Genomic DNA, 144,179 nt, shown 5'->3' with positions numbered 1-144,179 from the left:
AATGGCAACAGTAAGTTCGCAAATACTTTTATGTTCACAATAATCAGAAGAAAACGTACAACGATTAATAATACTATATTAAATATAGTTTTTTAGGATTTATGTACTTAATAAACTACCCTTAATCTACTGATTTATTACATACGTTTCAAGATATAATTTATCACAGTTATTCTTTTTCACACTTTTAGTTGCCTTAAAATATGATTGTGTTCAAACATAGCTAACTAAAGTAGTAAATTACAAAGTATTTTTTGGAGAAAGCATTCTATATAAATATAAATTTTGGTTATGGAAGTGAATTTAGAAGAAAATAAATTCATTCTGCTTAACAAAACCTAACCAAATTTCACTTAACCAGTCAAATCTGGTAATTTTCTAAAACTTATGAAACAAATTTGCTTTGTCCAATCTGAGAGATAAAGTTCAATTTGGTACAATTTAACCATTTGCCATTAGTTCTTCCATTATTCCCGTAACAAATTCTAACCATTATTCTCATTTGGGGACTAGGAATGTACACACATTTAACGCCAGAGATTTAACTGCTGCAGAGTAAACGGAACATCGTAAAAGACTGGACCGGCAAAGAATTGTGTATGGTTGAGTTCCTTCACGGTAATGAACGACTATAAACTTGAAAACTTGATGACTGCCGCAGAAAAATCACTACATGGTTTACATGACATTATCTACAGATATAGTTAAATTATAGGTAATTATGTACGTGTGTGTACAAGGTCAACGTTTTTGTAATTTCTAATTTGTCACTACTTAACACAAACACCATATGTCAAACGAAATTTGAAACAAAGAGTTTCCATCATCAATCAACGTGAGGGTTCGCCATAATTTGGCCCCCTCTAATACAAGAGTGCAGCGGCGCAAAAATCCAGTCCCACGAGTGGAGGCCTGGATCAAAACTAATCCTTAAATTTAATAAGACCCTTAACAAGTTTCGGCAATAATTTCCTGTGCTCGAGGTGTACACTGACTGGTTCCTTTATTTCTGGCTACTACAGCAAATCCCCATACTATTATTGACAAACAAAATGCATTCGGCGAATATAATTGGATTTGCCGAATTCATATCGGGGACCGGGCCTGACACGCAGCTTTCATGTAATTAAACAAGATTTTGATGGGGGATGTTAAGTGAAATTGATCTGGCAATTTTTCTTCTGTGTAGTTGATTCATATGTGTTCAGGTGTTTCGAAATTATTATGGATTTGTCATGAGAGATTATTGGTACATTGTGTTGTAGTAAGTTGCTACAGTTATGTTACATACAAAGCAGTTCAACGAAAAAGTATAAAGTAACCTATTTCCTTATGTAGAAGACTACTAGATCTTCTAGAACGGTGGAGTAAGAAATGGTAATTTTAGTTGTACTTTTAAATAAGAATTAAATTATCTTTTTAGATTATTTATGAAGATTATAAAGAAACTGACGAGATTGATAAACAAATTTTGCTACAAATTCAAAGAAATCAATAATTTTCTGACTGAAGAAATAAATTAGCAGAATCAAAATGTTATTTTCAACTTAATATATTAGTTTCTTGGTTTAGGAGTTAAATTGAAAATATTATACAATCCTATTTTTTAGTCCATTCTAAAAAATAAAATTAGGATAACAGGTAATAAAAAAATTGGGTGCTTTTAAGTCCACCTAAAAATTTTAACATCTCTCACATAATATATTGTAGATCAAAGTGGATAAAATATAGAATTATATTTTCCCAACATAGATTGGTGGTGGACTTAAAAGAATCCTATTTTATTTTGCTGGTTAGCCTGAAGTTCGTTTTGAAGGTGTAAGCTTACGTAGTAAAAACTATAATGCTTGAATAAGTGCTAAAATCTCAATTAAACCTTAAGTTCAATAATGATTAAGTTGGAATCAGATGATATTTGTAATTTTGTTTAAGTTAAGTTTGTGTAACAAATTTAACCCGAAATGTATCTACCTGAATGTTTTAGATAGAAAATAAAGCAAAACTAAATTAATTGCCAAACTGTCTATAAATTTCACAATTTAATTTTCTCCATAATCCCACTAAATTCATAAACAACCGAAATACAAATAATATATTCCATGAATTTAACTTTAGAAATTAATTACTGTACCGTTTTTAATTAAACAAAATTGGGTTACCTTTCATTTATCGAAGAACGTAAAAAATTACTATCAGTTTATTAATTTATTTATTGTTGCCGTAAATAGATTCAGTAATGGTAAGTACTTTAGTGGTAATACCGTACTCTCATATAGACTAATTTTGATGTAACAGATACAATTGTTGTGTACATATCTTCAATCAATGGTTAATTTTCCTTTTCCACAATGAATCAAACCGACGCTCGCAAACAAATAGAAAACATTTGGTATTGGTTAACAACTGTTATCCTTGTAAACTACCTGGCGCAAAATTAAACCAGATGTTTGAATATATCGTCCGGATAGGTAAACAGAAGCATTTTGGAGACTAGTGCCCGTTTATATATTTAGGATTTAAATGAAATCGGAGGATATAATGAACACACAAGTGCCTGTGTAACAAACGGCGGGGCTTTTGAAGTGCACCATATGCACTAGGACCCAATATAAATTCGGCAAATCCAATTATTTTCGCCGATTGCTCCCTGTTTTTCGAGGGCGGAGGGGATTGCGATGCAGCCACCAGAAATAAAAGGAACCACCTCAAGTACAGGAAATTACCGCCGAACTCGTTTAGGGGTACGTAATTTAAGTACGGGTTTATGCTTCAGGGGAACTGATTCGGTTTTACGATGAAATGCATTTATGATTTTACTATGAGTCATTCGGCATCTGACATTTAATTTTAGGTAGGCAACTCGATTATTATTAAGTGGGTTTTATAAATTGTCTTCTTGTTGACGTGACTTAATTTTCTAATTTAGTTTTTTATTTTATCAACATAAATAATCAAATAATAAACACATGAACCAATCAACAAGATTCAATTTTCATCTTGGAATAAATGATTAGATTAGAATCATCACAGAGAAAATATAAACAATTGCAGCAGAATAAATCCCACATGTTAAAAAATTTAACTATTTTAAATGACCATTTAATACACAAGAATGTCCAAATTAATAAATAATCTGATTTCGATAGGTGAGAAACGAGTTAATCTGTTTTTCCGTGACAAGTTTTTGTTGTGGGACCCCGGAGATATTTTGTGTGATGGTGCCAGTGCATAAAGGCCCAAGAACCAGAATATCAACCTACCTGAAGTCTGTTCGGTTTATCTTGTCAAAAGTTTAGTATAATTGGAAGGTGTGGTTCCGAGAAACGACTGTGCATTCTAATGAACGTCGAAAAAGGTATTAGATAAATTGATGGGGTGATCAGACTTAACTGAAGATAAAATTAATACCGGTGAATAACTTATCGAATCTACCTTTACCCATATCCTGCTTGATTAATTATTAATTAATGGGTCCTTAACCGCAAGGCAAGCAAGCAGTTGGAAAGAAGGATTGCATTTAAATATGTTATGTGCGCAGTTACGTGTTACGATACAATAACTGGATCGTTTATATAATTTATTACTATCAGCACTTTATTCGCATGCATTACTATATCAAGAATAGTTCGGTTATTATGTAGTCCTTAAATCTTTTGTATTCACGCACGCAGATTGTCGTACTCATTACTTATTCTTAGTTTTTATTTAATAAACCATTTACTTTGCTGGCACAAATTTAAACATATTTAATATTCCATTCATTAATATAACATAAAAATATTTTGTAATTGAGTCATAAATTATTTATTTTTATTTAATAAATATCGTGCAAATAAAACCTGAAATAATTAAACATTCATTCAACATTTTTCGAACAGTCACAAATTTCATTTAAAACCATATTTCACATTAACAGCCCAACATTTTTATTTTAACATACACTCATACCACTTACACACTTTGATGTTGCGAAATGCGATTACTAACCGACATTAAATAAATTAAAATCGTAATTAATCCAACGAGTGTTGCAAAAAAGTGCTAGGCAATAATTTGCGCATTTTTATAATGTAATTTGTAGATGCCCACAGTAATTGACGTAAAAACTGGTGATATGTATATTTGGGGTCCGTAATATTTTTGTAATATTGCATTCATTAATGCAGTTGTTATGTACGAGCGTGTGTTCTCTCTGACAGTAATATGTATCTATATTATTAAATTTTAATATAAAAATGCACGTTTCATGTCCACATTAAAATTAGCACAGCTTAAAATTATACTTTTGTGTGTGAGCCTTTTTAATTAATATGTGTCCCTTTTGAGTTGTATAAAATGTATCAAAACATATTGCAACACAAAGGATCTTTAATTAATGCTTCGTTGGGTCTCATCAAAACTGATGATTTATACTCGGCTTTTCCGGCGAGATAAATATTACATACGGCCGAAAATTCATTGTGCACACGTTCATGAATGAATGCATAAGACCGAAAAACCAGATACCATCAATAATGACTTAGTGTTCGTATATTTTAACAACAGCAAGCGATATTTTCATCGGAATCGAAGGTCGGGTTGATATTTTTATTAAAATGAAAAAAGTGTTTATATCCACTGACAGAGTGAAGGCACGCCGGATGTTGACTCGACCGACAAGATTCAATAAAGACGGTTCAACAGGACCGGATCGAATCGGAGATTCGGGACGTTACGCTCAACTTCACCTTTCTTTCTGGGCAGAAATTAATTTTTTGTCATCGGCAAAATCTATACTGTAAAACATTTGTCGACTTACTCAATGGCACTCCTTAAATTTTTATTAAACACGAATACTACTGTTAAATAATATTATACAAACTGTAGTTTTATAAAGTAATGAACGAGAAAACTGGCAGAGTAGTTGCAGCATTCGAGGCGCAGACAATTAAAAAAAGGACATTAACGCCATCCGTTTTATAACCGGATTTCAAGATTAAGCCGAGAATAAAAATTCAATGGGCGGAAATTGTTTATTTACATTTTAAGGTGAAGCTGAACGCATGGGTAAGGCATAGCAATGAGATAATCTGACTCATGAAAGGTATACATGCATATCCGCTCGAGGTATGCCGTAAAAATATTAAATGAAATTGTTTTACATAAAAGGTGATTAACCGGCCTGAACTCTACACGATAGAATGAAGCAGCCACGCCAAATTGAAACTTTAAAGCCTATAAAATGTTAATGTACAATTTATAACAACGTCTACCTCTGTTTGTTGCTACAATTTGGCAAATTTTAATGTTTGAACCTAAATTTTAAGCTTTCAGTTCCTTTGAAAAATGTAATAAGTTGTGTGACAGGCAGGGACAACTTGGAAAAATTACCTGAAAAATAATATTTACTTCCTGCCACGTTATTGAAAAAGGTAGTGTTTATTCAACTGCACAACTACATTTGGTGGCACACCAATAATCGATTCACATTTGTGCAAATATAATTTGTTTATGTTTAACAATACTCATTGAATTTTATACATGTGAATCGTTACTTTGCGTGCCAGAGTTTTAATGAAGTTTTGAGTTTTAAATTTAACTTTCATTGACATGAATACACAATATTCATATTATTGTTTGTCTATTCTATTTAATTTATTTTATTGAGGTTCCGAACAATTTCATTTCTAAAACAACTACACTTTTAAAAATATATATTTGTGAAAATGTTAATATTTATTAGTTTATTTAATGAATGAGTAAATTAATTCAAAATATCATTGACGCAACTTTCGAATTCAATTCCAACGGCTTCAATCGAAATATCAAGATTGCCCAACTTGACTCCAATGCATGCGATCGAATCCTTCTGCGCCTGCTCCAATTTGCCATCCAAATTATTCTGTAACTCGTTGACTTTATTTTCGGTATTTTTCAGCTCTTGGTCGAGACAAGCTCTTAAATTTGAAGCAATCCAGGGATTTTTAATTGCGCACAGCTTGGTGTTGACAGACAGAGCAGATTTTTCTTTGGACAAATCTTTGACAACGTTTGTTATCAACAAGGCAGCTTGCAAGTCTAATCTGCATTTGTCTATACCTCTTGTATCCACTTTGTGAATCGCAATAGTTTCTTTAGTTAAACACTTAGATATATTCTTTTTTTGTTTTAAGGCTTTTTTAATCGATTCTTGTACCGTCTTCTTCAAGTTCTTCAGTTGGGTATTGACTGATACTTGCGCTTCATCGGCGATTGAGCCAACTAAATACTTCGCATCATTGATCTGTTTTACTTCATTAATGGATGTTTGGGTTATGTTCTTTTCAAGTTTTAAGATTTTGGGCCCGTATTCTAGCATAACTTTAGCGCAGCTAGGTGAAAGTGGCTGTACCTACACAAAAAGAAATTGGAAACTACTTGATATATAATTCTAAAACTCACCTCAGCCAAGCTGGCTATCAACACAAACAACACTACCAACTTAATCATTTTGGATTAATAAAGATGTGATTTTGATTTGATTTCGGAGAAGGTTATATAAATATGGATTTTTAATAGATTGCGGCAGATAAAAATGCAGATAATTATGAGTGGGCATTTCCAAACAATAGACCTGGGACATATCAAAAGAGTCGGAGATTAGATGTATCTGTCATTCAAGTGTTTGCGCTTTTTTAATTAAGTGAACATAATTAAAATTGGTCTTAAGTAGTCCTCTATTTATTATGGTTTAGTAGATAGTGTGTCACTTCCAAACAGATCCAAGGACATAACATATTGAATATGGGAGTGTGGTGAAATTTTTCATTTATAATCCGCTTATTGATTCATACAGACAGACTAATGGCAGCTGAAGAGGAAATTTTTCTGCGTATGACAGCCCTTCAAAATATTACAAAAGGAAAAGACAAGCGTACTGCTTATTTAGGGGAGACATTCATTATATATAAGCGTCGATATTTTTCGGGAGAATGGATCGCTGATACCTCCATAGAATTGTTGGCTTACTGACTCCCTGCTTAGTGTCAATTCAAGTTGACTTATTGGGGTAAAAGGTATCAGATCTTATTGTACGAAACTAATGAAATAAAAGTAAGAGAATATATATTGTGTTTTCCGGCTGATATAAATCAATGCAATTAAAACTACTTAGAGTGAGTATAAAGAACATTATTTATGATAATTTATTTTCGATTAACAGGATGTAAACCGCCAGCGATATTTCTCTTTTGGAACTTAAATATATATAACTCGCCAAATATGGGAAAATATGTTTCCTGTCGTGCATATTAGTTGCAGCCGTTCGTGCAAACTTAGAAAAAATTCGCGTCCACATCCGTCGCAATTTACGGTCGCCAGGATTAATGTTTTTGACTTTTTAAGAACAATGACTCACAATAAGTGGGCAACATTGTTTGACGCAAACACTTACATCCAGCGCGAGGGTCGGTCGCCCTCAAAAAAAAACGCAGAGGGTCACGGAAAAGTAAAGTTTGCAGTTTTCTTGTGTTATCTCCAAGGGTAGATGGAAAGGAATTAAAAATGGAGTCGTGTGAGTATGTCATTTATATTCACCGAGGGATATAAAAGTCAAGATATACATTAGGTAACATTCTAATTTAAATTTTAAATGTTAATTAAAAACAACCATTTATTTATATATTTTTTTATTTAGTTTGTCGAACAAAAATGGAGGGAACGATTGTGCACAATCTATAAATCAATAATAATACACAAATTACATACTTAAAGCAAGATTAAGATCTCCGAACAAAAGCATGTGTCACTGCGGAGGTTTTTATGTACAAACTTTTGTGTATATTTTTTGTGTATTGAATGGGAGTATATGGATGTTATGGGTTGTTCCCATTTGGGTCAGGTAACAACCCAATATGACAATTCTTGAAACATTTGTCGCCACTTTAACAAAAAGGAGAAATCATGGTAACCAAAGCGGAAAATGATCCGAACAATTCAATTCTGTGCATTGTGTATAATCCTATAATGACCTATTTGGTTTTCAAAAGAAAAATACCTACCTACAAGTAATTGAGTAAATAATATCAGAGGGATACAAATTAAAAAACTTTATTGCTTCTGTAATTTTCATTCATTATTATCGTTTACAGAAACAAGTAGACGTGGAAAGTAGTTTTTAATAATTGAACGTAACAGAACGATTATGGACAATCAAAAGTTTTGGCTGTTGTCCCGTTTGTACGTGCCGATTTAATCTCCCCTCGTGTCATGTCCGCCGAATTGGTTTCGATATCCAGCGAAACATTTCATTTTGATGAAAGTGTGACGCACATTGGACCTCCGCATGAATAAATTCATGCTACATTAAATATGTCGCTTTTTTCAATGATCTTTACACTCGAACGGCCGATCGAACGGAATCACTGCCTAATCCCATTTTCTTGTATTGTCAAGTTCACTTCGCTTTGTTCATTAATCTTTCGTGTTTCTGAAAGAATAAATCTTTTGTTGTTGCCTTTGTCTCCGAATTGATGAGGTATTGCAGCAGTTAAGCGGCACCGGGCTCGTGTTACACATTTTTCACGATATTGTGCAGGAAGGTGTCAATGCAAAATCACTCAATTTATCATTTTTTGAACGTTTTTAATATTTATCTTGACTATTTCTTGGGCAAATATTTACGTAATTCATGCGAGCAGTTCGTTGGTCTTTTAAAAGTGACCATAACACACAAACCGCAATTGTATTATTAGAATGCGTATGAATAAACGAAACTACAGGTTAAACTTCGGCATAACTGAGATAAATGACCGAATGGCGTGCCACAAATTCATTATGGTAATTTTAAGATAATAAATTATTATCGATATTTAAACTTTATTAGGTGTAGTGTAATTGATCCACCAGTTCGTAAAAAAGAAAATAAATATGAATAAATAAAAACAATTGCACATAGGGGATTCGTTATGATTTTCATGATGTAAAAACGAATTTGGTAACGCTAATAACGATAAAAAGTTGAGTTGCTTCCTTTTGCAGTCTTGGTTATGCTCTGAAACTCGTCAAAATTGGAGAAACTACTGCAATCGTGCAATTTGATGCGCATTCATATATTTATAAGCGAATTATACCGTTGCGTCACAGCTCGGCAAACTGTTTCTATGCCTTGGTAAATATGCAATTGTGATGTGACATGTTGATATTATCGTTCAATTTTTACAAAGACGTATTTGTTCGACACTGTGACATGAAAAATATGTTTTATCTCTAATTGTCTTAAAGTAACTGTCAAGAAGAGTTCATTATAACAGTACTTACATTTTTTGCATAAACATTGTAGTAAATAATGGTCGCGTCTTAATTAATCTGAAATCAGTGATTCTCACACTAATTTTATTTTCTCCCTTGGTAAATGTTTTAATTATCGTCTAATCTGTACTAATATTAATTTAGCTGACATTAGTCAGTTATTAATGGCCGTATTGATCCTGTTAGGATCCGTACCGCAATTACTCCTAGTAATATTCGGATAAATATTTATTTAAAACACTCAGAGTGGGACCACCTGTAATTAATTGAATGGATCATTAATCATGGAACGGAGAGACCATGAACTTTGTCAAGAAATTGAGGGAAGAATAAAAAATGCATAAAATAAGTGTGTGGTAGGGTGCAATTAAAATTGACAGTTTGTTTGATTAATAAGGTCACAGGGACAAATTAATGAGATTTCCTTTATGGGAAATCGCTTCTCTGTACTACTAATTACTTCGGTTGTATCTTACGAAATCAAATTATTCATCAAAGTTCCTCTAGAGGATCTTCATTAGCTACATTAAACTCTGTCACCAATATATTACATTATGTAAGCATATTTTAGCTGAAATGCTTCTGGTCAATAACAGTACTGATGTAATTATACTCCCTAATTTTACGATATCGATCCTATTTGAAGGTTGTAGGTAATTTTCGAGGATAAATTGCTAATGAAATATGAAGGAGCTTAATTATATTACAAATAAAACTGATTTTTTTTCACCTGCCCACAAACTAAATAAAAATCGAATACGCAACGGAGTCCGATGAAACACAGTGGAAACTGGTGCTTAATTGATATCGTTTCCATTCACAATATTAAACCGGAATATTGATGCCAACTACGGAACACACAGCAATTCTGGTTGTGACAATCGCAGCAGTTTAACACTATTAATTCAAAGGACGCATGTGTTCTTACTCTCATAATTTCTGCCGGAGGGAATTGAATTATATATCGGGCAAATTTACTTCTATTTATTGGTTTAATTGGGGTGTAAATCAGTGCGGTGCGGCTGGCCAGATGGATTATGCAAATTAACTTTCCTATTGATTGGACAAATGTTTATGAAGTTCATTGTTTAGTTTAAGACTATCTAATTTAAATAAGAGTTAAATCTCTCACTGACGTACGGATTAACAAATTATTTATGCGTACAATTTATTTAAAATAGTGTCAAAAACATTTATTACATTAAATCTGTTTATTTGTTTACAATTAATGAAATAATTTATTAAAAAAATAATCAAATAAAATATGTATATTTTTACATTTAATAAAATTATATTGATTTTACATAAATGTATAGGTCATTAAATTATTAATGACATAGAAAATTTTAATATATTAGTTATTGAAAATTATAATATTATATTATAAACAAAAACGTATTTCAAATAAATCAGTTTCTAAATTATATTTAATGTAAATACATAACGATACATACGATTTTATTAATTTTAATACAGTAATTTTTATTAGTCAATAATTTAGGTCATTTATCATGCTTATTAATAAAATGTGTATAAAAGAGAACGTGAAAAATTTAATTATCTGAATTAATTCATCCTGAATGTTATTAGAAAATGAAAAGAATATTTTAGAGCGGCTAGACCAATAATTCAAAAATTGTAAAAAAAGGTAAAATCTATTGGATCCGTTTGCAATTGATTATCCATAAGGGCAATTGTAAAAAGAAATATATTAGGCGGGCATCTAGTCCAGGGTTCGATAAATCAGCGTTGGATAAAAATGATCACCCACTCGAAAATAAATTGGAATCCTGGAGGCCATTGATTATGCTCTTCATTGACATGCTAATGGCACTCACGGTTCGATGGATCACACATCGCCGCGAACCCTTCCAGACACGAATCGCGGGGGCATTTTTAATGAAACTGGATAGCGTCAGGAATCGCCCAGGAAAAAACCCATTATTTCGGCTTGTTACGATAATTTAATATCTTGCCGGTGTATAAATAATACACGATGAAAAATCACTATGGCACGATCCTATTTTTGGTGCTTGGACTTCAGCTAATAGATTTGCGTGTTGTTTTATTGACTGATAATTTCTCTGTTATCAGTCGGCTAATAAAACACAAATTAGTTAATTATATTTTTTATTGCACGATTATTAAACAGTATAATATAAAGGGCGATTCTGGTTTATGGATAAGCTGGCAAGAGTAACAATTTACAACTAAGGTTAATACAATAACTCGTACTACAACATTAAATGGTAAAAATAATCAAATTGGCGATGCCCTTTTTATGTTAGTATAAGCTAGTCATTTGATCAGTTTTATGTGCCTGTATATCAAGAAGTTTTTGGCTTTGTCTTCCAAATTTACAATGAAAACTAGGTATTTTTTATTGATTATGTATTGTATTATAGAAAGTTATGGACAAGAGAAATAAAAAAAAAATTCAGAGCTATCAATCATGGATGTAAAAAATGTTTTAATCGAAAATTCTGAATCTTCAATAAAAATAGAGGTCCCATTTAAGATTTTAAAGTTACCTCCTACCTTATCTAAGTAAAATGATGAGGTAGACTAACCTTAACACTAGTGGATTTAATAGTAATATGAAAATTTTTTCATTCAGTGCTTATTACTGTAGAAAGTTTCAGATTAAATGGATCACCCTGAATAATATAAATTTGTATATGTACATTTAAAACTGCCAGTTTTGCTGTAAAATAGAAAATCAAATCCTAGTAATTAAAACAGAACGGTGGCCCATTCAGAAAGAGGGAAAACCGGGGTAGGGTCATTGAATTAGTGTATTACAGGGGTTGATGTGAGTGTAGTTTTGGTTTTGACAAGCCGATATTCGGCACAAATAATTATATTTGAGAGTCGACGAACAATAACACCTCATTTAGTCCCTGTTTAATTCTGAATATTGTTTAGTATTGTTCGTGTGCTGATCTCTCGATGCACCACAACAAAAGATGTGTCAATACAACGTCAATGTGGGACCCGTGGCGTATGATTGAAACTGATTTTGAATTAAATTTGCATTGAAAACTATAGGCAAATATTTCGACCTGGATTTGATAATTGAAACTAAATAGGATGCGTTGACACTATGTGACATGATAACTTAATGCAACCGACTATAACTGGAAAATAAACCCACTCGAAATCTTGGTAAATTAGTTAAATAAACCAGACAATCAATAAATTTGATTTGGATTAACTTTTTGTTGTATTTGTAATAGAATAAAACCTGTGGAACCGGACGACGTTTAGCATGCAGCCAAGAACAGCAAAGGTATGCCGCCGACGTGGAAATTTTCCAGTCAGCGGTCCGAAAATGCTGCACCGTGTCCAGACATTTCGAATGTCAACTTCCAGACCTTATGCCTCGTTGACCCCAATGTGCATTTTCAGCATCGTGCTTATAAAACGGGGCCGGATTTTATTCTTTCCGTCATTTTTTCGCGGACCGTTTTAGAATCGCGTCGGGATTACGGAACTTACGTGTTAGTTTTGTACAATTAGTTTTTGTTGTTTTATTCTGTTCTTTTTTCTCTCCGCCCGGTTCATGCCAGAAATGGGATTTTATTTAGTTGCACCGCTGAATTCTCAAATAACCACGATATTTAGCCCCCGCTGCATTCCGCGAACACGGACTTTTTCGGCTCAACTTGCGCCTTCTTGTCCGTAAATTATGTTCGGAGTTTGTACTACAACGTAATTGTGGCGTAATTTAAAATAATACCACTATTGTACGCCAGTTTCAGTTTTAAATTCTTTTCGAAATTGTCCCTGTCTCATAATCCTATATTAAAGCTTTAACTCCAAAAATGTCTCAGTTTTGTGTGAACCACATTTTCATCGACACACGATCACGTAATATAATTAAATAAACTCGTTACATAATCATCTCTTTTGAGGCTGTCAGTAGTTAATTTGACGAGTTAAAAAATATTTAATTACTAGTGAAGTCCTTGGTCTTGTGGGTTGATTGTTTACGACCTAAATTAATTAAAGAGGGGTTGAAGCATTTTTTATTAGGTTTTCCATTTAAAAGGACCATTTGTAATGCTGTGAATTGAACAAAAATACGTACAACTCATACAAATATTATATAAATCAGCAATCAACAATAAAGTTATATCCAATTTATAAGTAATAGTGATATATAACGTCACACATATTTCATAGTAGACTATTGAGTAAACAAATTACGTCGTTTAATTAATAGATTGATTTGGCTTCCTCATCCATTCCAACTTCATTGGCAATATAAATGACAGTTTTAATTGCCCATCAATCGAATATCATTCTATTCTTTGTTTTATAAATGACATGTCAAAGTACGAAAATGCGAATTTATTAAAATCAGTAGCAGATGTCCCTCTTCTCTTACCAACAACTGAAACACAAATGGACACTTAACGGTTTGATGTAAACATTGAATGTTAATTGAAGTACACGAGGCACGAGTGATTCAATACTTGGTTTCGGGAGTTCAATTATAAATTTGATTTGTTTAGTGAATCCCAATTTGTAATTGAAAACGCAAATACTCTTGGGATCAGAAAAAAACTGACGATTTTATTATAGGGTGATTGAAATGCTATATAAACTAAAAATTAAGAACAGCAGTTAATAGCCCATCCGCCAAAATTTAGACTTCTCGGCGCATTCACCATTTATTTTACGAAGTTCGCCATATTATTCTTAACAAATTTTTATTATAACCTAGAGAATTTATATGAATAAAATAGAATACGTATTTAAAAGGCATAGCTAGCAATAGGAAACATCAAAGAAATTTATTAGCTTCGTTATTAGATTAGGAACGTTCTTGATGTGAAATACGTTTAAAACTAAACTATTTGAAATTCTTGGAATTCTCCTCCGTACTATAAAATTCATGTTTCTATTATTGCAGTCTTTAGACCTGTGCTAGCAATCCAGTTAAACTCCAAAGGTATTTTATCTGAATGAAAATAATAATATTACGTTTGAAGTATAAACATTTGGAATTCGTACAAAGTAACCGAATTACTGTAAAAAAACTTAAAACCGTGACGTTTTTCCGAGCCGGAGACTTTTCTAATATATTCAAAACATTTTCCGCCTTGCGGAAAATCTGGTTTCCTCTGTGTATGAATCTCAATCTCTTTTATTATGTGTTTCGCTTATTATTGTCTCCCCATCTTCATAAATAAGTGAAACTGCTTGGGGTGAGTAAGCAATTCTACTTACCCCGAGATTTATGGTATTCTAGGAATGCGTGAGATTATTCTCCCTTAACGTAGTTATAGAAAATATTGTTACACAAAGCCAGGCGGTATCATAACCTTTAACGTTATTTCCTGTGTCGGGGTTCAACAGGAAATTGTTGAATTTTGCGCACCGAACTACCAAACCTTTCGACTATAGTCTATTACGAACGTATCTTTGTGTTTATCATTTAATTTAAAGTTAAATTGAAATATTTTATTTTATTTTTTTACCGCAATAAAACGTGGCATCCTTTTTATTAACTTGGGTAGTTTAAAATTTATTTTTCAAAAATATATTTAATAGATGTAAGTTTAGACATAAATTACAGTAATAAAAACATTCATTATCGTTAATCACCGTGTCCGAGTTTTATTTGCCAGTCATTCCTGGGAAGAAAAATAGTTGTTAATGAAGTTTGTTAGAAAGATCACGTAAGCACAAGCAAGTTTACACAAAATATCATATAACAAATAATTCCATTATATCTGAACACGTAAAAACTTTGAAAATAAGTTTCCAAGCGCCGAGATCCGAGCTTCAGGATGGCTAGTATGATTTATAGGAAAACCCTTCTGGAAAGTTTTTATTAAAAAAAGATCTACGTGCATTTTTGAACAATAAACTACAAATACGAAGGTGTTTCGCTAACTTTATACATTATTATCATTAATTTCGTTAAACGTAGTAGAGAAACAAAATACAGAAATGGAATGAAAGCAATCCGGTCAAAACAGTTTGTTTTTGAACTTTTCGTATATTTAATGGATCACATAATGAATAATTCTCATGTAAATCGCATAAAGTTTCGCCTTAATTAGGAATTAGAATGGAATATTTTACTTTCTTTTTTGTACATACACATCGGAATTCTGCGAGGCGTCCCGTCATAAAATTAATTAGGATTGTAAATTATCTTAGATGCCCACGGCAACAACAAAAGCCCTAATAGCCCGCAGGAATTATTCATATTGTTACTGTTTGGTTTCGGAATGCTCCACATTTGAATTTCAAAAACTTTTAAAACCTTTCATCTATAATTGATGTCATAAGTAAGGATGCTTTCAAGCGAAAGTCTCCCCGTCCCACTGGAAATAATGTACGTAAGTAATTCTTACAATTTAAAAAAAAAAGTTTAGCTTTAACTGCAAAAGTTTACATATTTGGATTTTTGGAAATGAGTCATATCTAAATGTGAAATTAAGATCACCACACCAGAACCGCCGCGAATGCCACATCTCGCGTTACGACGCGCATTTAAAATTGTATTTGTTTCGATGGCGGTACATTGTCTTATATATATAAAAAGCTTCCTTATTATCCTGTGTAATGTAGAGAGGCAGTAGGCGAAAGTATTAGCGAGTCGCGCTTTTGCTTCACGCTTCGTAAAGCGGGGACAAAGAGATGAACTCGACATGGTCTAGTCAAAGGACCTCTTCCCCCGTTTCAGCTTTTATTTTACAATTGCGACATTAGGAGTTCGTGTTATGGTTAGGCTGTTTCAATATTTGCGGCCAATATTTATACATGTCTTTGTTCTACGCTGTGAACACTGAACAAATCACTTCATTATTTTGCTAAAGCGAAACTATTTTTATGTCCCATGTAAATATTCATCCTTTGCTCCTTATCTTCACTTACTCGAATTGAAAAACTCATTTGTTATCGAAAGAGAAACGTGCAAAGGCGAGAAACGTTGAACATTGAAGTGAAAAGGTGTTTTCCATATCTGCGGGAACAATGTGAGGAACGAACCCATTTAATATGTGAATGGGAGGGACATTATGCAACAAACACAAGGGCCGTGTATCACTTTTATGTCGGCCACATTGGACTAAAAGTCTCCGGCAAAGCCGCCATGCGTGTAACGTATGTAAATAGGCGTATCTTCACTTTACATCGGTGCGGAATATGAAAAAATGTTCAGCCCTTGACCTATTCAACCACCCAAATCCCCCTTATTACAATTCCGTGTAATCGTTTTTATTGTTTTTTCGTTCCCGACGCGAATCTTTAAAATTGCCGGGCTTTCACCGGGGAAATTGTAATTTTATAGATGCTAACTAGGCCATTACTAGATCACGCAAGCCTTTTCAGGCTTGGAGTGGTTTTATTACTTATTTCAGGTTATTGTTATTCCCTAATAACAACGCAATGGAGATTTCATTTATGATATTTAATTACAGTAATTATCATTTTTATTATAAAATTATTATCTTAAGTATTTCTTAATTTTTTTACATGAAATAAATTAGTAGTGACATTTAACCAAAATAATTTAAATAAGAATTTTTTTCACTATATTCGCTGTATTCTGTTTTATGTCCAATTTTCGGGGTGTTCCTCCAATCAATCAGGAATCACGCAGGAGTATCCTAAGCGTCACAAGTCCTGAAGAAAAACTGTGAATAAAAAGTATTTTCCGAATGTGATAAATTCTACATAAAAAGACTAGATGACTACAACTTCGAATAGAAGAACATAAAAAGTATACATACCAGATTAGGCGATACACAGAAATCTGAAGTCACCAAACATGTTTGGGAAGGAACCATAAAATTAGATGAGATAAAGCGAAGACAGTGAGAAAAGAAGAATATTGATACAAAAGGAAATTTCTTGAAACAGCACCTATAGAGAAAAAACAATTTAAGGAATAATAGAAATGTAGCAACAATATAATCTTAGAAAGACAATGGTTCAAAATAAACGTTATCTCGTATTATATTTGTTGCAATTATTTTTCCTCGAATCCACTATTATTTTTATAAATAAATAAGAAAATAATATTTAACCAGAATTTTATACTAATATTATTTAAAAATATATGAGCGTCTACAATCTAGAATTATTAATACTTTTTGTAGTAGAATTAAAATCTATTATTTAGAGTATCACTTTATGTTGTAGAGTAAGCATATATAATTTTTGCTTAATCCGATAATATTTTACATGTATATAACGAATAAAATTAGCATCATTTAACCAAAACTTCTGTAGTGGCATTAAAATATATTATTTTGAGTACCTCTTTTTATTATAAAATAAGCATATACAAATTTTTCTTTAATCCAATATTATTATAATAAATATTCAAGTAGAGTAAATTATCAGTAGTATTTAACAAAAACTTTTGTAGTGGTATTAATATAAATATATTATTTTAAGTGCCACTTTATTATAATATTATTTTACGTATATTCACAAAAAATAAAATTAATCAGTAACATTTACTTTTGTAGTGGTATTATAACATATTATTTCAAGTGTCTACGTACATTTAATAAATTTAATAAATCAATAGTAATTCTTTAATTTTAGCCAAATAAATATAGCATAATGATAAAAAAGAATTGATGTCTGATGTGAATAAAATTTCACGTGACGCACAAAAGCGTGGAGAATTTCTCAGTGGATTGTGAAAATCGGTAGAATGGCTGACGTGATGCAGAGATTAAGTGAAAACTTCAATATATAGGAAACAGGGACATCAAACTGCGGAACTGATCGTTAGAGCTATAGATTTATGAGCATTGTTATCTGTAGAACAACGCCATTTGATGTGGATGATTGCCATTGTATGGCGGCAATTATTACTGTTAGGTGGAAAAAAACCAAAATGGCATTGATGTATTTAGAATGTTCAATTCCCGACAACAATAAAATTCAACGGATCACATTTCCACAAATAAATTCGAACGATAAAGACACGAAACTGAATAAGTTCGTTGCATTAAATATTATTCTAGTTTTAATGTCTTTAAATGATTATTGACATCTAGGAACAGGACTTGTCTTGAATTAAATTGAAAACGTGAACAAATTTTATTGGTTATCGTTTAGGCAACAGAAAAAACATTTAATGGAACATGTAGCTTGTTATAAATTTAGGTGTTTGAATAAAAGCTTTGAATGTATCCCAGAACTAGCACAACTAAATAACGAATCACATACAACTTGTTTGAAATTGTGACGAACAAATTTTATAATGGTGAGAAACGAGATGCCGTGGCGAGAATATAACAGGCTGTTTGGTATGATGGCATTTATCATATCCGGCACACATCGTCTCAGGAGTAAAAACAAGTATTCATTGTTAAATGTCACTTCTAAATGTTTTGATAACGCGAAACGTAAAAGGTGGGATGGATGCGAATCCCCTATTGTTTTTGCCTTGTTAATGGAACCGTCGTCCTGGAAAATAATCTCGATGTTTTTTGTTTTAATTTAATCTTCACGAACTGATGACTGTTACAATTTGATTAAATCCAATTAGCGTATATGTCAATATACAAAGCGCGGCATTAATATTTTTTCCATTTAATAAACTTATTTAAATTAGTGTCGACAATTGTTTGCGTTAAAAGTAATTCTTTTAAATTTAACCATACAGTTGACATTTTATTAAAAGGAGGTTACTCCACAATTCTGGTAATGGGCACACGTCTAGACGTGCGCACGATAAACTTTTTAATTCAAACTCCACTTACAAAATTAAGTTTTGCGGTTCGCAATGTTTTCGCCGAAACGACACATTTTTTCGTCCCTTTGAAGTTTAGTTTTAAAACAAATTTTTCTTGTTTCTGTCGCTGCAATACTTTGTATATCGCATATCCTAGCATTAAGAATAAAATTATATGAAATAGCTTCATTTCCTATGACGAGAGGAAAGATGAGAAAGATAAAGTATACACCTGACGCCTATTAAAAAGGCCTCCTTTACGAATCTTCCGGTTCCAAGCATCATTTAATTATTTCGAGCTAGTGGATAAGAAATTATTTCATTTAAATGTGATTCTCAAGATTTTCTTTGATCATTCGAGTATTTAAATTATGTATTGTGATCGTTCGTTCGCTGCATCTTGTTAAACTTCAAATGCGGCTTAAACTTTACCGTAAATATTATGTTTACTTAATTGAATTGAAAATGAACCAAACAATGTTTAAACACATCAAGTAATAAATCAAGTGTGTAGGAAACACGTCGATTTCTAAATAAAATCCCAATAAAATTCCTTTTTCAAAATAAAAGTCTGGCATTAGAAAGATAAAACGTGCCTGACGTCTAATAAAAGAGCTCTTCTAGGAATGTTATAGCTTACAAGGTAATTTAATTATAGAAGAACAAATTGTATCATTCATCTATAACTTTCAACAATTTATATCTTCCATCGATTTATTTTGTGCTCAAATACTAATTTTGTATTAAATGCTCTTTAAGACATAAAATATGCATTTAAACATCTAGACGTAAATGAATTTTGGCTTCGAATTTAATAATAAAAAGTTCTGAATCTCGTTTTAATAATACCACTAATAACGACCTCTCTGGTATAATATGACTGGTTGTATTCAACAAGGATTGCCATTTTAATCTTTTGATACTCGAATATCTTCTACTTGCCAACAGTTCGTTGATACAGGCGCACAAAAGGTTAACTTCGGCTTTCAAAGAAGCAGGGAAAAGTCCCCCTGCAAGATTTAATTATTGCTTTTGTAGAATTATCGGCTACACTTTTATATTCTTCTCTAATGCCCTTATTGAATATTCAAAATTAAATTTCGTCATTATCACCCTCGCCTGAAATATAATAATAATTATTATCGAAGTCTTTGTACTGGAAAATGTGATTAATTTCCATAATTAGAACAATAATGTATTGAAATAAAATTATTCTATTATATATGAATAAATAATTCGTAAAAATTGAACGCAATGTGAACAGTGTTTATTTTCACTAATGTCAACATCAATAAACAACAGTGATGTTCCACATAGATTCCGACGTGCTCCACAAATGAAATTTTCAATTTATAACATTGATTATAACCCACGTGTGATACAATCGCTAATACTTCACGAGCCACCATTATTTGAATGTTAATTCAAGACCTGAATATACACAAGAAGTAATTAATGTTATTTTATGTTGCTACCACGTCATAAGCTTTTGGGGCTGAGCTGTTGTAATGACCTATTAGAGAGTGCTATTTAGTATTAGACCGTTTCATTAGTGTGCCTTTAACGCCTCTCATATGTTAGACTTTGGTAGATTTATTTTTTAATAAACTTTAATGAGATTACATTATGTACTATCTGGACTAAAAGGGCTTTAATTATGACTGTTTGATGTCCTGTGCAAAACGTTCTTTTTTTAATAAATTTATTGCCGGCAAATGCATTCATTACAATTTAAACTAGATTAGACACATGGGGTATAAATAGCCACTCGGTGCCAACAATAAAATGTTAAGTAATACAGGACAAAAGATACATTTATTTGGGTACAATATTATAGTCCCAAGGAAGAGGATGTTTTATCCTTTATTACTCCCAATGTGTTGTATTATCACAACTTATTGTGTAATGGGAATGCTTTTCTGTCAAATAATAAATTTAATAAATCATGAAAGTGGAGAAAGTTACAAATATACTATTATTAAATTTTGGTAAGACGATTAATTTTGTACATAGTAAATAGATAACATAACATTTTTTTCAGATTCAGTAAAAACTTGCAAAGCTTTACATGTATAATAAATTCAATAATTGCTTTATGATAATTACATGACATTACATTTCTAGTGTAAACATGAACCACCTGTGATTTATGCGTTGTAAATTGTAACATTCTATAAATAATCAATTAAAACAGTGAACAGTCGGTCAGATTTATGGATATCTCGTTTCGGACACGCCGGAAAATATTACGATCCGCGGAGAGCAATCTAGTCAATTAAAAATTATATGATTGATAACATGTTTTATAAATATGATCGGACGGCATTCAATTTGGATTATATCGGGACGGTGTGCAATTCAATTAGATTATATGACGCACACGAACAAATTTATTCTCGTAGGGGCTTTAACTGTACGGCGCAAAAGGAAACCCCAAAATATTCAGGCTATTAATGAATGGTCACTTTGCATATAAATGAGCGAAAATTGAAAATGTAAAACTAGTTATTTGTGCCGGCGGTAATTAAATTACCAATTTATGCATGTTTCTTACTACGAGCATGCATACGTAATCTGAGTTTTTGCTTACGGTTGCTGGAATTTCGAATGCAAAGTGACGTGCTCAATTAAAAAGGTTTAATCAATGCCACTTTTTCACTCCGTCACATGCTCTCGCTGATTATTTACTGCACATCCATTGCTCAATTTGTGTAATTGGTTGTATCAGCCCGAAAAGCCCCCAAACAATTGTTAATAGGATTGAAATCTGATACGGGGGAGTTCAGATTTCCTCGGGGAAGGATAATATTAAACAGAATAATTGATTATATTTTGTCATCATATTGTGGCTAAACTTTCACTGTTGCATCGTCCAGTAGAAGAAGAGGAAGAGGAGGCGGAGGCGGAGGAGGAGGAGGAGGAGGAAGAGAAGGATCTTGATTATTATGCAGGAAGATAAGAATTTGCCGGTTCGCAGGAGGAGAAGGATGTGGGTCCTGATTTAGAACGTCCCAAAATTAATGTAGAAATAATTTGGGCCATGGGGATAGGACGTGACATGGAATTGGTAATGTAAGTAATAGTACACATCCCGGACGGCTGTTGAGCATCCCCCGTGTATCCGATAAAGACTCATAAATATCGCATTAGTGGTTCACGGTGTTTCAGGGTGGATGTGGCGTATAGCGTGAACATTACTATCTCGTTTGCCGCAGCCTTGTGCCCACAAAAACCAAATGCGGCTGCTGCAAACGGTTATGTTCCTTGCCCTGCCTGTCTGCCTCCGTTGCCGCCACGACGCCGCGCCGTTTCGCCTTGCCCACTTACTTGATTTTGTATCAGATTATACGCCAGGTCCTTAAACATTGAATCTTTATGGCGGGTTCCACCGTCATATTTACGACCGACTGCCGGGGGACCGGAATGTTATAATAATGCAAATTCTTCCAACGATAATAATTGCGATAATCTACAAGAAAATGCAATAAGATCGCGTTCTGGAAGCGTAACAAGCCTTAATTCCTACTTTCCACAACATTCTTACCCGGATCGATACACTTTATTATTTCATGTATATGTCCAGGGATTCATTTGGTCCAGGATAACTAGTTATAGTACCTTCGATTATTTTAATAAAAGCTTACTTTATTGAAAAAACGAAAAATTCATTGAATTTAATTATCATAAAATAATTTAATTAAGTGACAAATGGGAGAAAATTGAAGTAAAGAACTTAATAGTTGAGACACAGGACGTTAAAAGAGCAGATTTTGATTGATCCGTGAGATACAGCGGCGGGCGTAAAATTGATGTATCGCGTTATGATACATTTCCCGTTCGCGTTGACGTACGTTATACATATGGAAAGCATCAGTGTAATCTTATGTGAGTAAGAAGCTGTAAAGGGGCCTGATAAGCAAGCTCAACTAAACATTGAGCTGTTGATGAATGGGGCGCTGGGCAAGGCTTTCAGCCTAAGCCTCGTTCGCACACTTTGTCACCTCCTGCTTTATGTCTTTGATGGATGACTTTGTCGTAGCGAACACAGCTGTTTTCTTCAACACCTCTATTAATGTCATTTCCATCGCTTATTCATCAAATTTGCCTAAAAAATCGGAACAGTTTTATACGCAAATTTGATGGCTACAAGACACTAACATTAATGGTCGGTGTCGTGAATTATCCAAGTAAAAATTTGCACTTAACTCAATTTGCTTTCCTCTCAAAATATTTTAACCACTATCTTCAATCACAACAAACACAATAAACCAACGAAATCCAATCATTTGTCGACACCTAAATGGGACGCCTATTTCTGAATATATAAACGGAAATAATATATTATTGACAATAAATCAATCAAAATATTTAATAAATTCCGGCATGCTCTATCTCCATTACTTGCTCGACGATACAGTGATTAATGTATTATGCCTTATGGGGATATATTGACCGATATCGGAGCGACAAGATTTATGTGCCTAAATGAATGCCTCCTAAAAAATTTATAGTAACAGCCACTGTTTTTCACTTAAATTTATATATTTATTAGGCAACCAATTTTAAAAGTTTTTGTTATGCTTAACCGGTCAAACAAAATAAATATATAAATATTTTATCATATTAGCCATCTATAAACATGTAAGTTAATTAATAGGCCAGCAACTTTTTTTAATAAATAACGTTACTGTTGGAAACTTATTTAAAGCTGGATTAATTGAAAGTCACAATTTTAGATTAATTAACAAGAGTGAGAGTACGCTTTTGAACTAATATCGAAACGATTGTTCCTGATACACCCATTAAGGGTATAACTTTGCAGGATTAACATGCAATTTTGAGGATAGCTTTGGAAAACATAATCAGAACAATGATTAAGCTCCGGTCTTTAATTATAGTATGCGAAAACTAATTTTCATCTCGCGGCGTTCGGAGTGAAATGGTAGACAAGAAATAATATGGAACATATTGGTACGACTGTAATATAAAAACTGTCTGTTATACATATAAGAGTCAGCTGCTGTGACACTTTTATTATAAAATAAAGAATACGTTGCTCAAATGATATTTTAAACGAGATTTGATACATGTACAAGAATACAAACTAACTCAGCATTTTCAAAAAGTTGTTAATAAATTTGTAATTGATATTTTTTATAAATGAGTTGGGCCATTTTGCATATTAGCCTGAAATTGAACGTTTGAACAAAATAAATATACAAAACTAGAACAAAATTACATTATGCATTGTATATACACATATAGGTTCAGACAAATTAGTTGATGCAATCAAAAAGCATTGATTTACAATCAAATATTTCGGAAATGGTAACTCAAACATGTATTGTGTGTACTCTGCTTCGATAATGAGTTCTGTCATCGATTTATGAATAAATTAAATTGCAGTTATTGAACTATAATCTAAAGAACATCACGTAGCAACACACCAGTAAACACGTCCAGTTTAATTCCCGACAGAGAAGAAGGAGGTCCGGGATTTTGATGAATGGATTACATCGCATCGCACATGTGTATTTTTTTGTCGATATCCGCGTATTTGACGAATAGTTTCAATAAGTTTTCGGGAGGTGGCCGAACAAAAACCGATACCATCCTAGAATACATTTCTCTCTTGTCATGTTCCCTGACTTTTCCGTAATTTATTTTCTTACACTTCCGTGTTTTGCCAATACACTTCCACCACTGTCTCTGTGTTTTTTTCTCCTGTTTTTGTTTTTGATCTGATCTTTATCCACATGCAGGAAATATGAGATGTTTATTTTCTCCGTAATAGATGGTAAATCGCTATCGATTTAAATAATATTAACGGTTGATTTAACATACTTTAGATAATAAACTTTAAAACGTAATTTATTCGTTAGTTAATATTCAAAACTCACAATCAATAATCTCAATACTTTTATACTCGGTTATGCATTAACTTTGAGGAAGCCAACTAAATTTCATAAACTGCATAAATTTGATTTGTTAGTCGCAAATTGGAAGAAGTAAGATCTGATGAAAATACGCAAGTGATACAAAATCAAATTGGCGACAAGGTATTGAAAATATTTCTGTTTATACGAACCTGATTTATACAAATAAGATACGTTTTTCCAACTAAAAGAATTCGAGAACTGAACGTTATAAATTCAATTTGGATTTGAGATTTATCCAAAATACAGAGGATCGGAAGCCCCCAACAAGTTTCCTACGTCGAATATAAGACTTAGTGACAGACAAGAGCCGCAGATATTTCCCGACCCTCGAATTATTCGAGGTGACATTTCATTTATAAGCGACTGATTTTCTCGTCACTTCTGAAAGCAGCTGAATACGTTCCGTAGACCCACGCTATATTTCTCAAAGATATGACGTTTTCATACGATTACGGTTCTTCCGACTGCTCCTTTTTTAACTTCCGACTTGTAATGGAAATTATTGTTATGATGGAAAACAACCTTATCAATGTTTTTTTTATTGTATTTTAAAACGAAAAATAAAATAGCAAACACGTCGATAAACAGCGTGTTCTGTAAATGAATTTTACAGTGGTATTAAATGTTGGATTTATTAGTAATCCGAACTTCCTCAGCAAACATTGTTTAAATGTAACTCGATCCTTTAAAGCCCCGGAGAAATATTTCGTTTTAAATCGTTGCTGTTGAGTTAATAATGAAAACAAACTTCCTGGGGAACGTTACGAGGCACTTGTGACTCTTTTGTTATTTTTCCCCGAGTCCCGACAGAAATTTAGCACTCATTACACGTGTACGTACGACTGGGAACCTGAAACACACCAGCGGAAGGCTTCCGAGGATCAACTGGAGGGTGTCAGCGAGAAAAATAGACAATTGGATTTTGCACTATAATTTGAAACAACATAATTCAGTAGTTCCATTCCGATGTTGATTTGCAAACAATATAATTCATAGGAATATCGACTAGATTGCGGACAAGGCAATTCGCCATCTGTTTTCAGCACACAATAATAAACCTTTTAGTTTATTAGCATATTTTAATAAACCTGCAACCGTGATTTTGTGGTCGCACGGGTTTGTGGGTGTGCTGCAGCTAAAATGGCGGATGGTGTGAGGTTCATGGAGCCTGCCCACCGTGAAATTATATTTTGTTACGCCATTTGGGCCCCATCGAGAGGGAGAGAACCTCCACTGACACACTAACTAGGCACCTATCTTCCGACGACGCACTGTCACACTCACACCAAAAATCAATCCTATAATTATTTATAAATTGACAAAACTTACTTGTTTACTCTATGTGTTTAAATACGTGACTTTTGTGACTTGGGAAATGTGGAATATAAAACATAGTAGTGTATCCCGAGTAGATATAACAGAATCTGTTACAGGAAATTTAACGAGGTGCGAAATTAGATACTACATCCTCGTCTACAAAGGGGCATTTGCCTTTATCTCGTAAGTAGACTGACCAGATAGCTTTAAATGGGCCGAAAACAACAGTTCTTTTGTCCCTTCATTCGTACATAACTGGCACAAAAAAATAGATTCCTGTTCTGAGATTTTTTAATGAGGCTCATATTTATAAAGTATTTTTTTCAAGAAATCTGTTGCAGAAATAAAAAAATAAACAAGAGAATTTATTTTCTTTTATTAGTACAAAAATAATTTAATAATATTAAAGTTTTAAAATTAAATGAAATAAATTGTGTAAAGTAGATTAATAAAATTTTTCTTCAAGCTGCAAAAACAAAGGAAGACAATTATGATTATAAAAAAATTAACAAGAGTTAAAAGTAATTTTATCCTTTCATTCGTACTGCCATGAACATTTTTAATGAGACCGCCTTATTGGAACAAAACATTTAAATGTTTTATTTTTTGTTTAAAATTAAATTAAGTAAATTTTGAAATATTGAATTAATAAAATATTCTTTTAACTAGTCTATTACAAAAACAAGAAAAAACAATTAGGATTATTCCTATATAAAAAAATTAACAAGAGTCAAAAGTAATTTTATCCTTTCATTCATTCGTACTGTTATAAGAATTTTTAATGAGACCGTATTATTTGCACAAGAAATTTAAATGTTTTATTTTTGATAATAAAATTATTTTGGAGATATCTTTTAATATTCCTTAACTAACTTCTATCAAAAACTAAAGAAAAATTAATTTTTAGAATTTTCATTCCATTTAGTTGTTTAATCAGAAATTAAAAGAGGATTTTCATTGTTTTCATTAGAGTAATTTAAACAATAATTCCTAAATAAATATTAATCCAAAATAAACGAATTTCAGTCTACATACTTGGGACTAGAAATTTCCTATTACATTAAAATCGACCGCAATTACGTTAACTTTAATCGGGTATTTTCCGCAGTATAATTCAGAATTTTTAAGCCCGAAAACGTATTAGAATCGTTAGCTGTTGAAACGACCTTATGAAGGTAATTATCCTCCATCCACTAAAAATAGCGCACATTTAACTTCCACGTCCGTTTCACTTTTATTAAAATTGAATCGAGACCGCACAATTATTTCGTGGGCTTGGAGAAGTTATCCCCCAATGCGGGGTAGAGACACAAACATACTGTTAGTAGTAATTCTGTTTTGGAATAGTTAATTTGCAATTATCCCTTACGGATAAGATCTAAAGGGTCATTGCAACTGTTGGGGGCGATTAACTTCGTTTAATTAATGTAAAACATCCAACTACCCTACTCAAAAACACATTTTCCAAAGGTGGGGTTCCAAATGACAAACCATGTATAGATTGGCTTTAACATATGTCCTTATGCCGCTCAATTAATGCACGGTTGGGGTGGCAATGGTACATCGATCTGTGTTAATTCAGCTCCAAGTTCGAATTATTAAAAACCCCCATGTTAATTTTCAATTAGTTGAACAAAAACATTATTTTTTGATATACGGTACACAATGCACAGATAAAGTACAGGGCCACGAAGCTGTAAAATTTTTTTAATGTCTCTCCAAGACCTGTTTATCCGTTCTGCATCCGAAATGGAGCTTAAGATATTCTTGAGCGACCGTGAAACAGAAGCCCCTCGAACAGCGAGACACGTCGATTTATGAGAGAATCGTGCAAAGTTATTGCATTTCGGGGGAAAACAGCCCGCCCCGTTGGATTTATGGATATGTCTTCGGGGTCTTATATTTCCATGCAGAATTTCAATAAATCCCGGTAAACATGTGTACACCTTTTACATGTAATGCGGACAAATCGTCGGAGGGCTGCGGCGTGGCGGTGCGTGAGGGGCGGCCTTGCCACCGAGGGCTGTTGCCTGTTAACCGCCGCGGCTTTCAAGAATTTTCTTTCACGTGGCTGCGCACACTTCCACTTGTCTACGAAAAAAGCTCTCATTCACTCCAATTTTTTTTTAATGTTTAAATGTTATTTAAAAAAATTGTTTTAGAAGTAAAATCAATAATACAAATTTGAAGAGGTCGCGACAAAGAAATACAAATCAGGCAACAAAACTGTTTTATCATCGTAACAAGTAAAAGTTTACAATAAATCTCGGGATACTTTTCGCAAGGAATGTTTGTATAAGAGAAAATGTTTAAGGCAACTTTTACAGTTGCCTCGTCCGTGTGTTCCTTATTTTCCGGGACGTAATTTGTTGTACCTATTTACTTTTAGCATTTCCGGTTTTTCTATCAAGCCGAAATGTCAGAATTGCAGCACAGCGCAATTTCTTCTAACCTAACTGCGGTTGTTCAATAATCAACTTGCTGGTTATAAAATACACGCGATCACTGTGATTATAATACTTTGTAAAAGCTAATTTTCCAAATGTGATTTGTGAAATTCGTTCTATTTATTCCAGGGTACAAGTAGATAATTTCAATTTAATTTTCTGATAGCTAATTAGGTTTAAAGCTCCATCAACAGTTAAAAACCGCCGCAACCATAAAACCTTTGTCAATTCTCATTTACAGTTTTATCTCGAGATAGTATCCTATACATAGAATACGCGGGAATCAAGATTTGTCGCGATTTGAAATATTCAGTTGTGTGCGAAACGACAGATTTGCATAGAGAATAAAACGCATCGCCGATTTCAATTGTTTTATCTACAACAGCCTCATAAATCATATGTGTTATGGATTGCAGTAAAGTCGTGTGTCAAAAATAACAAATAAATGTCGCAATACACAAAATCCAATTTAATAGTGTAACTAGGTGTAAAATTAAATCTGAAATTAATAATTTCAGCATAATTCTGTTCCCGACTCGACAGTATTTAATGTTCGTTATGGATCGTAATTTAATCAGCATTTTTTAAAAAATAAAGGAGGTTGAAAAGAAGTTTTCACCGCACTAATTAACTGTGGTATTATTTCAATAAGGAAAGTAGACAAAAAGAAAAATCTGACGAGGCTTAAAAATCTGTCTATAATAGGTATTGTTATCAACAGAAAATATTAACCAGAATTGATATAGTATTCATGGTTTCAATAAAGGTACCTAATAACAGAAATTTAGTTGAGTTTTTCATGCAAAACACATAAATGAACCTGAGTGTCTATGAAAAATTATTTTTATCTACTTGTCTATCTATTTGCTATAGATAGATATATTAAAATAAAAACTGGATATTTGTCAAATCAGGATTACCCCTGAGACGTCTCGACAATAAAGCACCTCCATAAGTATTATTAGCCGACATATCGTTAAGTCCTCTGGATCTCTTTCAATTAAAAACGATTTTCGTTAGAGAACAATGCCCGATCCAAGGGGGAAGTACAGGCTGTTAGTGTTGAGAAAAGAGGGTGGAAAATACAGGGCGATTAAGAATAAGAGCGGGAAAGATAGGGACATGACTGGTGTTTGGCCATTTTGTTAAGTGAATCACCCCACAGGGGTTATCAGAGATGTGCTCACTTTGGATGCTGTATGTCGTTTCCAATAACAGTACAAAAGTTTTATCTTGTACAGTTCCGAACGACGGATGTTCTTTGTACTATTATATACGATAGTTTAAATTGAGTTTTACTGACATGAAAAATATATAGTTACAATGTTAGGCTCATGTCAAGTGGAATTATCCGATTTGGACTTTTGACGGTTACATTATGCCAGAAGTGATTTATCAGTCAGTAGAATATGCAACTAATTGACTAGGACAAGAGCCTGGAAGCACTTTGAATACATTGCTAAATTAAATACATTACACTTGAACATGACCAAATACATAATGCAAAACAAGAACATCTTCAACTAAGTATCGAGCTTTGTTATAATTATGTTTTACATCCCTTACTTCAATAACAAATTGCATGTCAATTTATGATATTCCAGCAAAACAAACTCATTATTAAATTGTCAATATTAGCTATTGGCAATCATGAAACAATCATATTACATTTCACTGCCATACCTACCACAAAGAACTATGGATTGTTAGGGACACATCATTAAAGTTTCAAACATCTTGCAAAATTCTTTTGTTAGTAATTATGACAAAAGCACATAGATTGGAACGTGAACTTATCAGCAACGTATCTGCATACATCAATTAGAATGGTTGCAGGAACAAAGCGAAAGCTCGCAATTACTAGTTGCGATATATCTGTCTAAATGGGAACAATACAAATAAACTGAACCACTTTATCCACGTCGGTCAGTTTTAGAACAGTTACATTATCAGCAATCTGAGCTTATCACATTCTCTCAAGCTTACTCAGTTAACAAGAGCTTTTTAACAGATTGTTGGGGATTACGTGCGGACTGCCGTATCGATTTTACCACCGGTTTATGACAAATAATTACTGAACTTAACATTAATCGAGATTATATAATAAATAGTGGCATATCAAATGCAATATCTCTATGTGTATGTTACGTGCATTTCGAGTTGCTCTAGGTGTTATCTGGCCACATTTAAATGTCGTAATATTGCTTGAATGGAAGTTCTTGTTGTTATTTCGTTCTAGTCAAGCCAGAAAAAAATCTAGTTCAACACATCATGTTCACTTATGAAATTGATATTCAATTTAGAATCATCAGATGTATGTGAAAGAAATGTACCAATTGTACAACTTGTACATTGATAAATCTAATAAATGGATAAAGAAACAGACAATTAATTAATTAAACATTTTAGGACAAAATAAATTTGAAAAGATCTTTGGTGTAAATTCTGCCACCAAAACGAAACAAGTTGAATTTTTAAATTAAAAACCAGGACCATTTGTTTCGCACTCAACGAAACCGTTGTAATACAGTGAACATGTATGAACCCATTCATATGAATAAAATAATGTTTAAACATGTCAAACAATGTTAAGAACCGGTAAAAAGGTTTGTAATTTCTATTTTTATCATATTACATTTATTTTAATTACAGAAATGTCTCTAAACTGTTATTCTGATCTCCTGTTCATAAGAATATTAATATAACTTGTCAAGAAGTTTCCAAAATTCAACACGTTTGTGTTACTCATTAAACAGATTACAACAACAGTTTTCCAGATGTACTTTAAATGTGACAAGTTTTAAGCAAAGTCAGAAATGTATGTCTTAAGATGATTTGTGGGCCCATTATGTAAAACGGTTAAATAAACTAGAAAAATTTATTGCTAGTCTGGCAACTATTTTTGGTCTGGCCGTAAAAACATCGAAACGAAATAAAACTAGGATCCGAATGGCGGGCAAGATAAACGAATGACCCTTTCCTATTAAACTGTGGATAAAACACGGCGACAAAAAACTTGGCGGGGGATTTTACATAGTAACTGCGTTCTATTTATGAAAAATCCTCGGATGGAGTTGTTTGCAGAACCCAGGCTGAATAACAATCGGTGTATTGACGAGGCGTGCAAACAGGCAAGGCAATAACATTGCTGGTCAACCAAAATGAGCTACTTGCTCGGAATCTTTCTGGTCCGAATAATAACCCGTGTCGTGAAATACCTCAAAAGATATAAAATATGTAGCCCGTCCGGAATACTAATGGCGAACCAGAATGGGATTGCGTAGAGGACGCATTGAAAAAATGTTTACCGAATCTGATTGCTTCCTTATGATTGCTATCGATTTGGAGTCTCTGGGAAATTGTGATATATTCAATTTTATCTCTTGTGCCCTGTGCCGCTTTCCAATTTCGATAATCCATACTAATTATTATTTATTTAACTGGGTTAATCACTAGTTGAGGACTATTTGCATGGAAACCGTTAAGCGCAGAAAAAAGTATCAAAATCAAGTGGTGAATTATGTTCTGGATGAACTGAAACATTCCGATGGTTAATTTCACATGATTGCACAAACACTGCACACACTCGTTTGTGTTCGCACATGATTTAATTAATGCCCACAAATTAGACGGGATAATTAGGGAAAAATTCCGCAAACTAATTTAATTATTGATTTGGAAAATTATTTACACATCAAAACAATAAAGGAAGAACTCCCTTAAATATTTTAAATACTTCTGACTGTATATATTATAATAAAATATTTTCAAAATCTTTAAACATTTTAATATTATTATATTTTAAAACATTTAATTATTTAGTTTATATTTTGTATTTATTAATATTTTATTAAATTAAACTTTTTTATTAATTTCTAATATTTTTTTTTTTCATAATTCTTCATATTTGATATCTTCGAACATTTTCTTAATAATTGGAAAATCTTATTTTTTAAATTTTACGCAATTATATGTGCCTTTGCAAGATTTTTATAATATCCATATTTAGATTCATTACTTCAAGTTTTGGATTTCAGTTGTTCAGAATATTTATGTTTTTCATGAAATAAAATCTGCAACAACCTTTAGAGCATAATAATTAATGTTTTTGTATAAACAAGTCTAAAAATATAAAACTGAAATATTAATTTTCGAGTTGCTGAATCCGACGAAAATAGAATAACATTATTTCTATTGGATATAATGTGTTTCCAGAGTGTTGAGTAGTCGTAGTAAATAATATATCCGAAGAATGTTTAATATTTTGGAATTAATTCAAGATCCACTAAGATTTGGTGTTTTTATTTTCATAATTTAAGAACTTTTATTATTTTTTTACAAAATTATCCATATTTATTTGTTTGTTTCATATTTAATCCCATTCTTCAATTAATTACTATTCATTTAAATTTGATGGTTTTTGGTGTTTTCATTGATCTTTCATGTCATTCCAGAAGTTTTCAATTGGAGATTTAGATCTTACCTTAATGTTGACTAATCAAGAATTATGATTATCTTTTAACCAATTTTGAACAACTTTGGACTTATGCTTCGGATCATTATTATGGATAAAAATACATGAATTGGTAAATTATTGTTGGATAATAGTTCTATTATATCTGATATATATCTTGATATCTCTATACACGCAACGGTCCATGTTATCAATAATTTTTTATAATGGTACTATACAATGCCAAGAAAAGGAGCCCCAAACCGGAAAGTTTCCTCCACCATGTTTCAAAGTTCAACGTATATGCGGGCCAAAACATTTATTTGGAGGACGTTAAATTATTATTAATTATTCCGATCCGATTTTATTCTATTCAACTTCAATTCATCACTCCAAAATACTTTTCCCCAAAATTCTGAAGGTTAATTTAGTCTTGTTCGAATATTCCTTTTTGAAATACATCCTTGTTAGTTTTGTTGATTCAGTAAAAGTCTGATTGTTCTACTAACATAGACAATAATGAATTAAATAATTTTATATTTGTCTAGAAGACAAGAAACGATTTCATTTACTGATTTTCCTAATTTGTCTATCTATAAAGTAGTTTTTCATAAAAATGTTTTCTTATTATCTTCAAATGATTATATTGTTTTATATTTTTGTTAATAACATTGTAAACCACTTTTCGGGATCTTTTCAAGCGTCGTCAGCAATATTTAGATTTTGATTTTTCATGTTAATTATTATTATTGTTTTTTCTGGAGTTCAATATTTGTTTTGGCTACCAAGAAGTTGAATAATTTTTCGAAAAATTCTAGACACACGTCAACGTTTGAATATGTTTAACTATGTCTTCCACGTAAAATTTTGCCCTTCAAGGATGGCGAGAACCTACGGCGTGAGACCTCTCATTAAAAAGGTAACAAAAAGACGAATTCAGCCAATTAATTGCATTTAATATTTTTAAGGAGTTTAAGGGTTGCACAACATAAAAACGTTATTGTAAGGTTTAATTACTAAGTAACAATTCCTCAAAATAAGCACATTACAGTATGTATCTCTCTTATATTGTGTGAAATCTTACTTTTAACTAAAATTGCATTTAGAAGAAAAATTTGGAGGTGGTTTCCGCCCTCCTTGAAGGTTAAAATTTTAACCTACCTAGAGGTATTTAAACGCTGATATGTTTAGTGAATTTTTCAAAAAGTTATTCAGTTCCCTGGTAGCTAATTTATTCCAGTCAAAGTCTCCACCCTGTATATTTGATTGTGTTATTTCCCTGGCCGACCAAATCAGATTAATATATACATAATTTTAAATTTTGTACTATTTTAATAGCTTCAGGAATATTATATTTAAGTTTTTAAAATATTTACCAATATTTGTAGTCCGACTCTAAAAATATAATTCATTTGATGGTTTGTGTGTTTTTGCAAATATGCAATATAAAATATAAAACCAAATATTAATTTTAGAGTTGCCGAATCCGACAAAAACAGGATAATATTATTTCGGTTGGTTATAATGGGTTTCCAGAGCGTTGCCGAGTTGTTGTTTTTTCAAATTTCACTCCTCGTCGTTATTGTTGTTACTTAGTAACTCGTGATTTAATTACATTTACCGCTGAATAATTTGATAACGAGCTTCCAACAGTTGGCTGGTCTGCTGTTTATCTTCACTAACGTCTTAAACAAACTTGCAATTATAACATCTCAGAGTTTCGTAAAACTCCCGAACGCTTTCCGGGCACTCACTTTCCGCCAAGAAAATAAACTAAAAAATGTTCCACGTCAACCGTACACTACGTTATGTTTAACAATTTATCTTAACGTGGCTGTTGTGCCCAAATTAGATTATATTCCAATATCAAACGAGACGCGGAACACAACACCACGCATACAAATTACCCTTTGTTCGAAGACCCGTCGAACTATGAGCATAAACGGTCCACGAATCTCGATCAATTAAAATAAAAGTTTGCAAAAGCCATCGTTACCCGTATTCCAGTATTAGTTTCACGGATATAAAGTCGCGCCGATGAAATTAATTATTAGTTCCAGAACTTTTGTCCCCGCCTCGTGTATACTGTTAATTTATTAAACATAACACTTTGCCGTCGACGCGATAATTTTATGCGGAAAAGGGGAAAATACACAATCTATTTTCGTGCTTGTAAACCTGGAAGGGCGGTTTTTTAATTAATTGCATACCTTACGTAATGTGTTCTGAACAGATCAAGGTTGAAGGTGTATTGTCCCTCGACCCAAAATCAACATGAATGAATTAGAATAGCTTTATATGTAATAATAGAGAAGTTTTCAGTCTATAAATCCGATTATTCAAAAATATTAACGTCGAAAATGTGATGTTGACATTTCCGAATAAAATATTTTATGACTATATCCAAGCGGTTTATCGAACCTTTTATGTCCTTTTCGTTATTCAATTTTATTCAGATATTCTTGGATGTTTGGGTCCGAAAATTGGGACTATTAAGCCAGCTTTAAAGCGTAAACATTTCCATAATACTCAAAGTAACAGATTTTTAGGTGGTAGGAGGAAGAAATGTCTTTTTCATAGATCTGTGATGTACATATTTACGAAATCGATCCGAATATACAAGGTGATTTACATAACTGATTTATTATAATTTAATAGAGACTAAAAAAGACATCAGCCTAAAATTTTGGTTGCTGCTACGTTGTTAACTATTTTTCTAAAATATTTTCGATATGCTGACACTCCTACTTCAATGAAACTCTATCAATATTATTGCTTTTTTGTACTTTATACAAAATTCTTGATAAACTGCGTTTTGAATAGATTTATTATATTATTTTTGAGGCAATTAACTTTGTCATACAATTTTTACACAATAAATACGTCCAGCGTTTTACGTAGTCTTAAAAAATGAAGTAGGATTTAAAAGTTCCGTTTGAATAAGCAAAGTACATTAAAAGTATATAAGAAAAATAGACGTCTTATAGATGAAACCAAAGTTTAAGATCGAATCACTCTGTGTATCGTACTTTACGAATAAATATTTGTATAAATATAAATTTTATATTTATCTTGAAAAAGAATTAATATATTGAAGTTTACTGAAATCTGAAATATTTCAGTTGCATACTCTTGTATAGTGTTTAGTGATCAAAGAATAAATTGAAAAGTAGGATTACCCCAGTAGAGTGCTTTAGCCTCTTAAAGAAAACGTTGAAGTAATAATTTCAGTTGTACGGTTTCAGTTCTACTGAAACTGAATTTCTAAACCATAAACTAAAAGTTCCTTAATTAATATTTCCGAACTAAATCCACGGATATAATTCATAAAGTCCGTTGTTTGCTTATAATTCAGCTAATACGACTGTCTCACAACAAGCCCATAATCTTTAATTTGCAGCATGCAACTCGTAAAAAGGTTGGTTAGTAATGGTACCTAATATGCATTAAGGAATTGAATTTTATTTTCATGTGCAGTTATAAACTGCGATAGTTTTAATCGTATATTTTAAGACTGATATGATCGTAAAGGTACTGTCTTGTAATAAACTATACCCCATCTACAAGTTTATATTTTCCAAGTACTTATTCACAAAACAAAATTACACACACATGTGATTATTTGTTGATTTTATTTCATTACCGGATGCTAGTAGTTTAAAATTGGTGTATTTGTTCGAAAACAGCTGAAATGTCCTGCATATTCAGCTGGGTAAATGGTCATCTGATGTTTCCGTGCATATTTTATTGTTACCCGGTCTTCGCGTTCAATTATTTCACGACCAGTTTGCGGCTTAATGTTTATGATCGTAGGAAATTTCTGACGTAAAACTAGAAACTGCCTACCTTATGTGTCACCATTTATCTCCTGAATAAACCATGGCCACAAGTCATCATGGCCCGAACCTGGAACGAAAACAGTTTTATTAATATATGGAGTTTTTGCGTTCAAAAATATTCCATACTACCGAAGCTAAAACTCCGGAGGACCAACGTAAAATCTATAAATAATTGGCGCCAATCCAACGAGGAAGTTTTTTGCCAGTAAGAAACTGCAGTGAGAAAATTAATTTCTCAATGTTCTTGTAGGAATTTTACTGCATACTTAGGGAAGTGATTAAAGTTTCAGGTCCTAACTACCGACAAGCCTACTTCCCGTAAAAATAACTACTTCAAACTACTCGAGTTTTTATAGGACTGACGCAATGTTATCAGTGTAAACTTTCGGAATATAAACAAACAGTCAATTGTGTTTATTTGCGACACGTATTTCACAATTCAATATTCATACGGAACAAATAATATTTCAACCGCATTTCTATTGCATAAATTAATTTAATTCGGCGAAAATTCCCGCAATAAATTTAAAATACATAAACCCTTGTGTGGTGAAATGTACATTGTAGCAAATTGTTGTGCACACTAAAATAATATTTGATTATGTTATATAGCGGACAATGCTATAAATAACATCATAAGCGTAATTCATACTCCCTGGTTTCCTATTAAATAAATAACATTATGTTTATGTAGCAATAACTGATTACTTTGTCTGCATTATTTACGATAAGTGTTTATATATTTCATTTATTTATTTAATAATTTAAACCATAAAAATTTAATAGTACTTTGACCTTTAAACAAAAGTTGGAAACGAAGTAAAAGGGAAACTCAAAATTGAAATATCCTGGATCGAATTGTCGATGTAAAATATTTACAAAATTGATTAATTAATTATAAAGTAACGATTTTCTGGGAATAATATATAGGCAGTAAAGTTCATCAGAGTGCCGAGTATAAAGTGTCTGTAAACACTTCATTAGAAAAGTACTGCGTGAAGTTCAATTTTAAGGGTCAAGCCAGACTCGCGAGCAACTTAATGGCTTCAAACCGAAAAAGGAAGTTAATCAATAAAACCTTTAGCTTGGCTTCATCCCTCGTTTCCTAATGGATTCCAGGTTCTCCCAGCTTGTCCTTCCCCAACTACACTTAAATGCTATTCTAGCTCATTAACTCTAATAAATATATCCTGGATGAAGTAATTATAATTGTACGCAGTGTCATCAAATCTATATCGATTCTAACCCCATTATTTATAACCGTTGAGTGGCGACTTTATAAATTATGATAGTGCTGGTTCGTTTAATTTGGTCTGTGGTCATTAGTATTATGCTTAATCAATGGAGATTAAAAACAGCTAAGGTATTTGACTAATAACGTTTTTGTTAATTAAATATTATAATATTAAATATGATAAAGAAAACATGGAATACGGAAGGCTTAGTTAAAATTAATTAATTAAACTTTGCCTCTTAGCAATAAATTCAAATATTTCACTAAAATATTACACACTATATTCTTGATTAATTAATTACTATTATAGTTGATTAAATTTATTCAGCTTTGTTATTTTAGGTTGGTACGTCTTTGTCATAGTTAAATATTTAAGCTGCTAGACAAATTTTAGATATAAATCCAATGCTTTATTACAAAAAAAAAATAATCACCATCGTAAAACTAGCTAGCCAACATCTAATTGAGAAAAAACTATGGAACAAGCAATAAAGCAAATTTTGTTACAGATGCATAAATTTAATTCGCCGCTATTTCTAATTATGTCTCGTATACTCGGGTACAATTTTTCCATATCTGACACGAACCTAAGCTAAATCAATGCGGAAGCTGAGTAACACGATTCCTGCTTCAGCAACATTGCAATTTGTAATGTCTAGTTGTAAATTTGAGCTTCTCCAAGATCTTGTATATGCCACGACAAGGGCGTGTTGGTGACACCGTTTGTGCGAATGATGGACGGGCCCCACAATCAAGATCCACCACCACCACCTGAGTGGAGGTTAATTAACAACACCGCCACGAAATCCATATACAGAATCGCGCGATACCATCACGAAATTACTGCGATCTGATAAAAATCGTCGTTTATTATAAAACTCTTTACAATCGGATGTGGGTGCTTCAAACGATTTTTTTTATCGGCATGCTAATGTGTGACCGCAGATAAGGGAAATCGTAATATATTAGTTAACGGGGTTGGAACTTACATGTATAATTATTAATAATATATATTCAAATTGTCCCCGTAACTTTAATATGTATTCGTGTTGTCGAGTTTTTAATTGAGACATATTGCCGTGTTTTAAAATTGTAATTAAATACGATTAAAGATAGAAAATGATATGCTTGATTAAAGATTCAAATAATAAATCTTATAATTACTTGTCGTATACTTACTTTTTTTCAGAAACTTATTTGGGTGATATTAACATAATTAATAATACATAAAGAAAAAGGAGACAGTACCATTTTTTTTATTTCTTTACTTTAAATTTAATATTTATTTAGTACGCCTGCATAGTGGTAAACTTTGAATCGTTTATTCAACTTAAATATTTAAAAAGAACGAATTTCCTCCTGAAATTTTACTTTTACTCTGATTAAGTTATTTACTTTATTGTTAGTTCTGAATTGCTGATTTTACGGCACATAAAAAACGGGGGAGTTAAAATATCGAATTTTTTGTTTATTCTTCATCAAAAATGTGCTGGCTCGACATTTTATACGAATTTGCTTAAGGAAATGAACTTAAGGATTTACATTGAATAAAACACAATTTCGTACAATTAATTAACCTGTTTTATCAGACGAAAACATTAAACAAACTAATGAATAACACTTGACTTATCCGAAGCCCAGACGGTTCTTTTGGCTGGCGGCATCATTTGAATCCACCCCAATCATTTGTGCGAGCTGTTAATGCAGATATATGATGGTTGTAGACTAAAATTGAGGAGGGATTTATCAGTATAATGGTCCTTAACTAATCCAAATTTATTATCTTTAATTGTCCCCCTAAATTACCACCATCTCCTTGCGTTTTATACGGAATCAATTTTGACGAAAGGAGGTTTGCTCGCGTGGATGTTTATGGAAGACCTTGATTTCGTGCAATTTGTTTTATGTTATTACTACTTCCAAAGTTGAAATCAACGTAAAATGTACTACAAAGGCACAAAACAACATTTTACTAACGACAATAAATTGAAACTAGACTTAAATTAAATTGAAATGTAAAATAATAGTTAGCCATAGGAATTAGCCCAGTTCAAAAGGCTTTTCTCTTTTTCCATTCCGGTCGGCGTGTCTGGATGTTTGATGAGTTTGCAGTATAGAAACGTAGTATAGGACATTCCAGGTGTATGATATTTTGTGTTTGGGGAAATGCAATTCAACACCGCCCTTTATTTGCCTGAATATCAACCGGTTTGAGTTATCAGTGCCTTGCAATTAAATCCGACTCCCACGCGACGAAGAATTGTTCAGTGTAATCATGTTCCCTTTTCAATACGGACGTGTAGGTTGGTGAAACATATCAACAAGTTTGTCCATATATATATATATGAGAGATGAAACGTTTTATTAAAATGATTCGGCTTTACTTGAGGGTTATATTGCAAATAACGAGGTTTGTTATAATAATGGTAGATATACAAGAAATAATATTCAGTGGTTGGTTGGCATTAACGGATATGTTTTTGAATATTATATTCGGACAACCATTTTATTGTGTTGAGATGAACATCGTACAATGCCTCAGAAGTTAGATTTGACCTTGTGGCACATCTAGCGTTCAAAAAGTAATAACAACAACGGATGTAGATTTAAGTTTCCATATAAAGATAATACAAAGTTTATGAGAATTTTCTGTATACAAAAAAAAAAAAAAAAATACGAGAGGTATTGTTGGTGTGACACAGTGGAAACGTGAAGGAAGGAAGGAGTTGTTGGGGAAGAACATAGCCCGGGGAGTTTTTTAGAATCTAAATTAGAGTATTTTGTAAAGATTGCAATCTGGGAAAACAAATTTACATAACACAGGACAGATAGTGTCATATGCATATCAAACCGGTGATGAATAGACCTGACTGAAACAATAATGGTCTGAGCTTTCAGCTAAACCCCAAGCAGGGTGGTTCATAAAGAGCTTTGAGAGCTTTTACTAACAGCCTCACTTCATTAATTGTAGCGAAATTATTCATATCTCTAATCTGTGGACTGATGGTATCGCTGTTTACCCGACACCGCCAACCATACAAACCCGTATTACGCTAACAATGGGACGGCGGCGATGTTTACAACCTCCTCAGATGCCATTGCTTCTCCGGCTATCATTTCGTATAAATGTTGTTACGGGTGCCACTCATTTTCACCACGTTACAAATCCAGACGATCCATCATTCCTCCGACAACTTTGAATGTTACTTTTCATTTCATTGCGGCAATGTCCATTGTAAATGTTCATCATACGTCTTAATACCGTTCCAGCATGAGCTGCAACTTTATTTAACGAACCTCATATCTGAAATTGCATTCATCTCAGGCACATATATCTCGCAAAATGAGAAAGAATAGACGAAAGCCTCTCGCAGGAAACATAATGAGCAGGTAGGCTAAATTTGGATAATGTGAGTCATGCCATCAAATCTCAGATTGCATATATGGAGCCAACAAAAATATACAAAATTCATACATTTATTTTATTTATTTCTTCAATATTGGTGAAGATAAAAAAGTTTCAGGACAAAAATAAATAACTGCTTGTTAGAGCATTTGTCAACATTGGCAACGTCTAATGCGCAACCCCCTCCCTTTAGTTAGGGTGAATTAGCTTTAAGACACTTACTTTTAAGTCAGCTCGAGAGCAACACACAACGTTCAGATGCTCCGAGCAAAATAAACAGAAAAATCACAAACTTGGCAGTTTTACTAGTCCAGCACATACAAAACATTGGTCCTTCGAGCAGAAACTATTACACACAAAAAACACTGCTGTAACGATAAATATATAAATTTCTTATCAATCTGTATACCGCATATGATTTTTGTAATTTGTTATATAAACATTTACTTGTTTAAAATATTTCAGGTCACTTACCCAACTTAAATGAGTTTTATGCTGAACAATTTATGTGAGTTGCAAATGCGAATGGTACATAGTCAAACACTAAATTCGAGTACAGCATCAAAGTTTGAATTGCTGAGTAGTTATACCGTCAGGACAAATGAAAGTCTAGTTTCGCTACAATTTTAGTCATACAATTCCTTCGGGATGACAGTAATTTACTAAATTTTAACTAAATATCCAAGGCTGAAATGGAAGCTAATAACCGTATGGTGTGTAATTAGGAAACGAATTAATTTTACATCCTGGTCTCGCTGAACAAACACCATTACAAGAAAATCTCATTACCAGCTCAGCAAGACGAAAAAACTTATTCATTTAAAGAAAGTATTTTGTTTATTAAATCTCTTAAACTGAAATACTTTTTGAGGTATTAGTCCGCAACATCGGTTTTAAATGAGCCGCAGCTTCGGAAAAATTTTCTGATTACGTCTAGACCGTTTTTTTTTGTACTTTAGCAGTTGCGAATACGGGTTTAAAAGTTTGTAAGTCAGGTCTCTAATATGATTTTTAAATCCGGGAATTTAATTCGGCGTCACAGAAGCGTTGGCTTTATTTATACATGCAAATTGGAGTGTGAGAAAATGCAATCAATGGGATGATCAATGTGAAAATTCATGCTCTAATAAATCCGGAGTTAATTTAATATTTCAACGTAACAAATTGATCATTTTTTTTAATTTATAAATTCGTTAAATTGTATATTTGGACGGAATTACCTTTAGGCTCAAATTTTCATTTATAACTCAAGCTATACACTTCCATTTATCTCGTGAATAATTAGAATCATAATAATTGACATTATGACAATCAATGTCGGACTAAATGATATAAATTGATATAAATGATGAATTCGAAACCGGGTTGGTTCTTTCCTGATACGTATAATTAGAAATAATTGTTGGAATTAGGTACTTACTGCAAATGTCACTCTAATTACCATGTTGTTCCGAATTTAATAAATTTAAAAACATTGAAAAAATACGAGATATTTATTGGAGTGAATCTTGATTATGCGTCGTTTACCATTTCTATAGTTTCGCATGGTCTATTATGTAGGCACTACACGTATTAATTCCGAAGCTCCTATAAATTCCGCGCATCCGGAACCTGAGATTTAAATGCGGATTAATTTTTCATTTAGCAAAATTGTTGTACGCGATGGCACTAAATTCAGGCCTGCATTATTTCTTATCACATCGTATAAATTACTGGGCGACTCTTTTTGTGGATATGTTAATTTACGTTTGGCGCAATATTTTATACTTCTGGAGTAAAACGTCCTTAAGTCTCGGTCTAAATTAATGGCTTATGTAAAATAGACATCACCGTTTCACTCGTCCACTGGCGTGGATCGTTGGTTCGCTTTTAAATTTGTTGGTCGGCCAAAAATTCTGGCCATAAACGTGATTTATGGCGCTTGAAAATTATGGCGGCTCAATAGATCGAAGGGTTCTTACTAGAACAGTGTTTAAGGGCAAAGTATTAGCCTTTAGAAAAAAATTAAAAGACATCGAATAATCAAAACAAATCAATAAAATAAATAAGGGAAAATAATCAAAAATGTTTTTAAATCGACATATAAAGACAGGAATAAAATAGAAATCTCTTCCTTAAATAAATTGAGCATTAAATTGAAAAGAACGCAATGAATGATTTTGTAACTTTTATGAGAATTCATCAAAAACTTATTTAAGTTATCCTCTGTTTAAAATAGATGTGGAAAAATATTGTAACAATTGAAATAAACATCTGTGTTCAGAGCAAACAAACAAACAAATACTACGAGTCGATTTAAAATCACTTCTATTATATTGTGTTGGAATAATTTCTTGTGGCGAGATCGATTTTAGAAGCGTGTATTTCAACGAAACCACTGTGTAAGTAACATCGCAAATCCTTGCACGAATACCACTAAATGCATTTCCAAATAAAAGAATCCTTATGCGGATCCAGTGATATATGAATGACAAATATAAAAGAGATGAAGCAGGTTCAGGATATAATGCTTTATACATCTCAGTTTGAGACGTAGTATCGAAGGATATAAATCATTTTAGACGGAACAAGTAAAACGGGAAGATGACAAAACATTACAACAATGGATGGTGATGTGGGAGGGTTGGTAACGCCGTCTCCAATTACCGGATTCTGCCATGTTACATTGTTGAAATTAATATAAACAGGATTAATAAAATATTTTAGCTGGGGCACTACCGAATTATGCTTTTAACGGTGTGCATGTATTTCACTTAACTTTATTATAATTTTGGATCTGGATAATAACATAATTGAGTTAATGAATTTATTATCTTTCTGCTCACAATCTGAAAGAACTTTCTATAAGACTATTTGTTATTGCCAATAATCACATTTAACAATTAAAAAACACGGCCGAAAAAAATTGATCATGTCCTGATATGAAAGGACAATTTGCTGTTGGGCCTCTTTACAACATGGGACAAATATTATTTTCTATAAAAAGCAGAGGGGTGGCTTTTACGCATGTTTATTACATCATTTAAAAAATGGGGTAATATATTCAGAAAGATATTTTTCCGGTTGCGGCATAAATAACACCGTATCTAGGCATAGTGATACAGGCGCAGCATCCGAACGGCCTCATCCTCTAATCTGTCGGAACGACCGGTTTTCCCCACTTTCAATTTCGGTTTCCTGATCTACGCACCAATCTAAATCTCTTTAAATCTCTGTATTAAACCGTTTTTAACTGCGCGCCCGGCGCATATCAATAAAATTTCACTGACTAATACGCTCCTCCAAATCCAATTCTGATTTATGACGCGACAGATATCGCGCCATCGGCAAATCGAATGTAAATACCGGTATCCAGTAACCACGCCGATATTTGACGATCGATTCCTCAAATCTATCCGCATTCTCTCTAAACGCTGTTTATTTTTCATTCCCATGTCTGGACTTATTTATTATTCCCAGACAAAATTAACGAATTCAATCGATTTCGTTCGGACGGCTCGTTCGGCAAATCTTTTTGTCTTAAAGCTACGTATCCCTTTGAATTTTTTGTCAAAAACTGAAAAACCCTCAAAGAATACAAACTTGGATTGGCAATTTATGAATCCTGAGTATACTAGTAATAATGTATCAATACATTTCAGCATCATTATTTTTAACAACGCCGTCAAACACAGAAAATATTCTTGCCCAGATAATTAATTCTAAATATAGGAAAACTTTGTTCCAAAAACTCACCCCCAATTTGCATATTAAGCAGAATATCGTTTTTATTGATACAAATTTAATGCCGTTTTAGTAAGAATGGGCTTTCCACATAAACTGGCATGCATGCCAGGGGAGTTTAAAGGATTTCACTACTAAATTGAACACGGGATTTATCCAAGTTAGGAGCTCATCCCGATTGGAAAACTATGTCGGTCTTAGTTCAAAGTTTCGTTATTGATTTTAAGCTTTATTTCGTTAATAAATTGTCTTATCTTAAATCCAGGACGTAGATAGTTTTATCAAAATTCATCGAAAAGTTTTCAACTTTGTGTTTAGTTATTTTGAAGCGATGTAGCTTAATTGAAAATCTATAAATAGTATTCACATAATAATAATTGAGTTATTATATAAAAATTTATGTTGCAATTGTTTAAAACCGATATTTTATATTTTAATTAATTAAAGTGTTGGTATTTCTATATAATTAAAATTCTAATTCTGACGTCGAATCTAGATCATTTTTGACAAGTGAATTAGCTGATTACCCTTTAGAAAAATGAACTTATTCAGCATTTATACGAAAACAATCATTAATTAAAATCCATCAAAGTCGCAACCAATTAGTTCCTTAAACGATAGTGCAGTCGGAATTAATCGTCATAAAACGAAATACGGTTCTGTCAGAATGCGATGATCAGATAAATAGATCACCAATCTAGTTCCACTAATAACATCGGTGACTCCGGAACTCCAATAAGGCTAATTTAGTTTATGTGCGAATGCCCCGAAGCTTTGTGAAACGAGATCAGTTCGAAAAATGACTACTGCAACTTGAAATGATTGAAAATCACTACGCACTGTTGAAAACGTTCGTTGCGATAAAAAGCAATAAAAAACACTCTGTCCTGGTTAATTTGTAAAAATGTGTTTTTAATATTATCGAACACACATAAAAAGGTAAATTAAATTAAACGAGTTGAATCATTAAATACAATTACCGCAATTAGTTATTGTTGGGAAAATTGGAAACTGGTGTGTATTATGTATGGAACTGTTAAATTTGAATTGGAACGGTTTTGGCTGGCAATCGAAATAAGTTTAAACCTATTCCTGCATTAATATAAATTTAGTAGTTAAGAACAATTGACCTATAATCGAGGTCATTTCCTTCGACTTAATGTTAATGTCGTTTGACTTGAATAATTTCCAAAGTTACTGGAAACTGGTAGTTTGAAGTTGTAACGGTTGTTATAGAGGTCTTTAGTGCGGCACTCCTGCCAACGTCTAAGTCTTACTGGCAGTCCATAAAGACTCTTTACTACCTCGCCGTCTCTGCCGGATTTCAAAAATACAAAGGAATATTCCTTCCTCTGACGCCACTTTTACCTATTTGTTTCCCTAACCGAGTCGTTTATCTGAATGGTCCTCCTTTGAAATGGCGATCGAAAAAAGATTCAACGTTTATGTTTACTGCCAAATCGAATCTACACTGTCACAAGCCGAAAAAATTTTTATTAAAATGTTATTTTTGACTGCGACACTCAATTACATCCTTGGGACATGATGTAAATGTGAAATATTGAAAAAATGGCATTAATATAGTTTTTTATTTCATTTTTAAAGGACTAATAGTGCACATAGATTCATGTGCATGTGTATATTCCCTTTTAACATTTGTACAAATATAAAAAAACACAAAATAAATTCTTTATAAAGGTGTACAATTTTTACATTTTTAAAGCTTTATATAAAAACAATTTTAAATTTTATTTTAGTGGTCTGGTAAAGAACTGATTCGATTTCTTGGATTTCATTGGCTGAACTAATTGGTAAATGGTTGGTATCACATTTATATTTATTATACATTATGTATTGTTAATTATTTTGTATATTTTAAAAACAATTTTATTTTAAACATAATGAAACAGACATATATATATTTTTAAATATGTGTCTATTATTATAATCGGTTTTGTTGATTTCCTCCACCCTATTTAACAGTGTGTAATTAAATCGCCTTATTTATCTAAAAACATTCTTCCGCCAACAAAAAAAAAAAAAAAAATCGGACATTCACGTTTATCGGTCATTTACTTTTATTTAGGTTATTTTTGCATTTGCAGGCCCATGAATGGAAAATTATGGCCTACAAAAGCTGTTCTGGGCCGATGTTGAATGTATTAGGTGGGATATTGATTAGGCATTTTCATTCAAATTACATTTTTAACGTGGTTCAGAACATAACATTTAAAATTGAAAGGAGTGTCCGAAGCCAATCGATACAGATAAAATGGACAGTCACATAAAATATACTTTAGCTTTATATAAAATAACACAAAAGTCGTTTTAGTCTGTCTGTTAAAAACTACATTATCCGAATAATTTAGCCCAAATTGAAATTTTCAAATACTCCATACTTCAAATATATTATGTAACATAATGAACTTCTAAACAGCTTTGACGTAAAAATATTAATTTATTTGTACCAAACGGAGAGGATTAAACAGTTAATATTGTTTAAACTTTGGCACGTGAGATGTTCTAGTAATAAATTTATTAATAGACATGGAGTTTTAGTCGGGAACATGTTAGTTAAAAGGATGTTGTTAATGGTTTGAATAGAGAAAGTTTGCGGATTATCTAACCTTCTACTCTATTTAACCGTACGCATTCGCAGGTTTATCTAGAAATTGAAAATTATACGTTCACACCGCTTATTATCAGGATTTAGGTACTCCACTGAGTCGCTTCTAAGTAATTCATCGCGTTTTCCCTTCGCAGACATAACCCGGATACACTTATGACTTTCTGTGTTTTACAGTTGCGTGCTACTTTCCAAATAAGGCCGTTGCGACAGTTTAAATTATCTTTCTATTATACTTCCTTACCTTTCGCATGTCTCTTCGAAAAGAATCAAAAAACGTGTATAAAGTACAAGATAAGTCATTAGGTTATATAAGAGTTGTGTGGTATCTAAACAATTTCCCTCGGGCTTGCAAACACTCCGGGTCGCTTCAAGTTTATTTTGAGTTTAAGAAGTTGTTATGTGCGACTTGTCGAGTAAAGTTAGTCGTCGTCACGGAGCCACGAAAATATGGAGCGTGCATCCGATTAGTAAGCCATTAAATTATGCATCTAGTTTTCTAAAAGAAAAAGAAAAAAGAAAAATCGGTACGGAGGAAAATTCGCTCCTCGCGAACGAACCAACGAACAGAAGAGAGATTGATTGTGCGTTGTCGTGCAGGATTAGTTCCATTATTGACCGACGCCGGCGCCACGATAGCGTTTCTCACGCGACCAATTTCTTTTTACCACTTCGTGAAATTTATCACGAAATATGATTTACTTGTATCAGAAAAAGTTGGACACTTAAACTAACTGTGCTCTTGAAATCCAACGATATGTGTTTTATTACTTTTAACAACTTCCATTTCACGGTTCATTATTTTGTAAAACTTTCGCAAAAATTGAAAGTGGTTTTTCTTTTGACAGAATGGCAAAAAACTTATTTATGGACCGTTTGTTTCTCGGTTACAGTGCAAACTATCTCTCGTTTATGTAAAATGGCTATTTTATTTTGTGTGGCTGAAAGCTTTCTTTTAAAGCTTTAAATAAAAACAATTTTCAAATTTTATTGTAGTTGTGTGGTGATGAACTAATATTATTATCATAATATTGTTATTATATTATATATTTGTTTAACATGTATTATTGTATTGAAATTTATAGTTAAATGAATGTAATATTACTCCTCATAATTATCATTGTTTCATCCTGTTGTTCATGTCGGTAACGAAAGGGGTGGCACGACTCCATGGGGATACAATTCGAGTTCTTAGATTTCATCGGCTGAAATGACGTTCAGAAGAGTATTAATTTTCGTTGATATGTTCATATTTATATTTATTATACATTTATTGCAGAATTTCATGGTAATACATATGTTTATTTATTCTATTAGTTAAATGTTGAAGACATGAGTATTTCACTACTATTTTAACGTGAAAATTGTTATTTAGAATAGTATTGCCTCTACTTACTTCATGTTTTAACGTCCATTGAATATTTCTTTAAATTGTTCAAATAACGAAGTGTGGAAATAATTGCAAGAGAATAATTTTTATAATTATGTACACTTTTGAATTGAATTCATTAGATTAAATAGTTTAAAAATATTTTCAATGTGTTTTATTTTGATCAGCAATATTATTTGGATATTTGCTGCTCTACCTAGTTAGTAATTTATTCTTCATATATTTAATAGACCTAAAAGTAAACTACGTTCCATTTTTTGTAACATTTTTACATCCAATAAACGTATTTCCTGCATCTGAATCAATTTTATTCGGTTCATTCTTTATTTATTTGTTATGCCCCACAAATTCCCTCAATTAAGACTTTCTTCTGAAGATTTTGCTGACATAATTGCTATTTTAGAACACAACAATCTGAGCAACAAATAGCCCCATTTCCTATTTCCAGGTTTCGTATAGACATTGGACTCACTGGTCTTTGAGTCAGAAGTGATATTCAAGAGCAAGGGGTGAACCGACAATATGCAATGCAATAACTAAATTCATTGTAATTTGGTTAGTTATAATCACTATAAATATGAAAGTCATTATACCAAATATGTCTTCATTTGTAATTACTGTATATTCTCCTCTACTATGTTGTGTTCTGAATTGGGTTACTACATTTTTTATTTCTTATTTTCGATATAATTAGAAGAATCTCAATAATGCATACCTGATATTTCTTCAAATGTACATAAAATCCTGGTTTAAATTCACACATATCAATCAAAAGAATCATAGAACACCAGATGAAGCATTTCCAAACTCTACACAATAAAAAAACGTAAAAACTGTCGAAATACCGAGTGAAAACCGTGGACGCGTCTTGACTTTATCAAAACCTTTAAAAATAAGACTTGTAACCGTTGATCAATCAGAATACTGCATGTTGTGATTAGATTTGGAATGGATTTTGGATTTTTATTGTTTAATTTAGATAATTAGTTTAAATAATAAAAAAACTGTTGTTTAATACAATTTTAATTAATTGCTAAATTAAACTAATAAGAGTCTCAATAATGCATACCAAAAATTTCTTAAAATTTCCATAAAATCCTGGTTTGTATTCACACATCAATTAAAAGAATCATAGGACACTACATAACACGTTTCCTAACTGTACACATTAAGAAAATCGTAAAAACTCTCGATAAACCGATTGAAAATCGTTGACTTTATCAAAATCCTTTAAAAATGACATTTGTAACCGTCGACCAATCAGAATACTGCATATTGTGGTTAGATTTGGAAGCAATACTTGATACTCCTCTGTAACTTGCAAATCCAAACCCTGCTATAAAAATATGTGATATCAATCTTGCAATTTTTATTTTATTTATTTGATTTATGAACACTGATATTTAGAAAATAGACCACCATTCACCAAATTCATTTATCTGCATTAATTTTCAAAAACATTTAGTAAAAATTAATTTATTTTTTTAAATGTTTTATTGTTAAATTAAAAAAATTAAATTTTTCTCAGACGCAGCCATAACAAATTCATAGCCAACTATAAAAATATATGTGGATAAAAAATTGTAATTTTTATTGTACATATTGGAATTATATTTACATAATAAGTTTAAATGATAAAAAAAACTACGGTTTAATACAATTTTAATAATATCAATGCACCTCAAATAGAAATTAATTCCTGAATTAAATTAATAATAAACTCGTTTTCTAAAATTAATATGTTGTTTAAAATGTTGGTATGACAGTTTGTAAGGTTGGTTCATTTTTTGACCAATCGCAGCGCAGTATTTTAAATATTGTATTTTGTGCTTTGTAATTTAATAATGCAGTTCATAATATGTTTATTTTAAATTACAATCATATTAGAAATAAAATAACCTAAAATTTAAATAAGATTGTTTATTTATTAATATGCTCTATCTTAACTGTTGAGTAAATTAAAGTTATTTTGTAGGTTAATCATTTTTTTAATCAGAATAAACTCGGTACTCTTTAGGTATATTAATTTTATTACATATATATTATTAAAAGTAGACATTTTATATTCCAACTAGCTACAACCCAAAACATTTGATCAAAGAGAGTACAGTTGTTTTATTAGAATATATTTTTAATTATTTTATAATTTTATAAAATTCAATCAAGAGTTCTCAGTCTCAACCTCTGTTAGGTTATTGTATCAAACATTGTAGCTATCCTTAATGTTTTAATACATACTACAGTAATGTTCATAATCCTAATTTTAAAAATAATTTTTTTAAGCCACCTTCTGGTTCTAAATTAAATTTAGTATTTAGTTTGTAATATTAAACCTTTTAAAACATTTAATGTCAGCGAAGATAATTTTTCTCCATCAGATTTCTTTATATAAAATTCATAATTTTAAACCAAAACAGTTCCATTATAATCCCTCTTCTAAAAATTTCACTGTTGAAGATTGTTAGTAGGTCTTTCCCCTATCTCTAAATCGAGTGCTATTTCTAATCAGAATATTATAATTCACTCAAATATTATGTTGAAAAGTTTGAATTTCTTTCCACTAAGTAATCACTCTCACAATTGCAATGGTTCAGTTAATCACTATTACAGTCATTTAGTTGATTTATATTATGATATATGATGTATTTTGTTGTAATGTACAATAAATAATTTATAATAAAAATGTTTGTTTTATTTCTGGTAATACAGAACACCTAGTAATTATAAACAAATTAATTTGAATTTGAAATTATTTCCGCCATTTATGTCAAATGTCAAATACATCTAAACCTGACATCAATTTTTCATCCAGTGTTGTTTCCCATTTTTAGCGGGAGGTCGGTACTTCTTGGGTTATGTTTATATTTCATTCATCTAATCTTTCATGAATATTTAGTTAAAATTAATTTAATTTTTTAAACATTTTATTGTTAAATTAATTGTCTTTCTCAGTCACCGCCATAACAAATTCATAGCCAACTATGAAAATATGTAGATCTACAATTTTTATAGTACTTATTGGATATATATTTAGATAATTAATTTAAATGACAAAAAATTGTTGCTTAATACAATTTTAGCGATATCAATACGCCTCAAAAAGAAATTAATTTCCAAACTAAACTAATACGAGAATAATGCATACCCGAAATGGCTAGAGGCATGAATTTTAGGTACTTTTTCAAGAGCGATAAGAAAGAGACACAATATTTTTACTATCCTTTATTTTACAAAATATTTATTAATGCTTAAACGAATACATTAAAAAACTAAAGTAATGTTCTTTTTGTTAATACATGTTTCCCCCTATTATAAATATTTGTTAGTCGACAAAAATATGAAAACAAATCAAATATGGAAATGTAAATGTATATTTCTTGATAATAATAAATATTAATAACCACAAAATTTAAAAATATATACACGCCGATGCACATGTCACAAAATCAATTCGGGAAACGTTCCAATAAATATTGAAATACATATTGAAATTAAGTTTCAGAAATGTGACAGAGTAAAAATACATTTCTCGAAGCAAATTAGATGGCGATTTCATTCTTAAATTTTAAATCTGAAAAGTGTTTATGAAATTGTAATTTCTTGATAAAATTTTAACAGCTTTTTTAAGTGGGCTAAGGGTGGTGAATAAACAAGAGTGAATTTATTGTTTCCCAAATGGTTTCCCACATAGTTTAATTCACATAATTATTAAACTAATAAATTACAGGGTCATAACTAACTGGTCCTGGAAGGAGGTTGTGAGCTCGTAGCGTTATCTTCCCTCTAATTTAAGCCGGTTGTAACTTGGACGTCGAAACGTTACATATCTATCCGCTACAATACGGCTAATATCGCGGTTATCATTGTGATAGCGCAGAAATGAGAGTGTCCCATTTTGCTGAGGGCCCCGTGTAATATTAAGCACTATATTATGCCCTTACGACTGGCTCGGTTACTCGGGAATTGCCACCGAACCCTTTCAAGAAGGTCGGGACCTTCGCATCTTTAAACTTTTAATGCGGTTAGTTTATATAGGGGATGCCGTGTTATTTTTCTTTTTTATGGCCACCCTCAGAAAAACGACTGCTGAGCTATAAAAATTGTGTCAACTACAAATGTCGTAAGTTTAAATGGTCTGGTTTATGTCGTTTTGAATTGATACGATCAAAGCTAAATACTAAAGATACGGCGGTTTTTTGTAAATTCGAGCTGAATCTAATCAAAGCACAAACGCAATTAGATGCTTATTTATTGGCTTCAGACTTAACAATCATGATGTATTACGTTTATGTATTATATGCGTGTTGCTGTATGATCTGATTATCTGATTGGAGATAACAAAGTTAGGGTGTGAGTACTAGAACAGGGGAGCATTATCTAGTGCCATTTTTTGGATAAATCATGAGTTATGAGTCATTGTTGTGGCAAGTGGTGCTCCTTTGCTAATATATCATTCTTTTATTATTATTTATTTTATCTTGGAACAATAGTAGATACTCAGAACAAAGACAGCTTTAAAATGGCAAACAAGGAGTGAGTGATAGAAATTTAATATCGCATTGTTGACACAAAAATCAATTAAACGCACTAGGTGCAATAAAAGGAAGTTGGTAGCGTGACGCGACATTCAATAAAGGTGCATACTAGAATTCTTCTCGCAAAGTAAAACGAGCAAATCACCCGATTTAATTAATGATTTCTAAATAGCCTGGCTGCAATGATCAATTCTGCCGACTTGAGAATTTCTAATTTAACTTGTTTTAAAGTTACACCATTAAATCATAGGATTTCAGGAATAGTATATTGCTTTAGCTCCGGGGTGCTTGAAACATTCAATTGTGGATTAAGTGATGATGAAAATGAGTTATTGAAAGTTTAATTTATTTTTGTTGTAATTAGACTGTGGCCAGCGGAACCGATAGAAGATTTAATCTGGCACATTCCAAACTAGTTTTTAATTTTAAATTTTAATCTGCAAACTAATTAGTTATGCGGTATAAATCAAAATATAAATCTGTGGTTGGGTTTATGCAAATGCAATATTTAAGTGATACGTTTCATTTTTTATAATTGAATACTGGAGGTAATTTCAATGTTGTTGAAACTTTAATATCAGTATATTTACAGTTCTACTAACATTCCTTTTATGTAATTACGTTGTGTCCGATCTTTATATAACTGAACTATACAAACTTGTATATTTCTTTTATTATCCGTAACTTAATACATAATTGTGGATTCTACACTTTAATTTGATAATATATATTACAAATGTGCCTTGAGGAAAGCTCTAAGCCACAAATAAAAGTTGTTTACATTTGCCCCACAGGAGCAGTTTTCTGCAACTTTCTAAAAGTTTCTTCTCTTGTTTTGGTGTGGAATGAAACAAAAACCGTGTTAAAGTTGGCCGATATATTTTCTAGAGGAACAGCGGTCTAAAATAATTAGGAGGTCTGGAATACCTCACACGGTTTCCTTCAACTCAATATCCTCAATTTCCTAATTGACAACAATTCATTTATTTATCTTAAGGAATTTTATAGACCTCGGAAAAGCACAACTTGAAAATTTTATGAGCCCATTCTTACAACAATTCACATAATCTAGTATTGATTATATTGCTCAGAGACATTTACATTTAAAATGCAACTGCAATTTATCCTCCTTTCTTGAAACCATTACAATTAATAGTTGCTCCTCCATTATTACCGTCCTATTAAAAATGGATTCCTTTATTTTATCGATCCCGCACTGGAGGATAATAATACAGAATATTCGTACAAATGAGGACTTTATAAAACCGATCCAATAACCTAGAGGCAGCGATGAAACTAATATCGTAGCCGGTATCCGAAACTGTTCGAGGCGCAGACCACCAAATAAAATTTCACATCACGTCGCGTTGTATAAACCGATGGCGGTCAAAAATGTTTTTGCACTACAACAGTGTGTATCGGATAGTCCTTATATTAGAATTTGAACAAAGATTTGCTCAAAGACTTTTACCGTCGTCGTGGATAAATGCTGATATTGCACTTTGCAGGATCTGGGTTTGTATTGGATTTCGTCAGTTCGTCGCCGTATATGTCCTGCGAATGACGTTCTTGTCACCACAATCCGATGCATTTTCCTGCCATCAATCGTTACTTTTAAAAAATACTGTTGCATATAAATTACCAATTAAAGGATAAAAATGTAATCCGATAAATATTGATTCCTGACTTTAAATCAAATACACAAGTGCAAGATACGTTCGAGAACGCAGAAGCATCCTTATAGCTCAGCGAAATAACGAACGAGGAACAAAAATAGATAAAAGCATAAAACACATCTAACATGATAAGAGAAATCGAACGGAAGTCTGTAAATCACGTTAGCAATTAGAGATGGGCAATTGAAACGATAAACTGAGATCCACTTAGATCTTTTCAAGTTCACTTAACCGAAAATTTAATTAGCCGTATACATCAAAATTTATTGTTTGCCAAAAAGGAAACACTTCCGTGTTTCTTTTCAAACCGTGCAACGAATTTTACGACTAATAACTAAACTTGACCCGTTTTTCAGTTTAAATACGACGTGGAAAAATTAATAGAGTGTTTATTGGAAGTTTTATCAATTTTGAAATTTAATCCCTGTTTTATTTTTTTGTGATAAGCAACAAAAGCCTGAAATTAATCCTTTCAATTAATTTTATTTGAGAACGCAGCCACACTAAATGTGCGGAAGATGAATATTAATCCTGGTATCAAAGCAACATTAGAATTTAATTGAATTATTAACTGACTTGAAAATTTATTATAGGGATTAAACTGACACATTTCTATTAAATTAATTAGTTATTGAATAATATTATAATAAAATTTTATTAAATGTCAATTAATATTTTAGATTGCACAAATTGACAAAATATACAAATTGAACTCAGTTTTACAATCAAGAAAATCATATAGTTAATTATCAAAAATTCTTTAAAATGTATACACATATATGTTAAAGTAATAGAATTTTAATTTTACAGTTGGGCTATTGACATTAGTTTTAATTGCAACTATTTTTAAGTGTTAATTTCAGTTCAGTAGATGTTTAATTCCCGTACTCAAAAAGTTTGTCAATATAATGAATCCTACAGAAAGCTTTAGGAAACTTCCGAATTTAATAAATAATTCCTTTATCAATTATTTTGTTTGCAACAGGAATCTGCTTCCTTACATTATAATTATAGAAAACTTTTCTTATAATTTCAGAAAACTTTGATTGATCTAATGGCAGATTCCTGTAGAAATAGAAACACCAATATCATATCAATAATTATAATTTAATGTATAAAACAGAAAACTGTTTTATTGATTTTCATTATAGAAACCCTTTCAAGCATTTTATTCAGCTTATACAACGAAGATTTCTCCGAAAATACAACAGAGTTTAGTAAGCAAGTACGCTACGGTGTGGCGCAACACTGATATTGATTTGAGTTCTGAATTTCTAGTTTTCAGAAGATTGTTCACAGAAAATCATCTTCAAAACACAAAATAAGTGTTACAGTGTTAAATTTTTTATTAAATTTTTAAATATTTATATTCATATTGTTAAATTAAATTTAAATTAACAAAAGTAACAGAATATTCAAAAAATTTTCCTGAAATATTCTCTGATTTCTTGATACCTGAATAATAATTTATATATTTATAATTCTATTTATAATAATTATAAAATTAGAGGCACAAAGAAAGAAAATACTAGTTTTAACCACATTTCTTAATATTTAATATAATTTCAGGATATTGTTTAATATTTAAAATTAATTAAATACTTAAGATTAAAGATAAAAGGGTATGATGTGTAACAATTTTTATATAAAATAAAATTTATTAAAACATTTACATAATAGACATTATTCACATACTTTTATCTAGTTTTAATGTATGTATTTTGGTGTTTACAGCAAAAATAGAACAGACGAAACATTCATTAAATATTCTTCCTCGTTTATTCGAGTCATAATGTTTTTCAACACAATACCGCAATATAGAACGTATAGGAAACAGACTGTTTCAAACATTACAAAAACCAAGTTTGAAAGACAGAACTGGAACACAGAATAACGACTTTAGATTTGTTTCCAATGATATCGTCTCATTATTGATAATTCCTTTCTAGAATTTTTTTCTGTAGAGGAAAGATTTTTATATGTACATGTATTATTATTATATAATAATTTTATTAAAACGGACTCGAATTGAACAAAATATGGATTTCATAAGTAAATATTTGTAATACATCCCAATATTTACTTTAAACAAACACAAGAATGTAACAATCTGCATATTCTGATCAGACCGAATTATAAAACAGCCCCATCGCCTAAAATCTTGAATCCCATAATTGAAACCGTGACCTTACGGAAAACCAGCAGTTCTCAGTTAGTTACATAAATGGCACAACTGGTACAACTGGTTCAATTAGCTGATTGAATACACATATCGTACATGTTTAACTGTTATCAAAACTGCGCGGCCCGAACCGTCTACACATTATCTGGCGGAAGCATTATCCAAACTAAAATCAGCAACTATAATTTGGTAGTATAATGTGCCCGTATCTCGTGCCGCGGATTGTTTACACACTCCGGGAAAATCCGGCACCCGCCACCCTTTTATTACTACTTGTTTTCCAGGATGTCAGAATTACTGCATGAATATACATACATATCGGCGTGGAAAACTAAACTCGTTCATTGTTCCTTGCCGTTGCGGCTTTCACGTATTTACGCATAAATCATTTCGCTTTACCCCCAAATTAGTCCCGGCTAATTATGTTAAAGGTGATTGGTTGCTCCTCAAGGACACTGCTCTCTATACCACACTTTATTCTTACACTGTACCTGCTTTTAATGCTAGTTTGAAATGTTTTAATTAATATACAAAATTTTAGACATAATATTCATGGCTATTGAGTAAGATAATTTGTTTGGAAGTTTTAGTTGTTAATAAACTGGTTATGCGGTTCCCCAAGTTGCGGAGCGAACAAGAATAAAATAATTCCGTTTTCGTCAGGTGCATAATTGTGCAACAAATTATTATTATGCAAAAATAACTTTTTGAAAAGTTTTAACGAGGTATATTTTATATTAAGTCTGGTTTTTTGTTACTGTGAGTCATTAGATAGGAATGATGTCTTGAAGTTGTTATTTAATGTAACTCGTTTAATCTAATAACAGTGCAATATAGTCTTTATGTCATAAAGTTTATATGGTTTAATAAGGTAAATGAATTTATAATTACAACAGAATACAATCTCTAAAACGTAACAATAATAAATATATTAATTATTCTGTTTATCATACAAAACATTCTTAAAGTACTTGAATTATTTGTAGACTTAACTCGTTGGAATTCAAACCCATGTAAAAAGATAAATCGCTTTAATAATAATTGAACTAATTTAGACAAAAAAATTACTTTCAAACCCTAACAGCTCTGAACTAACAATTTTCTGTTGTTTCGCCACAATAAATTTGACATTTAACGCACGTGCGTTGGGTTAGTCTAGACTCAACATTTAAGGAAATTTGTCAATTTCCCCGACCTGTATAATTCAATTTGCGTCGGCGTGGGTTCAAAGAAAATCAAATTAAACATTCGGACTTATTTTTCATGTAATCGCATCGTTTGGCAATAAAAAAATAGCTGGTTTTTCGTTTGCGAGATCAATCAATAATTCACTCCGACCGAATTATGAGATATAGTCATTTAAATATTGTTGGATACTTTGGAATTTGGACGTTTAGAGTGGCAAATCCCAAGTTAATTATTTCTAAAAACCCTTCATTAAAATATTTTTAATGAGATGCAATTTATCTTAAACTTCGAAGTACGTTAAGTATGGATCATTAAAACGTGCATCTCGCCCTTTCTAATGAATATATAGGAATATAACAAAGCCTATCAGTATATATTTTAAAATTAATAAATGATTTTTAGTAGTAAATAAAGAAATATATTGTTTATGTGTTTTCCTGTTATCAAATTGGTACTAAAAGAATAAAAAGTATGTAACAAAAGATGGAAAATACAATTACACACAGAGTTCAAGCAGTATCAGAATGCACAAATATTTGAATTAATAACAGTGGACCGGAATTGAAATTACGAAATTTTAATTGAAAATGTCTTACTTAAATTGGAAAGTAATTATGAAAGTTTGGCAAGATATAACAAGTTTAAAAGTTTCCACAGATAATCCAAAGATTTTATGCCAAAGAAATAATACATTTTAGTTTTATTGGTTAGCGACTGCCTCTGGCGGTTGACGATTCAACATCGGGGGGGCTAAACTCCAGATTATGATAGTTTCGAAGAAAAATTTATCTTGGACTTAGCGAGATATTTCTTGGGATTTCTGTGTGGGAATATAACTCATTCCACTCGACAAACAACCACCAATTTTACCAAAGAAAATTTTATTAATTAAATTGAGACGAATCGAAAACTATTCATTCATAAAAGTAAACAGTTACCTTTTTTATTCAAGTGGGATCTTATACTTCATAATCAATCAAAACTTTATATTTGTTACCGAATTTTGAACTTAAATCAAATGTAAAATTTGTTCAGATATACAGACTTAGAACATTCAATAAAATTAAACGTTTTATATAAATATATTTTATGTTGTTCTTAAGGTGGAAACAACAACAGAACTACAATTTCAACTAAAAAATATAAAAAATTATTAATCAATTATTTATTACTAAAATTTTTCTAAACAGGTATCGGAATTAATAAAAATATATCATAAATTAATATTTTTACTAAAATTCTATATATGAAAAATATACATTTTAGTGTAGAATTTAAAAGAGTCATTAAAATGTGAAAAGTTGAAATAAAATACGTATGATACAACATTTAAAAAGCACAAATTTGTAGAGTTACTACTTAAAAAATGTTTAAAAAACGAAAATAAATGTTTAGGTAATAACGTTGCCTGAACTGTAATTGTACTTCAAATACTCATCTCGCAACGTACTGTGTAAGGCCGTTAAAACATTTAACTAACACAAAACATTTAGTACTTCATTTGTGAATACAAATATGAATATTCCGCATTACGTAAAAGTTTACAGCTGAAAAACGTTCCCGCCGCACAAAACGGCGAATTTATGAAATCCGTACTGGATATTCCACCTGGAAATACGCTGACACGTGTTCAAACATTAAATCTAACGTATTATTTTTCACATTCGTTGCCTTAAATAAAGCACGAATGCACTTTTGTATGCAGAACTTGTTACTCTGTCAGAGAATACGAATTGCTGCTTAGCCAAAGGCACACAGACATGTTTGACACATGTACCACTTTTTATCAAGTGCAAATTCTTAAGAAAGTTCCGCTGAATAATTCATTAATTATTTACTAACAATTTACAAGTTGTCTCCCAGAACTGACAATAAAATGTCAATCAAAAATATTTTTATTATGCCCGACAACGGAATTATATTTTGCAAAGACAGTTTTTATTCTATTTCTGGTTTAAGGATAACTTTAAGGGTTGTTAAAAGTTATTACTACAGTTGTTAGTTTTACGAGAACGTTCCCAACTTTGTATACTTATACGTATTAATGTCGAAATAAAATTAAATAAACGACGTAAAAGTTTTGTACATGAAGTATTTGAGGTGAGTGACATGACAGTTAATAAAAACAAGAGTACGGGAAATAAAATTGCTCTACATTTTTAGGTTGCCAAAATACAAGACAATTATTGTAAAATAGGAGAAGTTGAAAATATTAACTTTTATTTAAATAATTGTTTAAATTTAAAACACTAACTAACTTTATGTTATTGTTCAGAAACTTACTTCAACTTTAGCAAGTAGATCATTAAAGGGGAAGGGAAGTGTAATTTAACACTTTTTATAACACTAATCGTTCTGTAAAATATAAAGTTTAATATAACAAATTTATCAAAAAAATTGCTGAAGTATTGATCAGACAAATATTATATAAGGAAAGTCCCATTAAAAAATATAAAACTTTGTTATAAATGAGTGTGTGCGAGTAACATTTTAGCCGCAAATGCAGAACATGTATGGTAAGAAAGTTTGAATTATTGAAATTCAACCCGCATATTCGGAAAAAGTTTTTTTTTCTCGCAAGGAAAGAGAAGAAAGAATAAGGGGGAAATCGAAATCAATATTTTATCAAATTATCAATCAAGGAGTGCGGCATGTAAAATAAGGCCGTGCGTTTCAATTCACGAAACATGCTTACCTCTTAAAATTTTATTCAATCAATTTTTGGCGGGTCTAATGCATAAAACGAGGATCTCGAATTTTGATTCGATTTCTCCCGGACCGGATGCTTTAAGCGTAAAGTTTTATTGACGTCTTACCCGTATTATACGCGGAAATAAACTAGAAACGTCACTCGACAACGTTTCGCAAACGAACTAAATAAATTATCGTTGCGCAAGATAAGTTTGCGATTATCCGCTCCGAAGACATCGGGAAAAAATTTGTCTCGGCACCGCATAAAATGCAAATATCCTTTATCCATCCATTTTATAGTACGGTTTGTGCAGCAGAGTGTATTGGCGGCCAGTGTTGGTCCGATAAAAGGTTTTGCGGTTACAAATGGCCGACGGAATATGAGAAACGAATGTTTGACTACGTTTGCAGTGATAAACTCGACAATAAAAATGAAGATAAATTCCTGATATTCTTTTTCACGCCCCCGGGTTACTGCCCCATAAATTTCGACCTTCGTTAATATGTTTTTAATATTGTCCCCCGTTATGGCCTGCCTGCGTTTCTCTTCGTTATGATGTGGACGTGTCAAAATTTCACTCTGGTCAAAATTCAAATTTATTATACTGTACTCCAAATAAAGTAAAACACGAATCCATTCAATTTGAAGTATTTTAAAAAATACAATTCCAATATTGCATCAAATATATTATCAAATAAGTTTTAATTAACAATGTAATCTCCAGCATAAATTAAATTAAGCAACTACAAGAGAACGTTTAAACTAATATCATCAAACTCCTTGTTAAATTAATAAAATAAATTAATTAAAATTACATGTTCTTATCAATAGTAGGTCAGTTCCCCTTTGCTCTATGAGCAGCCTCCTTCTTCCATGGCTAATCACAATTAGTGAATGAATAAATTTACGATTTAGAAGTCTTCAAGGTCCTTCCAATTTTAAGGCTGGTGATAAATTGCCCTTTGCGCTGTATCCGAGCAATGTCATGAGATTTACTATTATAACTACACATGTTAAAGTGTCTTTTAAAGTGTTGTTAAAATATTTACATTTATTTATTTATATTTAAATATAAACAAAAACATTAATTTAAAATGGAGTAGTTTGTTATCAAGTAATTTACGTTATACTGTGATGTAAATAATTTGATAATATTAATACAAATATTAATTTAGCAATATTAAATAGTCCAATTCTCAGATTACTAACAAATGAAAATAGACCTCTTTCTTAAAAATTAAATATTTTTTATAGTCCTAAAATCGGAGACAAAAGGCTAAAACGTATATTGAAAGTGCTTGAAATTGGTTTTCGAAATGCATAGTTGAAAAGACCCTAATAAAGAAGTAATAAGATGATCTATCCCGAGGATATGCTCGCTAGAACAAATAGTAATAAGCCCACTAATGCCTTTCCGCAGAGCATTGAGATTTTACAAAATGCATATGAATGTAAAGTCAGTCGAGCTACATACTTTTTTACTTTCAATTTAGTTTGCTTGCATCAATTTATTAAATTGTGATTTCCATTAACGATAATTTGACCCCAGGTGAATTTTGCCAAACTAGATTTCACTGACAAAATAATCGATTCAGCCGAAAACCGGAACAATAAATCGCCCTAAAATTATTTATACGTCTATCCGCTCTCATTTAGTCGAATATGTTTAAAATTGGTTTCTGTTATAAAATAGCTGGTGTGACGTTATTGTGGCTTAAATAATCTACACAATAAAATAAAATGAATTACTAAAATGCGGCAACTATACACGTAAATCACCGTGAAAAACAATCGTCCTATTTAATTTGTTATATTGTGTGGATTAACTTTTTTTTTTGATTTTTTGCAAATTCGTATCACTGATATATCACGCACAGTTTTACAAGTGAATGTGGTGCATGCGGTTCAATGACATCATTCATTAAAGTAATTGGATTGTACTGCAACACAAAAATTGAAATTTTGAAAATATGACATCATTTTGGTCCGAGTTTTATGTTGGTTTATGCACTCATTAACGTAAATAGAAATCTAAAAATTTGGTCAATTATGTTTAAAAATTGTAAATTGTTTTATAATCAAAAACTGGGAGTTTAATTCACCAAACTGATACACACTAAATATGATAATGGTCTAGTTTAAGGTGTTGGAAAATGTACGGCGTTCCCGTACTAACTTAAAATGTCATCACTCACATTATTAAATTCCTCGAGTGCATATTCCACCTTTTTATGTGGTGAAAATTTATTTTTATTAAATTTTGCCCGAGTTACGTCCAATATAAAACATGGCGGATGCGCCGGGTTATTAATAAGATTAATACACAGACCCGCATTAAGGGCAGTAATTAAAAATGTTTGTAGTCGAGTAAAAGAGCGGGTACCGAAACTTTCATATAACGGTTTAATATTCACAATTCCTTCATTAGATATATAATATGTTTTCGAAATAGCCAGGATAATTTTGGAACAACAATTGTTAGTGCGAATTTAATCACCCATAGACGACGCGAGGATCGAATCAACTGTGCAGCTGAAGATTGGATCAAATATGGCGATAATGTTAATAACGTAATTGACAGGTGCAAGGCGTTAATGTATTGTAAAACGGTTCCCTCCACCCCGACAGCCCGCCATGAATTAATTTTCGCCAGGCAATATCAGGTGATCCGAACGGACATATTAAACGACGCAAACTGGTTGGTAATGATTGGATTCTTGTTGATGTATATCAATTCGGCGTAGTAAATATTATGTGTGCAGACTGCAATTTGACGTGCACGTTTATACGTTGAAAGCTCCAAGTTAACATTTTATTTATGGTATTAACTTCAATCAAACATATCTGAAGTTTGTAACAGTTTGTGATACGTAATAGAGACTATTGATTTGTTCTCAAACAAAGCTTGTACAAATTTTGTTATTATTAACTGCGGTATTAGGAATTTATTCCAAACAGAATAAGTTAGTTATTATTATTGCAAAATTTGGTTTCATGTGGAATTTGCAATTAATGTATTAATTGATATTATTTAATTATTCATACTTTATATTAAATATAACCACGCCAATGACTAACTGCCAACATTGAAAAACGACCAAACTAAAATTAAAATTTTCTCTGAAAATTTCCTCTTATAACTACACTACGAGTCTCTTGAAATGGGCAACTTAAAATTCTTGTATTAAATAGATTTAAAATTTTATTTAATAAGTTTTATTTTGACCACCAATATTGTTCCACTATTTGAAGCTCGTGAGTCAGTATTTTAAATTTAATTTACTTTTTATATACTTAAGACACAGAAATAAATAACATTTACAAGATTAAAAGTTCTGTTGTTAATGCAACTTGGTGGTTATATTACTTATCAAAGCTTTTTTGTCACATCAAATATTTTAAACATAAAATTTTCAATTAGGAGGATATTTATAAGATATATTTTTTTACGAAAAATACTAGGCAAACAATATTTTTACAAAATATTAAGATACTCCAAGAAGTAAAAAGTTAAATCGGTTTTACAGTACACCAAGTGTCGTTCGTGGTATTTTTTATCCGCAACAAAATAATGGTCAAATTTGTATTTCTGGAGTTAAAAAACCTCCTTCCATCAAATTTTCTTCAAAAACTACTGAAATCAAAGGTAAACTTGACTACTTCGATTAACATTTTATTTATATTAAAAATAAACAATTTTATAAATTATTAATTATCAATCAAATAGTGGTATAATAGGTAATTGTAAATTTAGAAACAAAATTCGTTTCCAAATATAATACATCAATTTTAAATATATCGTCTGTGTGTTTCTGACTGCTCTATTTATGTCGAGAAATTTCAGCCTTAACAGTAACTTCAACTTCACTGTTTGTATTTCCAATTGTATCAAAGCAAAGACCTATTTCACAATAACAATGACATCTGTAATTTAGTATTGTTCGAAGCTGCGTCTAGAAAAAGTACAACGAAAATCGATATTTTGTAATTATGGCGTTGAGAGCTTCGATAATTAAAGATTTTAACGATTCGTTAAGACGCATTAACAGGCCGTATTTTCATATGCTATAATTTAATAAAGGAACTAATTGAATAATTTACTTAATTAAGGGAAATACATCCATTAATAACAATTTTAATAACCCCCAACAGGAACGACCCTCCCTTTGTCAGTTCGTACAAAAATTTAATATAAAATCAGAACTTTACAACCGAACGAAGGATTAATGAATTTCGTCAGCTAAAGAAAATTTAATAAAGTGCGCCTAAAGTTAAACTTTAGGCTTTACAAAAACTTTCCTCTCAATAAAGGAGCCTTATTTTGACACTAATAGTTGGCTATAATTGCGCTAAAAAGCTTAAAAGCGGACCCTTTATGACTAAAACTATTCCATTATGTATTATTAAATTTGAGGAATAATAATCATTTGCATTGTGCTAATAGTAATATACAAAAATAGATTAGTTAGTAATAATTAGTTAGAAACTATATTATAGGTTATTATAGTGTGGTTGTTTCATGAATTAAATCTAGTTAAATATATGGAATTAGAGAATTAATTAGCAATAACTGATTAAATGTTTCAAATACACTACACAATTTTTTGGGCATTTTAATGTAATCAAAAGTAGATTTTGAAATAATTTATTTAATTATATGTACATCAAAGTGGTAATGAAATTAGATAAATTAAAGATTTAGCTTTTCCTTTGAATGTTACTGTTTGAAACTTCTACAAGAAGCTGATTCAATTAATTGAAAAATAAACTGATTAATTTAAAATTTTACCGTGCCTTTTTCACTTGAACACATTAATTAAATTATAAATTGCCTTTGGGTGAACTGATCTGACACTACTATTAATGTTTAATGTATGAAAACATCTGGAATAAATTTAAACGTTTGAACGTTGAATCTAATAGTTTTATTGGTGGTGTCACTGCACCACTGAGTTCAGTTTGAAAGAGGCAATTTCTAAGTGACGGTATCGACGGTACAAAGAGCTTGTAATTTAAAAACAACCTGAGGCGCTTTTGGCTTTTGATCTAATTCACATTTTATTAGGCCAGAAGAGTTACAAGATGATAACGTTGCATTTTCTCTCTCTTCGTTTTCCTCACTTTACGTATATTACTACAATAAGACTGTAATTGAAATTCAAGAATCATTCAACTAAATTAAAGTTAATATGAAACAACAACAAATTAACTCTTAACGTCAACATATTTTACGAAAAACAGTGGACATATTAATAAATATGAGATTTTAAGACGTTTATAACAGAAATGTATTTATTTTTTGTGTATTTTTCATCATAATGTCAATTGTAGAATTGTTTTTTATAAATATCAAATAATCAAATTCGAAATAAAGTCTGCCTCAGACGACAAAGAAATATTTGTTATTTGAATGAAAAAACTTCTTGTTATCAGAAAACATATTAAAATTTTAGTCTTTGTCTTGATATATCCATGTTGAAAAAAAAAAAAAAGGAAAATAATTTAGACTTTTTAATTTATAAACACATATATTAAAATATTTAATTCAATAAATTAATTATCTAACTGCGTGTGTGTCTGTGAAATAAGTGAAGAGAAATTAATAATTGTGGTCGTTCTTCCACTGACCTATGTTAATCAGTTCTTGGATCAGTCTTACTTGTTTCCGCGGACCGGCGCTTTGTGCGAAGGGGGCGTCGGCAGGCGTCGGATTTTCATCACAGACGACTCGATTTAGTCCGCTGGCAACATCGCAGGCGTCCTGACGCCTACACCACAAAACCAGTGCTACCCCATTCAAACATAGAAATTTTGATAAAGCGTTTCCTGATATAAACATAACCGGGCAACATGAATAAACAATAACCGTTTTCAGTTCGTCCAGGCTGAACGATAAAACACTGTTCTTTAATATTACAATCGCTAAGCTGACTTTGTCTGACAGACTGATAGTTTATGTACATGTTACTGGCTAGTTTTTCCGGTAAGTTGAAGATTAGAGGAGAGTAGTTGAAATGCATCCGACACGAAAACATGTTTAACTGGGTCACGTCGCGACGTCTCTGGCATGTGACGGATAAATTTTAAATATTATACCATCAACTATTTCCTAGATAAATTTTATTCAGATTTAAAGTCACATATTATATTTTATCATTTTGCTTCTTTAAGTTTAGTACAGAACAAATAAAATTTATTGTAAATAAAATATTTTTATTATTTTTTTGTAAATTAACCGTACAAGAGGAGTTGAAAATAATATTTTTCTTTGCCAATTCAATAAAAACAAAGTATTTAAAATGTTAAATTAAATTATACTTAAATAGATTATATTAAAGCTTCACCTTATTGGATTTCAAATTAACCCATGCACTTTACTCAAGATAAAAAACTTGTTTTAAATAATACTTATTAAGATAATAAAATAACAAAAGATTTTAGAGATTATATTCCTGCTACTGAGCACTGCATTAAAAGTTCAATTTCTTAAAGTAGTTTTTGCAAACTAAAAAAGTAGCACAGACCTCGAATCGTATTATTTTTTAATTTATTTTAATTAAGCTCATTAATTTGATTTTACTTTAATGAATTTCGATTCATTTTGACATAAATGATAATATAATAAATATTAACCAAGTAAATAATTTTAATATATATATATATATATATATATATATATATATATAAATTAATTAGTTTAGCTTACTGTTTAAATTTGGAACATTTCAAATTATTCATTTAATAATATTTTATATAAATATTTGCATAAATAAATATACACATTATACACAATAAATAATTATTATTTAATAAATTATTCAACTTATTTTTTTAATGTTCTTTAAAACTTTTAAATAAAATAAACTTTATATAACAAGTTCTATGAAAATTTAAACATACCATCAAAATAGCTCATAAATTTAGATATATACAACCTCATACATTTAAAATAGAAATTAAAATTCAAACAAAATACCTTGTGCAAATAATAGTTTTGCTTATTAAATAAAAAAATTCCAATTAGTATAAAAAAATCCTTGAGCCAAATTGAAAATCGCTTTGAAAATTCCGTTAAATCCTCCGCATTTATGAACGAATTGACATTATCCGGTACCGATAATTAATTTACACAATTGCAGACATCGATTGGGAAAACTAATTAATCAAGCATGGCCGTCTTTTTTCGTGTTGCAATTAATTTGCGATTCGCCAGAGCAACGGACAACAAATTAATTATATGTATACAAAATTTCATCAGAGGTCAACGTGAACGAGGCGGTTTCGGCCCGAATTTATGACGTACTCGTGAGCTCGTAAATTCATAAACAATATTTTACTCTAATATTGTCCTCTGTAAATGCTCGCTAGTTTTATTAAAAACGCAGATTTATGGGCCCCAGCCATTTTATCATCCTTTATCGCCTCTTTATGTTTATGTTTTCCTTACAATTTACTTAAGTACGGTTTTTTATATTTATTTTCCTTTAAGTCCGATACGATCGTAATGTAGTGTTCCATGATCTATGGTTTTATTAATGAGAAACTGTCGCATGCGAGCCACGTTACGTGAATTTCAAACAATTTTCTTTTGTTATGTCTTCACTCTGCGCCACAACTGCAATTGTTCGACTGCATACACAACTTTCAACATTTTGTCCGTTTGAATAAATAAAAATGTTATTGTAAATTACAATTTCATATTTTACACCGCAAAAATACATATGTATGTGCGGTATTAGTTTAGTTGGGGAAATAAATTTACATTTACATTCAGTTTTAATTTGTAAATAATCAAAAATACCAATAACTTTTGTTCTATTGTCACAAAATTTTAATATTTTTTATTATGATAGATATTTTTAACACTTTTTTATATTTATTAAATCACTTTATTAATAAAATTTTATACTATGAATAATTTCCTAAAATAATTTTATGTAATTAATTTACAGGGTGTTTCGACTTCAAATGGGCGTATGCCCTAAACAACTTAAATATTGAAAAAAGGCCAGAAAATTTTTCAATATATCATTTTTTATTTATAATATCAATAATTAAAGACATATGTACCTTAGATGTTATAAATAAACGATAATATTTTATAAATAAATAAAATTTAAGATGTAAAAAACGTACGTTCATTTTTAAATGAATGCAAAAATCTCACCATTATATATTTCACATTACTTTTGAAACAGCCTGTATATTTTTATACCACACAATGAGGCAAAGTAAATGTTTAATTGTTAAATTTATGTAAATTATAATGCAGATATTATTTTGTTAATTTGATATCTAATTAAATTGAAACGTAATGTAAATATTTCACATTTTGCTGCAACTGATAATTTACGAGTATTATGTTTCATATTAAAGTTAATTCTTTAAAACTTAAACTTCTTCACCTAATAATTAAAAAATTAATTAATTAATTTCTTTTAATAAAATAATTAATTAATTTTATTAATATCAAAATATCAAGTATATAAAAATAAATACTTTGCTGAGCAATTTGTAACTGTTGAACCGCAAAATTGTAACCACGTTGATATTTTGGTCAAATGGAAAGAACTGTAAAATGTTTTTTAACAGTTCAAATATTTTCATAATTTAAGGTGCCCACTAAAGTGGAACTTCAGATATATATTTATATTCACGAAAATTCTTTCAAACTGATGTTTTTATTACATTTTTTAGAGGTCGAAAAAATTTTCCATTTAGTATTTTAGACTAACGTTTATAACAAACAGGTCACTTAGTTATTATAAATTATAATAATTAATAATATTCAATTAATTTCAAAAAGATTTTAGCATGGTGTATTTAAGGAAACAATTATCTACTTTCTACAGGGGATTGTCTTAACTAATGTCAATTTTTATAATTTTGAAATCAACGCAAATAAGATTTTTCTATTCATATTCTATCTCAACGGTTTGGTCATTTGATAAAATTATTAATATGAGTAATAAAAAAACTAAACATAATCCTTTAATTGTAGCTAATTGTTTATGAGAAAAGCAACTTGGGTTCTTTGAGTTTTAACCTTAATAACTAAGACCAAATAAAATAATAAATTGATTTTAATTATTTTGTGAGTACTTTGGTTTTTATCCTTTTGTAAATTGTATGAGAATATTTGTACATTTGTTTATACATGAAAAAGACACAGTAGGTTTTATTCAACCAAGTACGAATATATTAGAGCAGGGTAAATAACAAGGGACAGTTTGGCAATGTTTAGAACCAAAAGTACAGTGGTAGAGCAAGCAACCTCATTGATGCGAGTAATTTCGAGTTGGGTGAAGTTCCATCCAACAGTACCTTAAGTCACCACCGACTCACATCCTCTCTGTTTTCAGAAGTGATAAAAATGGTAGTTTTCAGTGATTTAGTAATTGTTTTGTGTTAATTTGTGTCCCTAAGTAAGTCCTACTATTTAAGTAAACAAAGTATTTCATTTGTTATTAGTCTATCAGTCCATTTCAATAACATTGATATCAGTAAAATTCAATTAATAGTAATTTAAGTTACTTTGTCTTAATTTTTATTGTTAAATAAATATTTTCCTTCCTATATTTGCTATTGTAAATCGGAGGGTCTACCAAAAAATTTCAGGTATTGTAAATTTAACAACTTCGTAATCAAATTATCTTAAATAATAGTTACACAAACAAACTCTCACTATAAATATGTGCTTTTCAAAAAATATACCACATAATTCCGTAACCGGATATCAAACACCGGATATTTCCATTTGTGTGTTAACAAACGTAAATAATACCGGAGTGCATTACCACGAATTAAGACAGGACCATCCGAAACAATTTATTCGGGGTCCAGGAAGCCGAATTGAATATATTAATTTAAATGTAACGCTTAGAAGCCGGGCGTCGCTTCTGTTACGTATTTCACATCGAATTACCTGCCATCCCCCCGAAATACTGCCCTCGGAAACTTGCTGTGAATTAGCACTGGTGAATGGGAATGGGTTACCGGTTTGTTTGATCACTTTTTACACTATGAACTCAATGTCTTAAATGTTAAAATATAAGTCATGCATAATATTTGGTCGTGATCCTGCTACATTAAATCTGACTGGAGCTTGATAAAGTTTTAATTGAGGGTGATTGCGGTAATTAGCTCTATTTTACTTCGCTAAGTGTGCTAACTGCAACAAACTTTAGAATTATTATGCGGAAATATATGACAGTTCATCTAGAAGGTTCAGTTTATTTAAGTGCTAAAAGCTACAATTCTCGGTTACTTATTCTAGGTTGGAGTCTTTCGGAACTTTTCCAGGATATCAAGCCGTGACAGAACTGCAAAATCGTGAGCAGAATGAAACATTAACCGGAAGAAAAAACGCATTTTAATAGACATAAGATTTGCAACTGAATCGGAAATGACAGGCGAGAGTATCAGAAACTTCTATCACCGTGTCTGCGAGCTAAAAAAACCCGGTACATTACAATAATTCAATTCCCTTTTCAACCACCTCTTTTATTTGAAATTTAAATCAAAAATGGGATTACACCTAAATTATTTACACGTGGCGAGGTAAATTCATCATCATTATTTATATAATTATTTGTACCTCCCTTTCGGGGAACAGAGACCTGTTCCCTTATTCATGAAGTACTAAATTATTGAATTTTAAATTGAATCGCAATCTTTGAGTCCTATCTCTTGTATCTGGATAATTAAAGTAAACACCTGCTCATATTTCGGGCAAGGAAAATGAGTGAGAAGGTCGGCTGACTGGAAATTAGTATTAAATCAATATTTGAAAGTTCCCGCCTGGTCCATCATAAAATGTAAATTTCAGAATGAATAATTTACACACTATACTTAATAATTATGTTTATTAAAAAACGGAAGCGTCTCGAACAATATTATCTTAGTATTTCCATAGAGCCTGTTTTTGTGTTTTGTTTTTCTTCTGTTTTTTTTTCCATTTTGCTCTAGCCTGTCAATCTCGGAATGACTCTTATGAATATGGAACAGCTTCGTCAAACTTAGAACGTCTTTGTGTTCGGCAAACTTAAATGTATGACGCAAAGCGACCCAGATTGTTTTTGCAAGCCGCTCTTGATGATTTACAAACGCCGAGAAAATACATAATGGTCTCTTCACTGTTTTACTTATGTGTGAAAATGATTTTATTACGGGACGTCTCGCTTGTATTTTCCAGGGAAATTTCTCTCAAATATTTGATGATTGAAACTTTGGACGAAACCCAGAATAATTCTATTCACAATCTAATCCATGTTTAAAATGAAACGTTCGTATTTATTTTATTTGTTGTGGATCTTTTGACGTGATGAGTAACAAGATTTTTTATTTTTATTATTTCTAATTTGTTGGTTTAGGATAAAAAATGTTGTTTGAGTGTAAGAACAGAATGGTGAAACTTATTCTGTTTAATTTTGAGAAAAAAACTTGAGTGGAATTAACTGGCTTATAACTTTATTCAATCCTGACCCTTGTATCTTAACTTCAATTAACATAATTAAAAGTTTCCAGGATTATCACACATAATCCTACCCAGCAACATTTAAATTTTAAGCTTTTGAGGCACTTTAAAGGTACAGAAACTTTAAAATATTTCACGAGATTAATAAACTTTTACTTTGACGTTAGATTTTCTCTAAATAAATTTTTGGACTAATCTATTTTAGTTTATAACACTAATTTCAGACTTTAAACAAGCAAACTTTGTTCTTCTTCGTATAGAAGTTGTAAATTACAATTTATATAAGTATCAAGAACAAATAAACAGGCAATAAACTTTGTGTTCAGTAGTTTACAATGTTTCAATTACAATTAAACACAGTTAGCAAGTTTCAATTATCGACATGTCCAGTAACCTAAGGTTTGTAAATTATCTCCAATGCTGTTAAAATGTTCTAACAACATTCACTAACTAGTTTTGAAACTATAACAAATCACCGCATAATAATAAACCTAAATCAATCAACCACGAGTTAACAACATCTAAAACCAATATTAAATCTGCACCAGTATTTTCTTAGCTATATCAAAAACAGATCGGCCGCACTGAAACTGCAAACCTGCAGGTGCCGTAAACAAAATTGGTTTAGTTTGCTCGACTGAAAGTTGCGGCCCGCCAAAACCCGGAACGCGGGGCCGGATAATTTGCGAGATTGTGCCAATCATTAATTCCGTTGCAGGTTTTTTTTTGTGCTGCTGTGCCCGGTTCCCCGCTCAATTACGGCAATCATCCACGCTGATGAAGTGATTGGTTTTGTATATGAGAGTCGTCAGCCAATTAGACTAATTGATCGTCGTTGCCGACCTAATTCACCCGTTAAATTTTTCCTTTTTATTTGTTTTCTATACTCCGATTGTCCTTTAATTGACTTGTATGGGTTGAATCGTTTCGGATGGTAACGTATGTATCTATCAAAGTATCAGCGAACCGGGCGGCCTCCCTCTCTCGTGAATTTGTTTCGCCTCAATTTGGTTTTATGGCTCTTTTAGATTTTAACTTAATAAACGACTTTGTTCGTGCCCTTTCAATCGTTTTTCCCTACACATGTGTCTTTGTTAAGTATAACATGGGGTTTTTTCACTCCCTTCTTTTTATTATTTTCTGCTTCGCAATTAAAACCTGATCATTTACATCGCCCAAATTAAATCCAGTCATTATCTGATAATGGCAGATAGAAATGTAAACGACCAGCTTCGTTTAGATGATGAAAAAATTTAATATTTGGTATCTATCAAATAGTTAATTAATTAACTAATTATTTCGTAGGTAATACAAAATTAATTTGTAAATGTTATAAAGTTTTAATTGAATTTGTTAAAACTGTGAATACAAAAATAAGACAATAACTAACTAAAAATCTAAAAAATATTAAATTAGTATACAGTTAGTTTAGGGTACTAAAAAATAAAAAAATATAAATATTGGAATTGAATTAGTGATTAGAAAAAATAAGAGATTAATCTTCATACGGGACATTTTACATTAACGTCAGGGTGAATATTGGACATGTTTTCCCAGGCACAATGAACCGAAACCAAAGTAGTAGGACACAGCACCGCAAGTAAAATATATCATAATCAACGAAGGACGATGATTTTTTTGCGGGCCCGAAATTTCATCAATATATATCGAAATCACAAATGAAGTCCGGCCGTGCTATTAAACCAGAACACCGAGGGAGACATAAACATGTCGATGCATACATTTGGCGGCGAGCACATCGTGACGTTTGACGTTATTTATGATAAAAACCCGTGACCGCGATCCGAACATATTTTATATTTGATCGCGTTTCGTCAACGCCCGTTCCCGGGGGCGCACGCACAAAATTGGAGCACCAAAGAAAAAAAAAAAGAAAAAAGGAGAAAACTTTCGGGGTTTGCATCCGCGAGCCCGGCTAATTCTTCTCCCAGGACCTTTCCGATTTACAAATAGAATAAGTTCCGCGCGTGAAAGTTGGGAAGACGGGCGAATTTAAAGCGCCACGCCATATTGTTTACTTATTTAATTTGAATTTCAAAATGTGCGATTTTGTTTCGTTTAAAATTTTGCCGGTAGAGTTTCGTTGTTTGGGCCGTACGTGAAATCCTCAAAAAATTAAATTAAAATTGTTTAAAAACTATATTAACGTGCACTGTTGCAACATTTTTAATGAACTATGTTTATTTTAAAAAACAAAAAAGTGATGGTAGCTAGTGAACTTTAATTTAAAAATTTTGAACAGAATACAAAAACACAAGGTTAATCCAATTATTTCAACGAGTTTATATTGACTTACTAAAAGAACATAGCAAGTTTGAATAAAACTGGTTGAAACGTTCTAAAATTACACTGTCATACAAGGTTTTGGACAGGAGCAATCAAACAGGATTTGTAAGGTAATTTGGTGCGTTGAATTCGAATCTATTACTGCTTATTCTTTATCAGGTCAAGATTGCCAAATATAAAATATCACAAATAAAGAGAATTTTAAAAATGAATATCGCTTGTATTTCTCTGGATCAGCAGTAATCTCCTAACATACTTTTTTCCTAAAATCCTGGATAATTTATTTCAACTTTCAAACATTCTTGATGGGCATGATGTTCGTATTCACACCCACGTTTTGTATAAAAAATTCACAATAATTTTCTAATAATTCAGTAACAATTTGTCTGTAGTTGTCACTTTTCTTATTTTTGATAAAACCATCTATGAAATATTTAAATGTTTAAAAGCGGCACCATCTTTATTCAGAGTCTTTGAAAAGACCTAGTTTTATATGTAGTGATGGAAGTAGAATATCATTTGACTCAATTAATGATTTATTTGAGTTTTTCTAATATATCATTTTTTTATTGTAAAAAATGTCTGACTAATTTTCAACATTTATCATATAAATTAAAGCAAAAGTCAATAAATAAAAACACGTCAAAAAAAGCTCTGAAACCAACGTAGAAAATACAATACCATTAGCAACAATACGTGAATTTTTCACCAAGATATGAACACACTGGTCGTATATTCCACAAAAGAGTGTATAACATTTTAGGAAAGCAAAAGCGTAAATATCCCGAAATCATTTGTCTCTTACCGAATTCCATAAATATTTTAAAATCGTGCCGCTCCGCGAAGAGTCTTGTGTGTCTGGAAAATCTGAAAACCGCTTATTCTTCTCGTGACAAAACTGACAACGGTCTCATGAATTTTTTATTCGGCTGCCGAAAAATTAAACATAAATAAATCACTATTGGGTGAACGTAACACACTTAATTTCGCATATATTCTAACGCGAGACAAAACCTCCAAGACGAATTATCACCCAGTCAACCACCCCATAACATTTTTGAAACATTTACAAAAATGGACGACGGTAATCTTCAGACGAAACGCCGTGAATAGAACTGTTGATGTGTTTGATTGCCGAAATAAAATACGGACTGAAGAAGCAACGGATGTTTTCAAGTAACGCGCTTTCAGTCTGATTATTTAGATACTTATTATGTAACCGGGCAAAAGCAAGCTTTTTTAAAAGGTCGACGATCACAAGCTCCAGCTTACTCAATAAAATTACCTCTTTTACTCCTTTCATTTGGAGTGAATGTGACCTAAACATACTTTTTTTCAATTTGCCGGGAATAATAAACAAGCCTGGGAAAGCACTGAGAAAAATAAAGTTGGTTTATGACTTTAATAAAATACGGTTTACGATATTATACACGTATATCACTTTGCCTTCGATAAAAAATGTTAAATTTTCCTATAAGAAATCCCGTGATGATTTTGTATGGATTGTTTGTGTTTGTTTATTATTTATGAAGTTATTGCCTCGCTTGTTTATTTTTTAAACTTTTATATGTGGAATAATTGCGGCGGAAGAGATTACGAACATGCTGCTGTCGGTCGTGAATTATAATTTATTAAAACAATAATATTAATTAAATTACCTGGTTTTTGCATTTATATTTTCCTATGCCTCAACATGTTAACGGTGTTTTTTTACGTAAAACACCGAACAAATAAACAAAACAGGATCGAAAGCGGGTTACGATAATACGTTGATTAAATTTCACCTTTTCTCGTAACCTAAGCCAACAGCAAATAAATAAAACCTTTTAACAGTTTTATGTGTCATTTTTATTGCCCTCCCGAATTGAGGGATTATAATATAAAAGTTTGGTGTGAGAGTTATTATCTGCATAGCACACTAACAGTTTAAATGCGCTTTGGGTATTCATAGAGAAATCCGTTTTGCAGCATTTCCGATGTTAAAGATGAGAAATTACCCAACGGCCATAATTCATTCGCGTCCTGAATCCAACAACCTACAAGTGGACTAATGTAATTAAATTTATATCAACTTTACATTCTGGATTTATTTTGACGAATTGTTTATTCCGTTGCCAAACTAGTTCACGACTTGATTGTAATCTGGCGGAGAAAACGGAAATTTTGTTAATACATTTTCCGTAACATGTTAATTAAACAATTTTTATATTGTTTCTTTTTTGTCAGTATTCAACGCAGGAAAAATGAACTCCAGCTCTAGATAAAACATGTGTATATTTTGTATTAATTAATTAACGTTTCAAAACATGTTTATTTTATTCAAAATGTCATTGTCTTAATTAAATTTTCTTCTAAATTACATTAAAACGAGACCGATATATCTCAGCGTCCTTTGAAGTGGATAATTTGAATTTCCCAGATTAAATACATTTTGAATATGATTGATTTTTATATTCAATAGACGTAAAAATAAAAATGTTGGAACATGTCAAAGAGAGTCAACAACAACTACCCTAAATGTATTTGTCTCACAAAATTTAATAAGTTTCGCTGAGGTCAATCGATTATCAATTGATGTACTAATTTGTAAAATTTAGTTGTTAATATTCTGTTTAGTTTTTATTAAGGTTAGCTATTAATATTAGCTTTATTACTAGTTTAAAAGTTCTGTTGTTGATGAAATTTTGATTAATTTATGCAGGACATGTTTATATTGTTTTTTAAATCTTATTTTGATATAATGTTTGTTGCAATATAATATCTGATTCTTGAAATAAACAAAATTGTTCACTTTAAAAGACACGCAAACAAACAGTAAAAATATAAATTGTAAAATATTGATCAATTATAGATTAATAAAAATCCATTTAGGTAAATATTAATTAATTTCGTATTTAATAAAGTGAATTGAAAATGGTATAATAAATGAGAAAATATTTTCAATATTTTGTAACGCTAATATTAAAAAATATGAAAATATTTTGATAAAATCCTACTTTTATTATAATTTGAAATATTTATTAGTATAGTTTAGGTAACATATTGGAAAGGTACTATAGTAAGGAAAGATTAAACAGTTTAAAATTCGCGTGTAATTTAATTACAAAATATAATACCAACATAATTGGTTTTCGCGTAAATGCAAATCGGATGCACGTCCTCCCGCTTTTGTTACAATGTGGGCCGTTGCTTTTGGAAATGCTTTTTAATGGACAATTTATAAAAGGTGAATGAGATTTTACAGAATATTGAATAACTGAAATTGTGACGAACGAAACGAGGTTTGCAAGCACTCCAGAGGAGATTCGGCATTGTCATTCGGTTGAATGCAAAAATATGTAAAAGGATTTCGCACAAAACCTAAAAATGAAAATACGAACAATTTCCAACGTTACAGTGATAGTTAAAAAGTTTCCGTGTTTCCAGGTGGGAGTGAAGCTCGTGACCGTTTTACATAATATCACATTAAAGCACTTTAAAATAAAACTCCTATATTTGACACAAACTTTTAAGTGTTTGTATTAAAGTTACCTGAAGCCATAAAATATGCATTTCACCGATTCCATACTTTTTACGCACAACTGAATTAAATAATCAACTCATGTACACTTTTTTCTTACATTTTGGCGGATTGTTAAAAACTCTTTTAAACTATTGAAAACAGGAACCGCGACTTCGCGAGATAAAACGTGAAGTTTTCAATGCCGAGATACGAACGCAAAGGCATTTGTGTTTTGTTTTTGTTTTGTCCTGGTCGGGTATAAATTAAAACGTTGTCGCCAGAAACTCCAATCAGCGGGATGCACTCGACGTTTCACTTTGAAGCTCAGAACATCGAGAGGGTCATTTACGATAATTGCGTTGTTCAAACGTCAATTATGCACATGAAAAATGTTACTAAATGTGTTTATTAACTGGACCAGAAATAAAGCATTTATATAACAGCATATAACCGGAACAGATCGTTGGAAAACAAAGTTCACTTTCGTCGACATAATTTATCATTCAATTAATTCGGTGCACATTTAATCCGAACAGGAGCATAATTTAAATAACTTAATTACGTCAGTGGATTATATGAAAATGGATATTTAGGTGCCCATCTAAAATAATAACGACTCGACTCCAACTAAAGATCTTAATTGAGGAACACAAGTGTGCGATAATTTCCCTCTGGCACAGACGAATGGTTGGTACTTGGACCCTTTCTATTTAATCAATAATTTGGCTCAGACGTAAATCTTGATTTTATTACGCACTTGTGCCAAGAAACCGGAACAGTTTGTTCCGTATACAATGAAAATCTATACCTGTTCCAACACTAATTAAAAACAACTATAAATTAACATTTTATCCGAGTCTCAAACAAAAAGTTAAAAGTGTAGTATATTGAAAGGAAGTTAATTTATTGGCGACTGTGTTGTGCCAAGAAGTGTTGAATTTATGACTGTGCGTGGTTAGGACGAATTTCTGCGGCATTAATGTAATAATAAATCGTTTAGAAGTTGGAAATGTTAAATAAATTGTGTAGAAATATCGCTTTTCAAAATACTTTCAGACATTACTCTATAGGAAACTTTTCAATTTTCTTTTATAGCCAAAGTAAAAGGTTTTCACTGTAAAACAACGTGTATTATGTCAAAGAGAAAAATCATTAAATTTTCATTCGCCAAACTTGAGCAGTACATAAACTTTTATCAAGTTAAATATTTTTAACAAAAATTCAATGGAACGCTAAAACGCTGCGAGTTAACGAAATTACGTATTTACTCTGAGCACTGGTTGTTTATGACAGCAGAAAAGACTTAAATACATTTTTCGGTGATTGTTAATTTATTTTGCTTCACAAAATAAATGCATTTTATCTAGCAATTCGTAGAGACAACGAATAATTATAAATTAATATATATATATATATATATATTTGAAGTGCTTTTATGGGTTCTGATTTAATTTAATTATTATAAAACATTTTATTAGTACTCACTGAAATGAAATTAATAGAATAAAATCATTAATTATCAGTAAAAGTATTGGTACAATGAGTTTATGTAAAAAAAAAAACTTGCTTAATTTAAGTAATTTAGTACAACAACTAATCTATTTATCATAATTTGAAATACGAAACAGAACAAGAAACCTTTTAATACATTGTACGCCTCCATTTAAAACTTCTCGTGGTAAAATACAAAAAGCACATTTCGAGGGAAAACTGGCCATTATTCATCTTATAGTACTCGACTGATTATGAATAGCCGAGATTCTGGTAAAATCCGAGGAGTATTTACATTTATATTTTATGTATTTAAAAATGTTACATCGCAGCTTGATTATCCACCTTCTGGCAGAGCCAGTTCACTTTTCTCTTTTTCTGGGCAATAATGGAAAGCACTCAGTTCCCAGGGACTTTGGATAGAGATGCGGTTGAATAAAATGCGAATTGCATTCGTCAGCGTCGCTTCTTGAACTATACTTTTTCAAACTTGAAAACAAAGCATTCGTTATGCCATATTGTACGGCGAAAATCAATACTTCATATCGACGCTTACATGAAACACTCCACGGTGGATTTTAAATGGCACAACACGGTTGAAAAATTTCAGCAAACATACTCTTGTTCGAAATAGGCGGAAATCAAATAAAATACCATTTTTTCAGTGGTACTTATTAGGTTTATTTAGCTTTCAAACGCTATAAAAAAGTTTCAACATTGTAATACAGTTTAGTAAACAATAGGGATGTAAATTTATCTCGTTTAATGATCACTCAGTTTTTAAATTGATAATGTTTACTCAGTGAAAATTAATCCTCCAAAATTAAAAATCATATTTTTCCATATATGTTAGTAGTAAACAATACACGATTGTTGTGGCATTTTGATTAAACCATTCCGGATTTGTATTGTTAATCCATGTAGAGAAATCGCAGTGTGTAATTCAAAGCAGCAATTGGTAATAGCCTTGGAATAAGCGCATTCCGTGCAGCAAATCAATTTTTGCAGAGGTGACCGCACCGAATTCAGGATTATCGTAATTTGCGTTCTTGGCGGAGACGCCAGGAGAAATGCGAAGATGTGTCGAGGGCCAAGTTTTTGAATTTCGCCACGGGATTAAATTTCGCGATTGCCCCGATCGAAAAATATAAAGTGAAGGAAAATAAAATTTTTAACAACCGACTGAACCAAAACAGGATATAGTCCGGAATACAAATTGTTGTGCAAAACGTTCTCGTTCGCCTCTCCTTTACGCGAGACAATGTCTTTTCCTTAGCATCTTAATGAAATCTCCGCATTTTCGTTTTACATTTTCACTTAAATATTTTCTTTTATGGTCGCTGCCGCTGACTATTGTTTCGGGGGATGCGATAAAATCAACTGTTTATGTGTGGCTTATACTCTTGTACGCACGCTTAAAAAATTACTGTTGTTTTATCTGACGGTCCTAATTTTCCGCCACTTGGACTACACATTGTGTAAAAAAAATTGTTTTATTGTTTCAGATACCCTCAAATGTGGCGAGATGCAATTATTTATATGGTAAGTACAGATAATTCTATTCTATGTTTACTCTCATTCGTAATTTATAAAAGTCTAACCTTTTTTGTTTGTTAAACATGTTTTAAGAATCCTTTATATTAAATAAAATAAAAATATAAACTTTTAAAAGGTAAATTAACCTATTTAAATATTTAAATTATTTTTCTAATAAATAATATGAATTTTAAAAATAATAATTATGTTATTGCTTATTGATAAGGAAAATAAATAATTTCAATATTTGAATTTGAAAATTTTATTTTGATGCCATTATAAAATATTTTCAGCGAAATCCCAAAGGTAGCATAAAGTTTAAAGTTCTATTTGGGATGTTTAAAATCAAATAGATATTCCTCATTATTCGTTCCCGCTTGGGAGAATCGATAACACCCCCATCAAAAAGTCGTTACTTACAAGATAGAAATCGCCGGAAATCCAGTTTAAAATGTGAAAATCACTGAAATATACCAATTTTAATGTAGAAGGAAAAATGTAAGTGGGATATTCACATCGTTATTTGGATGGAACTTTATACGGAACATCCCCGGTCATAATTTACCGTGTACAATCGTGTTCGCACACAAGTTATAACTACAGTTAAGTTTCAGCAAAATGCATATGACTGAATCTAACAGATTAAACTTTCAAGTGCTGTAAGTTAGCTTTAACAACTCTTAAAGATTGTATAGTGTGCAGTTAAGTAAACTCTCGAGTATTTGCAGAGAAATAACATTTAGAAAAAGATTATTGTGGAACTGTGTGTCGATAATTCGCCTCAGGAGGTCTTGCCGCTGGACAAAATGGTTATAAACATCTGTTACACTGACTTAGCTAATTTCTCATTTCGCTTTTGCCCCGTCCTCCAATGATTTTCGGGGTAAATAAATTCACAATCTGAAACGACACATTTTATATAAACCCGTCAATTTATCAAATGTTGCCAAGTTGGAAACGAAACGTTGCCCGGAACAAATGATGTCTAGATTTTGATCGGGAGACGTTTATAAATCGCTTGCATTATGGTAATTGACAATTTAGGATGTTGTACCGGACGATATTACATGTCCGGTTAGTGATATTCCCCAGAGAACAATGCTAGTAGATTTAATGTTTTGGTTGTATGATAAAAAATACTAATGTTCCTATATCAACGCTAACGCCAACCAATGAATTAAATCCAAAAAAACTAATTTATTATAAGCCATAAAAAAGTGCCATATAAACTGCTTCATACTTACTGGAATGAATTAAAAAAATAAATATGGAAATTATTAGTAACAAATCAATTTAAACTAAAATAAATACGGAAAATTCACATTTTAAAATTGATCCGGAATGAATATTGTAAATATTGCCGGCGAAATTTTGGAGTTGAGAGTGAAGTTGGACGTAATTAAATGACCATAAAAGCATTTCAGGATTGGTATTTTGATTAAATTAGTTTTTGATTAAAATTAACGTGTCGCAGTGCACGATTAATTTGATTTATGTAATATACGGGAATTTATTTTTAAATACTTAACAATTATTGGTCATTACAATAAATGTCATTACATTAAATGTATGTTAATAAATTATAAATTTTTTATAATTTTATAAATATGTATACATGGGGTTCACCTATCTGTACTTCAGTTTAAAAATATAAACTAAATAATAATTGAATAGCATTTTTTAATAATAAATATTGAGATAAATAATTCCTTGTAAAATAATCCTTAGTTACAGTGCAACATCAAAAATTGTGGTTTTATAGACATCTTACGAGTACATATTATTATATTATTTTTTTGTTGTTAATTTTAATTAATGTTTAGCCATAAGACTTATAAAACTTAACAAAATAATAATTTAATTAAAAATAAGAAATTTGTAATTAAACAATTTTTTTATATGTAACCGTAATTTTTAATAACTGTGTAATATTATTAATAATTTTCTGAATTTTAAAAAATACTCACTTTTTAGACACTTCAATCATAAAAAAAATCATTTTTTTTTTAATTTAATTAATTAGTTTTAAATTTTTTTTTAATAATCTTATAATAATATTAATATATATTTTGATTTATTTTTAATTTCTTCTAAAAATACCAGTATAAAATGTGTACATATTTTAATATTTTTTATTTATTATCTAGAATTTAATTGCATATATTCTTCTCTGTATTTCTAATTTATATTTAATTTATTTCAATGGGAAAACAAACGATACAAATTAATGTACGTGTGTAGTAGAGAAAAAATGTGTATATTTAACTGGGTACATGCGCCATAAATTAGGCAGAGAACAGCGAGCAATAATTTCGGTCGGCCGACGATCCACCGCTAATTCGTTTCACGATTGAAAATGAACAGCCCCGCTGGAAATTTCTTGAAACGTTAATAGAGAAAAAGAGGAACGGCCGACGCGTTCGCCGCGTGTTTGTATTCGTGAAGCGTTTACGGGCAAACATTTTCATTAGAAGGTTCCCGCCGAGCGAAATGTTTCCAACTATTCGTGATTAGTCCGCTAGAAAAGGGCCCGACAAACAACTAATTAGAAAGACGAAGGTGATCGCCGCCCTACACGTTACACAAAGACGATGTAACTCAGCGCAAGAAACTACCGCCGTTTTATGGCCGGAAATAAAACCGAGTTTTAACGTTCGCAATCATTTTGTTTTCAATAGTGGTTTTTCTTTAAGGCATGTATATTCGTTCATATCCATTTCGGATAAATTCCACTTTTATTGCCCGGTTTTACTGCTAAATAAGCCGTTTATTATTATTAATATGGACCGTAAAAGTGCACTAAAATAATTTGAACATATCCTACATTACTATATAAAACATGAATTTATTTCAAGATCTATATGAATAACTAAACAAGTATTTAGTTTATGATCGCGATAACCCATTTTACTCATAAAATTTGTAGTCCATAAACACAAATTAAATGAAATATTATTATATTAAGCATATAATCCCTGTTATTAATTAACAAATCCGTATAATTTCAATAATTAAAATAAGTAAATGCATATTTTTTTCCAGACGTTGCATAAAATTTAGGACATCGTAAAATGTTTTACCTTTGTTTAAAATTACTCTAGTAAAACCTCGATGGTTGCAGAAATTTGACTCGCTCATCTACTGGGGCAGTGTTTACAAACTATTTAAAGGGAAATTTCTGCGGACACCTTCTTGTTTTACTTGCCAATTCACTGTATAAATCTAATACAATTGCACCGTTTTCTTTCTGTTTTATTTGAAGACTTTCGTCCCGCACCTCTTTTAATATTGTTTACTTTGTTTTAAACTTTAATTAAAGATAAATATTTTCTATTTCAAATGTGCTACTCTTAATTATTTACCCCCGGTAAATTTAGACACGATTAACGCATTAATAATTATGTAATCTTGAACATCAAGGTGTAATAAAATTTCATTACAACACATATTTACAACCAATAATACTCAGAGCTTTTATCCAATATTATCCTCATTTATGAATTATCTCGCTTTTTTGTTTCTATTCAAATTATCCTAAAGAAAATCTATTTTAATTAAAATATTTGTGCAATAATTACAATTTTTTAAATAAATTGTGGTTTAAATATTTAAATTGAAGCATCAGTTCATAAATACCTTTTTGAATAAATAGTTTAAATAACTGGAAAATTTTCCAAAATGGTCGAAAGATTTCATATTGCTGTTAAAATTAAATGAAATTTAATAAAACACTAGACCCAAATACTGAAGTGTAAAGTTCCCAGTGAAAATTGATGGAGACCAGAGTGGATTTACCATAAGAAATACAAACATAGACAAATGAACGGGCACGTCAATTAAATCGGAGCGAGTGAACACAATCCTGACCCTTGTGTCTTGGCTCCAGTTCAAATGATTAAAAGTTTCAAGGATTATCGCCCCCGGCACCCGTTTTGCCGCCACCCGGGGACCTTATATATAAAGCTTAGATGTATTTTGCCGGCCCGAAACTTTCCCCGGTTTTAATAGTATCGGCGGTATTTAACTAACCTGTTAGTCCTGCGTGGTCCCGGGCCTATTATTCCAACGGCCCTAATATTAAACGGCATCAGGTTTTCTTCAAAAACAATGCGGAAAGGATTCCTGGAACTTATACGTGCAGAATGTTGTGTGGATCGCAGCTGGTTTGTTTTGTATTTTGTGTAAATATTAAACTGAAACTCCGCCGGTCACGGTGGTGAAATATGTTGTAACACAAGTGTATGAGTTGTTGGAATGGACTTTGGCGCATAGAATTTGAAGCAAACTTATTTTGGCGTTGAAGAATAATTAATTAATTCGGTAACCCAATAGATTAATTTGGATAGAGTTTCCCCTTTTATGCGAATAATAAAAAGGATTTTAGTTTAATTGAAGTTGTGAGTAAACTAAGCTTTTAAAACGACTCCCGTACATCACTGCAACTAAAATAACGGCCTGGAACGTTTCAAGGCAGCTTCAACAAAGCTCTTTCGGTTATAGTTTAAATATTTAACGTAACCGACGGATTGAAATTCAATTTAATCGAAAGGAACGTCTTGTAAGAATATTTCTCCCCATCATTTTCGTTTTGTATTCCGACAATGTGGCCAGCTCCACATACTTATCCATTCGGAAATTTAATCGATACCAGACCCTCACATGTATTTTTAACAAGTCGGTAAGTTGGCCCGTACAATTGGTATCATGAGAGAATATCTCGAGGCTTTTTAGGCGCGCGAAATTCTGATCACGGGTCACAATTGAATCAATCTATACAAGATTTCCCTTCACTGGTTGAAAAAAAAACGTGCCTTATTCGGCGGATCCTGCTCCGAGTGGAGCCGTTCTGCTTCCATTTTGCATTTCAAGCATGCAATTACTGTTTACGTTTTCATCACTTCTATTATCCCACCGCTTTAAATGTTAACACGGGGATTTGCCCACACAAAATTATTCCTATTTGTATGGTTATTGTCGTCGGGGGTCGTTAACTTTTGTTTTCTCCCGTGATCAGTCAGTTTGACGAAATCCCAGCGGCGTAAAAACAAAAGCAAGTAGTAAAATGAGGTTTGGTCTAAGGAGACAGAAAAATAACATATAGGTAGTCAGGAAATATCCGTTCTAATAAATTCGCGTAATCTCGGAGTCGGTGCGACAGCAATGCACGTTTACAGATGTTAGCAATTCCGCCCGGCTTACGAGTATTGAGAACTGGAAAACAGGAACGAATCCCCCGCGCTGCCTGAGCCCGAGTTACGGAATTTATTGTTTGTTCCAAACCTGTAACCTGACTTGGCCGACGTGCGTTTAAATCAGAACGGCAATAACCCACTTGTCACAGGCATATGCCCCAGTCAAGTCAACCTTAAAGTCTAATGTTATAGAACACAAACCAACCTACACCCCCACCCAACCGCCCACTTCTTCACCCCGTTCCGTTCTATGAAGCCAACGAATATTATGTATAATTCATAGAGTCTTATTTATTTTAGTTGCCTGGTCCATGGAAAATAGGATTTCTAATGCTGGTTGCCGGGCTGTTTTATTTTATTCACATCCCGTGTGATTTACTGCACTTTCAAATGCAGCCTTACATTGTTCCCTTGTTCTTTTTGAATCGTCAAACATCTCTTTACTACTGAAACAAGTTAATCAGTACTTCTAGTTAATGACAAGATAATCTCATACTTGAGTAATATTATGGTTTATCTTTTTTCCATTTCAGAGAGATGAATAATGAAACACGCGATAAATTTATAGTCCTGGCGTCGCATATACCCCAAATAGTAAAAGAATTTAAATCAGTCTCAATCACATCTAAAGGTAAATCATAAATCATTTTGACGTCGATATCTGAAAGGGATAATCAATCTTAATTTCAAATTGTGCCTCGACATATTGAATTTATTCCCATTTTGATCTACTTCCTCTTTCTCGCTGTGTCTGTTTATTTTGCCATTACAATGTTTAATTTTTTGTTCGAACTGCGGCAAATTCCTATTTTATGAACATCCTTCTGGAAATGAACTTAGTGCGGAACAAGGTAAAATATATTTTAGGGAGTAATTTTTATATACCAATATTCTTGTTTACCTTTAATCCGGGTTCCCTATGTTAAACCACAAGCCAGTTATTTCAATTCCCACTTTTATCGCACATGTAAAGGAAAATTCACTATACTATACTTCAGCATCTTTAACGCCAATAGTTCGCCTCACTGAATTAGCTGCAATTTAAAATAACAAAGTTTTTTTAACGAATCTGACATCAGCTCAAACGACTACGTCAGTTTTCAGGTCGATTTGTTGTTTGAAAATTCTACGCGAATATTTATTCCGTTCCGACGTTCCGGTCCGCGTTTCCAGGGATTTATTTATTTACAGAATTCGAAATTCTGTCGGATTCGCTCATTAATACAGATTAAAAATCTGTCTGTGCTTTTAAAAGTGGTATTTGTAAGTAAGCTCGTTTTACTGTCGCGTTGCAAAAACGTAACGTGTGCAAGAATAAAATTGCGACAGTTTGTTCGTGTAATATTTTTTGGATATTGTCGAACACAGTTAATTATAATTAGTCGTTCAGCCATGTTTAATTGTCAGGTATAAACTGAGTGAAACTAGGATTAGATTTGTAGTAATTTTAACGATGCATTAATAAATCAATTGGCATCGATACAATTGTAAAATGGTATTTGTCTAATTGCAAACTATCACCATAACTCCACACTAATGTTCTAATTATATTGTTTAACATAACTGTTATCAATTAAAGTGATAATTGCTATTTTATGCTTTAACTGAATGTAGTCATCTATCAATTTTGAACAACTTTAATAACAACACGCAATTCAATGGATATTGCTCAAGTTTGCTACGTTGCAGTTTCTAATTAATGCAATTTACACTCCAGAACATTATTTTATAAATTGATTTGGCACAACGTTAATTAGTTGTTTTCTTCAATTCCTTACCGCTTATTCCGAAATAATTATATGCTAATTATAAATTTGAGAAATTTGCACAATATTCAGGCTACCAATTGAGCGTTTCATCCGACAGCATTTTAATAGAGACATCATGCACGACAGAAATAGTATAAGTCTCCAAATTTGCTCCGTAATGGGAGATTTTTATTGTGTTTGTCAATCATGATGTCTCTTTCAAAATTCTGTAGAATCAAACAACAAGAAGGAGGTGTTCAAATTTAATATTATTTTGGTAAAATATAGATGTTATAGTAAATAGTAAACGATTAAAATTTGGAAACAAAATATTAAAGACTTTAGATATTTTTAAATAACTTAGTTAATAATGTGTCTATCGAAGTTATCTAAACATTCCCCAAGAGGTTCCTGGGTGAAAAATCAGCGCATCAGATTCACAAGGGTCATTTCAAAAAAGTTTAAACTAACCCTGGCAACAGGGTTTATATGAGAAAACCTATACCAAATTTAAGTCGTTTACTCCTTGCTGTAACATGTTTTACCAAAAGAATATTAAATTTGAACACCCCTTCTTGGTGTTTCAATTTCTTTATCAGTGTATATTAATAAAAATTATTGATATGTGTAAAATGACTTAAGCTTATTTTATAAATGGTTATTCAATTTTTCTTTTCATTTTAATTATTGATATGATGAAATCTACCGGATTTAATAAGGTTAAAGGCAACAGTTTACCCTTGTTAGTTGTTTATAATAAATCAATGAGGATTGTGCCAGAAAAATGACTAACTGAATAATACATTGGATGGGTAGAATTCCCAAAACTTGGAAAATTAATTCCACCATGTATACGTTTAACGACCGCTTAAATAATTTAGGTTCGGCAATCTAACAAATACGTGAAAATATCTAATTCCCATTTAAGAGCAATCTCCGATGATAATTATACGAAATGGAAAAGGGTCATTTGGCTCTTTGCTCTATTAATAATTCAAAAATTACGTTCTGATGTTACAAAGCCAAAACGAAAAGTGCACGTTGGAAAATATGAAAATATTTTTGCTTAATTGAAATTAATTCAAATGGACATTTAGTTTTTTTTTTAAACATCTTAATGGGCGGAAAAAACATCAAAGCTGGGTAATTGGCTTTTGATTTTAATTGGCGTGGTTTTATGCGTGTTATATGGCTTAATTAAAACAATTACTCAAATTGAAAGCCGCAACGCATAAATTTGAAAAACTAAAAATACTAGCACCATTTAAAAAAACGTAGTGGAAACGAATTATCGGTTAAAACTGTAATATACTCTAATTACTCGAGCTCAATGGTCCATTGAGATGATGTGAAAATATTTTGGCGAAAAATTTGATAATGTCACGGTGATTTATTATAACTCCCCCAGTCATTTGTCATTTGCCATTCAAATTTTCGGTAGATACCGTAAAGATTAATAGAATGGTATTAATAATTTCCAGCAGCTTTGTATCGTTCTAGGGCGGTACAAAACATTTCTCCCGTTTGATTTTAAACGTGTTTTTATGTTGGTCTTTATTGAACCCCGAATTTCTATACACATTTATTTTGTAAAACTCCAGTGCCTGTTGAAAGCAGATACGTCCATCAAAACGGCACATAGAAAAACAACGTAAACGACAACTGACAAAGTAATTTCATCACCTTCATCTCCATACAATAATCGAGATTTCCATAGAGTGGCCGAAGCGAGACCGGTAAATAGTAACATAATATTTTCATGGCCCGCGTGCATAAATGAAACGGCATCTCACCGCATAGTGAATTGCGGGCTTTGTTAATTTTGGAACAGCAAATGACACCATCTATTACATTATCCAAATGTTGAAGCGCAGAAATTTCACTGAGCAATCTTGTGAATTCAGCCGAACGTATTCCCATGGCGATATTTTAGTTCGCAAACTGATTTCCGCTTAGCTGCCACTTCTGTGGACGCACTTGATTACCACTGTGGGTTTTTAGTTGTGAAATAATTTTCGTGTAGCTGTTTACTTGTACAGCAACAACAGTTATCGCAACTCACGTGTGTTGTTTGTTGTTTAGTGGGAAATTTTGTACTTTTAATATGTTCCTAAAATGTTATTTTGCTGTTATTATTTGTAGTCGTGGTGAGTGCACCTCATCGGACCCATTTCACGTGACAAACTTTAACAAATTGGTACGTGGAGTAGGTGCTATATTTTCCAATCAGTAAGATAATACCTGATGTCTTTTTAAATAAAACGGTTCCCGTAGCCGGCTTACAAATGCCACTATATTGTTGCAAGTCACGTACCCCTTGGAAAATATCCCACTTCCCAGTTGAACAACGGACGGAACGAGTTTTAACAAAAATGAACATACAATTTGGCTTAAACAATTCTTAAAACTCAATTTGCCAATTTACTGCTAACTTCGAATTACACGTGCACATTACAGCAAATTAATTGGGTATTACATGCTGGTTACGTTTCCGCCATTCAACTACAAATAACACGGGAACACTGAAAACTTTGTGCAAATGTGCAAACAGGAAGTGGTATCCACCTTTATGGTCATGACGTTTAAATACACCTAGTCCTTGGAATCGCTGCATTATCCTTTAGTTATAAAATTTTACCACTCCTTACGTACCTCAGTTTGTACTGCTCAGAGCAGATTTATAAATGAATCTGTTTCTTTCTTTATTCGTTGATTTTCTTCTAAAATTGCGTATTTGTTTATTACAACATTTTATGCGTTTAAAAAAAATCTAAATGAAATTTGTTTCTAAAGTTTCTTTAGATACCTACAATTCAATGTATTAAACTTTTTATACTGATTTTTTTTTACATCAAAAAAGCTATTTAAATATTCTTTATTATTAGACCATGTTACCAAATTTTGGCCACCTACACCTTTTATCAAATTAAAGTATTTTATGTATATATGATAAATAAAATTAGGATAATAAATATAAACCAAGATCATAAGGATTAGAGAGGGATGGTTGATGTGGAAGGAAAATAAACCAAATTGTATATTGGAAAGTGCATCATCATATACGGGAAATGTTTACGTTACCTAGAGTATGCGCCAATAAATATTTATCTCAGTTTCTCCATGCATATTCAATAGACCAGACTTCAAAGTTTTCATTGATCTATGAACTCTATGTCTGTCATAAAGAAACTTAATCTAAGAGTAAATTATTAAATTATGTTTACTTTGTTTTTTTCTAAGTATATTATAAATATTTATTACTTCTTTTTACTTGTTACTTGTTCTTTGTTCAAGAAAGGGTCTACCATATAAAAAAACAATATAAATCCAAAGAGCTGATCAGTGAATTTATGGATTCGGCCGAAATTTAAATAAATATATAAAGACATTTTCAGCGAAAAGTGAATGGCAAAACGATTTCATGATGTGATTTCAGATACAAGCTTTGCGAGTAAGGAGAGTAACGTGAAAATACATCTTCTCTGACAGAAACGCGATAAAAATGGAGAATATTTCACGGCATATGCATACATTTACTGAATTTTCCTCGACAGTAAAACGCTAAACTAGGTCAAATGTTTTTAATTATATTTGTCGATAAGTTCAACCATCCCCGCTTGTGGTACTAGTGTGAAAAAAATTTACTCCATTTTGATATTTCTTAATTTAAACAGCTTTTGTTTGTGTAAGCACACCTAGAAGTTCTGATGATTTGTGGCACTTTGAAACTTTGAAGACATATAAATTTGATACCTCGATAATTTATAACTTGTATACTCTGATATTTTGATGATTTGACACATTATTGTTCCAAAAGTCTGGTTCATAAATCAACATATGTGGAATGTTTACTATATACTTAAAACTTTGCACTTTTTGCCAACTACAATTTTACTTCGTAGTACAAAAAAACTCTTTTATACTCTCAAGGCATTAAAATATTTCCTCAATTTACGTGTTTAGTGGAGTGTTGACTGAGCAAATTTCCAAACCAATATTAACATCTGCAAATACCGTTTAAAATTTACACAAAACTCCACCGGTAAGAAAACTAATATTTTGATAACACACAGTTTCTAGTTATTCCAGGCAAAGAGACTTTCAGGAGTTGCATCTGCAACTTTCGAGTGAGGAAAAGCCAGTCGTTAAATATGCGGAGCTAAAACGGGTCTCCATGTATGCATTTATTTATACCGAGGAAGTAATTGACACACTGAAATTGCAAATTTTCATAACTATTAGTTTTGAGGCTCACTTTGAATTGGTAATTTCAATTTTACGGACAGAATACTCGAGTGTCTGCACTTCAACTTCCCGACCGTTCGTTCTCAATGTTTTTGTTTTATTTTAGGAACTTCTTGAATATGACTATTTTATTTTACTACTTGTACGCCCAGAACATTAATGTGATTTAACTAAATTAAACGTGTTCATAATGTATGATGAGTATGAATAGTTTGAAGATTTGAATTAAATGAAGAATGTACGGGGCTGTTCCGAAGGAGATACTCATGAAGTCCAATAAAAAGGATTTCAATTTATGAAAGCTGTAAATGTAAATAATTCAGTCAAAATTTAGATGAAGTTTGAAGTGGCCCTTGGAGAAATCAAAACTGGATTGGTTATAAAAAGCAATTCGTATCGATCCGTGCCCAACAATCTTTTCATTATTTATTGTTTTTATAAAACCATATATTTTCCAAATTCCTCAATGCTTTGTTCAACGGTACGATTTATTATTTTATTTGGTATTATTTATTGTCTTTTACCTTTCCGATGAATTGCTTTTATCGATAAGGGTTTTGATATATTCCTTACTTTTAGAATCTCCAGTGTACTTTGACTGCTCAAGTGGATTGAAAGGGTCACATTTCCTAAGAATTGTATATATTTATATAATTTAATATCTAAATATAAAAGATACAAAGACTCATTTGTTGACAGCTACTTATAAATATTTCATATACTTCAAAATACGCATTACAAAAGTAAGTAAAGCAGAGTGAATATATAAAGTTATTATTATAAATAAACATTTTTTTGTGGAATTTTTTCCATTTAAAGTCAGAGGGGTTTAAGTTTTCTTACAGGAATGGCAAGAATGTTCCCAACGTTCGGTGCAACGCACAGTTTAAATTCATTCACTTCGATAAATAGAGTAGCAGACATTGGAATAGGATATTGTGGTCTATACATCTGGTCAATTCCCACAACAATCAACCGTACATCAAGGAAAATGCTTTTCTATAAATCGGATCTCTGTGTAGGGGTATTCTACAGTTGTCGTTTGTAATGGTTGTTTGGTGAAATGGGTTCGATTTCCATCTTGGAGATTGTAATACATGTGTGGTTAGTTTGAATAAGGTCAACCTACGAGATTAATTTAATTGAAAAATATCGAATAATAAATAAATAAAATCAGCATTATTAGAATCCAACATAATTTATATATAAATTGACACACAATCGTGGTGTCATTAGTTTTGTTGTTGTCAATTTCAAGCGAAACCACATTGCCAGTTTTATGTCGAGCTGATTCAGGTATGACTGACATTTGATATACCAAATTAAATTTCTATGGATTTCCAGATCTATCCGACATATTACCAATAAAATGTATATATATAAAATCGATGTCGTGTACGAATTTATTTGGTATTTTTAAAGGACAACCCAACTCGTCAACATAATGCCGTAAAATAATGAAAGCCGAATTTCAGGAAGAGCCGCCTAATAAGCAATAACTAGCCCATTATATTCAGAAATATGGACGTAAACATTTTTATATATCATTTCACGTATTTCACTCCTGAGAGACTTATAAAAAATATTTATTGCGGTTCCATACTTAAATAAATGGAACGTAAATTTTACTTTTGTATTCATGCAAATTCTCAAATAAAATCATTTACTAAAATGTTTTACTCACAAGTATCATTATAAAAATACAAATAATATAATATAAATTTAATTATTAATGAATAGGAGGACAAGGAAGTGTCTTAGATGAATCCTTGTTGTACTTGACATATTATTCTCTCTGACTAAGGTATGAAGCCAGGACAAATTATTAAATTCAGGTTTAATTTGTTGAGACTGGTAAATTCTGTCGAACGCGTTTGACAAATCTGAATAACTAACGTCGCACTGGCCACCTTTATCTATTTTACTTGACACATACTCTGTTATATTAGTTAATGTTAAACGATGTCGAATGAATCCGTGCAGGTTGGAAAACAGATAATATTTCACTTGATGATACATGATGTATGGACTGTTATTTTTGAAATACTGGATAGGATGGAAATTGTTCTCTAGGTTTGGAAGTTACCTGAATTTCCTGATTTTAAAATAAGGCTAATTCTAGCAATCTTTTACACTTTTAAAAAATGACTAAGCTTTGTTTGAAATTATCAATTTCAATTAAAATTATATTTAAATTCTAACAAAGTTTAAGAGGACGGTCGGTTAAACCTAAACAAGAACATAATGAAATGGTCTTCCGTTTTCCAATAAAATAAACAGCATTAACAACTTTTTATTAATACAGAACCGAGTCCATAAAATGAACAAGACATTATACGATCCATTTGACCCGAAAACGTTAGGAAGTTTGAGTGAAAAGCACGGGACAAGTGAGTGACGTTTGTTCTCGAATGTTTGGGATTGTTGATTGATCGATGGTTTTCGGTGTGGATGTTTATTGGAAACCAGCGGTGCGCTGGGCTGCAACGCGGCCAGGATACCCGTTATACGATCCATTTGTTCTACGTGTCACGCGAAAATATAAATTGTTACAGTTTCTACCTCAAAAATCGTACTAATTGTCGGACACAATTTTATTTTACTTTCAAAATGCACGCTCGCATGGACACGGCTGCTCCCTTCCACGACAATTACGGAATACGCTCACTTCGAACGTGAACATTCCAAATAAATATTTCTCGTAACACAAAAACAATTTAATGTATCGTGTACAGTTTTATCCCTGTTTATAGTGCACCTATGAAAAATAATTTGCGTGCAAATGAAACGAGTCGAGAATTAGCTTAACGGCTTTAACATGCATGTATTTATTTAGATTCGTACATTATTCCGCAACGCTTATATTGCATTTGTGTAATAAAATTTTATATTATTGCTGGTATCAACAAATTTTCGCTTTATTAATGGATTCGCTAGTATTGATTTCATAAATGCATATCCGATTAAAAAAAATGTTTTTTGTATTAAAATAGACTTTTGTTGCTGAGAAACTTTTTTTTAATCCAAACTCGAAGTTGGATTTTCTAAAGCAGTGTAATCACGAGGAAAACTTCATAAGACTGTTATTATAACGAGAAATGTAAAATATTACTTTAGCGAAATGTTCCCCATTCATAAAATTCATGTTGTTTTTTTTTAATTAAAAACGAAACAGTCCTCAATGCCCCTTAGACACCTAAAATGTCGTTTTTTAATTAAAGAATTTTTAATTAACATTTAATATTTCTGTTGAAAATGTGCAAGATAAGTCACTAAGTGCCGATATAATAATTATTTTTTATATCCTTAACTTTAGCTCCCGGATTTATTCGTGTTTTAATTATATAATTAAAAAATCCATGGCTCTTAATATTTCTATATTAATAATTCTAATTATTAAGACTAATAATATCTATAGTTGTACGGGTTTATAGGTCAACGCTTGTTGGAATTAATTCCTGACGTTTTGCTAGCACGAGTAGATAACATCTTCAGAGGTCTAATTTGATTCGTGTCACTTTGACATCTGACAACTAAATGACAACTTAGACAACTGATATTCTAGAAATTTCTTTCTGTTCGTGGGCCATTCTTATCTGTTTATCGTTTTTGGTGTTTTTGAGCGTTGGTGTCCATATTTCCTCCAGCTTCAATGCTTCTTCTTTTCTGTTGAAATTGTTTCCATGTTTATGGATTTCAACTGCTTCCCTAATCATTCCCTTGTGACACCCAGTTGTCGAGGTTAACAATTGTGTATCTTGGAATTTTATCTTATAATTTCCATCTAACAGTGTATGTTCAGCTACAGCAGACTTGTTTGATTGTCCTAGAATACAGTTTCGTTTGTGTTCCTTAAACTTAGTCCCTATTGAACTTTTTGTAGTACTTATGTATTCTTTCCTGCAAGACCATGGTATGCGGTATATCCCAGAAGCTATTTGATGGTCTCTCCTATCTTTGGCAGATGTGAGACTGTGTTGAATCTTCCTTGTTGGTATAAAAACAGTATGGATGTTATGTTTTAATAAAATCTAATTCCATCCGTAGCTTTAGATATATATGGAAGAAAAGCTTTACCAATCGTGGGCTCATTAGGTGGATCTTTATTATAAGTATGAGGTCTCATTGTACGTCTTATTATCTCAAAATTTCGTTAAATGTGTTATGTATATTATGGTAGAAAAATGTTACTTTAGATGACAATAATTAAATAACACAACCTAATTATATATATGATAAAGCTCAATTAGTATGGTATTAAGCTAATTAGTAACAGACAAAGCCAAGATCAGAATTTCCTATTGTACAATTAACCAAACAGAAATTTGTTGTATTCAGCACAAATTTATCCAATTCAATACCACGTATTAAAATTAGCTGTGCGAAACAAGAACAGTTTACTATACCGGTTATCGCCACTACATAATTAAAGCAGTTTTACGTTGCAAAATAAACAGAATGATGTAGAAAGCGTATTGTGCACGATGAAAATTAGATAGAAATGTACATCAACAGCAATAATTGAATTGACTACGAAACGTAAATTAACCAAGAACATACATTAGGGCGCTAATTTTGTTAACCAATAGGCATTAGTGCGCTCTAAATAACCAATATAAATCAGTTGAATAAAATGTCCTAATCTGTCCTGGCGTGCTGGCAAAATTTATTTGTTTCCATTAACACTAAATCGATTAACTTTATTAATTTTATTATGTTAGTAATTGTGGCGTTAAATGCCACTTTTTAAATGGAGCTTTGTTATGTTTAGTTTAAAAATATCAAAATTCCTGCAGCAGACTCAGTTTGCTTGGCCGAATTAAAATCATTTTGGAACATTAAAACAAACAATTTTTACATATTTATTAAATGTTCGGAGACTAAATAAAATGCAAATTTCATTTAGCGCATTTGCTGGGTTACAAAAATGTAAATTAATTCAATTTCAGGATAACGCATTTAAAGAAGTAAACACTATTTTTGCGAGGACAAAGAAAAAACTAATGCTTTTGTACGTTCTGTGAGGAACACAATAAACACACTAGAATATTTAATGCATAATCAAGTAATTATATTTCAAAAAACGGTTTTATCCTTGTTCGAGTGTTCTCTTAACATTTTATGATCAGCGTGCATATTATTAGGGCATAAAAGTAGCCGGCGGAAGATTACTATTTCATCTTTTTGATATTCATATAAAATTTTCCAGTAACAAAGCTTTTAATAATTCGCAGCGTTTGCGTTTTATATATTCATGAGCCTTTTCATTTTAAAGTTGTTTTCTGTACTGTTTAATAACACGGTTATTATAGATTCTTAGATTTTTGTATTTTTTAATTTTTGAAGGCCCTAGTCGAAAAATAAACAATTCAAACAACGTCTGCTTTTTAAGTATACGTGTGTGTGTATTGAGCTTTTGACAGAAACGCAGAGTTGATCATCCATTTTTTTTCAGCGGCGTAGTGAATTGGCGTATCCGTGGAAAGAATATAAACAGGCCACTTAAACTGAAAGCAAAAATCCACCGGTATCTCAGTATCTCTCACCTGCATACCATAAAGTAACTTTTTGATAGCTTTTCCCTTTTACGCTGACTCTATAACGGCGTGCATTAAGTTTTAATAAGTCGGTCCTAATATAGGAGGGGCTCTAGATTGTCCGAGCACATCAACCCGTTACAGAATATTTAATTTATATGCCACTGAAATTTTAATCGCCATCTGTCGCTGTTTTATAGTCGCTCTGAAATTTAGATTTATTGTTTTATTCGCCAATAAAAATTTAAGTGGCGCCCTTATTACATGAATATGCACGTCGGGTTTAATTCGGAGGCGGACAATAACTCGCCCAGACACAGATTTAATATTCGTTTAAGGCTACGTGGTTATGGTTCTACTAAAGGCTGTTTTGGTTAATTGAAGCTCTGCCAAACTTCATAAACTGTCTAAGATAATTGGAATATTACGTTGTTATTTCACAATCAAAAATCAAACATGAATAATTAAGTGGTTTTATTTTGAATAAATTATAGCTCCACTCCTGAAACTAAAGTAAATAAATACAAAATAATAAATATTCTCTGATGATAAATGAATTTGATTATGACGTAATTTTTCAGGAATATTTCTCCTTTTATTATTTATTTTTTCCGTTGTAATTTTAGTTCTGTATTAAGTACTTTACTTTATTTAATAAAATAAATTCAATATTTTTTTATTAGTTTCGCAGTTTTTATGCTGTTGATCAAATTTTTTTTATAAGAACAATGTTTTATTAAAATCGGGGTTGTAACATAACATAACATCGTATAAATTTGTATTTCTACAACAAAAACCTATCTGTGCCATACATAAAAAACTTTTATAAAATTTAAAATATATAATTTTATCGTGATAAATCCTACAAGTCTGATAGACAAAAAATAGTAATTAAAACTGTTTTTTCAGTAAAATAATTTAAAAATTGTATCATGTTAATTTGGAAAGTTTCGCATTGTTAAGGGTTAAAGTTTCAAGGATATTGTAAAGGTAAAACTATATGTTGACAGGTATTCAGGCGAAAATTTCCTCCGACGACACTTGAATTACACTCAATCAACCAAATCAGATTAATTAAAATTGGAAACCTGTTATGCAAAGTATTTTATATTCCTTCTCCAATCCCTATCGTACTCAATTTAAGATCTAATTTACAATTAGGCGTTCGATTAGTTTTTAGAGAATAAAAAGGAACAACTGTAATCTCCTCAATTGAAACGAACGACGTAGCTTCATACAATAGAAATACGACAGAAATCTCCCCCATTGCAGTGTGGCCTAATAAATAGAACACCAGCATGTTGAAGATAAATAAATTGCACAATTATTACAAAATGATTTTTTTCAAACGCCCTAGTTTCAGTCTACACGAAAATATTCTGACGGTTGAATTAGTCGCATTTTTCCTTTTGAGATTGTGAAATATACTTATGGAAATAAAAAATATTTCCATAAGTATGTAACATTATTTATAAAATATAATTTGTCTTAAAAATATCAGTAACAACTTTTTGAAGTGGAGAATTTAAATTCCATAGATTAAATAGATTTAAAAATACACTGCGTCGCAAAATTATGGATACTTTTAAAAATTAACAAAAGTGAAATATGTATGTTATTTTTCTTATATTATTATTTTTTTAAATAAATTAAGTTTTAATAAAAATCTATGAATTAAAAAAGATATAAATACAATGTTATTAAAGAAATAATTACATATAACAAAATTTTAACATTCTTCAATTTAAGTTTGTTTACATTAACATGGAGTAATTCCACTACGTGCGTTAATGATCTTTTGGCAACGTCACCTCATACTTAAAATTAATGTTCATATAACATCCTGATCAATGCTATCCCAAATTTCTATGATCTTTTCCTTTATGTTAGTTGGTTTAAAATGTTTGGTCGTAGTTGAAGTCCGCTTATTTCTCTTCACATATAGTCCCATATATGTTGGGATTTAAGTGTTTCAACTGTATTACATTGAGTGTAACGTTTTCCTGGTTGTCCACATGCTCTTCTACGACGATCATTGGCATTTAAAGAAAACCTGGACTTATCACTAAACAATACATGACTTCACTCAGCTTCTCCCGAAAGAAAGTACTCTCGAGCGAAGTTCAGTTGATTCCTACGATGTGTTGCAGTCAACTACCAGCGTAGTACAGGGTTATATAGTCTTTCTTTAGTCTTCACCTTATGGTGTCCTGGCTTATTCTTACATTATAATAAAAATGAAAACTGTTACTGCAGTACACTGGGTTACAAACCTTTGTCTAAGTGCTGGGATTCTTAAAAACCGGTTTTGTGATGAAGTTATTCTTTTTCGCCCCTGTCTAAGTGTTCTTTCGTTGGTACCCTTTTCGTAAAATCGTTTAATCACTATTGAAATCGCCGATTGTGTCACATTTAGTCGACATTCCTTTGTAAAGATTTAAAATATAATTGTAAATCGTAAAATACTGTTACAAGTGGAATTGTTTTAAAATTACAAGAAATGTCGAAGTTTAGTTTTTTTCTGTTTAATGAACAAAAACAAATATTTTGGCGAAAATTTTGGGATGCCATATGGCTAAAGGGTCAAAGCTAATAATTTAATGTTCAAACTTTAGTAAATATTCCATAATTTTGAAAAGCAGTGTATTTTAAACATGTTTTATTTTGATCAGTAATATTATTTTAATATTTAAAGCTTTAGATTTAATGCCATTTCTTTAATAACAAAAATTATTGATTTAAAGTTTAATTAATAATTTGTGTTATTAATTTTTGAATATTAAGAAACTCCATTTTCAACAATTTATTATTTAATTCATTATAATAACTTAAATAAAAAATGTAACCGGAAAAAATTCCATTACCTCCTAAATTGTAATCTGAATAACGAAGGAAACGATGCAACGAAAAAAAGAATGTTTTAACATTTTTGCCGGGACTTTCATCTCTTTTCAATGTCAATCTAAAATTAAAATTAATAAAGCATAAAAAGTTGGCATAAAGTATAATTATGTGATTTAAAATGAACAGTTCGGGTTAACGAAGCTGAAACATTTTCATATATAACAAACCTAATGTTAAGCAAATAGGGTTTTCTCCCTTTTTCGACGGTTCGGGAGCATTTAATTAAAAAAGATACGGAATGTACGATATTTTCATTTATTTTATCGTTATCGTCGAACTTTATTTCGGTTGATGACAACAACCACGTCCGCGTCCATAAAATTATTACTGTGTAACTCTATTGGATTTTTTAATAAAGTTATTTTTGATCGTTACGAATATTGCAAAACGCATTTTATGGAACATAAAATTGCAATTCGAATCGGTGTATGTACAAAGTATTTTTGTTTGATTGAAATTTTTACTAATTAATATTAGAATTGTTTTGTGTTTGAATTTTAATCAAAAATAAATATAGAAAATTCACATGCACATCAGACACAACTGGAAGCGAGTGCGATAACGCGTCACGAATACTTGAACAACTGCAACCGCATTGAAATTATGCGTGCAATTTGTCCACATTATTATTTTAAAGTTCGCGCTGCGAGATTATGATGTGAGCGTATGTAAATGGAATTCGCTATCGACATAATTCCGACCGTGAAACGGCTGCAGATATTCACTTTAAACCGCAACCTTTAATTAACGATCTTGTTTCTGTAAGGCTCCGAAGGGAGGCTGCTGCATGCAGACGACGACGTTATTATTTTACCCACACAGACTCGTTACATCATTGCATTGAACCTAACGTATTATGCGGATATATTAGGTGGTCCATAATTTTAACATGATTAACTGTTGTTAGTCGGGACGTTTCAGTGATTCAAACTTACTTACTTTTCACATGGATTCGATACCATTGACCATGTTATACTGTTGAACAAACAACACTTTAGAAACAGTACTTGTTAACGTCAAGTATAACGAATTTAAATCTTACACTTGCACTGTATCCTCTGGCGTACCGCAGGAGTCTAACTTGGGACTCCTATTATTCCTTTTATTCATCAATGACTTGTTGATTTTGTTTTTACGCTGCAGTCTAGGCTACGCTTTTACGCTGATGATCTGAAGCTATATTATCAAGTCGACAGTGGCATGGTGTCAGGGTAACAACCTCCACCTAAATCTAAACAGATGATTTATTGTAACTTACACCAAATGTGCTGGTGAGGAAGGATTCTACACTAGTACGAAGCAAACTTGAGTATTGCAGTATTGTCTGGAATTCCATTTACACAAACCATCAAATTAGCTTGGAATCTATTCAACGACGACACCTTAAGCACTTGAACATTCTTAAGAACAATGCATATCCTGCTCGTAACACCGATCACAATCTATTGCTACAGTAACATTCTATGGACTCACTGCTAGTAAGAAGAGAAAAAGCGTCAGCAAAGTTTTTTGTCAATATATTATATGGTAAAATTGATTGTTCTGTTATACTAGCCAACATTAGATTTAACGTGCCATACCACGAAATAGAATCAATGTTTTACTAAAAACTCCAGTTTTCCAAATGCGCAGGAATGCTAATAAGCATTCATTAATAAAACTTTTCGTCCTCTTAATTAACGTATTTATTTATGAAATGGCAACGAGTTTTTAGATTCGATAAACAAACTTCCCCGATTTATTATGAAATAAATTAGTTTGACATTAAAGATAAACTTTGCCAAACTGGAAAATCTGTCACTGCAACTTTATGAAGGTCTAAACAAATAGCAGGCGGGACTGTATGAAATTAAATCCAAGCTTATTATTTTTCATCACTGGCACCGACAGGTTTTGCCCTGTTTTGCTTTTGAAATTCGCGTGAATTGATTATAATCCTGTTAAAAGTCGAGGAAAAAGAGTTCGGGAGCCAAGAAACAATTACTTTTCAAGCTTTCATAATCAAATCAACTGTTTTCACCCGGTCCCCCGTGCAATACAGCTGTTGCTAAAGAGACACGCTTAGCGTAATTGTAAATAAAAAAAAGTCAATTTGTAAAATTGCATTTCATGTCGCGCATTTTTTTTTGTGTTTGTAAAATTGCGAATAGAGAAAACAAATAACTCGTTGCATTGTTGTTCGCTTAAAGTGTGCTCCCGTGTTTTTATAACATTCACATTCTTTCCATTTTTTTTTGAATAACGATTCAAATAATGTTTTAAATTACAAACGATTATGAAGAACAACGGAGCAATTACAGATTGAAGTCCACTCGACAAAAGAAAGTCATAAAACGAATCGCTTTGCACTTAACAAATTAAATTCCCCCTTCGCATAAAATCTTATAGTTCTAAAAAATAATTTCGAAAATTTAAAAGGAAATCATAACGATTAGGTGACACTTTTATCAGAAAACTTTTCAAACCGTTTAGTAATTACTTCCTGCAGGAAATTAAAGGTATAAATTTTACAAAGTTTCAGGCAGTTTTTTTTTAAAACCCTTTTACATTATTGCGAACTCTATTTATTTAATTTCACTCATTAATTACTTTAAAAGTTTTTTCGAGCTTGCATGAAATTGAAATTTAATACCAAATATTAACAGAGACGTGTTTAATGAAAACAAGTAACATTTTAATAAACACCCTGGAAAATTAAATGTGGGGTTGAAAGACATCACAACAATATGCCAGTATTTGGTGCAGATATGTTATTTAGATAAAGAGCGAAGATGATGGCAAAGTATGATAAGACATCAAAAATAATTACTTTGCCTTATCCACTCTGCATTAAAAGTGGATGTTGTATTTTAATTTATATGCAGTTGTCTACCAAAAGATAAAACAACATAAAATGTTCATAGTATATTTAAATGAGATAACTATGAGAGAATTTTTAATCCTGTGAATTGAAACTTGTTTTTACTAATTTAATCAGTTTATATAAAACTAAAGATGCTTTTGATTGAAACGAAATTTCCATTTTAATTAACATTATAGGTAGATTTTTGCATGAAAAAAATTCATCGAGAATAAATTAATAGAGATTTCTGCAGGTGCGCATTTTCGAATTCATCTCGGATACACGTTTTCAGCCATGATCACCGCAAATATTGTATCGTGGAAATAAAACGCTCACCGTGGAAAACGAATTTAATTTGATTTCGGGCAATGTATGCGAAAGATTAACCGGTAACCAGCCTTTTGTTCTAATGGAAATCTGCACGTAGATAGAATTTGATGGGCACGGCATCAAAAAACCGTTAAAGTATTATAAAATGAATGGAACAAAACCGATTTTTGAAAACACCGAAGCCGTTCGGAAAGTAAATATCGAAAACAAACGTTATTTTAAATTAATCCTTCGAATCGGATATTGCCTTTTCATCTAAAATATTAACAACACCTAAATCAATTCAGATTTTGTTGTGCCCGATGTAATATAGTGTTGCTGCTTTATTTACAAATGTAATATTAGTTTGCTTCACCCTGAGAATTAGCAAACACTCTCAAAATCAATCAGATCGTTACCAGATTGTTACTGAATGTTGACAGAAACTAATTATCAACGACCACCGATATAGACACCAGTTTTCTGAACAGATTAAGTCTCCGACCCAATTTTCATATATTATGTGCTCCCTTAACAAAAATTAGACGTAGTATTAATTTGATCCCATAATTTATACTGAAAATTTAAATTTTATCAAGCGCATTTTATTGCCTTCATAATTTTTAACGTAATCCACGCAAAAAATCAAATCGCGAGGATTAAATGTGTTGAGCTTGAGTGATTTTCTCGCCGCTTTCAGGAACATACCAATTTCCATGAAAGATTACTCTTCTATGGCTAATTCCTTTATAAAAAATCTGGTATAAATATGAAAATATACATACGGTAAGTTGCTGGTTGAAATAAACAGTCTTGTATAGAAACCTTATAAAAATAATAATAAATCTGAAAGTGGTTTTACGACGGCAGGTTATTGGATTAACCTAAAGCTCTATATTAAATAAAGGCTTACATTTAGTCAATGCGATTATCCTTTATGAAAGAGCCAAACAAACACACAAAATTCACAACAAAATTTTAAACATTAAGTTAGAGTGTGTAAGTAATTTTTATAACTAATAAACTACACCTCATAATATATCAAAATAATATTGCCTCTCACGAAAAATGTGTGTGTTTTAATATTGTCATTAAACGACAATATGGAGAAAAGATAAAAGTTATTTTAATGTTTTCTTTTATTCCATACTTTATAAGGATTACAAAGTTATAACCTTAAAGTAACAAAATAAATAATAAAAAGTATGATTCTGTAATGTTCTGTAAAACTGGAGAGATATGTGTATTTTATGAGAAATTTAAATTGAGATAAAAAATTTAAAAACCTTATGATTAAAAATTAAAAATGCTCACATGTTGTCGTGACTTTTATATGTTGATGGGTTTTTTAATTATGTTCGCAATAAATGTCAAGCAGATTTTACCTTCTGTAAAGGGCCTTTTATTTATACAACTTTGAAATCTAATTTTATTTCTAAATTAAATTTTCATATTATGAGTGATTTTAATTTTTCCTCTCTATTGTTGACTATTATACGTATGTTCTTTAAATGTATTTGCAAAATGGTGCAAATAATTATTTTAATGCTTAGGTATTTAATTTATTTATATTACCAAAAATTAGTAACAGAAACTAACTATTTTTTATTGTCCTGTTTGACCACTTGATAATTATTCACATTGTCACAAGCATTTCTCATTATAAGAAAATGACCTCACATTAAAAAGAACGTTTCTAGTTGTAAAAAAGCAATCCCACCCTTCGAAAAGGCTTCGAGCCTTACATTATCTTTAACGTTTGTGGTTGCGGTCCAAGTAAAAAATTCACGCACAAATAGAAAAAACGCAACATATCTGAAACGGTTGATTCCAAATAATGGCGAACATAGACAAGACATGAAAGACTGAAAACTTTTTAATGCAGATAGTGGAAAAAGAACAATAAGGCACACACGGTATTTTTTATTCAATTTTTTCTCGTGATAGTTTATCAAAAAACTTATTAGCTTGTCAGTTTTGCAAACAAAACGTATTTGGAGTGAATCTGCGTGTCAGACGAAGTTTATTTTGAACAAATTAAGGTTTTAATGACATAAAGTGACAATGCAACATCGCCGCTTTGTCTTCAAGTTATTTGATTGTCTACTGATTATCTTGGTGTTTGGATGAAGTAATTAGACATGTTTGGATTCAATTAGATCCATCTGTTTGTCGATTTTGATTACGCCCATTACCTGTTCCGAATGTGATAATAGAGATGTTGGTAAATATTGTCCCAGTGTGTCCTTTTTTTGTATTGGACACACCCTCATGAATAATTTATCGGATGCTTAATTATAATTTCATAAATTCCGTTGCCTGCCGAAATACAAATACATAATTTTCGAGGAGAACAACCGAAAAGGGAACAAAAATTTCGTTTCCTTTTTTATTAACAGTCTCGATGGTAAAATCCATAGGCATTTTACTGCTCCCGAATCCTTCATTTTGCGTAGTATGAACAAATATCGGGAAATTCTCGAACTTTAATAGATTACGGGATCCCTAATTCAGGGCACGTCGACCGATGAAGGCATTTGATGATGTCATAAAACGAGCGGAATGAGGGAGACCCAGCGCCAACTTCTTGCTTCTGCTGATAGAAAAAATATAAAAATTGTAGGTGCAACTGTTAGATAATGTCCCCTGGATAAGTATATCGGTTCCCTGATAACGATATCTGAGATTTAGTTTCGGCCAGATTGAAAGTTATTGATTTTTATATGGTTCAGGTAGTCTCTGATTCAATAAAACACAATAACTCCCAGTCATGTTAGCAAAGACTCGTATTAATTTTTTATGTATTACAAGGACTGAAATATGAAATATAATTCAATGTAAGATATTAATACTTCAATAGCGAACTAACACATAAAAATAGAAAACATTTTGGACATATTAAGACGTAAAAATATTTTGAAGTAAGTATTAAAACACTAAAACATACATTTATTCAAATTTATTGATGACAAAATAATATTTGGTAAATGAAAAATGTACTTTTATAGATATCATTGAACTCTGAAACATATTTTTATTTATGAGACGACGAAGTAAACTTTTGAAGACGAAATCTTTTGTCTTAAGTCGTTTCGAATCGAAATAAAAAATTTGGGAAACTACTTTAATTTTAACATAAATTTATTACGGACTAATCTATAGATTAAAATCTTACCTTTGTGCAAGCCTCTTGATCCCTAGAACAACAAAAATAAATATTATGAAATTTTATAAGGATATTAAAGAAACACAAGCAATTTGTAAACGGTATTTTAATCAATTTATCACAAGATAACTTTAATCTATATATTCTTTATTAAGTCGCAATAACAAAACTAATAACTTAGACATACATAATTTAAAGACATCTTATTTCCTTGCCATTTTGCGTAAAAACGATAAAAAGCCTTAAGGAAAATTCAACATTTCCAACATATTTTCATAGCAAATTGTTCTCGTTGACTGTTTGGATATGTATGAACATTGTCAAGCACTAGATTCATGTTTGCCATCCGGTAATATCGATCATTTAAGTAAACGTGAAGGGAAACTCAAATGTGATGTAGTTGATAGTGTCGAGCACGTCTCAAACTATCCAATCTAGGTCATTGCTTATCAATTTTTCAGGCAAAAAATTTAAGAACACAGCCACCGTGTGATAAATCTAATAAAAGCCAAAACTTGAACCTTACAATAGACAAAGTAATAAAGCAGTAGTTTTTCAGATAAGAAACGGGATTCAGCTTGACAAACAAAGCATGCAATGAACATAAAACATATTGGACCTCGTCTTTTGAACAAACTGCATTCATACATTAAACAAACGGACTTTTTAAGGACAGAAAAAGCCTAATTACTTTTAATGCGTTACTTTAAAAGGAATCCTTTCATGGCAAACTATGATAAATAGCCCTGAAACATTCTTCGTTATAGTTCCGAAATAACGCAAAAGCTTTTTCAACATAAAGATTAATAAACTATTCGTAGCCAGCAAAAAATACTTGGCTCGGCTTTGTAAAGACAACAAAGAACCGAACCTGAATAACCACAAAGATTTCTCGTTTTTTTCTTTCTACTTTTTGGAGCAATGCCAAACGTACTTTTTAATGAAATTGTTTGAGGGTTATTTGCAATTACACCTCCGAAATTTATAAAAGGGGTGTTTTTAGTCTGTGCTTGTTTAGAATTTATGTTGGATTTGATTAAATTGGTTGTCACTATTAATTTACTCTGTTAAGGGGGAAGAATGGCGTCCCGTGACGGCTAGGGATTAAAATATTTGGAATTGAATGAATTAATAATAACATATAATAAGCCAGTGATGTGTGAAGCTGTATTGAAAGGGACTCTACAAATTAATGGATGGAATTTCTGTACGTACAAGTTTGATCATCAAGATAAGGTATAAACTAATTCAATTGTTTGAAATAGATCTGGTATGAATTAGAGGCTCGTATAAGTTGGGCATTCATGCCAATAACACTAACACGGATCCTAATGTAATTTCCTAGGTCAACGTCGGACCCGGAACTGCACTTCACAAAAGCTCACAGGCCAGTGAATTTATTAAAGTTTATGACAAACTCTGGAGGGCCTAACAAATTTCTCGAGGGGTCACCGCAAATGTAAAATCGATCCGGCCATTATACAAAGGCGTCGCTGAAGATTTTTATGTTCCAATTCGCACAAAGAAAAATTACGACGCCATTTCGTTATTTACGCCCCAACGCCGCAACGCCCCAACGCCCGACGGCCAATAATTATACCGACATACAAATTGTTTCAAAAACTTTAACAGCTCGCTTTTATTTCATTTTTATATTTGCCTCTGTTCGTCTTTGCAGCTCTCCGAGGAGAAGGTTACGGGGATTCTAAATATTTTCACGCCTTTGTCCTCTAAAAGGTTTTTCCAATGAGATGCTGTCGATTCGCCGACCACTCTGTATAAGCAAACATAATTTGCAGCTATACGTTTACATAACCTTTCGTTGTTGTTTATTTTTAACAGTTTTTTCCTATTAGGAACAACCAATACCTAAATCTGTTTGTTTAAGAATTTTTTCAGAATTTTAATAAATAAATTTCCTGCGAAATGAATACGATTGTGAACGACCAGAATGGTAATTTTATTAGAGTAAAACGCTGGAAAATGGATTCTCTTCGTTAACATGATAAATGCCAAATATAATAATAATGACATAATTATTTATTAATCAGGCAACTGTAATATGCAAATTAATTGTGACAGCCAAGTATTTACATACTAACCGTAAAATATAAAATTACTAAAATTTAACTAAATTCAACTAATAAATTATTTATTCATATGCATTACAAATTTGCATTGTAATTTAATTTAAATGTATACGTTCGTCTATTTATTACACCAAATTTCATGGCGGATCTGCGAAAAAACAATAATAATGGTTATGTAGGCACAAAATTCGTGTCATAAAATTAATTCATTTATTTTATTATGTGTACCGCAGAGCGGACTAAACATTTTAATTGGATTTATTTTTTAACCTAAATACACATAAGGGCCGAACATTACTACATATTTAATTTGCCCATTTTTGGTAACAAGCTACAGTAAAATATCAGATTTCGTATTAATGCAACCGTAATTTATTGACTTTATGTCGCAGTGAGTCTAAACTGATTTCAGCTCGAACATCAAAAATGTTTTGTTCCCTGCAAATCTATTAGGATTTGTAATGCGTTTCGGGGTTGAAATTTATGGAGTCAGTATGCGATAGGACAAAATTCAAATAGTTGTTTGCCCTTAAAACAGCATCAATCAACAATCTTCGTAATAGTCTCGTAACTACCATAGAAGTACACGGTTAATTAAATCCGTATTTGCCGTAGAAGAAAATGGGTTACCCACTGGACTGTGGAAATATCCAGATCAAAGCCGGTTTATCACAGTGGCCATTGCGAAGGTTACAGCAATTTATCAATCTATCGGAGGGCGGAATTGATTTCCTTTGACGGATGTGCAATTCTTCTTTGCCATTAGTTTCCTCCAGGTTTATTTACTGGTTTCCTGCCCGACGTTGCTGTCGGGATTATTTTTCCTGGAGACACGTACGTGTTTCCCTCCAAACAACCCTCCAATTCAACCAGTGCAGCCCCTAATGAATCTTATTTATACAGAAATTCTCGAATAATATATCAATAGGGGTTTTTATACACTCATAACAATTTTTGTGCTATTTATAGAAAAGTTGTAAGATCCTTCCTAAAATAACAAATACACGATAAAAGTTATATATGACTTCAATATCGTGTTCTCAAGAGGACATCGAGATTCTTGTCAAATAAATAGAGTGTTAAAAAGCACTTTAGATAAAAGTATATTAGACTTTCCTAAAATAAATCTAAGTAGATAAAATCAAATCTAGATTTCCTTCAATTAAGAGCCTTAAATACAGAATAATTAAATTATGACTAATTTTACAGGAAGGTTTTAAAATTATTTCAGCAACAGTGTTTATTTTAAAAATTATGTTCAAATTATAATTTCTAAAAATCATAAAAAAGTAATTTCACGTGCTTTTCCATCAAATCTCTTTTATTTAAAATTGAATCCTTTTGCGGTACCGTCTGGAAACTTTTGTTTTAGGGACTTTATTGATTAATTCCGAAAACTTTTGTCCAAACTTCAATGCCGATTTTTAATTAATCTTTTTTATACAGATTTTCTCAACAACAAAAAGCAAAGTTGTTTGGATTTGCTGATGCAATTTAATTTTGTTTCTCGCTCACAATGTCCATTCCACACGAATAAATTGTACTGCATTAATATTTTATAATCCCATCTTATAATCAGATAAATCCGCAAAATTTTAATGATTATGCATCCGAACCTGCATCAGCACGAATTTATCATTTCCGATTAACAAAGAAAAACATTCCAAACACAATTTCAGTCCACCATAAAACGAAACATATTTCACTTACATAGGGACCCTTGTAAGTCAGTTTTTGTGCAGAGGAGTTTAGATAAAGCATATTAAAATAATTTATACTCTGTTATGGGGGCATGCTGCGCAAACAAATATCCCAAAGTAAATAATGGCCTGGACTATTTATTCTTCTACTTGCATTTCCTACATGCAGGTAAAGTTTCTGACAAAGGGTAAAATTTGGAGAAAAGGCAGTTTTTGTTGAACTTTTTCTCGTTCCTTAACCACAATGAATATGTCTCAAAAATACCGAATAAATATTTTAGAAGCTCAAAGTTCACATCAACGTGTAATTTGAAACCTTGTAAAAGTAAACAGGTATATGTGAAAAGAATTAATTTTCAAGTGGTTGTGGGGCGTGCAGTTCGCTAAGCTAAATGTTAATTAGTCGTGCTTTTAGAAATCAGTAAAGTATTAAACATTCCAATTATAACAGTCAAAAAGATTAAAGGCGCTGAGCAAATGTTAAATCGAGACACGGAACAAAAGATTTTCTCGGCATGTTATTGTCGAGGAAAAAGTGCATGATTAAGACATTTTGTGGTGGAACGTGCTCTCACACTTGCCGCTATGTAAGTGCCGTTGATTTTCACTTAGCCCTTCACAAATCTCAAGAAATTCTGCAGCTACGCCAACTCAAAGACAAAAAAATATAAAATGTTCCACAATCGTAGCCTGAACTGAACTGCGCGACTTTTCTTTTGTGGTGCCTCATTAATTCAACTTTCATTTCTAATCGGTTCATTAAAGTTTATCAGGATTTGTTTTATTACTTAGGTAATTAACCATGTTTTATCTGTCGTTTTACAACAAGTACTTAAGTTAAAAATTTCAGTTTTCTATTGGTCAATGGTTAAACAAAATTAATAAGGACATTTCCTTTTAGATTCTTTTAATTCATTTTTTGTTCTGGATTTTTTAAATAAATATAAATTTTTGATAAAATAAATAAATGCCTGTACTTACTTATAATTAAAACTATATAAACGAATAAAATGAGCACAAATATTTAAATTTGTAGTCACTTAATATTATTACAACTTCTCTAATTTTATCACCTATGTGTGGTCACCAAAATAACGTAGTAAATATTGTAGTGTACAACCGCATGCATACATTATAAATATACGCTTTATCATGAATAAGTTTATGCTCGTGTACAAGTTATGTTAGGAACTGTCTTGGGAACCGGTAAACACGGAATGAATTTTCCAAATCCAGCCGAAGTTTCACCATTATTATGAAAGACTTAATGTCTATCTCGAGGATTTAAATACAATTGTTTGGTGTTTAATGGAGTTGTGTTTCCAATGGGGCTGAAGAGATTGACGTAAACTTTGAGGAAAACACAAACTTTTTATATATTTTATCTGAATATTGGAGTTTCGAAGATAAACATTTACTTAAATTGACTGTGTTAAAAAAGTGGTTTCATTAACACAAGAGAGGAAAGTTTAATTTTAACCTACTCTATATTTATCTTGTGGTCCATTAATGGAAGCTTGTTGCATTTAATGGACCTTACACCGGAGAAGTGGTCAATCTAAAATGGCACGTATCAATAATGAGGGGATTGTTGATTGAGGTAAATATGTACATATTTATTCGCTATGTTTAAACAAACCATTTACCACGTGACATTAACCATCATTAAGTTTTGACTATTCAAGATTAACCTGGGGCTCGTAAATTGGCGCAAGTGCACGGTTTAGTTGTCCCCTTTATTAATTCGGGACAGTCTTCTGATCCGTTAACATAAACTTGTGACATAAGTTAATGGACCACGCTCATCCTCACGGGAGAACGGACCACATTCAAATGCCGCATATCAATGATGCAGAGAATCGTTTAATAAAGTAAATATATAATTATCCGGACTTTAAACTAGTAGGAACTGGCTGCTTCTGGCTGAGTGATTATTGGCTCGCTCGCTTAACCGACCAATTTACAGATTATGCCATGGCTCAGTACCAACAAATATACCTACCTACAAACCTATTACCGCCCACCCATAATTTATCACTGCAATTTTCCCTCGAAATGCTAATTTCACCAGCCTGCAATAATGTACATGTGTTCAATTAAGGTGCCACTGCATCAATGAGTATTATAAAAATTAATTAATGAGTGTGCATCTATCATGGAATCGTCCGAAATTCCATTAGCTGGCTTTACTTCTCGGCAGATCGATGTTGACAACGCAGATTCGCTGACAATTAATGCAAAAGGAATGCGTCTGAGTTTGTTTACGTATAACCCGACGAATATTATTCCCGGTAATGAGATTGAGTTTGGGATTTGCCATAAAATAAATAATTGCGTTAGAGTGGTACAAGCAGATGATTTAGGTTGTGTAGGCAAATCCATCCGCCAGATGTAAATTGTAGATACAGCGACAGGGGAATAAATTAATCCAATTCAGATGTCAAGCTCTAGCGTTACCACATACAAATATTGCAGTTATCATCCACCAGATATATTAATTTTGCCATTCCTTGTTTTCCGGTTACACCATTAAACTTATACGGTTCATGTGCAATTTTGAATTTAATACGGACGGGAAAAAACAGACGTCAATCTGAAAATGGGATTGGGAAAAAACGGCTGGTGATTACCTAGTGCGTTGAATGAAATTTCTTGTGACTGTATTTTTCGACGGACGGAGGAAAAAGCGGGAAAGATGGATTCGACAGAACAGTGGGATATCGGATAAATTTCTAATACTTCTTTATGTGACTTGTAGAAGGTAACTGTACCGCTCGGACAGATATTAATTGGATATCGAACTATGTGCCACTTTTGTTATACATCGTGGTACAGTAATCGATGGCTGGCAAAACGAATTCCCTTCAAAGATTTACTCTTGCCTCTTTGTCAAGTTTTAATAGAATGGGTGATGCTTTCTCATACGTTACATACATATAAATGATTAAATTTACAACCATTCCTGATAGATCTGTTTGGATTCACTTATGTACATATTTAATATATTACTGATACACACTTTGATAGTGGCCAATTAAATTTATTGATGAGTTTCAATTAACGCAAATTAAACTATTGCCCGAGTTAATTTTTTTAATCAATTGGAGTGGTGGATGCTCATCATTAACTTAGATATTAAGATAAAATATACGAAAAGTTTGGATATAAATGTTTCCGCTAAGTTTGCGTCAATTCCTTTATCGCCATCGAAAGCACGGCTCCATTAAACACCAAACAATCGTCTAGAAATCTTCGCGACAGACATAATAATGGTCAAACTGTGGCTGGATTTGGAAAATGTATTCCATGTTTATCGGCTCCCAGGAGAATCCCCAACACCATGTACACGTGCATAAGCTTCTTCACGATAAAACGTATATTTATAATGCATGTTGTGACTGTGTATTTCAATATTTCCTACGTTATTTTGTCTCGTTTATGCGAATACAGATGTAATAAAATTAAGGAGACGAGAGACGTAAATCTGATGGCTGCGGAAGTTTTAAATAAAATTACACGATGTAAAATTATTAGTATCAGAACGCAAACGCTAGTTTTCATTTGCATAAAACACAATTATCCAATATTCACGTCGTATTTCTTGAATTGTCTAACTAAACGAATTTCTTCGTGAAAATACAGCATAATTATTATTAAATCCAGTATAATTTGTAATTAATTAACGCGATTTCGGACGTTAATCAATTAATTAAATTACGAACATTTTGCTACGAGGTTAATTAAAATTCGTAAAAAGCCTCAATTAATTTCTCTAATTACGATGTTACGATTTTTAAACACTGATACACAAATCGGGTATATTATTTTGTCAATTGTTAAACCAAATGTTAAATGATGAGAAGCCATCATATATATATTTCAATGATATTATTCTCATTGAGTTTAATATATTTAATTTATTAATACAATACAATTAATTTTCTTTGCTAATTATTACTGGTTTAATAAAATTTTATAAATGGCCAAAGAAATAGCACACCTCCTTGTTTACAGGTGTTAATAATGAAAAGAGGATATTAACATTTTTTAAATTATTTAAATTAAATTGATTTAGGAACAAAATGTAGGTAAAATTGTAGAAACAATATAGTGTAAATATTTGAAATAAACGATGATATATTTTGATTTCATCCCTAAAAATCCCTTATATATTTACCGATTGAAAATATACCTTTTGATATTGTATTATTTATAATCCCACTGACATTTTATAAAACGCGTGTGGCAGGATACATGTTTGGCAAAAAACGTGATGAATGAGAGGTATGACTGGCGGAAATAAAAAGTAATTCACATGTATAGAAAATATGTAATAGATAAGAACGGAATCCATATAATGGTTTTCCTCAATCCTCGGGACATAAAGAACATTAAGCGTCCTTCCTTGCCTTTAAATCTGATGTTTCTATTATTTTCCAGGTCATTGTTCCACCAATCAATAAGTTTCAACGACGGTTTTATAATTTTTTATCGTCGGCTTTAAACCGTGCTTGAATTTATGAGTGGAAAATGCAAAATCACTGACATAAAACACCTTTATCTAATTTTTCTAAGCCCAAGTTTCGGATTAAACTGATCCCGACCCTTTTTACCGTCTTATCAACGCTAAATCGTAAAATACAGACTCACCATCCGAGTGAAACGCAATTTACAATGTGTTAAAAGTGTCCGCGATAAATAAACTTAGATTTTATTGTAAAATAAATCTAATTGTTTTTATGGGGGGTCGGTCGAGTTAAAGCAATCGGAAAAGACGCGCTGTAAAATTTAACTGGAAGAAGCTGAAATAAATGTAAAACGTAAAAAAAACCGAAAGCAATCACTCTTTTGTTGTTGGTCCATTCATTGCAGCGAAACGTTTGCCGTACGGAGGGTTCGGGTCGTCGGACGAAAGCCGCAGTTTCACCCTTTCCCGTTAGAAGAGCGACCGGGCAACCGTAATATCGATATTTCGGCGTCCATGAAAAGAATAATCTTGTAATGGGGAAACCGAAAAAAATGTTTTTTATGTTGATGAGTAGTATTTTCGGGGATTAAATGCACGTACATTAAGCGCCGCCATTTTTATCACCCCGTCGAAACTGCACAGTAGGAAACGGTGGGAGATTTATTCACTTGAAAATTACGAGGTAAACATGAAGATTTTTAATTGGGCACAAATTCGATGTTAAATCGGTGTTCGAAATTCCTTGAGGGATCATTATAGTAAAGTTAAATCGTAGGAGCACACGAGCACGTATTCGTAATTTTTATATAAATTGTCTAGGAACTATTCGATGATATTGCCGGTATCTTGATGTATTATAATGGCTCCTTAGATGGCTTTTAGGAATAAATTTCTGCTTGCTACGCGACTACGATGATAATAAAGCTGAAAACAATGGGATTTAATGTTAAATGCATCCACGATCACTTTGATCAAACAATTTACGAATTTTATTTAATTAAATTATTTATATGATCGATCGATTTGAGAAATACCAAAATACTACTAATTAAAAAACTATAGGGAATTAAATTAAAAAATAACAAAAAAGTACTCTTAAAATAAAAATAAAAAATGAGGTGAAGCTTTTGTTGTTTAATTTTAATATTAATTATAATCTATAATAAAGAACAAATATTTTGATATCAATTAGGATTGTGGAAAATTTTCCAGATTTATCTGCGTTATGTATAACAAAACCAATGGATCCTCTTTACACACAAATTAATATTCGTATTAATTACAGTTAATTTCCAATTCAAAAGTATTGATTTTAAAACATTTATTATATGCAAATTAATAACATAAACAATATAATTGACTATAAATATGAATTATTTACAAAGTATCATAAACATTTAAATATGTTTGTGCCAGTTTAAATATCAAACTGTCAAATTTCAACGTATAGTCTAGTATTAAACGCACTAAACATTTTATTGATATGTATGCTTTAAAATTTGATAAAAATTGCATTTAATTTATTCATTTGAACAGAATAACAGACAAAAATTTAACATCAATTCTATTACTCGAATGTTGTTGTACACAGTTTTAAATCGATAATTGAGTTGCGGATTAATTTACGTAATTAAAAAATTACACGTTCGAAATAAAAACATTTATTCTACAATATCAGTTACAAATTGTATATTTAATTGTACAGTTTCTAGTAAGAACTGGTGTTAAGGGATGCCCAGCAAAATACTTTGAGAATTTTTAGCGTACTCCAGACGTAAAGACACATCAGCGCATTCAATTACGGAATTGTAGTTCCTTGTAGAGGATTAGGAAGAGACATTCCAGACGCTGCGAACTTGATGCATCTCGGTAGTTTTAGCTAATTGATGTCCATTTGACGAAAATCTGATCATTAATCTTTCTTCAATGTTATTTTAAATCCACATTTTCCGCAGGTAATTTATGTTTTAGAATATGTACTTTATTAAATATTTCCTAAACTTAATATTTTCATAATGGAATGAATGTTGCCAACTAAGTGAATTGTTTTCCAAATTAATTTGTTATTCAAAGACTTAATTAAAGCAAGGTATTTACTTTTTTTAATCAAACTCATTAATTAAATTAAACTGTAAATTCTAGACGTCAAACATTGGCTTTTTTTAAATTAGTTTACATATTAGTTAAAGGTTCCATCATTTTTTAAGCTACCTTTGAATTGAATAAATAACCAGAAAGCTATATACAAATGTTTACGTTCTAGAAGAAAGTTTAATTACAGGGCGAATGTTAAAACCGGGATTTAATTTAATTTCAATTAAACGAAATAAACAGGGGAAAAAACTTTACAAATTACAGACTGCAGACTTTTCCTTTCTTTCGGAATCCACACCAGACCTATTATAAAGCTATTACGGTGCATCTGCCGAGCAGACGACGCAGGAGCAAGAATAATTTTTAATTTATCTTCTTATATTCTTATATAAAAGTAGTTAATTAGAATTCAGCGAGTTAGTGTGAGGGAATATTAGCAACGGCGCCGTTTTTTGCCAATTTTCGCTTCAATAATCTTTTGTCTGTTAGAAATCTGCCGCTTTTACTGCCCGTTTTTTTTTTTCTTGCTTTCATCGTAAACTTTTCTCGGGCAATTTTGTCACAAACACATGCCGATAATTTATATGTGCGGTGTATTTTAGCAACGATAATAAAGAAATTATTTTGAGTGGGGAAAATGTTACCCAAGTTTATCGGGCCACCGTCGAATTCTCCAGACGCTCTAAAATTAACACGTTTGAAACACCGTTTAGGACGTATAACAAGTGTTGCGAAAATATGTAAACTGGACAGTTCAGCCCTTTAATTTTATTACAGAAAATTAAGTGAACGTCCAAAATTTGAGCGTAAATAGTTATACGACCCTAAAATTTTGAAGTTTCCCTCGTAAATCGAGCTTGAGTTAACCCATTATCAGTGTAGATTTCCGGCATTCTCAAGTATTGTACAGTTTATTTGGTTGAAAACTATTTACATAAGACAATTTATCTTTCCCTTGTAAGGGTGGCAGTGTAAATAATGACACATATTTGATGCAATTTTGCGGGTCATTAAATGGCAACTAGCGCATTAGACATTATTTGTGTGGAAATGGTATTGTGAGTATTGTGTTAAATACTCTGCTAAATAGAGATATTAGAGCACATAAATGTCATACAAAGATAGATTATATTTATATTTTATATATTTATGTTTACAATAATATATTATAAAAAATTACAGTTGCTTTAAATTATTTTAAAATATTTTAATTGGTTAATAATATGTAATTTACCAAAAAATATTTGATATGAATGCAAAAACAACCAGAATTAATATTTCTAGTAATTTTCAATATATTTGTACGTAAAAGTAATTATTTTAGAAACATTTTATAGAAATAAATCAATTTTAATCAAAACAAACTAAATTTTACGTAATAGCTTTTGTACCAAACATGATATTTGATATATTATGGGAAAACTGTTTATCTTTTACATTAAAATTATAGTTTGTTAAAGATGTTATCATGAACAACAATTATTTACTAATAAAATGGATAAATACATATGTTTATAAGTAATTTTATTTTACTCACAGTATTGTAGATGGATTAACACATTTGTTGCTGTTTTTTGGTTTCAGATTGGATAAACATGTGAACAGTTGGACGCGAGTTAAAAAAATGCCTAACAAAATCCTTCTGGTATTTCTATGGATATATATGAGCTGCAACGTGGCATCAGCATGCCCGAAGCACTGCACGTGCAAATGGAAAAACGGCAAACAGACAATCGACTGTTCAAACAAAAATCTGGACGCCGTGCCGTCCGGAGTGAATCCAGACATGCAAATATTGGAGTTTTCCGGCAACCGACTCGAAGAATTGTCCGCGGAACTGTTCCTAAAAATCCATCTCGTAAATCTGCAACGTATATTTCTGTCGAACTGCAGGATCAAAACGGTTGACGACGAGGCGTTCAAAGGTCTGTCCAATCTGGTCGAATTGGATCTGTCCAATAACTACATCGAGCACGTGCCCACCAAGGCGTTCGAACACTGCCCCTCTCTCATGAGACTCATTTTAAACTTCAATCCGATACACACGATCAAAACGTTGTCCTTCAATTATCTGACGTATTTGAATACGTTGGAGCTGAGCAACTGCTCGTTGTTTGATGTGGAAGAAGGCGCCTTTCAAGGCCTCCACAGTCTTGAATGGCTGCACATTGATGGAAACAGACTCAAAACTATTCCTGGGAGGAAAACTTTGCCAGAAAATATCAAAGGTAATGTTCTATATATCAGACTTTATGTTAATATTTAGAGTTTAGTAGTTTCTGTCTTTTGAAGGATATATATATATATATATAATTAAATTAAAAAATTATAATATTACCTACAATTTATATACATACAACAGTTTGATATTTATTAAAAGACACTTTGTATATTCCAAATTTAATAACCCTCAAATTTGCCACATAAAATATGAGTCATTTTGAGTTTTTAACTTAATTATGTTACGAAGCCGTAAACTGTGAAGGTACAGAAACACAAAGCAATACAAATAAAATACACTCTTGTTGGGTAAAGCTATAAAAGGTCGTGCGTTAAATATATTATGTTTTATGCGAATCACAACAAGATAAAAACAAGGTGAAAATCTAGATGGATGTAGATATTACCGACCTACGCAGGGACACTTTTGTTACCCTCATTAAAGTTTGTCAGTGTTGTAAAGTTGTATGTTGTACATGTCTTCACAAGCTCATTATAATGGATAAATAAAGAAAATAGTGCTACTTTTTACTTTGGATGCGTACGGTTATGGTAGTTAAACAGGATCATTCCTTGCACCTTTGAAAGCCTGTTGTTGTCTATAAAATTTTTAATTAAATCTCAGCTACTTTGTTGTGTGAATATCGTAATCTATATTTAGTTATTTTTTTGAAAAGATCAGTGAGAAAGGAAAAGGATATCAAAGGCTTATTCCTCCAAAACCTCATATAACAAGAAATAACAAGCAGCAGGCTACAAAAAGTTGCATCGTGCATATATCACCTAAGAAAGTTATAAGACATGTTGACTTAAAATTTACATTCGATGTTCAAAAGTTTACTTGTTTAGGAGTCGTTCCACACAGTAACATTGTCAAAACACACTTATATTACCACGAGATTCTTTCGACTGTTAACAAGAGGAGTTTTATTCAGAAATTTTATTTGTGAGCAAATGGAAACTACTAGACATTTTTATATTCCTCTTATTTTGTAAAATTCACTAGATAACAATAATGAACTTTATTTTTTAATATTTAATAACCATTTATTTTTAAATAATGTGTCAAGTGACAAACAATTTAATAATGTATTTTAAAAGTTCATCTCAGTTTAAATTACCAAAACCGGAGATACATAAATTGATTTGATTATGTAAATTGCACCGCCTTATCTCAATTGGAAATAATCCCGCAAAACCTCACTTCGGCCGTGCCACAATAGAAGCCATCTCGCCCAACATGCAAACAGGCAAGCTATCCGGCAAACACATAACGAAGCGGTATTTTGTTTCAGGTGTGGAACTGCAGAAGAACGCCTGGGAGTGCGACTGTCACATCCAAGATCTTCACGCTTGGCTACTGAATTTTAACGTACCGCTCTCGAGCGAACCGGTGTGCAAGGGCCCACCGAGGCTCTCGGGCCGCATTATTAAATCGATACCGACCACAGAGCTGGCGTGCCTGCCCGACATCTCGCCTACCACGTTCTATCTCGAATTGGGCGAGGGAAAAAACGTGTCCCTCATGTGTCACGTCTATGCTAAGCCGGAAGCCACTGTGTCCTGGTGGTTTCAAGGCCGGATCCTGCAGAACAATACGCTAGTTGCTCCCGGCTTACACTTGATTTATTTTGTCGAAGAGGGCTCCGAAAACAAACGCAGCGAACTGTTCATTTACAATGCGAACGTCGACGATAACGGTACGTTTGTTTGCAATGCGGAAAACGCAGCCGGGTCCTCCCAGTCCAACTTTACCATTAAAATATTGCTCAAGGAAGACCCCATTGTGATTATTGTGTCCTTCCCCTATGAATACTTTCTCATCGCCCTTATCATTGCCGCCATCCTAACCCTCATCATCATCATTGTCATCATCCTCCTAATTTTTCGCTGCCACCGAAAGCGTAAGCGGCAAGAGAAACGAAACAAAGCCAAAGAACTAACTCTGCAACACACCCCGGAGGAAAGCAAAACTGAAACATTACAGGAAGAACTAGAGACCACTTCTGAATCGAACGTAACACCTGACTCCAACGACATGATGCTGTACGGGGTCCAGCATTGCAAAGTTCTCAACTCACTGCCTCCAATAGCCAACCACATTCACAGTCCTTCTTCTTTGAGGCGTTATCAACTGGAACAAAATCCTGATTTGATTAACAGCACTGAAACCGGGCTAGGATACAGACGTGAAGGCGATGGAGCCGATCAAATGATGTGCAATGTTATGGAGAGTGAAATTCACTTAAGGGGGCTGAGAAACATCAGATGTGTGCTAGACTCGCAAGGTTACCCCGTGGATTATGGTCTGCCGAAGGTGGCATACAGGAAAACGGTCAATGAGAACTACTATAGGACATTGCCCTGCAAGAGGTTAAAGGGACAGTCCACGACCAATTCCATCAATCGGTGAGTTTAATTAGATTTATTTAATTTCACAAACAAAACTTGATTAAATTAAAAAATGTAATCATAATTTACTTATTTGCTGCCTTGTTGTGCTTAATTGTTAAAGCAGAAGTTTATTGTGCGAAATCTGGCTAAACCATCATTATGACTAAGTAAATTAATTTTTGAACTGACTCCAAGATCCACTTCCATCAGATGGCACTTCACAGTCAAGCGCAACTTAATTTGATTAGCAATCTGAGACAAGGAGTTGGCCGCATTCCTCGCATTATCATATCATGGAAAAGGGGACGAATCCAGGTGATCGTCAACCCTATTGCGTTTCTCTTGTATTGCACTGTGCCTCTTGAACAATTCTTACGCTTGATGCGTCCCTTTTGTCGCCGGCATCTGCTTTTACACCGGAAGATCGATACGAATATAGCTATGATTAGATAGGTTCAGATGCCACTGTTTCCTTCATCCATTTCTCTTTGAATTTTTTGTGGGGCAAAATTTTTTACTTTTTAATCGATATTTGTTGCAGGTTTCCGAGGGAGGCTGAGTTTCTGACCAGAAGCTTGGACTACGATTACCAGGCGGACGTCCGCTACACAGCGGACGGCTACCCGGAACGTCCGCCGGAAATCCCTGCGTCTCCTCACCAGGATTCGGCAGAGGCTCCCACGTCGTTGCCATGCTGTTCGACCGAATGGCCGTCGTTCGTGCCAGCTAATCTGCACGCAATCAATCGCGAGACCGTGTCGAAACGTTGCGTCGGTGCCCAAACGGAGAGTGAGTGCGACAGAGGTAGGAACAGGGTCGACAAAACGGAGTCCGGACTTTTAAACGACCGGAACGATGGCGTTAATGAAGTCTTGACGGAGAGTCCGGACGAGGGCTACGAGGGAGAGCCCACGACTGTGTAATTTTTGGTCTGGCTACGATCATACAAGTAATAGACACTCAACCAACAGGGTAATAGGGCGTGCAGTTTTATACTTATTACCTGTGCGAGGATTAATTAATTATGTCGCCGAGAAAACAAGTAATTGTGTTGTTGTTCGGGCTCTACGTTCGTGGATGCGAACCTCGATTCGGTCCGGATTCATTAGCCCGTGCCCTACTTCGAATTCGTAACTCAGTTAAAAACAGAGTTCGGGTTACGCCAATCATCCTGCATTGTTTTTGATGCTGCTCTATGTCAAGGAAATTAGTTCAGACACTAAAATTGAAGATTATTCAATTGTGGCCAATTTTAAAAACGTTCAGAAGTCCAGTTTTAAGTTCTCAAAATACTACTTGTTGTCTGTCTGTGTTTGCAGACTCCCTAAATATTTGATATCATCATTTGTTTACACCGACTAAGTTATTCATTTCACCCAGAAACAATGGTGGAAATAAAATAGAATATTTACACATACAAACCGACGGACTATTTAAACTAGAACAATTTAACCATTAACAGTTTCTTGCATCTAACACAACCGTTAATAATTTACGATTCCGAATATGGTACCCGATGTTCAGAACAATCACCCTTTTCTAAATTATGCAGGCGCCATCAAGAATTTACTGCCGGTTTCGCTTTGACATTAGTTAATTTTATTAATTAATATCGATTTTGGTGGGATAAGTATTAATTTTGGTTTATACATAGATCCTCGCACGGTAAACATTAAGTTTATGTTGTCGACAAATCACACCACAGAAAGATTTATCATCTATCTCATTTGTAATTTGACCGTCAATGCATATTTTGCACATACCGTAGTACAGTTCAGTTCCATTATATCGGATCAAGTTGGTTAAATGGGCTAACTTGCCTTTATAATCTTTAATCAATAATTCAATATGCAATTAGGTAATCTATAATTTAAATTCTAATCGCAATCCCTGTATTAATTTAAGATGGAATTATCTTCTTGTATCCGGCATTTCGAGTTTTACAATTAGGAAGGTCTTTAAATTTGTTTAATTGACTTTGTCACGAGTTATAGGGAAATTTAGGATTATAGTTGAATCGGTTAATATATTTTTAAAGGAATAGGCCTAGTTTAGGTTAATTTTGGGATATCCTTATCTATTCGTAAGCTAGATTAATGTTCGTAGTTTTTTATAATAAAAGAATTATTGTCATAGAAAGTGTCTTATTAATCTTTAACAAACAATTTTCATAAGGTAAGTAACACTATAATCGAAATTAGGAGCTCGAGTGTAATGAGTAATTTAATTTGTATTTATACTAAAACAAATGAGAAACTGTAATGTGTCTGTAGTTCAAATATCAAATGGTATGGGGAATTTTTGTTTTGAAATTTGTTAATTAATATCCAGAATGATAGTTTTTAACAAAAGTAATGCAATTAACTTTCAAATTAACTACTGACGTATTAATGGAAATATATCATGTTATTTAGTAGTGTAAATGATGAATAAATTAATGCAACACTAATTTTAAGTGCATATTAATATCAAAATTAATTGAAAAACTATTGTTTCTTATTTTTACGAATGTTTGGATTAATTATAAGGGTAATTTATTTGTCAAAACCAAACATTAATTCTCGTGATTTATTTTGAAATAGCCTATTCATGTTACAATTTAAATATCCTTCAAAAGAATGGTGCAAATTATAATCTACATTTAATTACACTAGGTAAAGTTAAATCGTTGTAAATTAATTTTTTCATCGGACTAAACATTCGCGTGTTTGATTCGAAAAGCGAATAGTTATTTCGATTAATTGACCTATCCAAGTTTTGCGAAGTGATGGCGGGCAATTTAACTCTGGAATTGAGTTATCAGTAAAAACGGAACAGGTCGAGTGAAATGTATTAAAACAGATGAGCCCGTTCCATTGTGGACTCTAGTTTAGCACCTCTGGAAAACTTTTTTTTAAAACATAAACACACTTTCCCCCTAACAGAAGTAAGAGCCGTTCAATAACAAAGAGATAAATGGCCGAAATCCCACATGTCCGGAAGTAAAATGTTAGTCATTATTTAAAGCACGAACGGGTAGAAGACACATAAAGGAAAACATCCATTCAACATTGTGTTGTTGTCTGCCCCACCCGGGCAAATTTAGAAAAATCACATTCCCGTTTAAAACTAAAAAATCTCATTCCCATCCGTTTCTCCGGGCCGCGTCTGATTTTGGTAAGTACTGAATGAATGTATTTCGGTTACAGCTAAGAAACTTTACAAAGAGGATTGATTGGAAAGGGTATTTGTTAACTGGAACCAACAACAATTTGTTGCAAAACATTGACATCTTTGGAATCTTAGAATGCACAACATTCATTCTACTAATTCTTTAGTTTTGCTACATTCTATTTATGTTTGTAATTTGTTTGCTCATGCAAAGAAACCAACTTGTAACTCGCACGAATATTGAAAACATTTACAGATTATGTATTTAGAACTATTCAAATTTCATCACAAATATTAATTCTGTTATTTTAATTAGATCTGCAAAGTTCATATTTGCATGACTCCAGGAGAATGTAATTTTAAATAAACAAAGCACGTAATATTTGTTAATTGTTGAAAGTCATGTTTTGTCTTTATTGTGGTGTGTTGTTTATGCATCTGTTTGCAATGTTGGTGAGGACCAGTTATTAAATGTAGGTGCAGACATTATTTAGTTAATGCTGTTCTAAGTTCATACTCTTATCGATTGTGTGTGTTTATTAAGCTGAAAGAGCATTTCAATATTTAAACAGATTATTCAGATCATGAATCCAATTAAATTGTTAATTAAATATTGTTACTGTTACTGGCGTAATTTAGAATATTCATATCAACTATTTATTAAAATTCAGTTTAACGAATAACCTGTAGCAATATTGTACAACAGTTAAGATTCATTTTATTAAAATTAATACAATTTGTTAACCATTAATAATGTGCAGTTGTAAACTATGTAATTTACTTTAAATACAATAGACGAACTGAGAAACGTTTACAAATGTGCACAATGTAAAATTATAAAGGACCCACAAAGCAAGTTACATAAATATGACAAAGTTGCCCCAGTTAATTAAAATTTGTAAACCACGAGGAAATGGAGTATAATCACCGATCTAGTTTTTAACCCAACGTCCACTAATTACAATATATATACAGTTGACGCACTTAAATTAAATTGCCGAACTGAAGTATCAGCCTCTGCAGTTCCCAGGACAATTTCTATTTTCTAACCGTGGCTATTATAACAAAGCTTTGAAATGGCCGCAAATTTACGTTGATTATAAGCCACATTTGCCGGAGTGTTCTGTGTAAATTTGTTAAAGGGAATTTCGCCACCGGTCCATATAATGAGCCAACAGAGGAAAACTAGTTACGCCGAAAAAAAAACTTTACGTTCGTTAGGGCTTACATTTTTTTATGCGGGGCGTTTCTTAAGATTTGATGAGAATACGTAATAGCGGCATTTTTGTTTTTATATTTTGCCCGCAGTTTCTGGAGCTGTGTGTCGAATGGGGTGTCGTAAAGTTCGGCAAAAATATTCTGTTCAAGTGGACTGTTTCAACAAGCAGGGAATATCTAATTCAAAATAATATTTGGATAAAATTATTTCATACACCAACTAATTTAGAATAATAACTGCATTAATTAGATAATATTAAAGAATATATGGTAATAGTAGAATGTATAATAATTTATTAAATTTTGTCTAATAAAAAATATTTAATTTGAATAAATTAATTAAATTATTATAATTTTGAAAAAATATATACAAATGATATCTTATTAACTATGATAGCAAATAATAGAATTTGCTATTTTTATATTTAATTAGGCCTGGGATTTTTGGTCCACAAGGCGGAACAAATCCTTATGGTATTGTCAGTAGCTTCCGCCGTTAAACCGTGTGGAAGAGGCGCGCAGCTGATGAAAAGTGTTTCTTGTCAAGTTCATTAAAATTAATTGAAAGGGACTCTTTAAAAATCATATCCATGAAGATAAATTCATCTCCTGTGTATTCTTAGCATAACATAATAACCCAAAACAAGTAAACTAACAACAAGCATGGCTTGGATTTATGTTGTGAATTATATTTGTCCCAAGATTACATTACCATTATCTCTCGAAGCCTCAAGGCAGAGAAAGGAGGGACGAAGGGAACACCACGGCACGGCGTCTACAAGAGTGGAGATTGGGGGGATTTCGGGGGCGGAATATATCGTTCCGGCGACGTTATTGCTCTCCATGCTTTAAAGTGCCTTATCTCCCCGAGGTGGGCTTATATGCACACCAAAGTGACTGTCGTCGAAAATCTACCAATGCAAAAATTTCATGCATAATTTGTAGACGCTAACAGCACGTTACCCTCGTATTTATTGATTGTCTCCATCAGCCCATAAGCGAATTATGTTATTAACTAAGAGGGGATTAGTTCGCAAACTACTCTAGATCTGTGGACCTCCGCATCTGCACGAAAAATATTTATAAATGGAACTTCAATCCAAAATATCCAATCCAAAAATAAAAAAATATGTTTAAATTGGAAACCTCGGATATTTTAATATTTCTACTTACAAAATTTATAATTTTATTTTTGTATGTCCGTTGTTTAACGTGTATAAAATGTAACTAATTTCAACTCAAATCACTTTTATAGCAAGTAAATTATTATAACACACAAATTGTATGTAATTTTGTATTTATTAACGTAAGAATGTAACATAACATTTACTTTAATAAATTATTATACATAATTACAAAAATGTTAATTTATAGCTATTAAAGTAAATGCTATTTATCTAGTTTTTTTATTTAAATATCATATTTAGGCAAATATTAAAAAATAATAATAAAACTCAACAACTTTCAGTTCATTGAAAAATATGAATTTTAATGCAACATATATGAATATTTACACAATAAGTTATAAAGCCAGTTTTAAAAAATAAAAATGCATAACATAAATTTTTTTATTTATTAGAAACAATTTTCATATTCCACGATTTAGGAATGGATAATGAGCAATATTATGTAGGTGTACCTACAAAACTAATAATTTATAAATGGTGTTATTTAGATCATCAAACTCTAGATTTTCACTTTAATAGTAATCAATTTGATAATTAAATTTTATTTTGTTATATTTATTTACCAACAGAATTTTCAATACGTAAAAAACGTATTTAAATTATTTATAAAGAATTAAACAAACGGCGTATGTGTACGTATTTTATTTCTATTATTTTTGTAAATGTATATTTACATTTATATTTAAATAAATATCAATATTTTTATATAAATGTACGATTTAATTAAATAAACAAAATTCAATTAAACAGGAAAATTGAATAAAAATCAACATATATTTATTAATTCGACAACATTTTAAATTTCGTATAGAGCAACAAAAATTGCCAGATCGATAAATCGAAAACGAATGAAAAACTGTTCGGCCCTTGGGTCATTGAAAAGCAATTGAATCAAACCGTACGAGTAATCTGCAAAAGGACACCCATTCTTAAAGGGTATCCGTGACGAATTGCACTTTAACGTCTTTACAGGAGATTAAATCTTCGGTAATTACGTCAACCCTCACATGAGTGTGCGTGTTTATTGCAACCATAAAATAAATTAATTGTTATTTTATGGATGTTATTAAAAATGTATCTCGAAAGTATTTTAATCGAAGAAATTTATTTACACATAGTTTATTGCAATTACGGATTAATTTAATTGTTATTTTGTAGGAACAATATGTCCTGAAAGAATTTTTTAATTTATAATTTTTTTTAAAGATTATTCATTAGATTTAAATAAAGATGCTAAAATTAAAGAACTTGTTTTATTGAAAGCAGCATTTAAAATTATACTGCGCAGATATATCCTTCGGATTTCTCAATATTATTAATTAATATATAGTAATACCAAATTTATATTGGATCTTTTAAAGAACTATAACACAAACGACTGCAATCACAACTAAAAACTTTAATAGCTAAAGTTGGTGGAAAAGATTAACTTTTTGGAAGAAACCAACTCTTTAATATGACATTAAAAGAGACTAGATAAGACTGTAATAATTTACTCTGAGTTTCATAAATTCTCGTAGAACTAATTATTCATGGAAAAATAGAGGTTCATATATTGCAATTACCGCACTAAAAGTTGAGCTAAAGTGGCAAAGAATGCAGTTTAACGAGAAACTTATCGTTATGGCGTAGCCCGCAAACATCTCGACGCCGACCAGCTATTTATCCTAGACGAAGCGAGATGCGTTTCGGTACAAGAAAATGAGTGATATACAAGGGGTGTAAACATATAAGCATTCTGTTGACATATAAAACTAAGTTCTCCGGAAAACAAACTCGAAGACGGGGAGTCGTTTATTCTTGTTTGCTGGGGACGGCGTATGGGCGGCGGTTCGGCAACTTCTCGGCGGTGGTTTTCTTGAATATGCGGCCGGAGACGATTTCTAATACCCGGGGGTGAAACTAGACGCAACCCGTTCCACCAACCATCCAGCGCTTCCGCAGGTACGTTTCACTCCATTTAATTCGGGCCCGAAAAAATTGCAATATTGAATTTTAATTTATGCGGAGGAAGGTAAACGTTTTTGAGGTGCAACGTTATGGAAATTCTACTTTTCAATGTGTCCTTTGATCTTCCAACTTCAATATGAAGGCACGGCTTGACTAAGGGTAAGGGGTTAGTTTTTCTCTGTGCTCAAACATTTTTTGTGTACGTTCGACAACACAACCCTTTCATGAAAATTTCGACCACTTTGAAATAGTTTCGTGAAGTGACTGAAACGGAGAAACGAACCGTGATAAATCGAACAGATAACAGAAACACCAAAATCAAAATCTAAATGTCACTGTAATTGATAGTGTATCCACCTACATAATATAAATGGCTGTCTGTCAATGGACCTCCTCCAGGATTAATAAATGGTGGGTGGATTTGATAAATCATTTTAATTAAATTTATTGAAATTAAGTCCGTACTTCATTAGTTGGCTTATTAATCATTTTAATTGTTGCGAGGAGCTCTCACGGAATTTTGCAACGCATGCAATAAAATCGGCTATATTAAAATAGTTTGCGAACTCGGAAATTGTTTAATGATAAAACTAAATGAAGTTCATGAAGTTTAACGGGACGGTAAAAAGGCTTGAGAGTTCTTTTCCGAAATTAAATGTTGAAAATCAACTCTCCGTGGCTCGTTTAATGAAGCTGGAAGCTGCCGAACTGGTTGTGTTTTCTACAAAACGAATGTTAAAGTAAAGGGAAATAAAATTAGCTAGAAACATTCATGATTAAAATAACTTTGCTTGTTTAACTTATCTTTTTAGCTAAATATTTAAAATTCTTTATTTCGCGTGAAAGTTATTAAAATATTAAAATATATTCGTGAAATATTTAATATGTTGTTGAATATTAAAATTTTATTTGTGAATTTTAATTAATAAATCATACACGTGCATAAGCAGCTCGGCTCACAAAATAAAATAAACAATTTCGTGTACATTTTAAGAGTTGAACAATATTTAAATACCCGCCAGAGCTTTGAGGTTACACTGCATATATTAGTTAGCTGTTAAACATATTTGCTTTACAGAATTGCGAAAAATATAAATAAATTTATTAAAGCTCTCCATTAATTATATTTAATGTCACAGCTTCTCAACAGAGTAAAAACTGACCAGATATACAGTCGTCTTCATAGAGACATAAAATATTGATTTTGTATTATGTGTTAATCGATGGCATTAATGGTTCATGTAAGGTGATATTTTCTTCTGATGGCTAAACAACAGCCGTTACAGATTAAGAGCATCTGAAACTGGAATACACGAGACTTTTCATTAATCTTTTTTTTGTAATTAAATACGTTTTCTTTTTCTTTCCAATAAACCAATTTCAACTCATTAAACTGTAATATATTTTATCGATCCTATTGGATAGTTTAGATGAAGTTGTAAGTTTTCAAGTTCAGTAGTAAATTCCGAATTCATATATTCAGATTGAGAGAGTATTTTTATAGTTCTGCCCGGATTCTTGTAACACCTTAATGACGCGATTTGTTTATGAAATGAGTGATGATGGTGGAAAAGGTAAAAACACACCGGCTGGCGAATATGAAAGTAAATAGAAGAGAACATAACAGTTTCATACAGTTTAAGGTGTTATTCAATGATATTTTAGACCGGGAACGTAAAGGAATCCTTGAATAAAATATGAGTCGCATCATGCATGGGTAGCACATACGCGAAAAAGGGATATAAATTTTCAGATTGTCAAGAAAAATTTTCAACTCAGCAGTAAAATGTTTCCCTCTATACTTAAATATAGAATAAATCTCTGTTATTTTTGAAATATTATTTGTTTTATATAGTGAAAATCTTTTTTAAACGTCATCCCCCGTAATAAAGTGTCCGGGTGAAAAATAAGAAACGTGCTCCATTATGTAATTCTACTTTCTGCATGTTCTTAATCTAACATTCGTATTTATAATCCGACACAATTGTGCAATTTTACCATAAATATAAATTTATTCAAATATATAAATTGTGAAAGAATTTTGTATTTAATTTTAAACACAGTTTGCTATTATATTATTATAAAGCTAAATATGAAATTATAAAGTTCAGCACATTTCAAATGACATTTACTTCAATAATATACAATTATTATGAATTAAATAGATTTTCACTTTTTCGATTATATATAATATTTATAAAGCAAATTTAATTTTTAATTTTTATCTTTAAATTATATATTATTTTATTATATTACTTATTTTAATCGTTTCTATCATCAACCTATTGCTAATCTAATAAAACTGTCTAATTTACCAAAAATTCATAAAAATTTATTAATTAAATTATAATATTATTATTACTTTTTAATTTTACAGAATGTCTACTTTATTATTGTAGTTTTACTTATATCTCAAAAGCTTATAAGAACATTTAATACTTGGTTTATTCTTACAGTGAAGGAATTTTGGTGGGCTCAACTCATAGTTCTGTAGTTATGTAATATTTCAGAATTATTTTAAATTATAAATAAGAAACTAATTGGCTTTTATTTGGGCACTGAAATTCAGCAAGGTCATAAAATATCTTTCTGGAAAAAAATGTCTAAACGTGAGCAAAATTGTCACATTTATGTGTCGCAAGCTTTCAAACTTTATACAGAAATAATAAGAACTAGCTACGTTACAAACTTCTTACCATTATGTCGATAATTCACAAATTAATTCATAGCAAAGCTGTAAGTATTCTTAATTATAACGCAAAGGAAATGTAGTAAATATTGTTAATATCTTGTGTTCCAAACACTAATAAATTCGCCAAGCATCTAAAACGGCGCCGAGTTACGCAATAAACGTACAATTGTAGTGCTCCTTAAACTACGGAATTTATTCAGTTGCTTATTAGATTTTAACGAGATTTTGTAACAATTAAAGGGAGGAAATCGATAATTTCGTTTACGCAAAGTCGTCCAGAATTTTACGCCTTGCTTTTCCAAATAATGGAATTTTAGTAGTGAATGAAACATTGTAGGTTTTCAAGTCATGTATCGGATTGACGAAGCGGAAATCGAGGACGAGTGAATAGGTAAATAAGGCAACACGGACTAATTGTAATTGAAGGAAACGGCGAATGTGTGGCGGGTCGGAATGCGAGCGGGGCACGGTTCGCCCCCCCCAGTCCAATCTCCCGTCCCAATAAATCACCGAAAGAGACGGATGTTCGCCGCCACGTCCTAATTCTGCTAGGTTTGATGAGCTTCCGATATTCCACCAATCTTCTATAAATTACCGGGCGCGCTAAGCGCATCTGCCAACCGCACATTCTCATAATCATTTTTGCTGCCTCTGCATCAGAAAGTTGCTTTACCTCTGATGGAATTTTAAGCACATAAATTGCCAATTTATCTTTGTCGTTTTCACGGGATTTTAAAATGAATTTATATGAGGTTGAATCTCGTGCCCGTTGTTTGCTAATTCGTTCACGTATTTCTAAGTTGAATTGATATATCTGCGGAGGATTCAACTCCATACGTCTTAATCATATACATGTATACGTGTCAACGTGCAACAAAACCTAACAGTTCTTAATTTTATCCACCCAACTATTATTCCAAATACTTTACTGATAATGTTATATGTAAATAATGTTAGCTCCACATAACCACTTTTGGATTCTTAAAGGGTAAACTAATTACTTATTTAATGACATTTTAAATTAATAAAATGTGGAAAAATATTTCCTATTATAGCACTATTCTCTAATGAGCTGCGTATATATTTTATTCATGAATTTTTTTAAATGAAATTAAATATAATTAGATTGTCGGAAGTGGGGAATTCGCATAATAAAAGTTTAAATAATAATCAGGTTAAAAAATATTTGGTATTGTAATTTTATTTTTTATATATGAATTCATAAATCTATTTTTATTTTTAGTCGAAAGTGAAATTAATCACATTTGTAAAAAATGGCGAATGCGTCTTATATAATTTTTAAATAAACCCAGATAATTAAAATTTGTATACATAGATCAGATTAAAAAAATATTTAGTATTGTAATTTTATTTTTTATATGTGATTTTATAAATCAATTAATTTTTTTAATCGAAATTAAAAAATAATTACATTGTTAAAAATGGTGAATGCGCTTTATATAAAGTTTAAATAAATAATAAAGTAGTGCAATTCTCATACTATAAATTTTTTAATCGAAATTTCACTATAATTAGATTGTTATTGTTATAAAATTAGATTTTCTATTTATTTTTTTATATAAAAAATTTCAATCAAATGAATGAATATTATTAATTCTGTTAATGTAAAACTGTATAATGTGCAAATAATAAAGTTGAAAGAATTCATGGCAACAAATAAAATTTTCCCAAAATCCACAAATTGAATCAAACCAAGTTCGACGCAAAGCCATAACCGAATTACCTTTGCAACGTATACAAGGAAATTCGAAAACAAACTTGAAATTCAATAAACCGATCGAGCCGACGTTAAAACAGATGTCATCCAAAATAGACCGAACCAACACGGAATTTATCACGTTGAGTAAAATGAATCGATGCATAAACAACCGGGGAAAATAGTACAAACTTGAACATGGCGTTGTAGCAAATTCGTGCATCCGTTCCATCGGATTTTCATCGTGCTACAAAGGTGACTGTGTCTCCGTTGTGTGCGTTGCATGTTCAACTTTGTGTCGGATTAATTAGTTTCATACAAGTATGTCATTTGCTGCAATAAATCCGAGGTTAAGCCACCCTGTTATTGTCGCCATTCAAAACACGCGCTTATCTTTTGTATGCAACGTTCGAAGCCTGACGATTCGCACTTGCACCGAGATTAGCCGACCATTTTTCATCGCCCTAAACAAAATGTGCTCGACAAAATTAAACGTGCATTATAAAAACGTTTAAAAGGGGAACAAATGAGAGTAATAAGCTTTACAGTAATTATAATGTGGTAAGAAATGTTGCTGGTTAAATTACAATGACAAATACCGGTGTGTAAATTAAAAATATTATCGCAGACGTACGCACGTTAAACCCCTTTTAATGAAGACACTCCAAAATATTTTTGCTTGAATTAAGGACAAATTGTGTAGTTTAAGTCGACGTTACGCACGCAAATATATTTAATGGGTTACGCAGAATTGCAAAAAGGTTGTTTAATTGCACAAATTCCCGTAAATTAATATAATTTAGTAGAGTATGCATGAATACTCCGAGCACGTATGAAATCTGTAAATACGGCCGTGTAAACACTTGTAGAAGGGAGATGATTTGCATAATGGCTATTAGAAAGGAAATAGTTTTGGGGGCTTCATTTTGTGTCCATTTGATGTTATTAACAAATAATATTTCGAGTGTTCACAAAAATATTTGTAAAAAAATATTTTTATATTTTTTATGTGGTATTAAAAATAATTTAAAATGTTTGATATTTTATTTCCAAATTTTAATCGTTTACGCCTTGTGATAACATCCATGTTTTTACCTAAAGCACCTTCTTGGTGTTGCAATTTCTTCGAAACAAACATTTCTGACAAAAATATCTATTTAATTAAATGTAAAATGGAAAAATATTTAAGAATTATTAAAACTGAATTAGAATATATCAATGATATATTAATATAAACTATTATTCGATGAGGGAAAAATATTTTTCATTCATTCAATTCTCCAATAATTTCACAGTAAACTACAAACCTGAAACATCTGAAACAATTTCTAAATATTTATCATACATTCATTATTTGATACGGAGCTGCGAAATTATTCATGGCTCGATGATAATTTTCAAATTATCTGAGGAAAATTGTCTATGCAAATTACTCAAGTTTCTGATTAATCTGCAAATCAAGTAATAACTTCTCAAGTCTTTAATGGTTGATGAATTAAATGTGGGTGTTTAAATTTTTAATTAAGGGTGACAACAAAAACTTACACCTATTTATTACAATACAATTAATTTAAGTATGAAGTAGTTAATTTCATAATTTACAGAAGAATGCGCATCTCTGACATAAATAAGGTAATTAAGCGTAAACTATTAATTGGAAAGTGCGGTTTTTCGTTGTTTTAACTCGTCAGTAATGTTTTAATTATAAGTTTAGTGCCAATTACACGTCGAGCACCGTAAAATTACTCCAGACAAGAGGAAACGAGGTGGCAGCGCAGCCATTACTGTTGCTTGCATACACTTGCACGGATATCGCATGGAACATGATGAATATATCCAAATATGTAACAACGAAGTTCTCGCCATAATCCCGGAAATGTAAGTGGAAGTTACGTACGTTTTTGTTTGACAATATTTAGCGTGCAATTTCTATGCAGCGGTAATTAGTCTCATTTAAATGCCAGTTGCCAGCGATAAATCTAACGTTTAACAGAACTCCTGTCTCTGGGACTTTAAGGAATGTTTGTTTTGGTAGATTTTAATCGCAATTATTCCCTGAGGAAGCTACGGAAGGCGGCCCTTTTGAGATATTGCCACGTTTTTGACTCTCTCAAACAACATCATTATATTTTTAGAAATTCTAATAGAATCAGATTTTAGAAGTTATTAAAAATAAACAAATGGCAATTTTTATATGAAAATGACACAAGTGACGACATCATGTGTGTTTAAATCAGAACGATAATTAAATTTATATCAATTACTCAAGCAATTTCATAAAAACAACATATAATATTGAATTTTGGATACAAAGGAGTCTTAGATCTCAATAAAAAAATTTATTTATTTGTTATTTAAAAAATAAAATGTTTAAAATTCAGAAATTTCATTTTACTTATAATTAATATTATTTTTAAATAAAAATAGTGAATGCGAATAATACAACATATCAAATATCATTACCAAAATAATTAAATTTATTAATCGTTTCATACATATAAACATATATAATAAGAATTGCAAATAAATAAACTTTGTTTAAGTTATATAATTAGAAAAAAAAATTAATTTAATTTTAATTCTAGTTACAAATAATATTTTAAAATTAAAAATAAGAATGAAATTATTAATTTAAATTATTAAATATAACTAAATTCTTAAAAATGGTGAATGTGATTAACACAAAATTTCAAGATTAACTACAAATATTATTAGCAAAATAATTAAAATACTTAATTGTTTCATACATTTAAAAAATATCTAATAAGAATAAAAAATAAATAAACTTGATTGAAATTGAAATCTTAATTAATAATTAAAATAAATAATAATTAATTAATACAAAATTTAAATAATAATCACAGATATTAAAACATTATGTAAATAAACGTAATATAGAAGTATTATTATACAAAATACCAATTATTTTGTTGAAAGTAATGCCATTAAAATTTGCCGTCTATAAAATATTTTATTGATATAAAAATTCTACGTGAGTGGTTGCAGTAATAAATCCAGCGATAAAATCATGAGTTTATGCACGAACGATAAAGACAATTGTACAAACAAATCAGGCAACATAATTTACGCAAATTATTAACCAATAAATTCGTAACAAATGAGTGTAGTTTATAGATAGGACGATCGGTTAGCCAGAAACAAACCAAAAGATAAGCTTGACCAGGATACATTCTAATAATAACAATTAAATCTAGAATTTATGGCGATAATGACCCAATGAAATGAAACTAATGACTGAAATGAAGTTGTATTTGCTGCAAACACTGCTGGTTGTGTCAGCAAAACCGTACCCCCTATACGACAATAAATTTTGATTTTATTTACGTTTATACACAACAATAAATTTCCAAAGTATTGGAAACGTCAATTAAAATCCTCAAAAATGGACTTGTACAAATTTTCAACGCAACACACGTATTAATCTTGTTAAAAAATCATTAATTTATTATAGTTTGAAGCAAAGAACTGATGTATATTAATTAATGATTTTTAACGAGCCCCACGCGTAACCTTTATTTCACAACAAAATCCGTTAAATGGTTACGCCGGCAAAATAACGATGTACAATTAGCAACAATTATGCCGGCTTTGTGATGTGATGTAATTCGACCGAATTCAGATGCGTAATGAGCGGTGGTCCTGGACGGCGGCAAGGACTGGCGAATTTCATAAAATTGAGGCGCACAACAATTCGTGGTATGCACGCGTACCTGCGCTCCGTTTCTACTTCAACCGGAGCCGATGTGTATTACCAGTTACCCCGAATAATTTACTCGACTGTACAATTTCAGAATTATTTGATCCAATCGGTTTACGTATTTGTGGCCCATATTGGTATTTAGTCAGGGTTAGCAAGATAAATTGTTTATCTATGTATGATTCAATGGGCTCAATAATATTATGAATCCGCTTTATTTTTAACCTACGTATAAAACGTGACACAAAATTATCTCCACAATTGTAGAAAAAGGCACAAGCATGTTTATGGTTCTGTAATTTGATAAATTATATCTTTTTGAAAGGCATAAATTCAGTCGGAAACTGTCATGAATAAAACATTCTTTGTTCGAATTCCGACTATGGAATGTGTTTTGTGTGGCGTTTGGTTGCTGTTAATTATGAAAGTTGTATGTGTACATATTTCCATTATTTATTGTTTTTTACTGACTAAGAAGTCACTTTATTTATGTCTTTCCCACTCCACGAAATTTACATCCAGATGTATATCCCAATTTACCACTATTTGAATGAATGAAGACCATGCTGGAACAATTACCCGAAATCAATCAAGCGCAGGAAAAAAAATAAAGAAATTGTACGGGTTAAGTGTCCGTGATAAATTCTCGTTCGGCAACTGAGTACAAGTACAGATCGATTTTTTATACGAAAAGGTCGCGAACTAATATATACGGCCACCGAGCTCCCGGGTTTCTTTTCCAAGTCTGACCTTCTCGGGTCATTTGTACAAGGATACGGTGCTTCTCTTGCTCTCACTACTCTCAGACGGAACAAAGCCCCTTTGATATACAACAACTACTTTTTGAAAGAGCTGGTGACATCAGATTTTCGCATTTAAAACACGTTATTGGTCCTCAAAATTGCATCCATGTTTGTTGTCATAGATATATTGGTTTTGTTGAACACAATATATAATTTTCTTCCAGCTGTAAATGTTTATATGTAAAAATAAAATATATACCAAAATAGAGTTAGCATAAGAAATGAATTTCATCAAGGGCGTCAGGGAAACACTTAATATTATTGAAATAAATAGTTAAAACTAAAAAAAAAGATATAATGCAACTTTTAATTCTATGCCAAAATTTGAACAGGTTTAATTGGAATTGTTTCATATTTTATAGATGGTAATAGATAAAATAGGGAAAATGTTGTTATAATATCAATTACTGGGTTGTGTTAATTTATCAACTGCTTGAACTCATGTTTAATCATAAACCTAGTATAAAAAATACCTACATCATTCTTCTGTTCAAATTTTATATAATTATAAAACGAATAAAATATCAAATTATACAGCCATATCGTTTGCAACCATAAAAATATAATACTGCATTTAAATGTAATTATAAAATTATAAATGAATTGACCTTTAACATCTTATTGTGTCCTCAATAAATTATTCCACATAATTTCATACAAGGGTATTTATAAAATTATGTGACAATGTGACGTGGCACATTTTCTAATGCGATTTAAATATTTAATTTTACAATAAACACCCAATTATCAACTAGGTTTAAAAAAAGTTACCATGAAAAATGATTCAGTTCGACTTCAACCATCCAACAATTCAGTATGTCATACAATCAAACCCTAAACTTCTGGTATGGTTGGTTGCAGTACACTGGCTTGAGCCCGACAACATATAAAAAATACCATGGATTCATCATCTTAATGTCAGCAGGATTCTTTCTTTTTGGGCTTGCAATAGCTGACATAATCTTTAGTCCAAATAAAACGTACGCAATGGAATCACTAGAGATGATTGGTCAAGTATTTTATCTGAAATTAACATATTTCTCTTTTAATATTAAAGTATTTCAGGCGTTATCAAAAACTGCAGCTCTCTTTTGTTATTCAAAAGAATTCCATCAATTGTCTGAACAACTAGTGCACGTTTGGAGATTTTATAACGAAGAACAACTGAAGGATAAGTTTCACAAAAGACTAACAATCATTCACAAAGCAGCTCATGTTTATTTGTCTTACTTAGGTTTTGGCCTTGGTGTATTAGAAATCCTAACCATATTTTCATCGAGGGAGTTGTTAATATATGTTCACGTACCACACTTTCTGAGTGCAAATTTTATTTTAGTTTTTGAATGTGTAATGATTCCCAGACTTAATTTAATCATCTGCTCTTTCGACTACTTGGTATTCACTTTCCTACAGTTGATTTTAATGCAATTCCAACTTCTCGAATCGGCAATTGGTAAGCTCAATTTCAAACAAGATTAACATCATGGAAATTGTAAAGCACAACTGAACGAGATAATAGAACATCATATTTTTTTGTTGAATTTTGCGGACAGATTAAAAAATATCATGTCCTTTCCCCTTTTGATCCATGTATTAAATACCATTCTTGCTGTTTGCATTGAATTGTACGCACTAAGGAACGAGTAAGAATGAACAATAATACAAAACAGATAAAACGTTAATATATTTTATTTATTCTTTTAGAGACGACTTAGGAAATGGTGTAATTGGAATTGTTCATTTAGCTGCGGTTTTATTCAGGATGTGACGGACCAGGTGAGTTTGCAATAATTTGAAGCACATTATTATTGATTGTTATTAAGGCTCAAGAAATCGCTTTTCAAATTTATAATACCAATTGGTACGAATTGGAGGATATATCAATGAGGACACACATCAAGTTCATGATTATGAGAAGTTTCAAATCAATGGACTTCAATGCTGCTAGATTTATTCAAATTAACTTGGCTGCTTTAGTTATGGTCAGTAATTTTGCTTCAGTGAATATGTAATTGATCATTGTTTTTAGGTTTACAAAACGAGTCTTTCGTTCAATTCGTTCTTAACAACAATGGAAACTGGACAGTAAATTGTATAATTTTTAAGCAAGGTGTTAATAAATGATGTATTAGTATATATAAAATGATAGTGAAACACAAACATAGTTGATATGGTACTATTTTTTCTGTAAAATTTTTTTGAAAATAAATTATTTCACAATAAAAATTTAATTTTTATTTACGAATTAAAATATTAAATTAAATGTAACTAGAATTAAAAATTTCATTGAATCAACAATTTTTAAGTGTTGAATGTTATATATTTTCGACCCCATACTTTTCACTCAAATTTACATAAATATTAAATGAATAAAATGTCAAATTATATGGTTTGAAATATCTTTTGTAACTGTAATATTGCACTTGAATGCAATTATGCATCTGAAATTATAGGCAAAACGGCATTTAACATCAAATATTTAGTACAAATAATTATGAACAACTGTATATTTTGAAAAAAGCTCATCGATGTCACGTTATCTGTTTTCTAATGCCATTTAAATACTTGGTCAAGTATTTAATGTAATATCAATACATTTTTGTTTTAATAGATAAATATTTCAGATGTTATCAGAAACTGTAACTGCCTTTTACCATTTAAAACAATTTCATCAACTTTATGAAGAGTTGAAGCATTTCTGGAGGTTTGAAAACGAACAGCAGCTCAAAGATAAGTTTCATAAAAAGTTAAACATCATTCATAAAGCATCTCAGATTTATTTGTCTTACTCAGGTGCAGGTGTTGTTATAATTATAAGTTTAATTATATTTTCATCTAGGGATTTTCTGATTTACGTTTACGTACCCGAATTTATAGGTGGAACGTATATTTTAGTTTTGCAATGTATGTTAGTTCCTTTATTAATTATAAACATCTGTTCTTTCGACTTCTTGGTATTCACTTTTCTCCAATTAACTATAATGCAATTTCAATTTGATTCTGAAATTAGTAAATTGAATATGGACGAAGATCAAAATAGTACGAATTTTAGAGCACAGTTGACGAAGATAATAAAACACCATATTTACTGAGGAATAAGTAAGAATCAATAATAAAAAAGTCGTTCAAAAATTAATTAAATATTTTTAGAGATGATTTTGGGTTCATCAAGTTAATTTTGAGAAGCCACAAATCGATTAATTTCAGTGCTGCAGGCTTTATACAACTCAACTTGGCTATTATAGTTACAGTACGAGGTTTTTCTTTAGTAAATGGTTAACTGATGATAGACCTTAGGTTTATAAAACGAGTCTTTCGTTCAGTTAGTTCTTGACAGCATTGGAAGCCAAACAGTAAATTCTAGGTATAGATGAGGTACATATGAATATTTTTATTAGTTTATATACCAATAAAAATTAAATATACTTTTATTTAAAATATATTACACATTCTACAGAGTAATGTTTATTATTTTTAGCAAATATTTCGAAAATTTTATAAAATTAATTCACTTAATTTGTTAAGGGCAGTTAATAGTTTCAAGTTGTTTACGAGACAAGAGTATTTCTAATTCAACTTAAGATCTACCAAATGCGTATTTATCTGAACATCCAACCAAAAGAAAATGTTTGTTTTGTATATAATTTTGATTTATTCGAATTACATCTGTATCAAATTATTCTTTTGTCAATCGACAATAAAGTTTAGGGGATGTAACGTTCCGTTTCCCCCATCCATTGTCCCCGAATTTGTAACAGGAAAACATTTCTTGGACTTTACGGTCCGCATGTATTGATTTCCATGCCATTAACATATAAATAAGTTTTGTTCTCTAAGTTTCTGATATTATGTAAAAACATGTAAAACACGAAAGTTTCACTTTCATACAGAACATCCTGGGCCTCTCACATGCCGGATGAATATTTTTTAAAAAATAAAATGCAAAAATTCTGCTCGTATAAATTTGTGCCATTAAATTTAATTCCGAAATTATGCATGCCAGAAAACATAACGGTAATTGCGGTGGTTTATTTTTCTTGTTCATATTTGTCTTTTATGGCGTTTTACGCACGTTTTATTGCAACATGAAAATAACGCAACCGCGAGACAAAAAGAATGAATTTTATGAAGAATTATTTACAATTTTGTTTAACTATTTTTAATTTTGTATTTCAAATCAATTTTAAAGTTATAAATTTTATTTTTTATTTATTTATATTTTATACACATAATTTTTGAAAATTTGATTTAATGTACCTGATAAATTGAAGAACATTTATAAAATTATTAATTAGATGTAAAATAATTTCATATAAAACAATAATATTTACCAATAAAGGGTAATACCACATTTTGAATGATTAACAATAACATTTATAAACATATATACATTCAATTGCAATAACAAATAAATTGAAATTGAAATTAATAATATTACAATATTATATAGAATATAAATTATTAAAAATAACAGTAACAAAGAGTATAATTAATATAATAAAGAATATATATTAAATGTAGAATTTAAAAATCTATAAAGATACAGTGTGATTGAAAATAGCAAAGTTGATGTCACTTCAGAGACCCCAGATATGAAGTTTGTTCACGATTGTATTTGTATAAACATGCAAACAAAAATCTATTCCATTATCCACTTTAGAAATAATTTGAAGTGCATTAAGGAAAATGATGAAGTTTCCTCATAATGACGTTCTAAAAGCATACTGCAATGTATTTGCATGTGAGTCTTCCTAATTCGATTGCTGACAATGATGTCGGTTGCAAGTAATGATAATATTCAGGGAGATTAAAGTGTAGAGCTCTTAGTAGCACTAGCAAACCATAATTTTAAGACCTTCACCTTGACATCATATAAGGGAATTCCGCTCATGTA

General features: G+C 31.4%; 2 protein-coding genes across 2 annotated transcripts; one reads left to right on the top strand and one right to left on the bottom strand.

Annotated features, from left to right (window-relative positions):
* Positions 1 to 5,603: 5,603 nt before the first annotated feature.
* Positions 5,604 to 6,509, bottom strand: LOC109599555 (uncharacterized). The gene is made up of 2 exons (XM_020015562.2): positions 6,421 to 6,509; positions 5,604 to 6,370 (listed from the first exon to the last, which is right to left on the bottom strand). The coding sequence occupies exons 1-2, from the start codon at positions 6,466 to 6,468 to the stop codon at positions 5,744 to 5,746; spliced, it is 675 nt and encodes a 224-aa protein (XP_019871121.1). The 5' UTR covers positions 6,469 to 6,509; the 3' UTR covers positions 5,604 to 5,743.
* A 60,893-nt stretch (positions 6,510 to 67,402) lies between these two features.
* On the top strand, positions 67,403 to 124,983 carry LOC109599553 (leucine-rich repeat-containing protein 24-like). Its single transcript, XM_049969699.1, has 5 exons — positions 67,403 to 67,612; positions 81,911 to 81,947; positions 119,821 to 120,464; positions 121,752 to 122,865; positions 123,392 to 124,983. The coding sequence occupies exons 3-5, from the start codon at positions 119,861 to 119,863 to the stop codon at positions 123,771 to 123,773; spliced, it is 2,100 nt and encodes a 699-aa protein (XP_049825656.1). The 5' UTR covers positions 67,403 to 67,612; positions 81,911 to 81,947; positions 119,821 to 119,860; the 3' UTR covers positions 123,774 to 124,983.
* The last annotated feature ends 19,196 nt before the right edge of the window (positions 124,984 to 144,179 follow it).

This window comes from Aethina tumida, chromosome 7, assembly GCF_024364675.1.
Source record: "Aethina tumida isolate Nest 87 chromosome 7, icAetTumi1.1, whole genome shotgun sequence".
NCBI classification, from domain to species: Eukaryota; Metazoa; Arthropoda; class Insecta; order Coleoptera; family Nitidulidae; genus Aethina; species Aethina tumida.
This window is presented reverse-complemented; position numbering and strand designations above follow the sequence as displayed.

Bases quoted from the DNA above. Each gene is read 5' to 3' on its own strand.
- LOC109599553 (XM_049969699.1), top strand. From the start codon at position 119,861: ATGCCTAACAAAATCCTTCTGGTATTTCTATGGATATATATGAGCTGC. The intron at 120,465-121,751 runs GTAATGTTCTAT...ATTTTGTTTCAG, and splicing joins TTTGCCAGAAAATATCAAAG to GTGTGGAACTGCAGAAGAAC. The intron at 122,866-123,391 runs GTGAGTTTAATT...TATTTGTTGCAG, and splicing joins ACGACCAATTCCATCAATCG to GTTTCCGAGGGAGGCTGAGT.
- LOC109599555 (XM_020015562.2), bottom strand. From the start codon at position 6,468: ATGATTAAGTTGGTAGTGTTGTTTGTGTTGATAGCCAGCTTGGCTGAG. The intron at 6,371-6,420 runs GTGAGTTTTAGA...CTTTTTGTGTAG, and splicing joins TGATAGCCAGCTTGGCTGAG to GTACAGCCACTTTCACCTAG.